Source organism: Homo sapiens, chromosome 12, assembly GCF_000001405.40.
Source record: "Homo sapiens chromosome 12, GRCh38.p14 Primary Assembly".
In the NCBI taxonomy this organism is placed as follows: Eukaryota; Metazoa; Chordata; class Mammalia; order Primates; family Hominidae; genus Homo; species Homo sapiens.
The window spans coordinates 31,245,720-31,351,614 of NC_000012.12; the positions used below are offsets into that span (position 1 = coordinate 31,245,720).

General features: G+C 41.8%; 1 protein-coding gene, 1 long non-coding RNA gene and 7 pseudogenes across 7 annotated transcripts, besides 3 other annotated features; 6 read left to right on the forward strand and 3 right to left on the reverse strand.

The window, feature by feature from the left end:
- MTND5P43 (MT-ND5 pseudogene 43) lies at positions 971 to 1,669 on the forward strand (annotated as a pseudogene).
- MTND6P26 (MT-ND6 pseudogene 26) lies at positions 1,681 to 2,043 on the forward strand (annotated as a pseudogene).
- MTCYBP26 (MT-CYB pseudogene 26) lies at positions 2,582 to 3,520 on the forward strand (annotated as a pseudogene).
- Positions 6,244 to 6,902, reverse strand: RPL13AP22 (ribosomal protein L13a pseudogene 22; annotated as a pseudogene).
- Positions 6,690 to 7,229: an enhancer, noted in NCBI's record as "H3K4me1 hESC enhancer chr12:31405343-31405882 (GRCh37/hg19 assembly coordinates)". NCBI's record gives its function as "activates a minimal SCP1, AML or CMV promoter by ChIP-STARR-seq in naive H9 embryonic stem cells {active_cell/tissue: H9 hESC(naive)}" and the evidence as "EXISTENCE:reporter gene assay evidence [ECO:0000049][PMID:30033119]".
- MREGP1 (melanoregulin pseudogene 1) lies at positions 8,642 to 8,726 on the reverse strand (annotated as a pseudogene).
- LOC100419525 (ribosomal protein S3A pseudogene) lies at positions 18,495 to 19,066 on the forward strand (annotated as a pseudogene).
- Positions 33,236 to 33,530: a silencer, noted in NCBI's record as "tiled region #11157; HepG2 Repressive DNase matched - State 9:DNaseU". NCBI's record gives its function as "represses a minimal TATA promoter and a strong SV40 promoter by Sharpr-MPRA in HepG2 cells {active_cell/tissue: HepG2}" and the evidence as "EXISTENCE:reporter gene assay evidence [ECO:0000049][PMID:27701403]".
- On the reverse strand, positions 34,865 to 80,431 carry SINHCAF (SIN3-HDAC complex associated factor). 6 transcript variants are annotated; one of them, XM_047429272.1, is made up of 8 exons: positions 80,305 to 80,431; positions 80,117 to 80,185; positions 59,263 to 59,404; positions 52,358 to 52,505; positions 49,515 to 49,614; positions 48,086 to 48,212; positions 41,915 to 42,065; positions 34,865 to 37,152 (listed from the first exon to the last, which is right to left on the reverse strand). In XM_047429272.1, exons 4-8 carry the CDS (start codon positions 52,483 to 52,485, stop codon positions 36,993 to 36,995), a joined length of 666 nt encoding a protein of 221 aa, XP_047285228.1. In that variant the 5' UTR covers positions 52,486 to 52,505; positions 59,263 to 59,404; positions 80,117 to 80,185; positions 80,305 to 80,431; the 3' UTR covers positions 34,865 to 36,992. The 6 variants fall into 6 exon arrangements, with proteins under 6 accessions (XP_047285228.1, NP_067061.1, NP_001129283.1 ...); NM_021238.3 differs by lacking the exon at positions 80,117 to 80,185 and having other exon boundaries at positions 59,267 to 59,404; NM_001135811.2 differs by lacking the exon at positions 80,117 to 80,185.
- LOC124903109 (uncharacterized) lies at positions 57,998 to 58,095 on the forward strand (annotated as a pseudogene).
- Positions 78,597 to 80,226, forward strand: FLJ13224 (uncharacterized LOC79857). The gene has a single exon (NR_026806.1). It is a non-coding gene; the product is annotated as an uncharacterized LOC79857 (long non-coding RNA).
- Positions 79,520 to 80,451: an enhancer, noted in NCBI's record as "NANOG-H3K27ac-H3K4me1 hESC enhancer chr12:31478173-31479104 (GRCh37/hg19 assembly coordinates)". NCBI's record gives its function as "activates a minimal SCP1, AML or CMV promoter by ChIP-STARR-seq in naive H9 embryonic stem cells {active_cell/tissue: H9 hESC(naive)}" and the evidence as "EXISTENCE:reporter gene assay evidence [ECO:0000049][PMID:30033119]".

Below are 105,895 nucleotides of genomic sequence, written 5' to 3' on the forward strand. Positions count from 1 at the left end.
CAACTAAAATTTAAAATAAAAATAGAGATCTCACCCAGGGGACTTTTAAGCTTCACTGAGGCAATGTGGTATGATTCTGGAGTGGAGTGAAAGCCTTTTCTGACCCAGATATCCTGTCATTAGTGTTCACAGCCAACACGGTCTCAGTTGTGCCTACCTGGCTTGCAGCATTGGGCTCTGCCCCCCGGCCTCTGTTATTTCGGGACCCTATCATCCCCATTGCTGGCAGCAAGCCCAGCGCTGTAACAGCATCTCCTGCCATCAGCCTGCCCTTTGGAATGCTGGGCGGCAACTCCAGGGCTTCTCTGTGATGCTGGTGCCCTCCTCACCAGGCCATGACTTAGCACGCCGGTAAACGGAGTATGCTCTGGGCCCTCCTAGGGAACACTGTGGGGGGTGGATTTTCTGGCCTCTATAGTCTAACCAGTTTGGCATGCCCACTGCTCTGGACATCCTGATTCCTTCCTTCACCATTTGCTGTGGCAGTTCTTCCAATTCTACCTCACTTAACGTGGGTCAATACTTTTCCAGGCCTCTAAGAGGCAACCTCTTAGAGGTTGTGATGTAGTAGTATGTTGGCGCCATCTCCCGGGGTCCTCGTCAGGGTGTAAATTCCGTACCGTAAAAGAAAGTTCTCCCTTTTCCAATTTGTATTTTGTTTCCTTTGGTTCAGCACCCTCAAGATCCAGTCCCGTACATATTCCCCCAGTTCCTGATGGTTCACATTGACCAGGCCTACAACTACTTTTTTTTCTTAGCAGGTTTGTTTTCTTAGCGGGCCCAGCACTTCTGTGGCTGGGTTATGTTCTAACTTGCCCTTAGCTTCGGGTCTGATGGCCAAGAGAGGAGGCAGAGCTGAATCCTGAGCAGAGCACGAGTTTTCTTGCAAGACACGATCCTCCACATGATCTTCAAATAAGCCGGAGGCTCTAGCCTCTAACAGAGAGGAGTGGATCACTTCTGCAGGCCCTCTTCCCCACTTATTACCGGCAGCCTTGCACTCACAGGAATGCCTTTCTTCACAGGCTTCCATTCCAAAGATCTTATTATCGAAACCGCAAATATGTCGCATACCAACGTCTGAGCCCTTTTAATTACTGTCATTGCCTCCTCCCTGACAGCTGTCTACAGCACCCGAATTATTTTCTTTGCACTGTTAGGACAACCTCACTTCACGGCTGTAATTGTCATCAACAAAAACAACCCCTTCCTAATCAATTCAATCAAATGCCTAACAATTGGTAGTATTTTTGCTGGATTTTTAATCTCCAACAATATTATTCCAATATCAGTTCCCCAAATGACTATGCTCCTTCACCTAAAACTCACAACCCTCAGCGTAACTATTTTAGGCTTCTCACTAGCAATAGAACTTAACCTTGTAACTAACAACCTCAAACTCAAGCACCCATCACAAATATTTAATTTCTCCAATATATTAGGATTTTACCCAATCACAATACACCACACAACACCACACTCAAATTTCCATGCAAGACAAAACCTAACCTCTCTTCTACTAGAACTGATTTGATTAGAAAAATCAACACCAAAAAATACTGCCCAGGTTCAAATGATAGCCTCCACCATTGTATCTAACCAGAAAGATCTAATTATGCTCTACTTTTTCTCCTTCCTTATCCCATCTCTCCTAACTCTATTCTTAATTATTTAACCCTATTCCCTCACATAATCTCAATCACAATAAAGATACTAACAGAGATCAACCAGCAACCACCACCCACCAACACCCATAACTGCACAAGGCAGCTACATCCATAGAATCCTCACAAAGTAATTCTATTTCCCCAACCTCAAAAGTCACCCAGTTTTCCATATTTTTAAAATCAGTTACAATTCCCACCTCATCATAATCAATTAACCACATAATTATCACCAACTCTAACAGCAACCCTAATAGTGAGGCATCCCAAATAACAACACTGACCCTCAGGTCTCAGGATACTCCTCAGTAGCCATTGCCATTGTATAACCAAAAACCACCATCATTCCCCCTAAATAAAATTTTAAAACTATTAAACCAGGCCAGGCACGTGGCCCATGCCTGTAATCCCAGCACTTAGGGAGGCTGAGGCGGGCGGATCATGAGGTCAGGAGTTCGAGACCAGCCTGACCAACATGGTGAAACCCTGTCTCTATTAAAAATACAAAAATTAGCCAGGCATGATGGCACGTGCCTGTAATCCCAGTTACTCGGGAGACTGAGGCAGGAAAATTGCTTGAACCCAGAGGGTGGAGGTTGCAGTGAGCTGAGATCGTGCCACTGCACTCCAGCCTGGGCAACAGAGCAAGACTCCATCACAAACAAAACAAAACAAAAAAACTATTAAACCTACAAAAGCCCCACCACAATTTAACATAGTACTGCAACCCACACCTCCACTAGTAATTAATCCCAAGCCTCCATAAATAGGAGAAGGCTTTGAAGAAAATCCCATAAAGCCTATAATAAGAATAATACTTAATAAGAATACAGTGTATGTCATAATTCTTACATGGGATATAACCATAACTAATGACATCAAAAATCATTGTTGTGCTTCAACTCTAAGAACTCTAATGACTAACATCCGAAAAACACATTCTCTATTATTAACCACTGTTTATTGAGCCACCTGCACAATCAAACATCTCGGCATGGTAAAATCTCAGCTTGCTTCTAGGTATCTGCCTGGTCCTTCAAATCATCACAGGGTTTTCTTAGCTATACACTACATGTCAGATACTCTGACCGCCTTCTCTTCAGTCACTCACTTCTGCTGAGATGTAAATTATTGCTGAATTATAATTATGCTACATGCTAATGAGGCTTCGATAGTCTGCATCTGCCTGTTTTTACATGTAGGCCGAGGCTTATACTACGGGTCATTTACTTTCCTAGAAACTTGGAATATTGGCAGTATTCTTCTATTTGCAGTTATAGCAACAGTATTAATAGGCTCCGTACTTTCATGAAGCCAAATATCATTCTGAGATGCAACAGTAATTACAAATCTACTGTTAGCCATCCCATATATTGGAACTGACCTTGTACAGTGAATCTGAGGTGGATTCTCATTGGATAAAGCCACTTTCACATAATTCTTCACTTTTCATTTAATCTTGCCTTTCATTATTACAGCCCTAGTAGCCATTCACCTGTTATTCCTACATGAAAAGGGATCTATTAACCCCTCAGGAATTTCATCAGATTCTGACAAAATCCCTTTTCACCCTTATTACACAATTAAAGATATTCTTTATTACACAATTAAATATATTACACAATTTATTACACAATTAAAGATATTCTTTATTACACAATTAAATATATTATTCTTATTACACAATTAAAGATATTAATTCTACTTCTCTTGCTCTTATCAATTCTGCTGACCTCCTAGGAGACCCTCACAACTACACCCCAGCAAACCCCCTCAGCACTCCACCCCACATCAAACCAGAGTGGTACTCTTTATTCGCCTACGCAATTCTACAGTCCATCCCAAACAAACTAGGGTTTTCTTGCAAGACAGGATCCTCCATATGACCTTCAAATAAGCCAGAGGCTCTAGCCTTTACCAGAGAGGAGTGGGTCACTTCTGCAGGCCCACAGGTCCAGCGGGACCTGATGATTCAAGATTTTTTAGTGCTTGGACCAAGTGTCCCCATCCAAAGTCTCAGAATCTTACTGCTTCCAAATCAGCACCCTGACCTACATATAGCAGAACTGGCTGGAGTTGAGAATTAAGAATTCAACAATTTCTGGAACTTTGCTATTCATATAAGTCCTTAGCTGTACGGCCCTTAGGCAACCGGAGATGAGATTCTATTTATATACAGCCAAGTTCTGGCTTCATACTTCCCCTCACATGGTTAAGTAACCAACCGAGGCAGTCATTGTCTTTCTCCAATGCATGCATAGCCTCCAACAACAGTCATCTAATTCCAAAATTCTTGTATTTACTTAATTTCCCCTGAAACTCTCAACCTCCTATATGTGTCACTTGCCAGCCTATCCCCTTCTACCAGTTTCGTGTCCCAGTTTGCCACCTGTAAACATGTGAACACTGGCACTGGCATGGATGCCTGGGGCAACTAGCGCTTCACCTATGATGGGGGCTAGCGCTCTACCAGTGATGGGGGCCTTATTACAGCCAGCCAGGTGCAGCAACAACATCCTATTTTAGAGTCAGTTCCTAGGACCACATCCAGTACCAGCTGTCACAGGTGGAGTTCACTGGGAAACACACTCTGAGACACCGAGATTTCTATACAGAAGTTATTGGAGAGTAATCGCAGAAATAGCACCTGTAAGTGTTGAAAGACAAAGAATTTGGCAGATAGAAAAGTCGAGCTGAGCCTCAGTGGGTCCATGGAGAGCTCTGGATCTGGGATGGCCCTTCTGAGATATTGCAAACTGAGGCATGGTGGACAAGTCTTGGTACCTCACAGGAACCAGTCATTGGATGTGCACGGTCCCTAGGGAGGGAGCTTAATCTTGGGCAGTGTCTTTCTTTGGCTAAAAGCAACACTGGGAAAGCAGCACAGGTGAGAGGTGCCAGGCAGCGGCTCCCCCAGCGGCTGGAGAATGAGCAGTGCCTCAGTCCTGGAGGGGAATCCGGGCAGCACCCACAGCATCCACAATGCCCTGCAGCACTGGGAGCAGCCCTCACCTTTCTGAGACTGTTTCTTGACCTGCAAAATAAGGGAACACAGTTGGTTCTTGAGCAGTGTGGCGGCTAGGGGGCACTCCCAAAAAACCTAAGAACCTATTGTTGACCAGAAGCCTTCCCACAGAAACAGTCGATTAACACATATTTTGTATGTGGTGGGTATTATATCCTGTATCTTTACAATAAAGTAAGCTAGAGAAAAGGAAATTATAAAGAAGAAAATATACATTTACGCTGGGCACGGTGGCTCACGTCTGTAATCCCAGCACTTTGGGAGGCCAAGGCGGGTGGATCGCCTGAGGTCAGGAGTTCGAGACCAGCCTGGCCAACATGGTGAAACCCCATCTCTACTAAACGTGCAAAAATTAGCCAGGTGTGGTAAGCGCCTGTAATCCCAGCTACTCGTGAGGCTGAGGCAGGAGAATCGCTTGAACCCGGGAAGCAGAAGTTGCAATGAGTTGAGATCATGGCACTGCACTCCAGCCTGGGCAACAGAGACTCTGTCTCAAAAAAAAAAAAAAAAAGAAAAAAATAGAAAATATATATTTACTATTCATTACATGGAAGTAGATCATCATAAAGGTCTTCATCTTCATCATCTTCACATTGAGTAGGCTGAGGAGGAGGAAGAGGAAGACGAGGAGTTGGTCTTGCTGTCTCGAGGTAGTAGAGGTGGAAGAGGTGGAGGAGGTGGAAGGGGAGGCAGGCGAGGCAGGCACACTCGGGGTAACATTTGTTGGAAAAAATCCGCACAGCCTAGGCAACAATGCAAAACCTCTCTATAAACGATAGAAAAATTAGCTGGGTGTGGTGGTGTGCACCTGTAGTCCCAGCTACTGGAGAGGTTGAGGCAGGAGGATCACTTCAACCCGGAAGGTCAAGGCTTCAGTAAGCCATGATCACGCCACTGCACACCAGCGAAGGTGACAAAGGGAGATCCTGTCTCAAAAAAAGAAAAGAGAAAAACTCCGTGTAAAAGTAGACCCACACAGTTCAAACTCATGTTGTTCAAGAGTCGACTGAAATAGCTACCTCAAAGATGTCCAAAAAAGCAAATGCAAAAACAAATGCAAGCAATTTGTGAACTGTTAACAAGGTTATTCTTCTCATCCTAAAGTCTGGAGCAATCTCATCACCATCTTTCTATTATGCCCCACACCCACTTCTCGTCTCAAGAAGTCAGTATTTTACTTTTCTACCAGGATTTAGCTTTACTGTCCACTTTACTGCTTCTCCAAAAAGTTGCAGTGATGATGTTGAGAAGTGACTAATTCATTAGGTATATCTTTATTTTTCACCATAAATTAATTTCTAAAATAGGCTCTATAATTACCAAAACTCTTCTAGTCTATAATTGGGGGTTCTATAAAACATAAAATTACAGGATTTATAGTTCTTTAAAATGGAAAAGTGCTCTCAAAAAATGTTACTAGTTCAAAGGAGATTCATAAATGAATCATGTAATTTTAAGCAATTCTCACTAGATGGAGCTAGTTACAAATAAATACTTTTTTAATATTTTTCTTCTTTATTTTTAATTTTTTATTTTTATTTATTTTTTATTTTTTGAGGAATTAACAGTCTTTATTGGGCTCAGATCAGGAGGCCGTGGGTCTTGAGGACCTCTGTGTATTTGTCAATTTTCTTCTCCACGTTCTTCTCGGCCTGTTTCCGTAGCCTCATGAGCTGTTTCTTCTTCCCGTAGTGGATCTTGGCTTTCTCTTTCCTCTTCTCCTCCAGGGTGGCTGTCCCTGCCTGGTACTTCCAGCCAAACTCGTGAGCCAGGCGCCCCAGATAGGCAAACTTTCTTGTAGGCTTCAGACGCACAACCTTGAGGGCAACAGGAACCACCATCCGCTTTTTCTTGTCGTAGGGCGGTGGGATGCCATCAAACACCTTGAGGCGGTCCAGAGCGGCCTGGCCTCGCTTGGTCTTGTGGGGCAGCATACCTCGCACGGTCCGCCAGAAGATGCGGCTGGGGGCCCGGAAGTGGTAGGAGCCTCGGTAAGAGTTGGTGTTCATCCGCTTGCGGAGGAAAGCGAGGTACTTCAACTTGTTTCTGTAGAAATTGCCAGAAATGTTGATGCCTTCGCAGCGTACGACCACCACCTTCCGGCCCAGCAGTACCTGTTTACCACGATGGCCGCCAGGCGGCCCAGGAGATGGCCTCGACCATCAAGCACCAGGACCTGCACCTCTGCCGTCTTCGCCAGCCGCTTGGGAAAGGCTTTTCTTCTCTTTAATACAGGAATATTTTAATTCCTTGTAAGGAAAATTTCCTGGATAATTCCATGTATTTTAATAATCACAGAGATAGTCTTATTCTTACTCATTCATTACCAAAAATAAAGACTTCAGTAACAATTTATACTCCATAGAGTATACGATCTCATCTATTTTGACATCCAAAAAAAAAAGGCAGAAAGACAAAACGCAAATTCTGAGGCAGAAATTAAGAAAATATAATTCTTATTTTTTATTTAATTTATTGTTTGTTCCGCTGTTTGAATGTTTATCTTCCAGGAGCCTACAGAAGTGAGGGAAAGTATCTGCAGGCTAATTTTAAATAACACGAGACAGAGATTAAACATTAAATATAAAAAAAAAACCTTTTAGCTTACTTATTAAACTAGGAAGAATTTTCCTTAAACACATCACTCAAATTGGTCTGCAATGCATCAATAAATGGAGAACATAGATCTCACCTAGGAAATATTTTATACATTGTGGACACTACAAAAAAGCTCATCAGAATATAAAAATTTTCAAGTCACAATCCCCTAAGCAGACTAAAAACAAGTTAGCGTTTAACCTGAAATCAGAAGTGCAAACTCTGTAAAAATAAAAATATTGCCATTGTTCTCAGCAATCTATGAATAAATCCTACAACTCCTTAAAGTCTTTTCAATAAAATGAACCATGATCTCTTGACAAACTCCTTGCTTAAATGGCAGGTAACTTTTGAAGCTGGACTTCTCAATCTGTCAAGAGAAGCAAGCTGCATTGGCAGCATTGCTCGCTTTTGAAAATCACCTTCTGAACAGAAGGTCCAGCAAAGACCTTCAATGCAACACTCCCTGTATATGTGCAAGTCTGCATGAGACGTCCTCCCGCAGGTGCAACTCCCAGCCAATGAACCAGAAACAGATGAAAGACAAAAGGGGAAAGTCGAGGTCAAATGTTTCAGTTTACCCATGCTATCCCAGATAAAATGCCAAGGGCTTTTGGAATAAAATGGACAATATGCAAAGATGAGGTGACCAGATGTCAATAATGTTGGGAATTTAAAATGCATGTACCACACATGAACACAATTCTTTAAATGCAGCTGCAGGAAGTTCCGTTTGGGGGTCATCCTCTTTGAAACTCCCTTCTGGGCAGTACTGCTTGTCATTTCTATCATCTGATACATCTATACTTCCAAATAATCCTAACTGATACTCAAAGTGATGCCTTGACACCCTCTGAGGTTCTACAGGCTCTTCCAAATCAAAGAGAGGTCACATCATGCATAGTATTATTTGGGGGTTAGCATACGTTTTATAATAATTATGTTAAAATTGGTAATCCCTTTTTGGGTTCAATGATAGCTCTATTAATTATATTGTCTTGTTAACTGAAATATTCCACTCTGTCAATGGGATTAATGGTTGGAGATTATGATACAACCAAAACCAAAGCTGGGCAATGGGCTCTTGGACTGGAATCACCCATTATGAACTATCCATCTGACCAACTCTTTAACTTTCTTCCTAAACGTCAGATCACCAGGGCGTTTCAGTGCAGCCTGCACAATTCAGAGAGTAGGGTCCAGATTAAAGACCTTACATTTTTGTAGAATTCAGAATCATTTTTCATTCAGCAAGCCCTCTATTTGCTCACTCTCTTCTACATGTAATTGTTCAACTTTGGTTGACTGTCGAGTCCTCATGGAAGAATTCCCATTCTGCCACTGAGCCTCTCTGTTAGGGACTTGAAAATGGAAGGTAGTGCAGTTCTTTCTGACCATCTGCCAGGCAAGGAGCCCCGGGCTTCTAGGGGTAAGTTCGTCCCTTTTCCCAAGTCTTTCACTTTGCACTCTTCATTCAGAGTTAAATGGCATAAAACTCGGATTTTCAAAGCCAGTTGATTTAATCTGAGACACATAAGACTAGGATCAAATAAGTGAAGTAAATGATTCAAATGCAATGACTTCTGTTGTTGCATTCTGTTGTTGCATAGAAGAATCTAAAATTCTTCTATGGCCTAATTTTCAGAAACTATTTTAGGACAAAAAAGAACCAAAAAAAAGTTCTACTAAAAAAAATAAAGAGACAGACTAGTAATTTGCTTGGTCAGAGCTTCTTTTTAAAAAAATAAAATAATATTAAGTCAAAGAGGAAAACAAATATAACATCAAACTATTTGCAAAATAATGAAAATTGGCTGGGGGCAGTGGCTTACTTTGGGAGGCTGAGGCAGGTGAATCACCTGAGACAAGAGTTCAAGACCGGCCTAGGCAACATAGTAGGACCTCATCTCTACAAAAAATACAAAAAATTCATGGGACATGGTGGTACACACCTGTAGTCCCAGCTACTAAAGAGGCTGAGGTGGAAAGACCACTTGAGCCTGGGAAGTTGAGGCTGCAGTGAGCAATGAGTATGCCACTGCAGTCCAGCCATGTCTCAAAAACATCACAATAATAATGAAAATGAGAACAATGCATAGAAAACTTAGTTTAGGGGTTGTACAAGCTACAGCGTAACTCATAACCTTAAATGTTTTTCTTCTTAGAAAAAATCTAACTCTTCAACTCAAAAAATTAGAATAGCTAAAACGAATCTAAGAAAAGAGAAAAGGAAAATAAATTTAAAGAAAATAAAAACAGTAAAAATGATAAACCCAATAGCAGATGTTTTGGGGGGGAATACAAATGAAATAAGCATCTTTCTGTCAAATTCATTCTACAATACACACACACACACACACACACACACACACACACACACACACGAAAAAAAAACCATAAGTAAAATAAGAAATCAGCAACAGTCTGGAAATTTTTAATGATAAAATAACAATTATTCGTATATGCAGATAAAACAGAAATCTCAGTAAACTAGATGATTAACATAAAGATATAATGGCCAAAATTGACTCAACAAGTTGAAAACCTAAAACTTATGGTGAAAGAAGAAAGTATTTAAGTTATCAAAGAAATATTTGTTAGACATTTCCCAGGCTCAGATAGTTTTACTGTTTAATTATTTTAAACTTTCCATAGCTAGACAAAAATACACAAAAATATGAAGACTAATTTATGGGCCAAATATTGTTTATGCAGCAGAACTCATCTACATCACATAATTCCCTCTTTCTTCCATTTATTCTTAGAAGTCTGCCTCTAACCTGCCTCTGATAGAACACTTGATTGGATTTTTCATTTCTTTGCCTCTTAGAATATTAAAATGTTTTTTTCTGGCCAGCTCCACAAAACTCTGATTTTGATGAAATTTTGCCTTCTCTCATATTTTTTAGTGACAGGCCACCCAACTCTTAAACATTTGATTGCATTCTGGAAAGCTCTGTGGCTCTGAGAGACCATGAGATCTCCTTCCTTACTTCCTTCCTTCTTTCCTTCCTTCCTTCCTTCCTTCTTTCCTTCCTTCCTTCCTTCTTTCTTTCTCTCTCTCTCCTTTCTTTCTTCTCTTTCTTTCCTTCTTTCTTTCTTTCCTTCCTTCCTTCCTTGCTTCCTTCTTTCTTTCTTTCTTTCTTTCTTTCTTTCTTTCTTTCTTTCTTTCTCTCTCTCTCTCTCTCTCTCTCTCTCTCTCTTTCTTTCTTTCTTTCTTTCTTTCTTTCTTTCTTTCTTTCTTTTTCTTTCCTGACAGAGTCTCATCCTATTGCCCAGGCTGGAGTGCAGTGGCCCAATCACAGCTCACTGCAGTCTCAACCTCCTGGGCTGAAACAATCCTCCCTCCTCAGCCTCCTGAGTAGCTGGGACTACAGGCATGCACCACACCCTGCTAATTTTTTTTGTATTTTTTTTAGAGATGGGGTTTTGCAATGTTGCCCAGGCTGAAAGATCATATTTCTTAAAGTCATTCTACTAACTAGTCCTTCCAGTTATTACAAATTATAAATCTGCAATAATTAAAATGGAGTCATATTGACAAGAATAGCTTTCAGTGAAATAGAATAGAGAGCACAGAAAGTCACAAGATTTTAAAACAACTCAACATATAATAATTACCAATCAACAGGAAAGAATGAAATTGTTCTATTTATTGCATAAATAGCATTGTAGAAATTGGCTTGCTATTTGGTGATAAAATAAATAATAAGTCGGGTATGGTGGTGCACGCTTGTATTCCCAGCTACTCGGTAGCTGAGGCAGGAGGATCGCTTGAGCCTAGGAATTCAAGGCTGTAGTGCACCATGATCACACCTGTGAATAGTCGCTGCAGTCTAGCCTAGACAATATAGTAAGACTCTGTCTCTAAAGATAAATAAATAAATCCCAGCCGAATTAGAGATCCAAATATAAAATAAAACCAAAAACTATATCATAAGCATTTATCTTCTCTTCAAATGAAAGCACGTTCCAAGCTTAAACACAAAAGAAGATACCATAATCCACTGAACTGCATAAAAATTTAAAACACCTACATATAATCATGACACCAAAAAGCAACAACCAATTGGAAAACAATATTTATAACAAACATGACAAATGATTAATGCCTTTTATATATAAACAGCTTATGCAAATCACTAAGAAAAACACTAAGACCCCAATAGAAAGTTGAGCAAATTATATGTAAAGAGGTTTCCCAGAAGAGGAAATATAAAAAGAAACATGAAAAAAAAATTAACCTCAATAGGAAACAAATAAAAGCAAAACTTTTAAATGGCAAAATGCCCTACTTTTTCTATGAAATTATAAAGGTTACAAATATAAATACTCAATGGTAATGAAGGTACAATACTATAAACATTCTCACATACTACTTTTTTTTCTTTCTTTCTTTCTTTTTTTGAGACAGGGTCTTGCTGTGTCACCCAGGCACAATCACAGCTAACTGCAGCCTTGACCTCCCACCTCAGCCTCCCAAGTAGCTAGGACTGTAGATGTGTGCCACCACGCCTGGCTAATTTTTTTATTTTTTGTATAGATGTGGCCTCACTATGTTGCCCAGGCTGGTCTTGAACTCCTGGGCTCTAGCAATCCTCTTCCCTTGGCTTCGCAAAGTGCTGGGATTACAGGCATGACTATAATAGACATACTTCTATAAGAGTTAATTAGTATAACATTTCTGGAAAGCCTTTTAACACTATCAAGCATGTTTAAATACTCTACCTTTTAACCCAGTTTATCTATGTATTACTAATATATTGCTACATAATAAAGAACCCTAATATTTAGCAATTTAAATATTTTAAAGAACCATAACATTTATTATCTCACATAGTTTCTACTAGACAGGAATCTGGGAGCATCTTGGCCTAGACGGTTCTGGCTCAGGGTTTTTCATGAGGTTTCATTCCACCTGGTGGCCAGGGCTTCGGCGGTCTGAAGGCTTAGCCAGGGCTGGAAGATCTACTCCCAAGGCAGCTCATTCACATAGTAGTTGGCGGAGGCCTCAGGTCCTCACCACATGGACCTCTCCAGAGGAATGCTGAAGTCTTCTGCCAGAACAAGTGAACCAGCACAGAGAGATCAAGGAGAAAGCCACAATGGCTGGCCGCAGAAATCACACTTCATCATTTTTGCAATATCATACTGGTATTACAAAAAAGCTCCGTTCAGTGGGAAGTGGGAATAGGGGTGGGCTCAGGTGGTGGTACTTACACAACAGCAGTAATAACAGAAAAGGGGACCATATTGTTAGAGGCTGGTCAACAGAATCTCTTTGTAGGAATCTAATTTAACCAAATAATCTGAAATGCAGATAAAACTTTATGCATTAAGATATTCATTATAATAATATTTGTAATAGTAATAATTTGTAAACAATACTCAGTAATGGAGCTGGTTAAGTAAATCATGGCACATCTCTCCAATATTCAATTGTATTCTATATTGCCTCTTATACAATCACATCAAAAATACATGTCATTTTCATATTTCCATATATACTTATATGTGTAGAAAAAGGATGAGAAGAAAATGGACTAAATATTAATGACTACTACCTCTGGGTGATGGAATAATTACTTATTATTTACTTTTCATGCTTTTCTCCATTTTTAAACTTTTCTAAAATAGGTGTATATTACATAGATAATTAGAAATAATTCTTTCAAGGAATTATAAATACCGTTGAGACATTGTGCCTATAGTCTAATGGTAAGAAGAAAGAAAACAACAGAAAAACTCACTGATCTTGGGAGAGTGTTACCAAAATTATTTCATTTTTCAGTCCAACAAATTGCAAAGTCATTGTGAAGAAGGTGTAACCTATTAATCTGTATGTATTATGTACACGAGTTAAAAAACAGAATGACAGTTGGGCGCGGTGGCTCATGCCTGTAATCCCAGCGCTTTGGGAGGCCAAGGCAGGTGGGTCACTCGAAGTTGGGAGTTCGAGACCAGCCTGGCCAACATGGCAAAACCCCGTTTCTACCAAAAACCACAAAAATTAGGTGGGTATATTGGCACATGCCTATAGGCCCAGCTATTCAAGAAGCCGAGCGTGAGAATCACTTGAACCCAAGAGGCAGAGGTTGCAGTGAGCCGAGATTGACCCACTGCACTGCTGCCTGGGCGACAGAACAAGACTCTGTCTCAGAAAAAAAAAAAACAGAATGACAACAGATATTTTCAGAGTATCTTGTAGTTTACAAAGCACATTCACATAGTTATTCGCTTGATAAATCAGAGTACTTCTGCAATTAACACTCTTGCCAGCTATTTATGTCACTCAAGATGTTTGAAAAATGCCTTTTGTGAATTGTAACTGAATGGAGCCAAATTCTTCTGGGGCATATGGCTGTACAACATTCACTGGGAAAGGCAACTAATTGCATGTGTGTACACCTCAGGGAAGAATTTGTTTAAGATAACTGAAATATGTTTGAGTTGAATCTTTTCCTACTCCAGCTAATGGTCATCACTTTAACTGTGTTCTTTCCAAAGCTTTATTAAACACGCTATGAAAATACTGAGCTTGAGCCTGCTGATGGGAAGCAAATAATCTCCCCCTTCTTTAAAGGCGCATTCATTCTTTCAGGTCAGTAGCATCACATTGCAAGATCCTGAAAATCAGTGCGCAGTTGAGTCAGAAAGCTTATAATTGAATTTGCTTAGCTAAGTATCTTAGCAACTCAGTTCACGTCAGCGGAACTTTGTTGAAGGGTATATTTTCATCATTTCTTGCCAGATTTTTAAAGCATGACATGTTGTGTTACTAAAACTAAGTAATTCTTCCAGGGGGAGGAAGCAGTAGTGTCTATTATATACCTTCCACTTTACTTATTTAAGAAAACATAAAAAGCCATTACCGGGAGAATAGAATGCATTGTTCTGAATCTAAATGACAAAGCAATCTTTGTTTGTTTGTTTGTTTGTTTGTTTTGAGACAGAGTTTTGCTCTTGTTGCCCAGGCTGGAGTGCAATGGCACGATCTGGGCTCACTGCAACCTCAGCTTCCTGGGTTCAAGCGATTCGCCGACCTCAGTACCTGGGATTACAGGCAGCTGCCACCACGCCCCGCTAATTTTTGTATTTTTAGTAGAGACGGGGTTTCACCATGTTGGCCAGGCTGGTCTTGAACTCCTGACGTCAGGTAATCCGCCCACCTTGGCCTCCCAAAGTGCTGGATTTATAGGCATGAGCCACTGCGCCCAGCCCAAAGCAATCTTTTAGAAGTTGTATAATCAAGAAAAAGAAGAAAATCGGGGGTTTTTTTTTAGGGATTCGGGGTATGCTTATGAGCACAGGAATAAAGGAAAAAGGCAGTAATCTAAGTTGCATATATAATGCCTATAAAACAAAAGGCACCGTTTGACAAGGTATCTGGCTGATATAATGGGAAAACCAAGAATTCAGGCTTCAAAGGAGGTTTTTTAATGCTTAAATGATGTGGTTTGTCTGATTTAATTATATAATCAGCAGCTTTCCCCCTTTATGTTAAAAAGTGACCAGGTACCACAGTATGGCCTAGAAAGCACTATCCATATACATCAGAATATGCCCGGCGGGGTTCCATTGGTGTGACCCTCTGACCAGCTGCCAACCTGCTGTCATGTGCTTCATATTTCTTTCAGACCATTGCGGTAGATGGCAAAGAATAAATGGCCACAAATTATTTGTAGCAATTTCCACCAGGATATGAACTCTACTTCCCCACCCCTTGAACCCAGACTGGCCTTGTGACTTGCTTTGGATAATGGGACATTAGCAAACGAGATGCAAGCAGAGGCCTGAAAAACATTTATGCAATGGGGCTTGTCCTCTCTTGCCCCTTTTGGAAATCAGCTGCCACGTGGGGCAGAGATTTTTCTTCCACTTCAATAACCCTTGACTTCAACCTTCCAGGTAAAACTATTGGTTTAATTTAAGCTTCTTTTTTTTTTTTTTTTTTTTTTTTTTTTTAAGAAACAGAGTCTTGCTCTGTCACCCAGTTCAGTGGTGCAATCCTGGCTCACTGCAGCCAGAACTCCTGGTCTCAAGCAATCCTCCCGCCCCCACCTATCCCATGTTGGGATTACAGGTGTGAGCCACTGCACCTGGCCAAATGTTGTTTTTGATAGCTATTTGGCAGATATTTATATTTACTTGACAAAGAACTAAGCAAGGAGATTGATGAAAGTCATGAAAATGAATACATTTCTGTCTATGTCTTGCAGGAAAATAAAGTCAAAAAGAAGGCATAACCTTATATATAATAGGGTCCTAACTTATAAATAGGTTATATTGTAACAGTTATCTGTAAGTCAGTTGTCTGGATCTTAGAACATGTATCCACACATCTATAACAGTATCTGGCACATAGCTGGTGCTCAAAAAATAGTTCTTGAATAAATGAATGAACAAATGGAAAGTGCAAATGGCTGTTATATTCCCTGACAACGAGAAGAAACTGAATATGCTTTGTGATGGTTAGTTTTATATGTCAGATTGGCGAAGTCATAGTACCCAGTTTATTCAATTAAACACAAAGCTAGGTGAAGGTATTCCATAGATATGGTTAACAGCTACACTTAATTGACTTTAAATAAAAGAGATAATCTTTCATAACTTAGGTGGGCTTCATCCAACCAGGTTTAAATTTTTTCTCAAAGTAAAAAATATTTTTAAAGGAGGGTAAATGGCTGGGCACAGTGGCTCACACCTGTAATCCTAGCACTTTGGGAGGCCAAGGCAGGAGGCTTGCTTGTGTCCGGGTGTTCAAGACCAGCCCAGGCAACATAATGAGACCCTGTCTCTATAAAAAATTAAAATATCAGCCAGGTGTGGTAGCATGTGCCTGTGGTCCCAGCTACTTGAGAGGCTGAGGCAGGAGGATCATTTGAGCCTTGGAGTTTAAGGGTGAAACAAGCCAGAATCGCACCATTGCACACCAGCCTGGGTGACACAGCAAGATCTTGTCTCTAAAAAGGTTTTTTAAAAGAAGGAGGGTAAATGGAGTGAAAGTGTTTAAAGCCCTCACATTGTCCAGAAACTGGTGACAATACTTACATTACAATTGTAATTAAGCAAGGATTTGTATTATAATCTCTGGGGTAACCATTAAAAGAGTAGTAAAACAATGAATAACAAGCTACTGGCAGGGACATGGGGGATAGAATAATTTTAAAAACTACTCCAAATAAAGGCAAGAAAAGTGAGGAAAAGTGAGCATACAAAACAGATGGGATAAAATAGAAACAAATAGTAAGATGGCAGACAAACCCAAATATGTCTGTTTACACTCAATGTAAACAGATTAATCAAATGAGAATAGTTGTCAGACTGGAATTTTAAATGATTCTATTTTGATACCGATAGTAAGACATTATTTGCCTTCTTCACTCTTGACAAGTGCACTCATGGTGGGGAAAGTAATGGTGGGATAAACTGCTGGCACCTTAGCCCAAGTCAAGGTGGTAGCACCAGATGTATTAATAACCATTTTACTTGTCAACACCAGAGACTCACACACACAAAAAAAGTCAATTTCACTTAAGACGGTCCTTGATGGGCCGGGCGCAGTAGCTCACGCCTGTAATCCCAGCACTTTAGGAGGCTGAGGCGGGCAGACGACTTGAGGCCAGGAGTACGAGACCAGTTTGGCCAACATAGTGAAACCCCACCTCTACTAAAGATACAAAAATTAGCCGGGTATAGTGGCACACTCCTGTGATCCCAGCTACTAGGGAGACTGAGGCAGGAGAATTGTTTGAACCCAGGAGGCGAAGGTTGCAGTGAGCTGAGATCGAATCACTGCACTCCAGCCTGGGCGACCGAGAAAGACTGTGTCTCAAAAAAAAAAAAAAAAAGTCCTTGATGAAGCATTAAACATTAATTTTATCAATCTCAAGTACAGTTATTTTTAGTACATAAAGAATTTCAGCAGTCTTCTCCTACTGCCCTGTCTTCATATACAAATTGCCTCTTGAGAATTCTAATAAATGGTCAATTCATTTTAGCCTGAATGGTACAAGGAACAGGGAAGGTATTCTTACAGTAGAGTTTAACGTGGGGTCACCTACCCCTACTGTCCTCTTAGTACCCTGATCAGCCTCTCGGTACCCCCAGAGAACAGATGCTTACTTCCATGCAAGGAAAATGGTGTCACCTTTGACCATGTTAGTTGTTAAAGGCAATTTTTCAACAACATTCTAATATCTTAGAAAATATTTGGCTAACAAAGCGGGATATTTCATAAAAGTTATAAATCAGATAATACTAAAGAGTTAGGAGTTCTGGCTGGGCACAGTTGCTCAGGCCTGTAATCCCAGCACATTGGGAGGTCGGGGTGGGAGGTCGAGAGTTCGAGACGAGCCTGACCAACATGGAGAAACCCCGTCTCTACTAAAAATACAAAATTAGCTGGGCATGGCGGTGAATGCCTGTAATCTCAGCCACTCAGGAGGCTGAGGCGGGAGAATCGCTTGAACTCGGGAGGCGGAGGTTGCAGTGAGTTGAGATCACACCATTGCACTACAGCCTGGGCAACAAGAGCAAAACTCCATCTCAAAAAAAAAAAAAAAAAAAAAAAAACAAAGAGTCAGGAGCTCTCCATGTTTAAGATAATCAAATCCACATTTTATGGTTGTATACATTTTATTTAACCACACAATGAGCACACAAAAATTAATAAACTACTATGGCTCACTCCACAATTTACACATTTACACATATACATATATTTTAACACACTCCCTAAATTTATTTTCAGAAAGTGTAATGTGTACCTCACCAATGCTAAGAATGGTGAAAAATGCAATTAGATTTACAACAACTGCCCTTGAGAAGCTTAGAGAGAGTGTTGTGCCTTTCCCGTACACTAAGAACTTTTGCTCTGTGACTAAGAAGGAAACTGAATAAGAATATGCCTCATCCTCTTTGCTTTTCTAGCCAAGATGCCTGGTGGCAAGGAAGAACCAGCATGTTATAGAAAAAGAGGAGCCGGGAGTGGTGGCTCACTCCTGTAATCCAAAGCACTTTGGTAGGCCGAGGCAGTGGGCCCCATGTCTACTAAAAATACAAAAATTATCTAGGCGGGGTGGCAGGCACCTACTCGGGAGGCTGAGGCAGGAGAATCACCTGAACCCAAGAGGTGGAGGTTGCAGTGAGCCAGGATCACCCTAGTGCACTCCAGCCTGGATGACAGAGCAAGAATCCGTCTCAAGAAAAAAAAAAAAATAGAGCCGAGAATAAAAGGGTTGACCCTCTGTTTAGACTGACATGATGTGAAAATGCCTGCCATGTTTAATATTAGTCACAAAGACTCAAAGAGCCAAAATATTATCCGATGGTCTCTAAGGTCATATTTTTGAAGAGAATAATTTCTGACGAAGTTGCATTTCTTAAATTCCAACTAGTTACCATTACCAGGGATGTTCAGGGTAAAAACCTGCTGACCAGCTTCTCTGGTAGATCTTATGCAAACAAAGTGTGTTCCACCATCAAAAAGAGACGGATTCAAATGCATACATTGATATCAAACAAGCAGTTTGCATTGTTTATATTGTGTCGGATTTGCCAAAAAGCACAAGGTTTCTAAAGCCTCTGAAGGCTGGTGTCATCCATCGGTATCCAGTAGGTGCTCCCAATTTGGAAAATGATGGGAATCATGTCACAGGAGGTATTTTTTAAATGACTTCTATAACTAGTCAATAAACTTGTCAATGACATAGAAAAATCTATTCAATCTACTTAACATGTTAGAAAAGTAAAAAGGCTGGGAAAGCCCAAGTTTGAAACCTTCTGAGGAATAAAAAGCATGCCTACTCTAGCAGAAGGAGATGGATTTAAGCTACCAACCCAAGAATTTTAAAAATGGAACTTTTAGGCTGGGCGCGGTGGCTCACGCCTGTAATCCCAGCACTTTGGGAGGCCAAAGTGGAATGATCACTTGAGCTCAGGAGTTTGAGACCAGCCTGGGCAACATAGCAAGACCTCATCTCTAGTAAAACTAAAAAAAAAAAAAATTAGCCAGGCGTGGTGGTGCGGGCCTGTAGTCCCAGCTACTTGGAGGGCTGAGGCGAGAGGATGGCTTGAGCCTGGGAGATCGAGGCTGCAGTGAGCCCTGATTGTGCCACTGCACTCCAGCCAGGGTGACAGAGCCAGACCTTGTCTCAAAAAAATAAATACTGACAAAGAAGAATTCTTATGGAGGGGTGTGTGTGTGTGAATGAGTGGTTAAGAGGATACGACATATAACACTGTTTAAATACTAAATAAAATTGTCCTCACAGAATGTACTATCTTCACATACACTTTCTCTTCTCTTCGTTTTCTTGTTTCTAATTTCTTTGCCAAATGCTAGCCAATATTTGTTTAAATTTTTCCTTCATAGATATACATCAACAATAAAACTTTTATTTAAAATTTTTAATCAGTATATACACAGTCTTACATTTATATGCCAGTAGAAAAGGATGGTGGAAGCCAAATCAGGAATAAATGAGAAAATAGCAGTGACCAAAAACAAAACCTCATTTTATAATAAAAAGCCGATCAGTCACATAATGCCAGTGATAGCAGTCACTGAAGCCTTACTGTGTGCCAGGCACCGTCCAGCATTTTCATGTGCTGTCACACTTGTGGCTTATGACACACCTAAGTGTGTCAGTTGGGTCCTCTGAAAGCAGATGGAGCTAGGAGTACAAGAGGTTAACCGTGGGACAGCACTGGTGAAAGATAAAAGTCAGAAAAAGCAAGGCTGGGCAGGGAAATTCTTCAGACCGTGCTGCAGATCTGACACCTATTAAAGGAAAGCGGGGAAGTGGGTTTGGGCAGGGAGAGTCTCAGACCGCGCTGCAGACCTGACAAAGCCTGGGCCAATCTGATCAGCAACTCTGGACAAGAGCTGGCCAGTAGAGGAGGCTCATCTTAGGCTGCAGTGCCCAAGCCCGGAAGCCACTGAGCTCAGTCACTAGCTGGGGGCTACCTTAGGAGATCAAGGTCTCACCTCCGAAGGTGAGACCTCGTTCCAAAGGTGCTAATGGCTGAAGGCATCTGCTGACTGCGCTCCTTAACGGCTGAACAGCGAGCCCTTTCTTGAAGGGAAATCTGAGTGCCGCTCCTCCATGGCTACCTCAGTAAGGGAGGCTTTATTATGATTCCCATTTTTCGGAAAGAAAAAGGGGGCACAAAAGTTATGTAAATTTCCCAAAGTCACACAGCTAGTAAAAAGCTAATAAATGTCTCCTATTTGCCTTGCAGCTGATAGTAAAAGTAACTTTTTTTTTCTTTTCTTTTTTTTTAAGATGGAGTTTCACTCTTATTTCCCAGGCTGGAGAGCAGTGGCACGATCTCAGCTCGCTGCAACCTCCGCCTCCTGGGTTCAAGTGATTCTCCTGCCTCAACCTCCCGAGTAGCTGGGATTACAGGCGCCCACCACCACGCCCAGTTAATTTTTGTATATTTAGTAGAGACGGAGTTTCACCCTGTTGGCCAGGCTGGTCTCAAACTCCTGATCTCAGGTGATTCGCCCACCTCGGCCTCCCAAAGTGTTGGGATTACAGGCGTAAGCCACCGCGCCCAGCCTCCCTAACACATTAGTGTATGGACTTCCACTCACTCCTCTCTAGTGTATTTTGGTTTTTTTCAAAAAATAGGATAATTCCTTAAATATTACCTTAGAACTGGTTTTTCTTCACTTGATATCATAAACATCTTTTCACATCAATAAGTTCATTTCTACAAATGTGTACATACAACTCTAGCACAATTTATTCAAGTAATACGCTACTGAACCCTTCAGTTTTTTCTCTTCCTTTTTTTCTATATGAGAAACAATTTAGTGAACATCCTTGTAGCTAAATCTTTGTTTGCAATATTCTGAGATAAAATGCATAAAACCCAAAATTTAACATTTTAACCACGTTCAAGTGTACAGTTCAGTGTTTTGTGTATACTCATAAGGTTGTACAAACATCACCACTAATTCCAGAACGTTGCCATCTCCCCATAAAGAAACTCCATACCTATTAGCAGTCGTTCCCAATTCCTCCCTACCCCCATTGCCTGGCAACCACTAATCTAGTTTCCGTCTCTATGGATTTGCCTATTCCGGACATTTCATATAAATGGGATCATATCACATTTGTTCTTTTGTGTCTGGCTTGTTTCACTTAGTATATAGTATTTCCAAGATGCATCCATGTTGTAGCATATATCAGTGCTTCATTCCTTTTTGGCTGAACTATTTTTTATGCCTGAATTAGTATTCCACTCTTTGGATGTACTACCACATTTTGTTTATCTATTCATCAGTTGATGGACATTGGGTTGTTTCTACCTTTTGGCTGTTGTGAATAGTGATGCTGTGAACATTTTTGGACGAGTTTTGATGTGGGCATATGTCTTCAGTTCTCTTGGGTATACAGCTAGAAGTGGAATTGCAGGTTCAATCTACGTTTAACATTTTGAGGAACCACCAAACTTTTCCACAGCAGCTGTGCCATTTTCCATTCCTACCAGCAATGCATTAGGGTTCTAATTTCCATCTGTGCCAATACTTATTTTCCTTTTCCTTATTATTATTGCCATTCAATTAGGTGTGGTTCTGATTTGCATTTCTTCAATAACTAATGAAGGTGAGCATCTTTTCATGTGCTTATTGGCCATTTATATATCTTCATTGAAGAAATGGCTATTTAAATCCTCTGCCCAACTTTTTTCTTTTCTTTTCTTTTTTTTGAGATGGAGTCTCGCTCTGTTGCCCAGGCTAGAGTGCAATGGTGCAATCTCAGCTCACTACAACCTCTGCCTCCTAGGTTCAAGCATTCTCCTGCCTCAGCCTCCCAAGTAGCTGGGATTATAGGCATGCACAACCATGCTCGGCTAATTTTTGTATTTTTAGTAGAGATGGGGTTTCACCATGTTGGTCAGGATGGTCTCGAACTCCTGACCTCAAGTGATCTGCCTGCCTCAGCCTCCCAAAGTGCTGGATTACAGGCATGAGCCACCTTGCCTGGCCTTTTTTTCTTTTTTTTGAGATGGAGCCTCACTCTGTCACCCAGGCTGTAGTGCAGTGGTGCAATCTTGGCTCCCTGCAACCTCTCTCTCCCAGATTCAAGGGATTCTCCTGACTCAGCCTCTTGAGAAGCTGGGATTACAGGCATGCACAACCACATCCAGCTAATTTTTTTTGTATTTTTTTTAGTAGGTACGGGGTTTCACCATGTTGACCAGACTAGTCTGAACTCCTGACCTCAAATGATCTGCCCGCTCAGCCTCCCAAAGTACAGGGATTACAGGCATGAGCCACCATGCTCAGCCCTTTGCCCAATTTTTAATTGGATTGTTTGTCTTTTCATTGTTGACATATGAAAGTTATTTATATATTCTGGATAGTATGCCCTTATCACAGAAACAATTTACAAATATTTTCTCCCATCCTATAAGTTGTGTTTTCACTTTTTCTTTTTTTCTTTTTTTTTTTTTTTTTACCTTTTCTTAAATAGAGTTGGGGTCTTACTATGTTACCTAGGCTAGTCTCAAACTCTCAAACTCCTGGACTCCAGCAATCCTCCTACCTTGGCCTCCCAAAATGTTGGGATTTCAGCTGTGAGCCACCAGGCCCGGCCCTTCACTTTCTTGATAGTGTCCTTTATACACAAAAGTTTTTAATTTTGATGAAGCCCAATTTATCTTTTTTTCTTTTGTTATTTGTACTTTTGGTGTCATATTTAAGAAACTGTTACCTAATCCAAGGTCATAAATATTTATACCTATGTTCCCTTCAAGAGTTTTATGAGCTCTTACATTTAGGTCTTTGATCCATTTTGAGTAAATTTTTTTTATATCATGTGATACTTCAAGTATCTACTTTGGATAGATTCCTAAAAAGTGGGCATATAATGCTTCAGGAGTGGTTTTGATTTGGGTTTTTTTTTTTTTAAGAGACAAAGTCTCAAGTCTTGCTGCATCTCCAAGGCTGGAGTGCAGTGGCACGATCATAGTTCACTGCAGCCTAGAAATCCTGAACTCAAGCAATCCTCCCACCTCAACCTCCCAAGTAGCTAGAACTACAGGTGCATGCCACTATGTTCAACTACGTTTTTTTATTTTTTGTAGAGACAGGGTCTTGCTATGTTGTCCAGGCTGGTCTCAAACTCCTGGCCTCAAGAAATCCTCCCACTTTAGCCTCCCAAAGTGCTGGGATTACAGGTGTGAGCCACCACACCAGGCCCAGTTTTAAACACAGAAGCTGAATTTCTAATTCCAGTCACAGTTCCATCATCAATGAGGACAAAAGAAGTAAGAGTGCATGTATTTAACAAAACATTATATTTTTCTTTGTAAGCAAATGACTAAAATTAACAAGAAATTACTGGATAACTGCCTCACTCATTTGCCATCACTTTTTCCAACTGCTGCTCCTACTGTCTTAATTACTTTTGTCTGGTGCTTTGCAGAACTGTCACTGCGAGGATTCATTTTGGACCTTAACTGTCAGATCACTTTAGCCAGGTTTCATCTCCTGCTAAAGATTCCACATGAAGAGATGGCATAAAGGAGCTGGTGGGTACAAGGCTCTTCACAGACATGCAAACCTGGAGAAACCATCTGTGGCCAGCATTCCTTGTTCATCTAAGAAAATACATGTTCCTTTATAATCTAGTTTTCCAAACATGGATCACCTCCTCTTCCCCTAAATTTTCTTTCCTTGTAGCTACACAAATGAAACCACTCAAGTTCCCATCTCTTCTCCCTGCCAGTGTTGCATCGGGCTGATAATGCTGGACGGGAGAAAACAAACCTCTTTGACTCTTCCGCCATCTACTGACATGGAAAACTGCCTATGCGGCAGTGAAACATAAAGAACTACCGGAAAAGAGGAGGACCTAGATGCTGAGCCCTGATATGGAAGACAAAAGACCAAGGTTGTTACTGAACTGGGGGATGGGGATGGAGAGCTGGATTTACAAGTGATGTCTTTTTAAAAAAAAAAAATATCTTAGGCTGGGTGCAGTAGCTCACACCTGTAATCCCAGCACTTTGGGAGGCTGAGGTGGGCAGATCACTTGAGGTCTTCTAGTACTTGGCAACATCTATTACTGCACTGCTAAGTTATGGAATCACATTTGTTTTCCCTGAAATAAGTTTTCTTGGCTTCTCCATCCACTGATAATCTCTCCCACAATATTGTGACTTGATTCTGTTCCAGGTGAACCTTTTCCTAGTATTTCTTGTATTCTTTATTATCTGTCATGTTAGGGCAGCTGTGGAGCTTCATTTTTACAACTGCTGAATCTAAATTTAACTGCTGATTTTCTACCATCCATTTTCAACCTTCTTTAAAAAGCCTGGTGAGTAACTTTATCTGTCATGGCCCATTTCAATGCCCTCAATAGTAAAACCGGCGAATGTGGAGACCCATCCTTAATGAAGAGACCAGTTTGGTCATTCTTACTATTTTCCATGGATTTTCAACATGATTAAGAAAAAATAATTTGAGGCTGAGAATTGTAGTTACCCAACTGAATGGAAGGCAAAGGAAGAAACTAGACGCTCCCAGGTAACTGCCCAGTTTTTGTATTTGTTTTTCCTTTCCACCAATGACAAGGTATGCTCAATAACTTTACTCCCGAAGGAGGATATCCCATTCTGAAAAACACACCACTGTATGCGATAAAGGCAGGGGGAGGAAACATTACACTGTGGGAGAGGGAACAAACGTTTGATCAGCGTGTAACAGAAAACAGTTCTGGCAACTATTATTTCTTCTTCTCCCTCAAATCCAGGAAAGGTCCATAGGCCATTTTCTGTAATATTTCACCAACCAAAATGATCTCTTGGACTTGAAAATAAACGCCCCCATTTCCAACCCTCCATCACTCTAAAATTATTAGTGATCTTCAGGTACTTGAAAAAGTAAACTTCTGGCCAGGCGCAGTGGCTCATGCCTGTGATCCCAACATTTTGGAAGGCCGAGGCAGGCGGATCACTTGAGGTCAGGAGTTTGAGACCACCCTTGCCAACATGGTAGAACGCCATCTCTACTAAAAGTACAAAAATTAGCCAAGTGTGGTGGTGCACACCTGTAGTGCCAGCTGCTTGGGAGGCTGAGGCAGGAGAATCGCTTGAACCCGGGAGGCGGAGGTTGTAGTGAGCTGAGATCGTACCACTGCACTGTGACAGAGCAGGCTCCATCTCAAAAAAAAAAAGTAAACTAAACTTCTTATTGAAATGTAATGCACAGAGAAGTATGCAGCTCTCTCCAAACCTTTTTTATCTCTTTCCAATTATTTTTTTAAAAAAGTATATGTGCCCCAGCATGCTTCCTTGTTATGAACTGTGCACAGGTAGGACTCTGCTAATATTATGTAAATTATAAAACATATACAAACAGGACAGGAGAGAAAATGAGGAAAAATCAACAGAAATAGGAGTTCTAATTTTTACTTTGCACACTTCAATGGGCCAGTCTTACATATAACTTTAGAAATCACAGCTTTAAAGACAGTGGCAACACGCTGCATTCACAACCAGGTTGACTGGAGGCTTTAGGAAAGGTTTGGTAGCTTCTGGCCTCAATGGTATGACATCAACTCAATCTCCAAAAATACACTGGACAGAAATCCAGCTGTCCTAAAAGTTTAGAAATGTGGCCACCATGTCTGTGATATCCAAGGGTTGCAAATCACATTGCATGTCTTTATCCGCAACGGCAGTCTTCTAGGAAAATGGCATTTGGGGAAGGAAGAAGGTGGATACAAATATACCTTCTTCCTCCTTTGTGATAATATAAAATTAATTACAGAAAAAGTAAGGGTTGGCTCTTAGCTGTTATTAAAGATTAAAATTATCTTGGTCAAAGGGAAATAGAAATTAGGTTCTCCAAACTTTTAAAACGTGTTTCTAAGGTTTACAGTTGAGGTGAAATAATTGCTTAGCTGACTGTGGATGAAGCAATGAAATAACTCCAGTTTTAACTCACTGGGTAACCATTAGGTAAGCTTCTGCATCTATAAAAACTGTGTTAAACTGGATGTGCCTACAACACTGAGTATGACGTGTAACTAGCACCACCTAGTGGACATTCATATGGCAATACGCGATAAAGGAAGCTGCATGGCCAGGATGGAAAAGTTGCTGGTCACAGTAGCAGCAAAGGGCTTAGCTAGTTCTTCCTGGCAGCCTCCTCAATAATTCATAGTTTACTGGGAATCATATATCAAATAGTTTTAGCTCTTCAGAAGAAAATGAAATTTATAATTAACTGCATTGCCCGGGTGCAGTGGCTCACACCTGTAATCCCAGCACTTTGGGAGGCCGAGGCAGGTGGATCACAAGGTCAGGAGTTCGAGACCACCCTGACCAACATGGTGCAACCCCGTCAAATACAAAAATTAGCTGGGCATGGTGGCACACGCCTGTAATCCCAGCTACTCAGGAGACCGACGCAGGAGAATGGCTTGAACCTGGGAGGTGGAGGTTGCAGTGAGCCGAGATCGTGCCATTGCACTCCAGCCTGGGTGAGAGACTCTGTCTCAAAAAAAAAATTAACTGCATTATGACAGACTTTTTTCCTTTTAGCAATTGAAACTGGCATCCCAAGGATGCTCTAGATACAGTCATAAAGATAATGCTTACTGCATCTCTCATCACTGGCTTACTTGGAAAAGAACAAAAAAAAAAAAGTTATAAAGAAAATCTGCCTGGACCAGGGGTGATAGCTCACATCTGTAATCTCCGCACTTTGGGAGGCCAAGACAGGAGGAAGGCCTGAGGCCAGGAGTTTGAGGCCAGCCTGGCCAATATAGCGAGACCCCAGCTCTATTAGAAAGAAGAAGAAGAAGAAGAAAATCTGCCTGATAAAGAGCTAAAGAAGCAGCCTCAAGCTGCTAGAGCCACAAGCGCCCCTGGAACTGTGCACTTAAATAGCATTGTCTTTAGCACTAGCATAACTGGGCAAAAGGAGCACCATCTCTGTAACCTATAACTTGAATGGTGCTTGCCCCCTTGGAGTTGTTCAAGGAGTCTAGACTGGCCAAAGCAGGCAACCGGCCTGGCTTCAATAACTATGCTTGGAACTTTGGGCCTTGAGGCTAAGAGGTGTGTTGTACTATTTCAGCATGTTTTATGAATTGGTTCCACAGAGCTGTTACAGCACAGCCAAATTTTACTCTTCAAAAACCATCCTAGGTATTTTATTCTCTTTGAAGCAATTGTGAATGGGAGTTCACTCATGATTTGGCTCTCTGTTTGTCTGTTATTGGTGTATAAGAATGCTTGTGATTTTTGTACATTGATTTTGTATCCTGAGACTTTGCTGAAGTTGCTTATCAGCTTGAGGAGATTTTGGGCTGAGACAATGGGGTTTTCTAGGTATACAATCATGTCATCTGCCAACAGGGACAATTTGACTTCCTCTTTTCCTAATTGAATACCCTTTATTTCCTTCTCCTGCCTGATTGCCCTGGCCAGAACTTCCAGCACTATGTTGAATAGGAGTGGTGAGAGAGGGCATCCCTGTTTTGCGCCCGTTTTCAAAGGGAATGCTTCCAGTTTTTGTGCATTCAGTATGATATTGGCTGTGGGTTTGTCATAGATAGCTCTTATTATTTTGAGATACGTCCCATCAATACCTAATTTATTGAGAATTTTTAGCATGAAGGGTTGCTGAATTTTGTCAAAGGCCTTTTCTGCATCTATTGAGATAATCATGTGATTTTTGTCTTTGGTTCTGTTTATATGCTGGATTACATTTGAAGTCAGTGTGGCGATTCCTCAGGGATCTAGAACTAGAAATACCATTTGACCCAGCCATCCCATTACTGGGTATATACCCAAAGGATTATAAATCATGCTGCTATAAAGACACATGCACATGTATGTTTATTGCGGCACTATTCACAGTAGCAAAGACTTGAAACCAACCTAAATGTCCAACAACGATAGACTGCATTCAGAAAATGTGGCACATATACACCATGGAATACTACGCAGCCATAAAAACTGATGAGTTCATGTTCTTTGTAGGGACATGGATGAAACTGGAAACCATCATTCTCAGCAAACTATCGCAAGGACAAAAAACCAAACACCGCATGTTCTCACTCATAGGTGGGAATTGAACGATGAGAAAACATGGACACAGGAAGGGGAACATCACACACTGGGGACTGTTGTGGGGTGGGGGGAATGGGGAGGGATAGCATTAGGAGATATATCTAATGCTAAATGACGAGTTAATGGGTGCAGCACACCAACATGGCACATGTATACATATGCAACAAACTTGCACGTTGTGCACACGTACCCTAAAACTTAAAGTATAATAATAATAAAATTTTTAAAAAATCATCCTTGGGTAGGCCTACCCGAAACAAATTAACACAGGAACAGAAAACCAAATACCACATATACTCATTCATAAGTGGAAGCTAAACCATGGGTACTCATGGACATAAAAAGATGGCAACAACAGACAGTGGGGACTACTGGAAGGGGGAAGGTGACAAGGGTTGAAAAACTGTTAGGTACTGTGCTTACTATCTGAGTGACATTCACACCCCAAACCTCAGCATCACGCAATAGAGCCCAGTAACAAACCTGCACATGTACTCCCTGAATCTAATATAATCATTCCTTCAAAAAATCATCCTGAGAGCCTATCTTGGCCACCCTCTGGATTTCAACATACTTTTTGTGCAGCTTAATTATATCTGGCATAGCTTCATGCCCTCTCTACAATTTCCCAATCCTGGGATTCATGTGCTGCCAAAGCATAATAATCTTGTAGTGAATACATATTCTCCTTTAAGCACTGAAACCTAAGAAAGCTTTGAGCTTTTTTATGGGGGCAGAGGGGTGGTTGTTGATGTGAACTGTTTAAGACCTTTCCTGTGTTCATCATAACTACAGATCAAAAAAGTTTTCATTCTTAGCATATCCAATTAGACTTCATTCCTAAAGATTAAAGAACAAATGAGGGAACAAGTTTATCATTAGGTGCTTATCACTGTGCACCTATTATAGGCCAGGCCCTCTATGATCCTCATTTTGCTCTTACTACAGCTGTGTTTGGTATTATTTCCTCCACTTACAAAGGAAATGAGCTCAGAGAAAAATTATCAAAGATCATAAAGCCAGTAAGTAGCAAAACCAGGATTTAAATTCAAGTCTCCTGACTCTAATTCCATTGTTTATTCATCTATGCCCTGGTGATATTAACTAATAAGCTCACGTGCCAAACATAACCCTTACCCCCATCCACTACATACTTATTTCTGAATAGAAAATAAAAGTCACACACAATTAAATGACAAGAAAAAAGCCCCACAATCTTAGTATGCTACGATTCTCAAAAAGGACTTCACGATTCTAGCCACACGATTTCTCAAGCATCAAGGGACTACTTAGAACACTTAGTAGGGCCTTGTACGTAGGTGCTCAATGAAAGGTTGTTTTAAAAGTCTCACAGTATTACCCCACAGATTATTTTGTTCATTTACAAAAGAAAAGATATATACTTTAAAATGGAAAAAGATCTGGCGATCTTAACCCAGCGATTAATCTTAGCATCACCAACAGTGGGACAACCTGACATTGTGTGCTTCTTGACATGATGCAGTAACAGAGGCACCACACAATCTATGCTATATCCTTGCCAAAAGTAAAATCCACATCTACTAAGAAAACAACCAAACCTGGACAACATAGTGAGACCCCATCCCTACCAAAAAAGAAGATAGCCAGGCATGGTGGCACAGGCCTGTAGTCCCAGATACTCAGGAGGCTGAGGCAAGAGAATTGCTTGAGCCCAGGCATTCAGGGTTACAGTAAGCTATAATCATGCCACTGCACTCCAGCCTGGGAAAAGAGGGATATTCTGTCTCAAAATAAAAAATAATAATAATAAAACATAGCCAGAAAAATCCAGGATAGGGGATATTTTACAAGACAATTGGCTTAGACACTTCAAAATGTTCATTGCCATGGGCAGAAAAAGCAGAGGACTATTCTAGATTAAAAGAGGAAAGATATAACCAAAAGTATGCCTGAACCTTGGACTAGACCCCGGATGAGGAGAAAATGTTTTAAAAGACACTTTGGGATGATAGGGACAATTTATTCCATACAGATCTATCATATTGGATATTGAGTTATTCTTAATCAGCTCAGATATGGCAATGACATTATGGCTAGGGAGGAGAATATTCTTATTCCTAGATGAATGTGTATTTAGGGGTGAAGTATCATGGTGTTACAATTTACTTTCAAATGATTCAGCAAAAGAAATTAGATAAAGCACATATGGTAAAATGTTGCATTTGTGGATCTAGGTGAAAGTTATACTATTATACTATTCTTTCAACTTTTCTGTGTACTTAAAATTTCTTCAAAGTATTTTTTAACATTCTTGAATAAAATTCAAGACAGTTGGGATAAATTCAACTCTTCTAAGAATATGATTTCTGAAAATACCAGGTTGTAAGCAATCAATCAATATAAATATTTATTGTGACCCTGCTATTAATATATCCTAATCAACCCCTCTGGGAGCTGTAGTGGTGACTAAACAGTGCTTCATGCTCTCTTGGAACCCATGTAGCATGTTATTTTGTACGTGTGTGTGTTGGAAGAAAGAGGAATTATTCTGGAATGCTTCCCCAAGTAATGCCTCAGCTTAAACCTGAAGGATAAATAAGTAGGTGTTGCCTAGTTATAGGATGGTAGGGAAACGGGTCAGAGAAAACAAACAGGTGTGAAGGCACTAATGATGGAGTTGGCCAATCTGGAGAGTGAGAATATTTACTCCTACTGCTTCCTCCAGGCCCCCACTCTTTTTAGATAGCCTGTTGGTCTCCTGGTTCCATTAACCAACTCCCTCTATTCAATCTTCAGACCCAGGAGTAGTAGTAACAGGACTCCAATGTTACTAGTCCCAAGAACTAAACTCACCCTGAGGTTTCCCTATACCCTACATACAACTTTGTAAAGGTCCTTTTATTAAACTTTCCTCAAATTATCCAATTTCAGTAAGCCATCTATTTCCTGCCAGCAGGACTGATAAAAATCTCTAGAGACAGATATGGGAGATGTCTGCATATTTCATATGGTATCTGGGACCATGGAATGGAGATAATCTAGGAAGAAGGCTGAAGATGAAGCCTGGGCCAGTGAGCATCTGAGGTCCAAGGAAAACCTAGAAAGTGTGTTTTCAACCAAGAGTATTTCAAGAAAGAAACTGTCAATCGTATTAAGTACTGTGGAGAGGCTGGGTAAATAAGATAAAGGCTTTGGAATGTCTCATGAAGAAGCCATCAGTGACAGATCAACATTGAAGAGATTTGTAAAGTTAATTGGAGGCCAAGTATACACTTACTTGAGGGGAAAAAAAAAAAAAAAAACAGTATGGCCAGGCATGGTGGGTCACACCAGTAATCCCAGCACTTTGGGAGGCTGAGGCGAGCAGATCACTTGAGGTCAGGAGTTCGAGACCAGCCTGGCAAACATGGCGAAACCCTGTCTCTACCAAAAAATACAAAAATTAGCCAGGCATGGTGGCACATGCCTGTAATCCCAGCTACTCGGGAGGCTGAGGTGGGACAATCCCTTGAACCCAGGAGGCAGAGGTTGCAGTGAGCTGAGATTGAGCCACTGCTCTCTAGCCTGGGCTACACAGTGAGACTCTGTCTCAAAAAAAAAAAAAAAAAAAAGAAAAGGAAAGGAAAAAAAAAAAAAGTATAATTTTTCAGGTTTCTATTTTAACTCTACCAGGAACTTACTAAATAATTTGAGATTTTTTAGTTTTAATTATTTTGAGATTTAAATATAAATGTAAGCAAAAACAATCCTTCTCTTTTATTTGCAAAAAGCCAATACTGGCTGGGCGTGGTGGCTCACGTCTATAATCCCAGCACTTTGGGAGGCTGAGGCAAGTGGGTCACCTGAGGTTAGAAGTTCAAGACCAGCCTGGCCAACATGGTGAAACCCTATCTCTACTAAAAATATAAAATTGGCTGGGCGTGGTGGCAGGCGCCTGTAATCCCAGCTACTCGGGAGGCTGAGGCAGGAGGATCGCTTGAACCCAGGAGGCGGAGGTTGCAGTGAGCCGAGATCACGCCATTGCACTCCAGCCTGGGTAACAAGAGCAAGACTCTGTCTGAAAAAAAAAAAAAAAAAAAAGCCAATACCTGGAGACACAGTTAAGCTAATATAAGCCATAGAAGTTTAGAGAATAAATGCTGTAAAACAGAATAAATCATTTTCCCCTTTCAGATAAAGAGCAGGCTTTCGCAAAAAAATCTTTTGTCTCTCTCTAAACTGAATGACTAAGTTCTTTCATGCTAAAGCTTGCAACTAAGTTTGTCTAAGACCCCCTAGTCAACATACAATAACAAGCAGTTTCTAACCAGGGTGTAAGGTATTTGATACCTAAAGCATTCTCATGACTACAATGAGTAACCAAACTCCACAGCTTGAGAAATTGTTAGACAGAACCCGCAGATCCCTTTCTTTGAGAACATGAGCCTGTGAAATTATCTATCTTTGATCTAATTTGGCTTTCTCCTCCCTTCCGAGTTCACTGAACATCACACAAAAATGATTGCCTGGCCACTACAATGCTAAATCTGGGGCACTAGGAAACTGTTCTAGGGACGCTGAATAGAAGAGCTCCCAGGGTACCTTCTATTGTTCACTGCAGAGCAGCCACCTTGATGAATTGTTTTAAGATATCGTTTCACTAAACCTCCAGCAGTTTTCTCCACAAAAAGACAGATAATAGGTACTTTGAACATTATCAAAATTAAAAAACAGAATTTGATTTAAGTTAAAGATCAACGTATCTGCAAAAGTTAAACTTGCCCCTCATTTCAGCCTTCAGAAAGAAGGGAGGCAAGAAGAGACCCAGGGAATAGTTTCCAATGAGGGTTAGGACAGCATTACTGCAGCAGACAGGAGACAGTTTAGAGAACAAAGGCTTTCAAATAAGAAAAGCAGATTCTTTCATTCAAGTTACATGACCTCCTGGCACCTCCTCTTACCGGTAAATAGATTTTTTTTTACTTTGCAGGGTTACTTAAACAATGTTTAAAAGTGTCTGGCCCAACAGTAGGTCTTTTCTTTTTTTTCTTTGGAGGTGGAGTCTTACTCTGTCACCCAGACTGGAGTGCAGTGGCCCAACTCAGCTCACTGCAACCTCTACCTCCCAGGTTCAAGCAATTCTCCTGCCTCAATCTCTCGAGTGGCTGGGACCACAGGCGCATGCCACCATGCCTGGCTAATTTTTTTATTTTTAGTAGAGACGGTGTTTCACCATGTTGGCCTGGTTGGACTTGAACTCCTGACCTCAAGGGATCCACCCGCCTGGGCCTCCCAAAGTGCTGGGATTACAGGTTTATATAAGCCACAGTGCCCAGCCAGGGTTTTTCATATTGTGAGAGCCATTTTTCTTTTTACTTGCTACACAAAGCATTTGCATTGTAGGGCGAGACGACCAATTTAAAGAGATTCAGTTAAAAAAAAAAAAAGCTGTGACAAACTCTAGGTGCCTTCCCATTAGCCCCACCCGCACCTCTTGGTATCCAATCCTTCGTATGAGCCTCTCCCCTTGGATATGGGCAGGACCTGAAAAGACCCCTCTTGCTGGCAGCTTGGCTCTCGACACTTGCTGGTAGTGACAGTAATCATGTCAGTGGTCCAGTCAGCAGCCAGGCCATGCAGGGAGCACCCAGCTGGCAAGGAACTAAGCGGGGGCCTCCAGCTGACAACCAGTGAGAGGTCTGGACACTCAGTCCTGCAGTGGCAAGAACTGAATTCTGCCAGCCGAGTGAGGCTGAAATGAGTTCTTCCCAAATCACCAGGTGAGAATGCAGATGAGACCATGAGCTTTCTAAAGGACCTATCTAAACCATGCTCAGACAGAAACTGAGACGCATTTGTTTTAAGCCACTAAATCTATGGTAATTTAGGACATAGCAATAGATAATACTGGTACTATCAACTTCCTTAGTTACCTTGTTAATTTCATAGTAACTGTATTAGGTGGCATCCAGACTATCCCAAATTTAAATACTAACAGTAGTATAAAAAGTCTGGCCCTTTATTACCTTTCCCAGGTAATAAAACAACTGGTTTCTAAAAGTTTGATATGGATTACACCTCTTAGGATTCCTCATAATCCTGTGAAGTAGATATTCCCATTAATTATTTAACTCAAATGACTAACAAGGGGCAGAGCTAGGAACTTGAGAACCAGCATCCAACCCCTGATGCCACCACCCTTCCAACTTTTATAGTTTCCCTAAAGTCTCAATGATGCTTCCCACTATGCCCATAGATAGTAATAAAACCACAGACAGTAAAAAGTACTGGGAACATTTTGTTCTTCCTTTTAAATCCATCTTATCCACTAGATTAATAATTGTGCACATCAGTTAAAATGTCTTTTATTCCAAAGTCTATGTCTCAGTGAAGAGGAATTTATTCCCTTCATGGCTTGTTATTAATACTAAGCACTTAAACTGAGTATATGTGAAAGCCAAAAACATTATTCTTACTGAAGACCTGTCAAACAAAGCCACAAAACAGCTCCTTTTATTTTCTAGTAAGACTAGATTTATTCAATACCCTAGTAAAAGTTTTGATTATAAGTATCCAACAGTATAAAAAGTACAAAACAGATCTGTAGATTTCTAATATATTAATACAAAGTGCATGACTACATACAGTACATCCTACAGGCAAAGAGAGGTGGAAGGGGAAAAAGAAGACTGTGGTTGAGGTCTAGTAATAAATAAATAAATACAGAAGTAGAGATGATCCATATTATAGTATATTCTACCACCAATACTGCAGCCAAAATGTACAAAAAAAATCATTTCAAATAACTCAGGAGGATGATAATGGCTGGACTTTTGTAATTCACCTCAAAGACTGTGGGAGAGCCAACTCAACTCACTGTATAGTCTGTGCATATGGTGGCTTGTAGCATGTAGGTTTTTTCCAAAAGAAGGAAATATAAAATGTTTAGATTAAGAACTATAAAACTACAGGGTGCCTATAAAAGGTGGCTTACTCCTTATTGTTATTATACTATCCAATTTTTAAAATGCAGTTTAAAAAATAAGCACTGAGTCTTGTTATTACAAGGCAGGCAAATGTTTCTCCCTCATTTTGAAAAGACTGAACTGGCAATGCTTTTCCTGAACATTTAGAAAAGAGGCAGTAAGAGTACTCTGGTTTGGGTTCAAGTGAGAGGCTTTTCATGAAAATCTTAGGATTGAAGAGCTCTAAGTTCAGGATATCTCAATGTTCAGAAAGCCTGACTAAAAGAAGCCAAACCAAAACCATTTAATGTGAACACAAACCTCTTTTCTTTTAGTAAGTTTTACTTTTAATACAGAGTGAAAGAAAATAAAAATTTAATAGGCTAAAACAAGTCAAACACCCATTCTACACAGATAAAAACCTTCACAAAGGTCAACTGAAGTAATCCAGAGCTGAAACTGAATTGTGCAGATTTTCAATGAAGTCACAGAAGTCATGTAACACAAACAAAAGTCGATTATATTTACACACTCAGCAAGCCCTCTAAGAAATGTGCCCCAAGAAGCATTAACCTTTGTTTTGTGCCATCCTGAAGACTTGCACATTTTATTTTTCAGATAGCTTAACATTTTTAATCGAGTGTGTTCTCTACCATGCGGTAATGCTTTGGTACTATTCATACAGGGTCTTGCCTATCCTAAAGACTTGCCATTTCCCCAAGAGGAGCTTTGATTCTGCTTTAGAAGTTTTACATAAATTAAAATCTTTATCAAATATTAATATGAAGGGAGGCACAGGATGCAACATATATAGTCAAGTTACCTCTCTGTATATTTAGAAATTACTTTCTCCTCCAAGGTATTTGCAACAGAAAGCTCAGTCTGTCCTGCTTAATAATCAGTAGTACAGGTGTGAATCATCAGAAGCTTGGCAAGACCTTAATATTTCAAAATTATTAACAACTACCTCTAGGGGCAAGTTCATGTTACTGAGTTATGACAAATTTATTATCATGAGGGAAAACAAGAGTAGCCAGCCATCTTAAAAATGCCCCAACCACTGCTTCTCAAAACAGAAAGACTAAAAACTACATACAGTTTATCATACAACAAATCCCATCTCTGTCCCCTGAAATTCCCCTAGTTTCATTCATTAGAAGGGGATTAAAAAAAAAAAAGACTTAAAGAGCACTTTACAGCAGCATTCAGCTTTCCTATGAAATACTCAGCATCTTAAATATTATATACAACTCTTTTTTTAGTAAGCTAGACACTGGCTTCAGAGTTTGTGGGAGTGGGGGAAATCAACCCATTCAAAACTACTCTAGAAATTGTCTTTTGGCAGAATAGCAGGTATCCAAGTTAAAAATAAGAGGGTCATTTAAGACCAGCCTGGCCAACGTGGTGAAACCCCGTCTCTACTAAAACTAAAAAATTAGCCGGGTCTGGTGGCGGGCACCTATAAACCCAGCTACTTGGGAGGCTGAGGCAGGAGAATCACTTGAACCCGGGAGACGGAAGTTGCAGTGAGCCAAGATCACGCCACTGCACTCCAGCCTGGGTAACAAGAGCAAAACTCCGTCTCAAAAAAAAAAGAGGGTCAGTTTGTAGCTTTGTGGTTTTTCAAAATTCAGATATTTTTTTTTTTGTTCCCCTTCTACATAAAAACCTCAGTCACCACTCCTGAGTGGAGATGGGCAGAGGCTCTGGCCCCTGCTCCTCTGGCTTCTCAGCAGCTGCTTTCTTATTGCTGCAGCAAGGCTTGAAGAGATGTGTGTCAATGAGGACTTCCCCAAAACGGCCTTTATAGATGATCCCACAACATATCTTCTGTCTAAAAGAAAAAATGGAGAACAAGATACATTAATAAGGAAGAAAAATAGGAATACAAAAGAAATCTACTCACTATTATAACTAGTCCAATATAACCAAAGAGTTGTGCTTCTACAATCTTGCACATTCCAAGTGAAAGGGCTCCTAGAGTAACCCCAATTAGCTAGAGAAGGGGAATTACCCAGTTGCCTTAAAGGCCACACTGGAATCTTCTCAAATATTGAGGAAGACGGCATTTTGAAAGACAGCAGTCAGTTTCAAAGGCTGCCCCTGATGTTGTTAACTATTTCCTCCAAAATCACCAACTCTTGAAAAAAAAATCAGCCACCATAAACAGGCTGATGCAGCTAGCAATTTTTTATATATATTTAATTTTTTTTCTTTATCAACTCCTAAGTGCTTGAGTGGTAATTTTTAATTAAATACTGAGTAGATAAAAATACATGTGTGGGCCGGGTGTGGTGGCTTACACCTGTAATCCCAGCAGTTTGGGAGGCTGAGGTGGGCAGATAACTTGAGGTCAGGAGTTCGAGATCAGCCTGGCCAACATGGCGAAACCCCATCTCTACTAAAAATGCAAAAATTAGCCAGGCGTGGTGGCACGTGCCTGTAGTCCCAGCTACTTGGGAGACTGAGGCAGTAGAATCACTTGAACCCAGGAAGTGGAGGTTGCAGTGAGCCGAAATCACACCACTGCACTCTAGCCTGGGAGACAGAGCAAAACTCTGTCTCAAAAAAAAACAAAAAAGGGTGTGTGTTAGCAAAGGCATCAAAAATGACAACACAATGAGAATGCCTACAGACCACATACTCTAAGGGAAAAAAGATCATTTCCTATGAAGCCCCCTGCAGGCCCCTCCACAGTCCCATCCTACCTCATCTCATCCTCTCCCCACTTAATTTTAGGTTTATCACTCCCTTTTCTTTATACTTCATGGTTTCACCGTATGTTGGCATCTCTAATCATACTGCACAGTTATCCATTACACACACACACACACACACACACACACACACACACAGAATCACAATGTATTCTGCAATGTTTTAGTCAACGTTGAGATCCATACATATTGTTATAGAGCTTTATTTCATTTTAACATGTATAATATTCTACCCTGTGAATATATAACACAGTTTTATTTATCTACTCTTATTTTAATGTATAAATCAGTGGACACATCTTAAAGGTTTTTACTAGTTTATATTGCTGGCATATAGGAATGGGAACGTCTTCAACTTTACTCAAAAACGGCCATTTATCTACATGGTTATAACTATTTACACCTATAACTGACAGTGTTCTCATCATTCCATACCTTCTCCCCAACATTTGGTAATAGACTTTATTTTAGTTTTTTCACCAATCTAATGAGTATAAAATGGTATCTCATTGAAATTTTACTTTGTATTTCCTTGATTTTCAAAAAGTTTGAACACATTATCATTTAATGAGTTATTTCATGATTCCTTTCTAAGTGTGTCCATTTTTCTGTTGGTTTATCTTTTTCTTCCATTGTAGGAGTTGTCTGTATATTCCAGATACTAATCCTTTGTCAGATATATGTGCTGGATATCATTTCATTTTCTTTATGGTATTATTTGATGAATTTAAGTTCATAATTATAATGTAATTAAACCTGGAGGTTTTTTTAAATGCTTAAGTACTCTGTCATAAAAAAATCCTTTCCCACTCAAAAGTCATAATCTATTTTCTACTTTAATGCATCTGTAATTGGTGTTTGTCTATGGTGTGAGGTAGGGAACCCAAGCCCAATTTTTCCACATGAATAACCATGTTGTTCTTAATATCCTAGCAACACTTATTGAACAGACCATTTTCGCCCACCAATCACCCCCACATCATGTATCACATAACAAGTGCTATATACATATGTGGCCTTGTTTCCAGGCTCTCTATACTATTCCATTGGTTTATTTTTCTATTCCTAGTCCCAAAACACATTAATTACCATGGCTTCATAATATGTCTTGATTTCTGTTAGGGCAAGTTTATCCACATCTTTCTTTTTCTTCTGAAGATGCCTATTTTGGGCCCTTTGCTTTTCTATATAAATTATAAATTAGCTTGTAAAGTTCCATAAATATGTTGGGATTTTGACTGCAATTACCCTGAATCTACAAAGTGATCATCTCCCTAACAGTCAGTTTAATAATATCTATGAATGTGCTATACCTCTCAATTTATTTAGGTGTCTTTAAATGTTATTCAACGGCCGGGCGCAGTGGTTCATGCCTGTAATCCCAGCACTTTGGGAGGCCAAGGCGAGCAGATCACCTGAGGTCAGGAGTTCACTATCAGCCTGGCCAGCATGGTGAAACCCAATCTCTACTAAAAATACAAAAATTAGCAGGGTGTGGTGGTGCATGCCTGTAATCCCAGCTACTCCGGAGGCTGAGACAGGAAAATCGCTTGAACCCAGGAGGCGGAGGTTGCAGTGAGCCAAGATCACACCACTGCACTCCAGCCTAAGTGACAGAGTGAGTCTCTCTCTCTCAACATAGACATATATTTATATATATACATACACACACACACACACACACACACACACACACACACATAAATAAATGTTATTCGACAATATTGTATGATTTTTACATAACTCCTCCAAAGGGCTTTTGATATTTTACTACATTATTTTATATTTCCTAACACTATGATAAAATGTATCATTCTAATGCCAAACTGCCTAGATTTAAATCCTGCTCTACTTACTATGTAACCTTAAACAAAGTACTTCCTCTTTGTACCTGTGTTTTCACATAATGCTTCACAGAATTGTCATAAAGACTAAATAAGGCCAGGTGCAGTAACTCACACCTGTAATCCCAGCACTTTGGGAGGTCAAGGCAGGCAGATCACTTGAAGCTAGAAGTTCAAGACCAGCCTGGCCAATATGGCGAAACCCCATCTCTACTAAAATACAAAAATTAGCCAGGCATGGTGGTGCGTGCCTGTAGACCCAGCTATTTGGGCGGCTGAGGTGGGAGAATTGCCTGAGCCCAGGAGGCGGACATTGCAGTGAGCCAAGATAACACCACTGCACTCCAGTCTGGGCTACAGAGTGAAACTCTGTCTCAAAAAAAAAAAAAAAAAGATTAAATAAATGCAAACAAAGTGGTTTAAAGTACTTTAAAGTACTTACACTATGCACTAGGCACTGTTCTAAAGTGTTTACTACTACACTACTACCAATATTGTATTGGTTAGAACCTTCTGTATAATGCTGAATAGAAATGGTGATAGTCAACACTCTTGATTTGTTCCTGATCATAGAGAAAATGCTTTCATTTTATCACAATTATGTATTATGTACTTTTGTCCTTTTTGTAAGATACCTGTTGTCTAAGTAAAAAAGTTTCCTTCTATTCCTATTTTGCTAAAACTTTTTTTTTTTTAAACCTTAAAGGAATGTTCAAATTTGTCAAACTCCTTCTTTGCACCACTAAGAAGACAACACCTTCCTTTAGAAACTATCAATGTGGGCTGGGCACGGTGGCTCACGCCTATAATCCCAACACTTTGGGAGGCTGAGGCAGGTGGATCACCTAAGGTCAGGAGTTCGAGACCAGCCTGACCAACATGGTGAAACCCCTTTTCTACTAAAAATACAAAAATTTAGCCAGGTGTGGTGGCCATGCACCTGTAATCCCAGCTACTCGGGAGGCTAAGGCAGGAGAATCACTGAACCCGGGAGGCAGAGGCTGCAGTGAGCAGAGATCGAGCCATTGCACTATAGCTTGGCAACAAGAGCAAAACTCCGTCTCAAAAAAAAAAAAAAAAAAGAAACTGTCAATGTGGTAAATTATATTAGTTGATCGTCTCATGTTCAAACCAATCTTACATACCTAGAATAACCCTAGTGGCTGATGATATATTTGTTTTGGTATCAAACTTATATCAGCCTTAAAAATGCTTGGGGCCTATGCCCTATTTTATCCATAGTCTGGAAAAGCCAGTGCATAGGCTCCAATCATCTGTTCCTGGATGTTTAGTACAACTTGCCTATTGTGGTTTGTTTGTTTGTTTGTTTGTTTTTTTAAATAGAGTCTTGCTTTATCACCAGGCTGGAGTGCAATGGTGCAAAAATAGCTTACTGCAAACCTAACCTCCTAGGCTCAAACAATCCCCTCACCTTGGCCTCTCAAAATGCTAGGATTACAGGTGTGAGCCATCACACCTGGCCTGAATCAATTTATTATGAGATTATCTCCGTTTTTCACTTTTTCTTGAGACAGCTTTAGCAACATGTCTTTTTTCTAGTACTGTACCTGCTTCACCTGTATGTTCAAATTTATTGGCATCAAGTTGTCTATAATATCCTATTATTTTTTAAATGTCTGCTTTATCTATACCTAAGTCTCTTTTCTCTTTCCTAAAATTGCTTATGTGTATTATCTCCTTTTCCTGATCCACTTTATCTCTAGTATATTTTTGGTCACGTCTTTTTGAAGGACCAACTCTTAGTTTTACTGATTCTCTCCACTGCATATTGTCTTTCTACTCCACTTATCTAGCAATAGGCAATGTAGGTACCTTGATGTGATTTTTATTTTAAATAAATTTTAATAGGAAGAACATACAAAAATCCCACTTCCCTGCTCAATTCCTGCTTAATCCACTGCAATCGTGTGTTACCAACTGTTTGCCAAATGCCATTTAATTGCTAAGGAAGTAGAAAAATACTGCCCATAATTAAGATGGTTTGCTGGTTAGAGAGATACTTTGTTTCTTTTACCTTTTCCAGTAAGTGAGATCTAAAAAGGAAAAAACTGGTGTTCTGTTAGAACCAGAAGCCATCTCTGTATCTGAGCCGTCATCTGACTGGTTACTGTAACAAGGAGATTGAGCTGGGGAGGCACTTGAGGTGGTACTGTGAGCATCAGAATCTGCAATAAAGATTAAGAGAAAAAATAAAATTTTCAATTTCATTACATGTAATTGCAACTAAACCTCAGCATAAGACACTGTGAAAGAGTTGGTAAAAAAGAAAAAGTAAAAAATAATTCATTTTCTATGCACTACTGATATTTGAAGATATTCAGACTAACGTGTTTTTTAAAGAAGTGAAGAAGATGGAATAGACATACTTCCTATTCCTCCTGCTTATACAACTAAAATCCCTGGATATTATATATAAAACAAACCTGAGACTCCAAAAGGTGATGATCATCTAGGGAGCTCAAGACCCAAGGCAAGCCATGGTGGTAGGTTCCTTAGTTTTTCTGGATTTTCCTTTTGCCTCATAATCCCCAGCTTTGGAAGTGAAACAGCAGCCACCCAGAAATGCCAATGTGTACAGACAATCAAAACAACAACAACAAAACAAAAATCCAAAACCCCAATTAAAACCTGATCTCTCTAGCAAAGAACTAGGAAAAGGGCAGCCTAGCCAGACAGAAAACATTTCTGAACACTAACCTTCCTGTTCCAGCCAAACCCACGGAAAAAACTGTGGACACCTTTCCTAACCCCAGCAGAGGCTGAGGTGAAGAGCCTACATTTCCACCCTCACAAGACTTAGGAAGCACCCCAACACCTATACCAGGGTGGTGTCAGAGGAAGCCTAGCGAAGTCAGGATTTTCATTATGGCCCACTAAGTACAAGGCCACCCTCACCAGGTGGTAGCCTGAACTCTCTCCTGACATCCAGTAGTAACAAGGAGCCTCCCCCTCCCCCCAACCTCAGATGTCAATGGAGGTTGAGAGAGAAACTGGAATTCTAACACCTGGCGGTAAGTAATAGGGTGGTGAGGCCCCTCCCTCTTTCCCTGCCCTGAGGGGTGTCAAAAAAGCCAGTTAAAATAGAAGGGTTAAATAAGACCCAGAGTCTCACAACATAATCTGAAAATGTCCAGGTTTCAATAAAAAATTACATCAGTCCAAGAATCAGGAAGATCTCAAACTAAATGAAAAGGCCAACACTAAGATGACAAAGACATTAGAATTATCTGACCAAGATTTTAAAGCAGCCACGACAAAAATGCTTCAGTGAGCAATTATGAACATGTTTGAAATAAATGAAAACATAGGCTTGGCAAAGAAATAGGAAGCCTCAGTAAAAATAAGATAGAAAACTATAAGGAAAAAATAAATGGAAAATTTGTAACTGAAAAAAATACAATAAAGAAAATAAAAACCACAGTGGATGGGCTGAGCAACATGGAGGGGAGAGAGAAAACAAACAGTGAACTGGAAGAAAGAACAACAGAAATTGCCCCATATGAACGACACAGAAAACAAATGAACAGAGCAGGAGAAACCTGTGGAGCTTAGTCAAACATACATCTACATTCATGTCATTGCAGTCCTGGAGGGAGAGGAAAAAGAGAATAGAGGTGAAAAAGTACTCAAATATAGTGGCTGAAAACTTGTGAAATTTGGCGAGACATAAACCTAAGACTCAAGAAGCTAACCAAAGCCCAACAGAATAAACCCAAAGAAATCCATGCCAAAACACGTCATAATTAAGCCTCTATAAACTAAACCAAGAGAAAAATCTTGAAAGCAGCCAAAGAATAATGACATTATACCTATAAAGAGAAAACAAAAGATCCTGATTTAATAAGGAATAAAGGCAGTTCATTAGATGCAGAGCTAACCCTGATTTAATACTTTGCCTGTTTATGTGAAGATGTCAGATAAATGTACAAGCCAGAAAATAAGTTTCTTAGTTAACAGTCATTGTGCTATAAGGCTGTTGTACTGCCACGTCACAGCAAGAGCAGTATCATAAACCTCATAAACACAGGTGGGGCCTACCATACACCTTGCCCATCCCAGGACACGTTGACAGAGCAATCCTTCCATTCAGATAACCAATCAAGTACTTATTAAATATTTATAAGGCATCAAATCCTATGTTACATGCTGCATGGAAAGAAACAGACTAAAGAAAATTTGGGTTTTTTTTTTTTTTTAATTATTTTTATCTTTTGGTTTTCCTTGAGACCGGATCTCACTCTGTCACCCAGGCTGAAGTGCAGTGGCATGACCACAGCTCACTGCAGTCTCAACCTCCTGAGCTCAAGCAATCCTCCCGTCTCAGTCTCCTGAGTAGCTGGGACCACAGGCACACACCACCACACTCGGCTGGTTATTTTTTTAATTTTTAGCAGAGACAAGGTCTCGTTATTTGCCCAGACTGGTCTGGAGCTCCTAGCCTCAAGCGATCCTCCCACCTCGGCCTCCCAAAGTGCTGCAATTACAGGCATGGTCACACCTAGCCAAGAAAATGTTTTTGTTTTTGTTTGTTTGTTTGTTTGTTTGTTTAAAACAGAGTCTCACTCTGTCGCCCAGGCTGGAGTGCAGTGGCTGGATCTCAGCTCACTGCAGCCTCCAACCTCTTGGATTTTCATGCCTCAGCCTCTCGAGTAGCTACAACTACAGGTGTGCACTACCACACCCAACTAATTTTTTTATATTTTTAGTAGACAGGATTTCGCCATGTTTGCCAGGCTGGTCTTGAACTCCTGGCCTCCCAAAGTGCTGGGATTACAGGTGTGAGCCACCACACCCAGTCAAGAAAACGTTTTCTGAATAGAGCTCACAAATATTTTATATTTACAAATATTTACATAAAACAGCATAAAATTAGGTATCTAAAAGAAAGCCCCGTTAGTATTTTTAATATGTTAACTTAGCAAACAAAATCCTCAAGAGTAGCAGGTTTTAAAAAAATGAGTCTAGTGGGATGTTTAAGACTTCCTAAATAATTAACATCAACAGACACCTCTATGCTGCTGAGGAAAACTCACTCTCCTAGGAAGTGCTTAATATCTTTAAACTATTTGAAATTTCAATTATCTGACCATTTTTGTTTTGTTTTGTTTTTGTTTTCGGAGACGGAGTTTTGCTCTTGTTGCCCAGGCTGGAGTGCAATAGCACAATCTCGGCTCACCACAACCTCTGCCTCCCAGGTTCAAGCAATTTTCTTGCCTCTGCCTCCCAAGTAGCTGGGATTACAGGCATGCACCACCACGCCCAGCTAATATTGTATTTTTAGTAGACACGGGGTTTCTCCATGTTGGTCAGGCTGGTCTCAAACTCCCAACCTCAGGTGATCCACCTGCCTCGGCCTCCCAAAGTGCTGGGATTAGAGGTGTAAGCCTCCATGCCCAGCCCAAACTGCAATTTTAAGTCTTAAAAATTACGTAGGATTTAGAAGGCACCAAGGAGTGATTAGATGGCATCAAGTCGGTAGGGACAATGGGCAAAGTCAATGAGCAAAGCTGTGGAAGCCAAAAACACTCCAGGAACTGACTCAGCTCAAACAAAAATAGGACCTTCAAACACTTTCTAGGAATTCTCAACCATATTTTATAGTAAGCAGAAATCACTGCAGATTTTGAAAAGGATGACACAAAAAGAATAGCTAACATTTATAGACGAATTTATTTTGTTTTACAAAGCCATTTTTTACTTGATTATCCCCAGTTCTCTGATTAGAAAATTATGGTTAAACGTCAAGTGACTCCAGAGTTACACATTTGCTAGTGACAAGAGCTGATATTCAAATCCAGATCTGTAACTCTAGGTCCAATGCCTTTTCAGTACACCACAAAATGTCTTGAAAAGGGAATACAGGGCTGGGCACGGTGGCTCACGCCTGAAATCCCAGGACTTTGGGAGGCCAAGGAGGGCAGATCACCTGAGGTCAGGAGTTCAAGACCAGCCTGGCCAACATGGCGAAACTCTGTCTCTACTAAAAATACAAAAATTAGCTGGGTGTGGTGGCATGCACCTGTAATCCCAGCTACTCGGGAGGCTGAGGCAGGAGAATCGCTTGAACCCAGTAGGGGGAGGTTGCAGTGAGCTGAGATCCGTGCCACTGCACTGCACTCCAGCCTGGTTGACAGAGCAAGTTTGACTCCATCTCAGAAAAAAAAAAAAAGAAAGAAAGAAGAGAATACAGGCCTGGTATGTGCAGGATACACAGAAGCAAACACATAACCAGAAGCACAGACCATTTAGTGGGTGATATATAAAAATTCACATGTTTCCCAACTGCTTCAATGCACAAAGGTGCCAGCAATTTATACTGTACCTGGTGAACACCCTGTTTCAGTCTGAGCCTCCACAATCTACACACCTTATTATCAAAGGAATTTATTTTCAGTCTCTAACTACTACACAGCACAGTTTCATAATAAAAATCTAAAATTACACTGAATATTCCCTTAAGTAAGACAAAAGTGAGATATCACTTTCTCTATAATTAAGGGAAAGGGCTAAGAATATACATATGAATAATCAGTTCCTCGGCCTTCAAGTGATAAAAGAAAATTAATGTTTCCCAAATGTTCATTAAAACATCTAGTGAGGACTGGGTGTGATGGTTCACACTTGTAATCCCAGCACTTTTGGGAAGCCGAGGTGGGTGGATTGCTTGAGCTCAGTTTGAGACCAGCGTGGGCAACATGGCAAAACCCAAACTCTACTAAAAATACAAAAATTAGCCAGGCATGGTGGTGCATGTCTGTAGTCCCAGCTACTCAGGAGGCTGAGGCACAAGAATTGCTTGTACCCCAGAGGCAGAGGCTGCAGTGACCCAAGATCACACCACTGTACTCCAGCCTGGGTGACAGAGCGAGACCCTGTTTCAAAAAAAAAAAAGAAATAAAAGAAAATATCTAGTGAGAATGGAAGGTAGAGTTAAATCTTTAGGGAGATGGGGGGTTGAGAGCTGGTTAGGAAAGGTAAGTGTATAATTAAAATACATATACAAATTTATATTTCCTAAATATTTTACATCTCTACCACTTATTAAGTGGCCCAGATCAAGTTTAAATCACCTCTTTGTGCCTCCTATTCTGAGCTCTAAGATGGAAATAACTGAGATTACATATGTAAAGTGCTTAGTATACCAAAATGCTCAAAAAATGTTGAGTTCTCCTGCACTCCTCACTTTACCGTCACTAAACTTAGATGTCTTTTTCCATTATTCTAAAACAAGCATGATAACCATGTCTTGATTGATAATGTTCTCTCTAACAGGGCCCTATAGATTTTTTAAAAGTACTGAGAGCTCCAATAGAGATCCACAACCCCTAGCCGCAATTCTGAGAAAGCTCTGGAAACAGAAAGTATATTCCTAACCTATTTGGCCACAAAATCTGGCATGACCTAAACTATGACTATAAGCAGACAAACCTGACTAGCCTATGTACCATCTATTTATTCCACTAAATGTGAATACTGCTACTTTTTGCTGTAAAAATACTAATGTGTTTGGTTCAATAATGCTCCTTCAAACCCCAAGGGTAATAGAGATATTTATTAGACAATAACATTATATGCAGTGTATTTCCTTTTCAAAATCTAAAATCTCAATTCCAAAATACAGATGTGCCATTACAGCAACCCCCCAAAACTTCCAATAATAGCATGTGACCTGACATTAATTAATTAGACATTCCTTTCTCATTCTATCACACAACACACACTGCCCCTTAAACCTGAAAGCAAGCCCTGAGGTTGGCTGAATTTCAATATGTGCGTTATGATTTCTAAAGTTACTTTCCAGAAAATCTGGACTTTGGTCTCAGATTGTCCCCTTTACGTACCTTCTTGCACATCTGCAGGACTCAATTTCCTTATGGATAAAAATCAAGTAAATGAGCTAGAAATGCACCTTCTAGAAAATTAAGATGTCAATAAAGACATCAGGGTGGTCTCAGTACAATCTGAAGTGGTTAGCTAGTAGAAATACTCTCTTGAGACATCAAAATCAGAAAAAGTGCCAACATTTCACAGAAATAAGATAACATCTCTACCAAGTCAACGTTGCCTTCCAGTGCTCTTTATAAAAAGCAATAAAGGAAAAAATGATCCACACATGCCATACACCACCCCCAGCCAAAAATAACAAAACAATTATTAAGTACTAATGTTGTAATATCAAACTTACTATGACGTTTAAATTCCTTCTGCAGTTTACTGATCTGGTTGCTTTTTATCCTGTTCCCAGATAGAGTTTTCACTTTCTTTGGTTTCAATGTAGTCTTTAGACTGGGTCCAGCCCTTGCATCTACCACCTGGAAGAAAATACTGAATATTTAATAATATTTTTAAAATGACACCAGTGTATCCCTTTGGTTCAGATCCGTGCCTATTTGAGAACCACAGTTTTATACTGAAAAGAGGATGAAGCTCCATGTGCACCTTTAATCATCACATGACATAAGGGAATAAATAATATTTATCTACTGGGGTTTTTAAAGATATTCTTTCCTGTGAAGTGGGTAATAGTGGGAGTCTATTGGAAAAAAATTTAAATAGATTTGTATATGGGATAATCATTACTGGATGACCCAGCTAGGTTAAGAATCAAACCTAAAAACAACTCCATTTCTACAGGATAATGTTTTGCAGTTTACGAAAAGCTTTCATATACTTTTTATATTTAGTACAAAGCAAAAAATAGAGCTACTTTTGTTACTCCAATTTTAGACAGAAGGAAAACAAGGCAAAGATAAATTATGCATTTTGCCTTATTTCACCAAGCGAGTAAATGGGTAAGAGGGGTGGAGAGGGGAGAAGATTGGAATCAAGGTCTTCAGGCCTATTCTTTATGCTTTTTTCACTTTACACCTTAATCTCTGAGGTGAGTTACACGACAGCAATAGCATGTTCTCCCACAGTCTAGCCCAGCCATTGATCTCGCCCCATATGGTCCTGTTTCTTAGGTATTCATTCACATTTATTAGCTGCAGATTTCTACCCCATGTAAAAAGGAAGGTTGTTATCATCTTCAAAATCATGACCTATTATAATAACATAACACTGTCATCAAAGGACAATGTAAGGCTAGTGTGAACGATAACTGTGTTATACTTTCTATACACCATCTCATCCAGTTCTCACAATAGCTCTGTAAGAGAGCTATTATCTTTGCACTTCATGAATAAATATAACCTGCCCAAAATCCACAACTAGTAAGTGGTAAAGGCAAAATTCAAATTCAAGTCTGATCTACATGTTCATTAGTACCAACCTGAGTTCAAAGGATCATGTTATCCAAAGAGATTTAAGAAAAAGAATTCATGTCTAATTAACTCTGGGAATTACTGAGTTAAGCCTAAAAACAGGTGAATGCTTACTGTGAATCTCCAGAAGGGGGATATTGGATACAGCCTTAAGGAAATGCCACACCAGGCTATTCTGTTCTAAAGATGCCAAAATGTTAGGCCATTATATCTGAACAGCAGCTAGTGTTTTTCTTTATTCTTTTCAGACTTTTCTACCCTAGGGATATATTACTTCCTAAATTAGGGGGAAATTAATGTTACTTTAAATACAGTAGAGGTATAATTGAGAAAAAAGAAAGATGGACTAACATGATTCCAGTTTTTTTTTGATCCTGCTGGCAACTTCTTCCATCTTTTCACAAGCAGGACACAGGCATTGCAGATGTCTCCTGAACGAGTCTCATGCAATCTGATAAGAAAACAATCAAACCTTTATCAGTCTCCCTTACCTTAAAGAATTCATGCAAGCACATTTCTTTTGGGGAAAAAACTGTATCTATGTATGGTTTATAGATACAATTTAATCATCCTGGATGATCCCATTCCATTGTTTCTATAGAATATTTCAGAAATAAAATTATCTTCTAGATTCAACAAACCAATTCTATGTACGGCAATTTGGTTATTTTGAAATAAGAAATGCTTTTAAAATTAAATAGGCCAGGCTGGGTGCGGTGGCTCACGCCTGCAATCCCAGCACTTTGAGAGTCTGAGATGGGTGGATCACTTGAGGTCAGGAGTTTGAGACCAGCCTGGCCAACATGACAAAATCCCGTGTCTCTACTAAAAATACAAAAATCAGCCTGGTGTGGTGGTGCACACCTGTAGTCCCAGCTACTCAAGAGGCTTAAGCAGGAGAATCGCTTGAGCCCAGGAAGCAGAGGTTGCAGTGAGCCAAGATTGTACCACTGCACTCCAGCCTGGGCAACAAGAGCGAGACTCCATCTCAAAAAAAAAAAATTAAATAATTAAATAGGCTGGTGTGGTGGCTCACACCTGTAATCCCAGCACATCGGAAGACCAAGGTGGGAAGATCACTTGAGTGCAGGAGTTCGAGACCAGCCTGGGCAACACAAGGAGACCCCATCTCTACTTTAAAATTTTTTTTTTTAATTTAATTTAAAAAAATGCTTTTAAAATTAAAGAGTAAAACTCAAGACCTAAAAGAGATTCTGATTATCACGGTTTTAAACATTGCTGTTTAATTAATCTTTCTTGAAATGTGTAAATATATTTCTTTTTTGGTGGGGGCGTGGGGGTGAACAGGATCTCACTCTGTCACGCAGGCTGGAGTACAGTGGTGGGATTATGGCTCACTGCAGCCTCAACTTCCCAGGTTCAAGTGATCCTCCCACCTCAGCCTCCCTAGTAGCTGGGACCACAGGCACGTGCCACCACGCCTGGCTAATTTTTGTATTTTTTGTAGAGACAGGGTTTTGCCATGTTGCCCAGGCTGGTCTCCAACCCCTGGGCTCAACTGATCTGTCCGCCTTGGCCTCCCAAAGTGCTAGGATTACAGGTGTGAGCCACCACACCCGGCCTGTGTAGATATTTCATAAGTATCAAAATGCTAACCTTTGGCAAGTAAAATAATGTGCCATAATATTCCAGTTTCGCAGCAAACAAAACCAGAGAGGCACTGTAGTTTTAAAAAATGAAAATGGCCAGATGAGGTGGCTTATGCCTGTAATCCCAGCACTTTAGGAGGCTGAGGCAGCCGGGAGTTCGAGACCAGCCTGGGCAACATGGCAAAATCCTGTATCTACAAAAAAATAGAAAAATTAGCAGGGCATGGTAGTACATGCCTGTAGTCCCAGCTACTCAGGAGAGAGAGGTGGGAGGCTCACCTGAGGCCAGTGAGGTCAAGGCTGCAGTGAGCCATGACAGTGACACTGCAGTTCTGCCTGGGTGACAGAGTGAGACTCTGTCTCAAACAAACCAACAAACAAACAAACGATTATATTGCTGAGTAAGGTGGTGCACACCTGTAGTCCCAGCTACTCGAGAGGCTCAGACGGGAGGATCACTTGAGCCCAAAAGTTCAAGGCTGTGGTGCACAATGATCACACCTGTGAATAGCTACTGCACTCCAGCCTAGGCAACATAGGAAGACATTGTCTCTTTAAAAAAGAAAAGAAAAAAAGAATGATTTCCCATGTTAGAAATTACTTTCACCACTTTTTCTTATCAAAACATTTGTTGATCATTTATTGTTAATCCTGGACTTTTTAACTATTCTGAAGGTGTCAAAAAGGTCTGTGCCAACCATGCATGCCTTTTTAAATTTTATTTTTATTTTAGTATCTTCATTTCCTCAACCTCCCAGGCTCAGGTGATCCTCTCACTTCAGCCTCCGACGTAGCTAGGACTACAGGCATGTACCGCCACGTCTGGTGAGTTTTTTGTTTGTATTTTTTGTAGAGATGGGTTTCCCCATGTTGCCCAGGCTGGTTTCAAGCTCCTGGGCTCAAGTGACCCACCTGCCTCAGCCTCCCAAAGTGCTGGGATTACTAGCGTGAGCCACTGCACCCGGTCAAGCGTAATTTTTTTTTTTTTTTTTTTTTTTTGAGACAGAGTCTCATTCTGTCGCCAGGCTGGAGTGCAGTGGCGTGATCTCGGCTCACTACAACCTCCGCCTCCTGGGTTCAAGTGATTCTCCTGCCTCAGCCTCTGGAGTAACTGGGACTACAAGTGTGCACCACCACGCCCAGCTTATTTTTGTATTTTTAGTAGAGATGGGGTTTCACCATGTTGGCCAGGATGGTCTCGATCTCTTGACCTCGTGATCCGCCCGCCTCGGCCTCCCAAAATGCTCTCAGATTACTGGTGTGAGCCACTGCACCCAGTCAAGGGTAATTTTTTTAAAAGCCTTTTTAAAAATTAACCACAAAAGGAAGTCAACAACAAAAGGGTTTGTCTAGCTACAACTTTAAGGGGCTTCACGATTAATGTGGTAGCTCCTCATAATCTGGAAAAAAGTAGGCTGTCAGCATTGTTTGATTCATTTAAAAAGCAGGAGACTTACACAGCCTAAATTAGAATAAGTGATTTTTATTATTAGCACATTGTTCCAATCACCTTGCTTACAAATATTTCTGTATGCTGTGGTATTTTTTCACTCTAAGAATAGTACAAACATCAGGTGATCTTACCCAAAACAGCTCTGGAAGTCCTTTTCATAGCGTTTACTGTCAGTGAATCGAGAACTGGAGGACTTAGCTCTGCAAATACAGCAGCCCTCTATACTTCGGTACATCTTTGGCTTGTGAAAACCAAACATCTTTTCTTCTGGGCAATAGTCTGTAAAGCCAAGGGAATTGACATATCTTTGTTGAGGGCTGTAACAAGGAACCATTAAAGAGTTCTCTCTGCTCCACCCCACCCCCAAGCAACTTGGTGTTATATGACCAAGACAGGCAGGCAGCTCAAGGGAAGACCTCCTGGATCGACCTCCATTCTTGGCACTATCAAGGCAAGCGTATAAAACACAAAGAAAAGCCTAGTTATTTAAGGAGGACTCTACTACCTCCTAACTCGCCTAACAAACATGCAATCTAAAAATGGGGAAGAGAAGCATTTTTTAAAATCAGGTTTTGAAGTAAGAAATGCCACAAACAATCCTGTAAAATAATGAAGCTGTACACAATTAAGGATGCATCCTTAAATTTAAGACACACCTTTTTATTTTGCACATTTGCATTAACGTGATTCCCCTCTGGGGAAGTTTTGAGCATTTACCATGAATACTATTTGATACTAAGCACACAACTAGCTCACTATGCATCAGCCCATACTACTTTGCCTAATGGGAATTCAGAGGGGATTTCTTCTGTGATAAATGGGAAGTTCTAAGCAGTCAAGTTTGCCCCTGAATTGAAACTGCTGAAGGGAAGATGTAAAATTCACAAAAATCCAAGGTTAGAATTTAATAATAATAATTCCTTATTATCATTAAGACAAAAAAAGAACGAGCTCATGTTGTCTGACCGCTGATCTGCCCCTTAGTTGTTAGAGGTTTGTGGACCTCTTCTACAAGGCTTTGTGCCTGAGAGTAGTAACAGTGGGAGGCAAATGTCCCAGAGACGTAGAGTGAAATAAATTGCAGTCCTCCTGTTAAAAAAAAAAAAAATCTCAACGTCAAGGAAGGAATGAAAACAGCTCTGGGGCTGGATGCAAATATGTAGCTGGCAGTAAATCTGTACCTTAGGAAAAGTAATTTGGAATATCCAAATCAAGGGCCAGCTCACCAAAACAACCGGACTAAGAGAGGTGATGAAAAGGCAATGAATATAGAAACTAAACTCCAATGGACAAGTCAGAGGATGTGTGTATGTATGAGGGTCTAACTATAAATTATCACAAAATTATCACATAAAGCAACAATAAAAGAAAAAAATTTTTTTTTTTTTGGAGACAGAGTCTCACTCTTTCACCCAGGCTGGAGTGCGGTGGCGCGATCTAGGCTCACTGCAAGCTCTGCCTCCCAGGTTCAAGTGATTCTCCTGCCTCAGCCTCCCTAGTAGCTGGGACTACAGGTGCCCGCCACCACACCCGGCTAACTTTTTGTATTTTTAGTAGAGACAGGGTTTCAGCATGTTAGCCAGGATGGTCTCGATCTCCTGACCTTGTGATCCACCCGTCTCGGCCTCCCAAAGTGCTGGGATTACAGGCGTGAGCCACCGTGCCCGGCCAAGAAAATTATTAATATCACTTTCGTGTCCATAGTTTTAGGAGTTATTACCACAGAACACTATCTTTTTAAAGTTGTTTTAGAAATAAACTTAGATGAGTAAACCTAAAGCTTCAGTACAGTCATGTGTTGCTTAACAATGGGGACACATTCTGAGAAATGCATCATTGGGCATCCTTGTGCAGACATCAGTGTCCTCACATAAACCAAGATGGCAATAGCCTACAACACCCCTAGGCTATATGGGATAGCCTACTGTTCCAAGGCAACAAACTTATACAGCGTGTGACGGTACTGAATGCCGTGGGCAACTGTAATACAATGGTAAGAATCTGTGCATCTAAATATAGAAAAGGTACAAAAAAATATGGTATCATAATCTTTTGGGACCACCATCATATATGCAGTCTGTGGTTGACCGAAACGTCCTTGTGTGACATATGGCTGTATTTGTCTTTGGATTATCTCGTCTGATCCCATTCCATTCCAATTCTGGTTAGTATAATATAGCAAGTATTAATGAAAATGATTCAGAACCAAATATCCAGGCTTTTTATGTGTATTTTTTTGGTATTGAGGGGTTTTGAAATATAGACAGAGGTTTTACAACTTTTAAAAGAAAATTTTTTTAAAACTTTTATTAGCAAATAATTAGCTAAAAACTGAAGCTTCCCTTTCAAACAGGCTATTGTTAATAAACTGTTCCTCTGCCATGTTTTTGTTGGTGAGAGAGGCAGGCAAAAGAGTGGGATGGGGGCAAGGCAGAAGGCCTTCATGCATTTCAATAATTAAGTCTAAACAGTTACCTCTAAGAACTGTTTTAAAAAAAACATTTTTAGTTGATAATAATTTTAGTTAAATGCTTGGGAATTTGATGTCTTTGAGAGGAAGAAAAATGAGGAAGTACCCTCTACACAGTCATAAGAAAAGATCTAGAGAGGCCTGCTCAAATGAGGCAGATTTTTTTTTCTCAATCCAACAACAAACCCATATGATAACTGAAAAGAAAATCCTGAAGAAAATGGTCGCATGTTGCTTTGGAAAAAACAATGTCAAATGACAGAAGATTGCAGAAACAAGAAAGCAGAGTAGCAGTTATTGCTTTAATTTGTGTATTCCTGTTTTAAGGCAAAATGTTAATACGGCCCTCGTCCTCACACCACCCTGCGCTCTTCTCCAAACTCGCCCAACAGCTTGCATTACCATCAAGAAGGTCAGAGAACAGTTCCTCTAATACTCTCCAACTTCATCCATAACTCTTGGAAACTTCAGCCTCCCTTCTCAGCAAGGACAAAAGAAGCAGAGCAAAAAAGGCCAGTTCATTCCATTAATACACAGACCAAATCCTATTACGACAGACAGATTCCTATCTCTACCCTCACCATCTCTTTCCCTTCCCCCAAATAAACAAGTCCTCAAAGCTATCAGCATTCAGCTCATCTCTAGGATGTGAACTACCTTCACTGAGGTTGGATTTGACCAAGACGCCATAGTTTGTGCCAGTTACCACACTGCTAAGCTGTTAAGGATGTTAGGGTTATAGGTGAATATTGAGGCTTTCTTTTTAATCAGCAGCCATTGTGAATTAAGTGTTCCTCTTCAATGATTTTTTTCTGCTGGTGGGGACCTCCACAAAACTTACCCAGCACCCCTAGCAAGACATTCCAGTCATAAGCTGAGGAATATTCTTCTTAGACATAGGGGAGAATAGGCTGATGTCTTAGGATTCATAATCCATTTTCATATAGTTCCGTGACCTTACTTTTGTCCTGACAAAATTATTCTGCCTGAACATCTGAGAGGGATCTAAATCCTAGGGCTTACCCTCTCCTAGGCAATGCTCAGTGAGAAATGCAATGAGGTGGCAGACACCTGTCCTTATGCAACACACAAGGAGCATGTGAACCTTTTAATGGATGACAACTTAATAAACCTATTAAGCCTTTTCTGAGCTTATCCTCACACTTAAGAGGCACCTGGGAATCTGCAGCAAATACACAGGGGTTTCATTTCGGGCTTTGTTTACAACAACCAAGTTAAGCAGTGGTTGGTGTTTAACCATTTCAAGGTTTGGGAAGCCCTGAGATTAACTGAAATTATTTCCAAAAATCTACAAACCCATGAAATGTTTAAAAAAACAACAAAAAAAAAACACTACTTAATCCCTAGAGCAAAACCAAGGACATAAAATGGTCTCTGAAACCAAGTTACTTTATATATTTAACAAAGTACTGGGTGGGCGTGGCATAACTTGATTTTAAACTGGAGATTTGTTTTTTCAAGCAATCTGGTGGTTCTTTAGAATACTGCTTTCCTAGTACCAAATTTGTGCAATATTAAATGATTCCTCCAGTACAATCTATCTTATTTGTTCAAATGACACCATCAGCTATGAAACTATCTGTGAATTTTGCCTCTATTCTCATAGGCATCATATCACTCAGCACTATGTTTTAAAGGAAGAAAGGTAATACTATCTGCTTTCTAATTGATTAATAGTTACAGCTGAGAACAGACCCCATACAATCTCATCCTTAACCATGTGTTTGGGGAAAGAAGAGGAAAATTAAGCTGTGAGATAAAGCCAAAAATCAAGAAAAACTTAAAATACTGATTATGAACTGTCATTCGTCTTCTAAAATTAAATAGTGGTATGGTTGCAAAATTCTGAGTATACTAAAAGCCACTGAATTGTACACATTACAAGAGTGAATCTTATGGTATATAAATGAGTGAATTTTATGGTACGTGAAAGATCTCAGTAAGCCTGTTTTTGAGATATTTAAAAATAAAAATAACTGAGTTAGGAATTCACTTGTCTTTATCATCTTTGTAAACTCATCATCTCGGATGCCAGTCTCATACTAGCTGTGTCAACCCAAATTGAGAGACCAAGATGGGAATCTCAATCAAACAAAGTTTATCAGGCCGAGCTTGAGGATGTGCGCCCAGGAAGCACAGGTTCCAACAGGTTATAACCTGTGTTTCAAAGCAGATTACACGAGGCACGGTATTCATACATTTTTTTAAACAGGGGGATACCTGCAGTACAGTGAAGCAACAATTACACTCTTGTCGATTTGACTGGTATTCAGTGATGTTACACATAAGGTAAAGTAAGTATGTGGCTGAGCGGGTAGGAGAGAAGGATTAATAATTGTGTAGGCATCTCAGGGTCTGGCGGAAGGATGATTGATTCCATCCTGCCTTTGTTCTATATCTGATACACAAGTTTACAACCAGTACCTGTTAGTAAAATATTTAACAAACTCCAGTTACAAATGCACAAAGGGTCAGCCTTAGTTAATAGGCCATGGTTTTATTACCCATATGTCCAAACTGCAGCCATCTTGGCTCACTTTTCTCTTTTCTTCTGACACTATCATCAATCATCTATCTGTCTATCTACAATATGTTTTCTTAAGGTCCCTGAAATAGAAAAAAAAAATCATTTCAAGATGTTTTTCAAGATTTGAGGGGTTACAGTTAAAACATGCCTATTTATGGGAGGTTCTAACACTGATCTAACTGACATAGCTGCCTTTGCACGTACACATTCTTCAGCCAGAACAAATATTTAGAAGAGGCTGTGTCAACCCATTTTTCCTTGTATTTCCACATTTTCCCCCTTTTGATCAAAATTTCTCTTTAGAGAACACAAATGATCATACTTCATGTCCTTTTGTCCTTCTGCATTGGGAAGGCTCATTCCCAGGAAGTCATGTCCCACGTTGGAGGGAAAGAGGTGAGATGAGGTTGATGTAGGCCTGAGGTGGACACTCCAGGGGTATGTAGTAGAATCTGCTGCTACGCTTACAGGATAATTCTATCTACATTGTGCTACCATAATGGGCGGGGAGGGTGTTAATTTTTTTTTTTTATCAAGATAGGGTTTCACTGCATTGCCCACACTGGTCTCAAACTCCTAGCCTCAAGCAGTCTTCCCACCTTGGCCTCCCAAGTGCTAGGATTGAGTGTGAGCCACTGCACCTGACCTATAATTCTGGTTTTAGCAATAGACTTACGTAAGTTGGTTATAAATACCATGAGTAATTTAAGTGATAGTAAGAGAAGTAGGATAGAGACTATATCAAGGTTTGAGATCCTTTTGTCATTTGTAAGTGTGATGACTGGGCATTCACACGTGTGAGATGTGCCTCCCTCAAACCTTGTTATGACGTCGGCACTTTACCCATGAAAAAGGGGTTGAACTGCAGACTGGAAGAAATAGGAAGCCAATTAAATAGATCATTGAGAAGATCAGTAGTTTGTGCCTCTTGTAACCATTTAGCTTGCTTGGAAATTCTTTCTGTGCAAGTCTCTACTTCACCCGAGGTGTCGATGTAAGTGCAACAGGCACTGTGAGCTACTGCACAGACTCCTTGTCCCAGCTACTCGGGAGGCTGAGGTAGGAGGATCACCTGAGCCCAGGGAGGTCAAGGCTGTAGTGAGCCATGATCACACCACCACACTACAACCTAGGCGAAAGAGCAAGACTCTCCCTCAAAAAAAAAAAAAAAAAAGCGCCCTTCAATTTGCCAGCTATTTTGCCAGCTATTTACACTATGTGCCCATCCTTGAGTTGGTGGGTGTGGCCCAATGCCACATACCAAAATGTATCTCTTAACTATTCATTCATAATAGTTTGAATAGGTAAGTTGTTTAAAACATGAGTGAGCCATGGATTGGTTTTACTGCAGGCCTTACAAAGGCCTGCATAAGCATGATATATAACAAATGAGACGTGCTGGCACAATCTGCTTTGCTTTTTCTCCTTTGGACATTCAGTTGCCAGTTATGACAGTAACGGTGGGAGGCCAGGAATGTGCAGGGACCTGGAAAAGATGAGGAATTAAGTTTGTGTTCTAGATAAGTTAGAGAATTTGTCCCTAATTGGCTTACTGATAGATAGACCTGGGGGCGGTGGGGAAGGGTGAGACTTAGGGCTTATTACTAAGCACAGAATGAAAATATGGCCTGGCTTTAGAAGCTGAATTTGAATTTGGAAAGTGACATTTGGAGGGAACTGATGTAAGTATATGGTAACATTTGGAGTGTCAGAAAAATCAATCTCTGGTGCAACAAGTAGCATGTAATGATCTTGAATGGCCCTTGGAAGCTGGTGACAAATCCAGCAATCTGAGAGACTGCCTCCATCTGCCACACTTTAGGAGAGTTTGGCTAATGAACTATTTTTCCATCCCCAGCAGAGACCCTGAAAAGTCAAGTGTATATACATAGGTGGCCATCATGTGTACAGAAACATTAACCAGGTTATATATCCTATAATCTGAGTCAAAGCAGACAAGGCCAATAGTCCCCAAAGTAAATATAATACTCTAAGAATGTTTAGACAGGAGATCATACAGGCCTGGTCTGAAGTCTTAGGTCAATTAGCTGTCCACTCAGATGTTGTCAACTTCTCGTCCTGGTTTCAGGGTTGAAGCTGTTTGGTGAATCAGAGACAGGGATCTTTGGTGGGAGTCATGGTCCATTCAGGAAGTTGTGCCTTTTTAAGGTGAGAGATATGGATCCGTGAGTCTACAACCTTTAACTCTGCTGTGCATGGATTAGTCAACGATACCTGGTAAGGGCCCCTCCACCAAGGCTGGAGGGAGTCCTTTATGAGATGTCTTTTCCAACAGACAAAATTTCCAGGTTGGAGGTCATGACCAGAATCTTCATCTCCCAGGAGCGCACTGTGGGACGTGTCTTGCACTAAGGTCTGGCTTTTCATGAGCTGGTGAACAAGTCCCTTACAACAGTGCAAGATGTCCCCATTCAGTAAATTTGTATCAGTCATCTTGATTCCCATGTGCCTGGGTCTTCCAGTTACAATTTCATGAGAAGAGAGCTGATAAAGGGATGGATCAAAGGTTGAGCAATACCAAGGGGAGTGCCTTCAGCCTAGCAGAGGTGAAAAGCCTCCATAAATTTAGCCAGTTGTGTTTTTATTATTCCATTGGTCCATTCTACCAATCCGGGGACTTAGCCAATTGTGTTATTATTCCATTGTTCCATTCTACCAATCCAGAGGAACTAAGGGTGGTAGGCACAATCAAAATACGGAAATATAGGCCAATTTTTTTTTTTTTTTTTTTTTGAGACTAAGTCTCGCTCTGTCACCTAGGCTGGAGTGCAGTGGCATGATTTTGGCTTACTGCAACCTCCGCCTGCCAGGTTTAAGCGATTCTCCTGCCTCAGCCTCCTGAGTAGCTGGGACTACAGGCGTGCGCCACGATGCCCGGCTAATTTTTGTATTGTTAGTGGAGACAGGATTTCACCATGTTAGCCAGGCTGGTCTTAAACTCCTGACCTCAGGTGATCCGCCCGCCTCGGCCTCCCAAGTGCTGGGATTACAGGCATGAGCCACTGCGCCCAGCCCCAAATTTTACAAATGCTCAATGACCTGGGCAGTAAAATAAGTTCCCCTATTGCTGTGAAGTTCAAAAGGGGACTCCCCATAATGGGGTAATCCCTTAATAAGATTTTACCCACTACCATTGCCCATCAGCAGGATGGGCAATTGCATTACCCAATGCAAAAACATGCATATCATTACCAATACATATTTATATGCTTAAGATGGTGGCAGCTAGATAAAATCAAGCTGCCACATCTCAAAAGGTCTAGGTAGAAAAAGAAAATGATCCTGAGCCCCATAAAGGGGTTTTCCAGGATTGTGTTTTGGGTAGATGGTACACTGTAAATCAATCTTCTGTGCCATGATGACAGTCTCCAATAATATTGTTTATAATAGGATATCATTTTATCTGAATTCCAATGGGTCAAGCTGTAAATGTGTTCCATGAGGGGTATCTGATACCCCACTAGGATAATGGGTTTATCATTAGGTCCATACCATAGTTCAGTTTGCGGGAAAAGTACCCCCCCCTTTTGTTTCCAGGTAGATCTTTCTTCGATGAAAGCTAAGTCTTGGGTTTCCTTTAGCGTAGATTTAACTGTTTAAGTCTCACAGTCATTCCAAGGATCGGACTGGTGTCTCAAATGCAGCACTCTTAGCTACTGCATCAGCAAAGTGATTACCTTGACTCTGTGTTGTGTTTAATTCAGAGCAGCCTGGAACCTTTATAATTGCCAAAAGCGAGATCCAAGACTAGTCCATTTTTTTACGGGTTGCCCTGAGAAGGTTAAATACCCTCTCTCTTTCCATAGCATTCCAAAGTCATGAGCACCATCAGATGCATAGGGGCATAATTTTTGCTACTTTATTCTTTGCTAGTTAACAAGTTTGAGTCAGGGCAATCAGTTCAGCCAGTTGGGCTGACTTAGCCTGAAGAAGACCAGCTTCAATGACCATGGCACATCCTGCTTTAACCTTACCACCTTCTCCCCTCAAGTAAGATACATCTGTAAACCATTCTGTCTTAGCATTATCTAGTGGTGATTCTTGTAGGTCTGTCCTTGGGGTAAAAAGTTGGGTGTGTCATCAGGATGAAGTAATGAGAGGTCTTATCAGAAGACTGGCCAGGCCTGGTGCAGTGGCTCATGCCTATAATCCTAGCACTTTGTGGTCTGCTAAATTCATATTTCAGTATTTGGGAAAAGTAAGTGGGGCACTGTATATCCCTGTAACATCACAGTCCAAGTATACCGTCATTCTCTCCAGGTAGAGGCAAACAAATACTAACTACCTGGATGTATAGGGATGCTTAAAAAGGCACTAGAGATCCACAAGTGCCACTCAAGGTGGGCAGACCGCTTGAGCCCAGGAGTTTGAGACCAGCCTGGGCAACATGGTAAGCCCTGTCTCTACAAAAAATATAAAAATTAGCCAGGTGCAGTGGTGCAAGCCTGTAGTCCCAGCTACTCGGGAGGCTGAGGCAGGCAGATTAACTGAGCCCAGGAGGTCAAGGCAGCAGTGAGCTGTGAACACACCACTGCAGTCCAGCCTGGGTGACAGAGCAAGACCCTGTCTAAAAAAGAGAGAGAGAGAGAGAGTGGCAAGGTTAGGATTACTGCAACGAGATGGTAACATTAGAGGATAATAAAATTAAGACCTAATAGGAAGTTAATCTATTGAAAGACAAGTGTTGAGTTATGATGGGAATTCAGAAGTAGCTCAACTGAATACGGAATGAAGGCAGTAAGGGAGAGGACCCCATGACTATCTCTCCAACAGTTTTATATAGAAGGGCTATAGCTGATATTGCCCTCATACAAGGGGGCCATCCTCGAGTCATTGGATCTAACTGCTGACTATAATAGCCTATAGGTCTGAGTCAACATACCAAATGTGTTCCCCCCATCTTCATGAACAGAAAGAGAGAAAGTTCATAGTTTGGGTGTCTTATTGCTGGGGCATTTATTAACCTTTTAAAAAAAAACAACAACAACAGACTCTTGCTCTGTCACTTAGGCTGGAATGCAGTCGGCTCACTGCAACCTCTGCCTCCCAAGTTCAAGCGATTCTCCTGCCTCAGCCTCCCATGTAACTGGGACTACAGGCATTTTGCCACCACATCTGGCTAATTTTTGTATTTTTAGTAGAGACACGGTTTCACCATGTTGCCCGTGCTGGTCTTGAACGCCTAGCCACAAGTATCTGCCCACCTCAGCTTCTCAAAGTGCTGGGATTACAGGCGTGAACCACCGCGCCTGGCCTACTAATCTTTCTTTAATTTGTTGCACAGCTGGCTGTCCCTCACGAGTCCACATGATGGGATCAGGCTGGTCATTCTTTAAACAGGTACAAAAGGGTTGAGTCACACAATAAAAATTTAGTATCCAGCTTCCACAACAGCAGGCCAACTCCAAGAACCCTCTAAGCTATTTTTTAGTAGGAAGCATCAAAAAAGCTAAGATTCCTTTGATTCTATCAGGATTGATGCTCAATCCTTTGGCTGACATAACATGTGCCACATGTTTGACTTGAGAAAGACAAAATTAAAGTTTACCCTTAATGTAATGGTCAATTGTTGAAGTAAGTACAAGTTTTCTTCTTCAGAGGAAGAAAGTGTGTCAGAGCAAAGGAGGAGGTATGCATACACTGGATGAGGGATGAGGATCCCCTGAGAGAAGTCCGAGTCTGCTAAATTCATATTTCAGTATTTGGGAAAAGTAAGTGGGGCGCTGTATATCCCTGTGACATCACAGTCCAAGTATACCGTCATTCTCTCCAGGAAAAGGCAAACAAATACTGACTACCTAGATGTATAGGGATGCTTTAAAAAGGCACTACAGAGATCCGCAACTGAAAAATATCGTCAGGGACAGGCACAGTGGCTCACACCTATAATCCCAGCACTTTGGGAGGCTGAGGCGGGTGGATCACTTGAGGTCAGGAGTTCGAGACCAGCCTGGCCAACATCATGAAACCCCGTCTCTACTAAAAATACAAAAATAAGCCAGGTGTGGTGGTACACATCTGTAATCCTAGCTACCTGGCAGGCTGAGGCAGGAGAATCACTTGATCCCAGGAGGTGGAGGCTGCAGTGAGCTGAGATTGTGCCACTGTACTCCAGCCTAGGTGACAGAGTGAGATTCTGTCTCAAAAAAAAAAAAAAAAAAAAAAAGAACACTATCATCCTTGATATTTGGTATGGCAGACAGGTGTATGAAGGTTAAGAAGCACTGGATATCTAGGTATTATAATACTGTCTACAGCCCGTAAGTTTTGTACAAATCTCCATCCCCTTCCCATTTGGTTCCTTGACAAGGAAAATGGGGGTGTTGCAGGGACTGATGCAGGGAATAATAAAACCTCTCTCAAGATAATCTCATGATTGGGGCAACTCCATCTATGGCTTCTTGCCATAGTGGCTATTATTTTACGTTAAGCAAGGGATTCTTAGTGTTAATCTCAACCTTTATTGGAGTAGCTGAGAGTATCTTTCCTATGCCTATGTTAGACTGGGACCACAGCAGGTAAGAAATAGTTTCAAGTAAAAGCTTAGCTTCTGGCATTAGTAGAAAAGTTGAAGTTTAAAAGGAGCCTTATGGTTTCCTTCCCTTTATTATATTTCATTTTGTTTTCTCATTTTCCCAATCACATGAAGGTGTCTTTACACCACTAACATCAACTTGTGATTTTTTTTTTTTTTTTTTTGAGACGGAGTCTCACTCTGTCGCCCAGGCTGGAGTGCAATGGTGTGATCTCGGCTCACCGCAACCTCCGCCTCCCAGGTTCAAGCAATTCTCCTGCCTAAGCCTCCGGAGTAGCTGGGATCACAGGAATGCACCACCACGCTCGGCTAATTTTGTATTTTCTTAGTAGAGATGGGGTTTTTCCATGTTGGTCAGGCTGGTCTCAACCTCCCGAGCTCAGGTGATCCACCTGCCTCAGCCTACCAAAGTGCTGGGATTACAAGCGTGAGCCACCGTGCCCGGCCAACTTGTGATATATTATGAGGGCATTTTTTGGTTTGCTTTCCCCAATCCCATGATTTCAGTTCCAGCAACATTTCCCACTTTAAGGAAAAAGAGATGAGCATTATGGATGTCGTGGAAATTTCAATCCAGAAGGTTAAACAGGTACTTCTGGGCATATCAGGAAAACATGGGATTGGCTAAGGGTATCACATTCACAGCCCTTGGGAGGAAGCCAAACCCAATGAACCACTAAAGCAAAGATGTGAACTTAAAGCAAGGGATGGGTTTATTAGGTATACCCACCATGTTAACTTTTTCATTCCTCTGAGAAATGGGGTTTTCAAGTAAGGTGGAATTTATAACTGATACAGGAGCTCCTGTGCCTACTATTGTGTTAATTTCTCCCAAAGAGTGAGTTAAAGCAGCATATTGGGAGAAATGAAAACCCCCTATTTCCTCAGAGGAGTCCTAGTTTTCCAGTTTATCATCCTGTTTCCATTTCAATGTCCTGCAATTCCTTTTAAAATGCCTAGTTTCTTGTAGTAGTGACAGACAAGGGGAGAAGAGTTCTTAGGACCAAGACTTCCTAGCCTGGGAGTTTTAAGAGGTTAAGTGTTACCATTGTTAAGTGTACAGCCTTTTGATTTTCCTTTTTCATCATTGTGCAGGACAACTGGTCAGCCAGTTGACCAGTCATTAGTTCTGGCCATCACCTAGTCAGTCATGTGACATTTGACAAGAGTGGGTAGTGCATCACCCAAATTGTTTGGGAAATTTTAATAATATGTCATTTTTATTGTTTTCAAAGTTGTCCATTGACATCTGCAATATTGTTTTCATGTTTTATCAAAGTGGGTAAAAAAATCTACAACAGGCCCATCTGGATTCTGGCAGCATCGCTGGATTTTAATCTAATCTACGATCTTTTTTTTTTTTTTTTTCCTGAGAGAGTCTCACTCTGTCGCCAGGCTGGAGTGCAGTGGTACAATCTCCGCTCATTGCAACCTCCGCCTCTGAGGTTCAAGCAATTCTCCTGCCTCAGCCTCCTGAGGAACTAAGATTACAGGTGTGTGCCACCACGACTGGCTGATTTTTGTATTTTTAGTAGAGATGGGGTTTCACCAGTTGGCCAGGCTGGCCTCGAACTCCTGACCTCATGATCCACCCGCCTTGGCCTCCCAAAGTGTCCGGCCGTAATCTATGATCTTTTGAAAAAAACAAGGGAATGGCATTTAACAGAGAAGCTGCTCATACCCACGCGTCTTTGAGCCATCTTCTGAAAGCTGGGGAGTTGGCTGTGGCAGAGGTCATACTGGATTTTCAGGAACAAGATCTGTTAGGGGATCCAACCACACTGTGCTTTTTCTAGCTATTCCTTAGCTTAAGCAGCTGAAACCAGCATGTAGACAAGCCGATAAATGTCAGAATGACCTGGGTCATAGATTTTAATTGTGAGTTCAAATTCTTTGGTAAAGCAAATCCGATCTTCATAAGGGTCAGGAAATTCCTTAACTATGGCCCATAATTTGGCCTTCGACTAGGGTTGATAGAGAATCAGGACTCCAGGCAGGCCGGGCACACACGCTGCTGGTACTGGAAGTGAACCACTGGGACCGAGCATGAGCAAGCCAGTGAGTGGGTCCCGCAGCCCCCTGGACCCAGGGCCAAGCATGGCGGCTGCCAAGGTGGCTTTAACTGAGAGAGCAGATCCAACTGAGCTTATAACAATATTTTTGAAGTATGCAAGCATTGAGAAAAATGGTGAATTTTTCATGTCTCCCAGTGACTTTATCACTCCATACTTGAACATTTCTGGAGAAAGCCAGCCTAACCCAAAGACTGTGGAACTTTTAAGTGGGGTGGTGGGTCAGACCAAAGATGGGAGGAATGTTGTCCCAGCGTTGATGATGCTAAGTTTGATCACTTGATGAAGGTGGCATCCACCAGCTATTTCCATTTTAATGACTAGTATCTTTTCAAGAATGTGTGGCCTTTTGATTGGTCCTGGGTGCCCCTGATACTTTGTTTATGGTAGCCTTTCAGCTAGCTGTTTGACAAAGCTGGCAAAGGAGAAGTAACTTTTGATCAGAAAGAGGATGGTACCAGCAGTCTACAGGTGTCATCCCAGTCACTGTTCCCTGGTCCCAATGGTAACAACTGACATTTATCACCATCAATTGGTTTTTCCTGTTTTTAAACTTAATTGGAACTATACAGAATGTACTCTTTCAGTCTGGCTTCTTTTGTTCAACATTTGTGAGATTTATCCATGCTGTATTTTTTATTTTTCTTCACTGTATAGAATTCCGTTGTGTGACAGCATATCCATTCTAGGGTCGATAGACATTTTGGGACATTTTCAGTTTTGGCTACTACAAGTAATGTGTTTTCAACATTGTTTTACGTATTTTGTGTGTGTGTGTGTGTGAGTGTGTGTATTTCTAGGAATAGAACTGCTGGGTCATAGAAAATGTGTAAATTTACCTTCAGTAGATCTTGCTAAACTGTTTCCTAAAATGATGGTACCAGTTAACACTCATACCATCATTGTATGAAGGCTCCATTTATTTCAGATATTTGCCAACACTTGGTATCAGTCATTTGTTATTTCAGTGGTATCTCAGTGTGGTTTTGATAAGCATTTCCCTGATTCCAAATGGGTCCTAGAACTTATTGGCCATTTAGGTATCCTCTTCAGTCATGTGCTTATCTTCTGGATACAAGACCTGTGGTGGTTATATGTTTCATAGATGTCTTTACTCTGTTCACTGTTACTCATTTAACTGAGTCTTGAGGAACTTAAGTTCCTAATTTTAATGTAGTACAAATTATCAGCATTTTCTTTTGTAGCTAGCTCTTTTTGCGTCCTGATTAAGAAATCTTTGCTTTCCTCCAGGTCGGGAAAATAATCTCCATTATTATCTTCCAGAAGTTTGTTTTCCTTTCAAATTTAGATTTTAATTGTTCTAGAATTTGTGATATTTTTACATGGCATTAAAGGTAAGGGTCAAAGATTCTTCCCTGGCCCTCTTCCCCATGGATATGTAGATCACCCAGCACCATTTAATGAAAAGATCACTCTTTTCTTTTTTTTTGAGACGCAGTTTTGCTCTCGTTGCCCAGGCTGGAGTGCAATGGCACGATCTCGGCTCACTGCAACCTCCACCTCCTGGGTTCAGGCGATTCTCCTGCCTCAGCCTCCCAAGTAGCTGAGATTACAGGTACCCGCCACCACGCCCAGCTATTTTTTTTTTGTATTTTTAGTAGAGACGGTTTCACCATATTGGCCAGGCTGGTCTCGAACTCCTGACCTCAGGTGATCCACCTGCCTCGGCCTCCCGAAGTGCTGGGATTACAGGTGTGAGCCACCCCATGCAGCCAAGATCACTCTTTTCTTTATTGCACTGCAGTGGTACTGCTGTCATAAATTCAATATGGGGCTGTATCTGAATGCTCTATTCTTTTCATATAATTGTATATTATCCACTAATACTATCTTAATTACTACAGCTTTATAAGTCATACCTGATAAGTCTTTCAACTTTATTCTTTAAGATTATCTTGGCTATTCTTGGCCCTATTCATTATCAAAACAATTTCAGAATAAGTTGTTAATTTCCACAAACATCCTGCTGGGATTCTGAATGCACTGAATATGTGTAATATCTGGGTGTATATGTGTAATTAAATGTTTTTTTGTTTGTTTGTTTGTTTTTTCTGAGACGGAGTTTCGCTCTTGTTGCCCAGGCTGGAGTGCAATGGCACGATCTCGGCTCACTGCAACCTCCACCTCCTGGGTTCAAGCGATTCTCCTGCCTCAGCCTCCCAAGTAGCTGGGATTACAGGTGCCCACCACCTCGCCCGGCTAATTTTTTGTATTTTTAGTAGAGATGGGGTTTCACCATAATGACCAGGCTAGGCTGGTCTCGAACTCCTGACCTCAGATGATCCACCCTCCTCAGCCTCCCAAAGTGCTGGGATTACAGGCGTGAGCCACCACGCCCGGCCAATTAAATGTTTTAATCCCTTAAAAAAAAGAGAAAGAGAATTAGGAATCCCCCACCTATCATAGGCTGTTCCCAGAATGAGGCAACCACAGGAAGCATTCCTGTGGAGTTCCTGTCCGTCACTTCTGAACAAGAGGTTGCTGCCAGGGTAGGTGGAAGGACAACAAGAGCAGGGGCCTTTGGAGCCGTGTTTCCTGTCACAGTCTAACAAGTGGCAGACAAGGAGAAAGAGATGGCAGAAGAAGAAAAATCAGATCCAGCCTGGAGAGTTAGAAAGATGAAGATAGAGTGGCAGGGCACAGTGGCTCACGCCTGTAATCCCAGCAGTTTAGGAGGCGAGGCGGGCGGATCACGAGGTCACAAGATTGAGACCATCCTGCCTAACACGGTGAAACCCTGTCTCTACTAAAAATACAAAAAAAAATAGCCGGGCGTGGTGGCGGGCGCCTGTAATCCCAGCCACTCTGAAGGCTGAGGCAGAAGAATGGCGCGAACCCGGGAGGCGGAGTTTGCAGTGAGCCGAGATCGCGCCATTGCACTCCAGCCTGGGCAACAGAGCGAGACTCCGTCTCAAAAAAAAAAGAAAGATGAAGATAGAGTGAAGGTGTAGGTGGTGAAGGAGGCCCAAAGAGAGGTACTTCTGAAGATTTTTTTTTTTTAATAGGAGAGTATATTTGAGAGCTATCTGTTAACACCTCTAAGTTGTTTATCAGCATTCTATAAGGAAGAAAGATCATCCTACCCACTTTTGCTACTTTCAAGATACCACTGGAAGTAGTTTCCCCATTCTGGTTGCTTAATTTTTGCACTAGCACCTTCCATCCTGGTCTGCATATATCAAAGGATCTGCATTTAGGCCATTGTGATGTGGAGTCATTCTTCAGTCATCCTGGTCCATTTGTTTAAGTAATTACACAATGAGGCACCCCAAGTACTGTATATTAACCCAGCTGGGGTTTCTAAAGGTGGAATCAGATGTTCTGCAGTTGCAGGGGATTTAGTCGATTTAGAGGATTTGTTCTCCATAATTTTTAATACCTTCTCATTAGATTGACTAAGTCAGGAGGTGTTCTGAATCTGAATGTGCTGCTTGCAAACACAAAGCTTGAGGATGCGCACCCAGGAAGCACAAGTTCCAGTAGCTTATTACCTGTGCTCTGAAGTAGACTGCATGAGGCACAGTCTTTATATATTTTTTAAACAGGAAAATATGTGCGGTATGGTGAAGCAATAGTTGAGAATTTGGTTCATATTCAGTGATGTTATGCCTAAAGTCAAGTAAATATGTGGTTGAGTGGGTAGAAGAGAAAAGTTAATAATTGTGTAGGCACCTTAGGGTCTGGTGGAAGGATGATTGATTCCATCCTGCCTTTGTTCTGTATCTGATAAACAAGTTTACAACCAGTATCTGTCAGTAAAATATTTAACAAACTCCAGTTACAAACCCAAGGGGTCAGCTTTAGTTTGTAGGCAGTGGTTTAATTATGCATATGTCCAAACTGCAGCCATCTTGGACCAGTTTTATCTTTTCTTCTGACACCATCTATCATCATCTATCTGTCTACAGTATGCTGTCTGAAGTTTCTTCAAATAGGACAAACATTTTGAGAAGTTCCTCAGGATTTGAAAGGTTACAGTTAAAACATGCCTATTTATGGGAGTTTGTAACGCTTATCTCTGACATAGCTGTTTTTGCAATATACACACATTCCTGGGCCAGAAAGAAATTTAGAGGAGGACTGTGTTGATCAGTTTTTTCTTTTATTTGCTTTCACAGGTGTAATAAATGTGTTGCTTAAATTTTAAGTTGTCATTTGTATAGCACTTTACATTTTATAAAGCACTTTCACTGGCATTCTTTCTTTGACTACTATTAGCCAAAAACCCAAAAATTGTTTTAATACTGTAACAGTTAAAAACAATCAACCATGGCCGGGCGTGGTGGCTCAAGCCTATAATCCCAGCACTTTGGGATGCCAAGGTGGGTGGATCACCTGAGGTCAGGAGTTTGAGACCAGCCTGACCAACATGACGCAACCCTGTCTCTACTAAATATAAAAAAATTTGCCAGGCGTAGTAGTGGCAGACGCCTGTAAATCTCAGCTACTCAGGAGGCTGAGGCAGCAGAATTGCTTGAACCCGGGAGGCAGAGTATGCAGTGAGCCGAGATTGTGCCACTGCACTCCAGCCTTGGGGACAAGAGCAAAAATTCATCTCAAAAATAAAAAATAAAAAAAAAACCATGCCATAATTATAGCTCTGACCAAATAAACTGAATATCCCAAAGTTAAAAAAGATTAAAGGTAATAGCTAAGTCAGCAAAAGCAATTTAAAAAGATAACTAATTATATGGACAATATATATAAACAAAAAAATAAAGTTTTAAAACACAACAATCAATTCTAAACATCTGTTTTGGCTGATTTGTAGGGTTTTCTTCTACTTTAAAGCTGTGGGTTTCATATAAATTTAATGATCTTAATGAATCTAACTTAATGAATCTAACCTTGGTGCTGATGAGTCAAGAAAGGGATGAGATAACCACAATATATCAAAGACACAAAAGGGACAATTCTAATCCCATCTAATGAAATTGGGAAGCCAAAGATCAAGAATAACGTCTAATTTTACATCTAATTAAACACATAAGTTTACTGAATATAATAATATACATAGGAAAGAAAAAGAGTTTCACAGCGATAGTTTATATTAAAGACGCTATTTAAGAAAAGTTTTCTGATAAATAAGATTAAAGATTATCTCTTATAAATCTCAGCAATACTAAATACTTGTTCATTTTAAGCTCCAACCAGGAAACAGAATGAAAAATACTGAAATGCAAATTTTAGAGCTTTAGTACCCTTTTTAATATGGAATAGGAGACAGAGAAAAGGTGATGAATTTAATTCAACTATTTTCTTGTCTTTTTAAATCTTTATAAGGGTGTTAACTCACATTTAAGGATATGGAGAGGGTTCTTATTACGATGAATTTAACATATGTTAAGTTCACCTTAGTTGGCATGCATGCTTTGAAGGACATCATTATTTACTCTAACTTCCCCAATTCCACTTTCTAGATTCCTTCTTCTGGCTTTTTTATATATTCAGAAGTAAAGCGTTTTTTAATATTCAAAAGTACCTTTCAAAACTCAGTAATACCACTGGGTGGACTAGATGGAAGAAAATTGAGAGCAATAGTCAAACGTGGTAAATAACAGTTAACTTCACAACTGTCCAAGTCATCTTGGGAACTGAAATTCTGATATGCACAAATTAGGGGAACAACCTCCCAAATGAAACTATCCTTAAGTTTCCAATAAACCAAAACCCTAGCTTCTAATTATCATTTTTTTCTTTCTAAAAATCAACTGGCCTAAGTCTTTAAAAACAAAAAAAAAACACAAGATAGTTGAAGTGACTTAAATGTCAACGAATTTTCAGACTGGTTAAATTATGGTTGAAACACCACAGCACGCTGTTTCAACCTTTAAAGCAAGTTGAACAGTAGTAATACAGTATAATCTCACAGGATGTTTTTAAAATGAGACTGTAACTACACAAACTTCTTTTTAAATTGGTTCTTAAAAATAGTAAATAGTGGTTGCCTCTGAGGAGTACAAGCATAAAAGAAGCTTACTTTCACTTTACTACCTCCTGCTTTTTTTTTTTTAACCAAGAGCATCACTCTCCAATAACCTTGGTTATCAAGACACACCTTAAGAGTAATCTAAAAAAGCACAGAGAGCTTAAATAAACTTCCTCAAAGACATACAGATGGAGAGATACAAATTAGAAAATACACTCCATGGGAGAGACTACGAAATAGACTGGTAAGATCTAAATACACACAGAGCAGAATGGGAAGGAAACTGCAGACAGGAGACAAGCGAAAGATTTGTAAAGTGGGAAGGAAGCAGCAGTGAACAAAGACAAAAAGAACTAAGCAACCAAAGACAACTTTGAAGTGAAGGAGATGCATTTCTTTAGAGCCAAACTAGAAATCATGATGATGGGAAAGGAAAAGAAATAACACGAAAAAATACTCGCGATCACAAACTGTGGGGATACTTGAGTTCCTGTAATTGGTAATGCCACCACTGACACCATTTTAGTCAATCATATGCTATCATTAATCACATTTAAGTACAGCATCCAGTAAACACTAACAGTGTAACTGGAGCAACACTTTTCACAAACGGTCAACAGGACTAAATGCTTTGTATTCTCCCGCGGCTAGGCTATTTGGCTGCAGTATTCCCCAATAATGAGACATGTTTCATCTGCAGTTAAGGAAACCCATGGAGCAGTAAGACATTATTTCCTCTTACCTGCTTCTAGATAGCAGCCTACATCTCAGCAAAATTCCTGAATTTAGCTAACTTTAAGGGATAAATGTAAATCTGTCTAGAATAAAACTGAGAAAGGGGTAGCAGACCCCACTTGTTTGCCAACAGCCTCTTCAAACATGTGCCCTGTCTCTGAGAAATTATATGGTAAAGCATTTATAACTGTGGCTGTCTATGGAATCCACACTTGGCAGAAGAGCCTAAAACTCATCCTATATAGGAAAGAGGTCAAACTCAGAAATAAACAAGTCTTCAACTGAAATGGCATAGGTTAAAAATAAAATTACAAATTCAAGTCTCTGGGCTTTAGATAGTGTAAAACACCAGGCCCCTCCAATTTTGGTAGAGCGAAAAAAAAAAAAAGAGAAACAAAACTAGGTCTCCCAATTCTAGATTAAGAGGAATTCCAGTACATGAAAAAAAAAACTGAAAGTGTCAGAAAGAATATTTATTTGCTTTTAATGGATGATTATGAGTTAGAAAATATAACCATACTTGGGTCTGCAATGAGTCAATTTGGAGTATATTTCTGCTTCTGTCTTTACAACTAAATAGGAAGTCACTCCTAATTTTATTTGCCCTTCTGTAACATTGGGAAATTCTGTTTATTTCCTTGAATTTATAAGAGTTGCACATTACAGAAAAATAAATGCTATCTATCCCAAGATATATACAACAAATTTAACTGAAGGTAAAATTCTGATTACTAAAGATTTTCTTTTAAGCCCAGGTCTGTGGGAAAAGAGGAACTTAGCCTTTTCAGGGAGACTTTAAGGTCATGAAAAGCCCCATATACTCCTCTATGAAGCTGTTCTCCCATTTTCAAACTTGAGAAAAATGTTAAGAAAATGGATACATGATAGTATACACACCTGATTTGACCCAAACCTCAGGAAAGTTCCTTAACCTCACTAATCCTGTTTCCTCATCTATAAAATAATGACAGGCCGGGCACAGTGGCTCACGCCTGTAATCCCAGCACTATGGGAGGCAGAGGCAGGTGGATCACCTGGTCAGGAGTTCGAGACCAGTCTGGCTAACATGGTGAAACACCGTTTCTACTAAAAATACAAAAAATTAGCCCAGCCTGGTGGCGTGCGCCTGTAATCCCAGCTACTCAGGAGGCTGAGGCAGGAGAATTGCCTGAACCCAGAGGCAGAGGTTGCAGTGAGCCAAGATCGCACCACTGAACTCCAGTTTAGGCAACAAGAGCAAAGCTCAGTCTCAAAATAATAATGACAAATCCAAATCTCCTGAATAGTATCTGTAAAGCATCAACACAACATCAACACAAAGATCGGCACAAGGTATGCACTCAGCTCTGACAATTCTTTTTACTCACCAATCTTTCTTCTTTCTCTCTTTTTTTCCTCTTACATTTCAGGTATCATTTTGCTTTCTGTCTTTGGGCAATCCACTCGCAGGAAGTTACTAACCAACCTTATTGGTAATACCTATTATTCATTCCCTGGTCCAATCTCTCCCCTTAGCTCTAGGATAAATATGGCCAACTGACCACCAATCCATTCCAATCTTTAAATACCCTGAGAATTGATTATATAATCTTCCCTCCAAATCTGCTCTTCCTCTATTTACCTATCTTGGTTGTCATCCACAGTCACACAAAAACAACTTGGAAGCCAACTGAGCTCTTCCTTCACCCTCTGCATGGCCCTCCATCAAATTTATTGTGAAGTCCTTAGAAATTCTGTTTCTTCCTTCACTTCCATCCCCACTGCCTGTTTGTTCCTCATCATGGTGCATGAACTCCTGTCAGAACCTTGTAACTGACTTCCCTACATCCTTTAAACATGTGATATCTTCCTAAAGTTCAACTACTAATCTTCCCTTCCAAGGTACCAACACTGGCTTCATGATAGTATCTAAACTCCTTGGCAAGGAATTCAAAGCTTTTCAGGATCTGCTCCTGCCTACCAGCTGCTCCCAACTTGGAATTCTGATATTCTAGGAGTGTCAAACAAACTTTAATAACTAGCCACCCTCTACTCAGGCTGTTATTTCTGCCTGAGACGGCTTACCCTCTATCCCCTTGACCTGGGAAATTCTCTTAAGAATTACTTATTTTACAAAACCCTTCCATACCTTTATTAGAACACCTACCACATAAGATTTCACTTCTTGTTTACTGCATTATCTCCTCTACTCAATAGTAAACCGCTGTAGAGCAGAAACTAAGTCTTGTATTACAACCAGGTGCTGGCTGTACATAGTACACAGAAACGGGTAGAATTTGCTAACTACTCAAAGAGTGGGGCAGCCAAGATTAATATAAACAGTATATTTAAGGGCATGGAATGGGAAATGGTGTCTACAATAAAGACGTGAATTTTAAAAACTAATGTTTTGAAAGGAGTCATTGTTTGCACTATTGATCATAGAAATATTTTTAATGTTTTTAAAAAGGAGTCTTTTTTTAACATTTGGTCTATAGACTTTTGCAGGAAAAAAAACCTGAGGTTTTAAAAGCTATAGGAAAAAATGTTTCTTGCTTATTTCAAGCAGGAGCAGGGGGAAGGAAATTAGACTAGTGTGGGGAGAAATGAGAAATGAGAGCTACTTCAACTCAGCACAGTTAACATTTACCAAATTAAAATAACAGTAAGCCAAACCAAACTTATAATAGGTGGAAAACAACTAAATACAAAGCTAGAAATAAATTCTTTTAGTTCAACTGTAACTTTCATACTTGAATATGTAACAGCGGTGTACCTGTGACATTAGTATTTCTGAGGCAAAGAGAAAACCTCCCTACCTTGAAAACAAACTCCCTTTTTGGACTAGATGACATTTCCAGATTATTTCCATAATACAGAAAAATCCTAGTTGCAGATTCAATAAAAAACTGGAGAAACAAAAGACAACAAAAAAGTCTCAATTTATAACACCCCAAAATCAAAACTTAAGTGTGGGAAATACAAGACAATCTTGTGGACAAGAGAAATCAGGAAGAAAGAAAAATGACATTTTCCAGGTTTCCGCAGGACTTTCTGATGTAAAATGGTTGAATCAGAATTGAAAAGACAACCAAGAGTCAAGGGCAGTGTCTTCCCAGAACTGCTTTCTTAAGGTAAGGGAGGGGACCAAAGACACTCATTCTTTCCACTAAAAATTTACTTAATGTTTCCCCAGAAACGATAACTGACACAGGCCTCAGTTTTATCTTCTGTAAAATGTCTACTTCCCAGTGTTGTGAGGACAACACAGCTAATATTTATCAATCATGTCACTGGCTTAATTACAACTTATTTAAAATAGGTATTACTACCATTTTACAGATGAAAAAAACTGGATCACAAAGTGACTATAAGATGATGACAGCTTTGAAACCCAAGCATTACTAACCCAGAAACCTCTGAACAGCAAAACTTCGTGCCTCAATACATGTGTTCCTTTTCTGCTCAACCAATTATATTCCTACCATCTCTTAAGAAAAAACGAAAATGACATACTTTTAAAGCAACCTACTATGTGCCTGGCATGGTAAATTGATTAATTTATCCTCATAAGAGCCCTGTATAGTTGGTTTAGATTTAAAAGTTTATGCTTTCCCCAGTGAAAAACTTTTATTTTACATGTAAAATGGTTCTTAAATTGCTTCTCTGACATAAATATGTCTGAGTTTGAGCCCTATGAGTCAGGATTTCCCAGGACTTGATAACCACTCTGGGGGAAAAAAAAAAAAATTGACCATTCAGGTTCCAGATATACAGAATTAAGAATACTGTGCAAGGACAGACAGACTTGGGGCCTGCTGTCCACCAGTGATCTAGAATATTCTACCAATTGAACTTCGTATCTCCAACCTCCCACAAAAGCAATACAAAGAGAAGGCAGTAGAGACCTTGTCTGTGGGTCTTTCCCACCCTGAATTCATTCACATTGATAATCCAAATCTCTGTTTTACATCATCTAATTAGTAAAACAAAAACCATTAAGCTCTGTATGTAGTATATGAAATCTGCTAGGAAATGGAAATTCTAGCCATAACTTAGCTATGAAATACTAATTAAGAAAAACAACTCAAACAATCTCAGCGTATTTGCAAAGCACCTCATATGCATTTTAAATACAGGACCCAGAGAAATAGCTGCGAAAGGAAAGCCAAAGTTATTAAATCCAAAGTTTTTCATTTTCTTGACATGCTCTTTCTATTTAATACAGAAATGTACTAATATAGGTTGCCTTTTGGTATTGTAATTTGGTCAACCAAAACTTGGGAAAAATAGGTCCAAAGTTTTTCATTTTCCTGACATGCTCTTTCTATTTACTACAGAAATGTACTAATATAGGTTGCCTTTTGGTATTGTAATTTGGTCAACCAAAACTTGGGAAAAATAGGTTTATTAATAACAAAATAATGAAAAAAAATGGATTTCAACTAGTATCGATTTTTAGGTGTGTGGGGGCAGGGGCATTCAAGGGTATTATTTCCTAGTAATGATCACTTAGATTCTAGGCCTTACACATGATTCAAATGCAGGAGAAATCAGGAAAGAAGCAACAGATATGGTGGTGGGTATCGGATGTCTAGACTACAGGCAAACCCCAAATACCAAAGAAGCATCCATGTGTCAAACCAGCATAATTTTTGAGCTATGCCTGGGGCCACATACAAAAAAAGAAAAGGTTAGCTTGAAAAGAAAAATCTAGGAGAGGTAACCAGAAGGTCAACCACAGTTCACGGGATCTGGGAAGAAGCTAGCCGTTACCCTGTGTCATCTTCCTGAGCAGCTTCCTCCCCAGCCAGCTCCCCAGCCTCCTTACAATGTTTCCAAAAGGCCCAACTCCCTAAACATTTGCTTCTTCAAGGTCATCCTAAGGCACTGAATAACCACCAAACACTGAGTCACGCATACCTTTCGCCTAAAAAAGATCCCCCTTCCCAAAATCATTATATAAATACTTTAAATGCCATGAGGGTTTTCTCCGAAACTCCACCAGAAACAAACTCCCAGACTTTTAGATTGGGCAACTAAATGTGTTCAATTTTGCGACATAAAATTTTAAAAGGCTTTTCAAGTCTGGCAAATTCCAGTTCAAAAACAGGTGCTTTCAGCGTACTCTGAATAACAAGGTCAAATTCATTTTTAAATTATTAAAAGAAAAAGAAAAGCTTTTCTTAACCCTCCTTAGGACAACTTAAGAAGGGGGAGAAAGAATTGCTGGGGTAAAACTGTCTCGGATAGGGTCCCTGTTTAACTCAAGAGTAAATCCTAATCTTCCGAGTGCCTGAAGTAATGGAAGGTTACAGGAAGAAAATAAAAACAAAGAAACTGACTAGGGTCATAGTTACCAGAACAAACTGCACCGCCCTACCACCTCAAGAAACCAACTCCCCCTACACCAAAACAAACCTTGCCCTTCCCCGCTCCCCCCACCCCCTAGAAACACACAAAGAAACTGGCCGCACGCACAATTCGCCCACAGTCCTCACTTCCCTTAGTAGGGCAACAGGGAGCCCCGGAACTTCCCCACGGTGGTTTATCGGGCGTCGTCGGGGCTGGGTCCCCTGGACTTGCGGGCCACAGCTCGGCTGGGGAGGAGGTGCTCGCCGCCCTCACCCGTTTCTCTGAAAGCAGTAAAATGCCTCCCCGCTCCTCCCAGGGCCCTCGGGTCCCCACCTTCCGTAAATCGTGCTTCCCCCTCGGGCACTCCGGTGACTGCCGAGAGAGACGCCGAGCCAGCAAGTAAGAATGCTCCCTGGTGGATTTGTTGGTAAATAAGACATCTCGCGTCGGGAGGAAAGTTCCTGCGGGGGCCGCTCGCCGGGGCGAGGGCGAGGGCAGCGGGAGGTGAACCGCGTCGCTCGCCGCCACCTCCCTCACCTGCGCCGGAACAACGGGCCCCGCGCCAGCCCGGCCCGGCGCCTCCCGCAGGCCGCGCCTCCCGCACGCCGCGCTGCCGGGGCTTGTTCCTCCTCATGGCTTTGCCCTGACGTAATTCAAACATGGCAACAGTTCGACTTCAAAGGCGAACCCACAGACCTCCCAGACACAGGCTCCCGGGCCACGAGAAACCGGCCGAGCAGTCCGGGCCAAGCTCCCCGGAACCCTCGGCCGTCGCAACCCCCGACGCCAGGGCTGAAGCGCCGGGCACTGCCGCCTCCCTCGGTCGCCCGCCCGCACGCCCGGAGCGGGGAAGCACGCCGCCTCCCTACGCACCAGCATGGCACCTCGCACAAGTAGCGCCGCCAAAGTTTCCCCACGAGGGGGCTGAGGGACAAAAGCCCCTCCCGAAACTCGCCCGAACTTCGAGGGCCTCCGACCTGCACGGCCCTACGCCCAGGCGGCGGCCCCGAGCGCCGGGGGCCCGCACGGGCACATGCAGCCCTTTGTTTTCTGTCCAGCCGGGCGCTGCCTACGTGCAGCATCAGGGATGTCGGAGCGTTTCGCAGGGGCCGGACACTGGACGATCACCCTGGGTAGGGGTCCGGACCCCGCGCCCCGAAGAGTCCGGAGCCTGGCCCCCCGACCCTCCCCTCGGGAGCAGGCCCATTTAATCAAAGTTTTGCAGTGTCCTTGATGAGAAACGCCCGGAGTATCCGCCCCGCACGGGCGGAGAGTTGGCGACTTTCACTCTGCTTTTTAAACTGGCAAGACGCCATCATCAGCAAACCACATTGTCCTGCCGGCCGGACCTGCCCGACGGCGGCCGCATCCCACGGCTCACGCGGGGCTGGACATTCGGACAAGGACCAGGGTCGCAGCCCGAAGCACGTGGTCTGTCACGTAGAGCACAAAAAGCAGTGCCCTGCGGAGTTCACTGACTCCCGCGGCGTACACAACGCCGCCGCCTCCATCTCCAGCCAAGTTGGCTTCCCTGGCCATCTTACAGCGCGGACGGCCGCCCATAAACGGGAAGCCCTCGCGGTGTCGCCCACACCTACGCTACAGGTGAACGCACCGGGAGCAAAACTTCGGGCTCCGAAAGCACCCCGGACACCAGAGGCTCTTGGGCGCGGTCCGAAGAGGGCAGGCGAGTGGAAGACGGGCTGTTTTTAAGCGACCGCGTGTTGCTCTCATTGTCGCATCCGCATCCCTCCGGAGTTGAGCAAACAACGCCACGCCGCGTGCGCTCCGGCAGAGCCCAGCACTGACCCCCAAAGGCCGATTTAAAGACCCTCGGCCGCCAGCTCGGAAGCGGATGGCAACTTAGTTTCCGAGCGAATGGCGTTTATTGTCCACCCTAGTCCGAGGGCTGCAGTCAACTAAACCACGAGGTTTCACAACGGCGCCCGACCCTGCCCGCGCCTCGCGCCCACGCGGACGCACCGACCCCGGCCGCTGCGCGGTGGCCAACGAGTCGCTTTCCTCTCGGGCCTTTCGGCCGCCGGGCTCCTTTCCGCGAGAGAACACTGCGGCGGAGAAAAGTCATTGTCACCTTCAACGTGGATCCCTCAACTCCGGCGACTCCTCAATTATGCCCAGGCTCCACTCACTTCCCCGCCCCGAGACTTTCGGTTTGCCTCAAATACCCTCCCCAATTAATAAATACACACTAAACACGAGCGTACCAAAGAACCTGGGGTCTGAAGATCACGAAAACAGCGCTCCCAACAATGCCACCTCCAAGACAAAACTTCCTGTGTGTATGTGGAAGGACGGGGGGAGGTGGGTGGAGGTGAAAAGAGAAAAAAAAAAACACTGAAATCAAAGCCTCGTGAGACAGTTTTGCACTAGAAGCATGGTGAGAGTCACTCACCTTCCAAAAGCAGCCGTTCCACGCGCAATAATGTCCCCGAGGTGCGGAGTGCACGCCAGGCCAGTCCCCCTCAAGCGCTCCCTCCTCCTCAACTGCCTTGTCTAGAAAGATAGTCTCCTGCAGTTCTGCAGTTGCTACCGCTGGCCGGGAAGGTGTAGATTCCGCTTTCCCTCTGCGCACGCGCGGCTCCCGGCACAAAATTCTCTTGAATCGAACTTATTTGCATACGGGCGCGCGCACGTTGCGGGCTGGGAGGGGGAGAAGTCCCGGCGACCGCGCGCGCTCCCGAGGCCTCTATTGTCCTTTTAAGGGGAGAAGCTCCGCGGCGCGGGAAACGCGGCGGCCAGAGGGAAACGGGGGCGGGGACTGCTTACTACGGCGGACGTCACATAAACAAACGCCCCCCCCCCCGGCTGCAGGCCGCGGCGGAGAGGGAGAGGCGAGGTGGGAAAGGGAAAGGTTAGCAACTGAGGGGAGGGCTGCGCTGCTTGGCGTGTTTTCCGCCCCCGAAGTTGTTAGGGGCACCATTGAGCGCTGAAAAATTGTTCTGAAAGCTGCTTTTGCAAAATTCTCACACCTGTCCCCACTGTCGGTGACAGAGGAGGTGGTCTTGTAAGCACCCAGACTGAATTTATACTAATCCCACGTTTCCTAAATTTTGTTTGAAGTTAGGTTTTTGAAGCTTGTAAAAAAAAAATCCTCTGGGGCCAGCAAAGGTTTAGTTTTTGTGCAGTTGTAATGAGTCGTTTAATAAAGTCCCATTTTAACACCCTAGCCATTCGCTAACTCCCGCTTGCCCTTCTCAAATAGTAACCCAACCCATAACAATCCAGTTTTTTCCTCCACTTCGGCCTTAAGATTTCAAGTCTCTCCGAATTGAATGATTGTTAATTTCCGTGGGAACAGTGCCGCTTTCTTTAAAAGACTAGGCATTGGAAAGCCAATAACCTAGGGACAGGCATACCTCCTCTAGCAGCTTGTAAAGGGTGTTCCACTCACCCAGAAATAATTCCAGTAACTGGTGGTCTTGGGAATGGAAAAAATAACGAGTGACGTACAGACTTTTCAATGCAGAATATGTAATAATTCAACAATCTAAGCGCTTTCTAGACTCCGGAAGAAAAAAACTGAAGTAACTCTTCTCAGATTGATAAGAGGAAAATGAAAACCGAATGATTGATTCGCCTTTGTCCCAAGGACACACTTAACACCAACAGGCAGAAACCCGGGGTTAATGATAGAGGGTGGGGAGAGAGGAAGGATGTTTTTCCCAGAAACTTGATATTGGTCCCAAGTTACAAAAGTGTGAAAATCAACCATAAAACTTAATCATCTGCTGACACGTTTCGCTGCTTTCACTGCAGTGTCAACAATACAGATTTAAATAGTTACTTCTGAAATGTTAATTTAATTCAACAGGCAATTCCTAGTACATACAGTATAAACCCACTTCTGAACTCCTCAACTAATACTTCTTTATTTTTCTTTAGGTTCTGTAACATACTATTCCTGTAACTGTATATGAAAACTATATTATAAATACCTGAAAAGATAGCCTGGCGTGGTGGTGGGCACCTGTAATCCCAGCTATTCGGGAGCCTGAGGCAGGAGAATCGCTTGAACCTGGGAGGCGGAGGTTGCAGTGAGCAGAGATTGCGCCACTGCACCCCAGCCTGGGCGACAGAGCAAGACTGTCTCAAAACAAAAACAAAAACAAAAACAAAAAACAGAAAGAAAAAGGACACCTCTCATTAAAATATGAGCTCCTTAAAGACAAGGATTTTATGCCTTTCTTACCCATCTTTGTATTCCAGTGCCTGACACAGTGCACATCAGATAATATATACTGACATCTTGCATGCATTAGTTGGCTAGGAAAATTTTTTTTTAATGTAATAAACGGCTGGGCACAGCGCCTCACACCTGTAATCCTAGCACTTTGGGAGGCCAAGGCAGGCAGATCACATGAGGTCAGGAGTTCGAGACCAGCCTGGCCAACATGGTGAAAACCTGCCTCTGCTAAAAATATAAAAATTAGCCGGGCATGGTGGCTCACCCCTGTAATCCCAGCACTTTGGGAAGCCAAGGCAAGTGGATCACCTGAGGTCAGGAGTTCAAGACCAGCCTGGCCAACATAGTGAAACCCTGTCTCTACTAAAAATACAAAAATTAGTGGGGCATGGTGGCACTCACCTGTAATCCCTGCAACTCGAGAGGCTGAGATGTGGTGGCACATGCCTGTAATCCTAGCTACTCAGGAGGCTGAGGCAGGAGAATTGCCTGAACCCGAGAGGCGGAGGTTGCAGTGAGCCAAGATCACGCCACTGCACTCCAGCCTGGACAATAGAGCAAGACTCTGTCTCAAAAAAAAAAAAAAAATATATATATATATATATAATAAATATATAAATTAGCTGGGCATTTTCGCACAGACCTGTAATTCCAGCTACTTGGGAGGCTAAGGCACAAGAATCACTTCAATCTGGGAGGCTGAGGTTGCAGTGAGCCGAAATCGCACTACTGCACTCCAGCCTGGGTGACGGAGTGAAACTCTTGTCTCAAAAAATAATAATAATGGCCAGGCGAAGTGCCTCACGCCTGTAATCACAGCACTTTGGGAGGCCAATGTGGGTGAATTACCTGAGGTAGGGAGTTTGAGAGCAGCCTGACCAACATGGAGAAACCCCGTCTCTACCAAAAATGCAAAATTAGCCGGGCGTGGTGGCACATGCCTATAATCCTAGCTACTTGGGAGGCTGAGGCAGGAGAATCCCTTGAATCCAGGAGACAGAGGTTGTGGTGAGCCGAGAGATCAAGCCATTGCACTCCAGCCTGGGCAACAAGAGCTAAACTCTGTCTCAAAATAATAATAATAATAATAAATATATAAATATAATTTTAAAAAATTAATGGACATTTTCAAGGTTCTTACAGGTTTATCGCTAATCAGAACTTTAGTTTACAATTTTTGCATTTGACCTAAAATGAGTTTGGAAGTTATAGTGGTCACATTGGTTGATATGCCAGCCCTGTCCTTATGACAATAAAAATGAATAAGCTTAATAGCTGTTTCTGTGTTCCACTGGTGGCAAATTGGACCCTAATCATAAATTTCTGCCTTCTTTCTAAAGAGAATTTTAACAATTGTCCTGGGTTGTCTCAAATATTTATTTGGCTTATGACAGATCTTCCAAAAATAATTTCAAATTATTATATGCCTCTGAAGGTATGAAAACTGCAAATACTGGCCAGGCGCGGTGGCTTATGCCTGTAATCCCAGCACTTTGGGAGGATGAAGCGGGTGGATCACAAGGTCAGGAGTTTGAGACCAGTCTGGACAGCATGGTGAAACCCCGTCTCTACTAAAAATACAAAAAATTAGCCGGGCATGGTGGTGCACGCCTGTAGTCCTAGCTACTTGGGAGGCTGAGGCAGGAGAATCGATTGAACCCAGGAGGCAGAGGTTGCAGTGAGCTGAAATCACACCACTGCACTCCAACCTGGGTGACAGAGCGAGACTCCATCTCAAAAAAAAAAGAAAAGAAAAGAAAGAAAATTGTAAATACCATAATAATATTTTTTAAACTCCAATTATGGTTTACAGGAGTATATATATACATATATGTAAGTGTGTACACACACACACACGTACCTTGAATGCTTTTTCTCTTGAAAGTTTATGTAAAGAATATTTATTGTGGCCGGACGCGGTGGCTCCTGCCTGTAATCCCAGCATTTTGGGAGGTCGAGGTGGGTGGATCACAAGGTCAGGAGTTTGAGACCAGCCTGGCCAATATGGTGAAACCTCGTCTCTACTAAAAATACAAAAAAATTAGCCGGGCATGGTGGCACGTGCCTGTAATCCCAGCTACTTGGGAGGCTGAGGCAGGAGAATTGCTTGAATCCGGGAGGCAGAGGTTGCAGTGAGCCGAGATCACGCCACTGCACTCCAGCCTGGGTAACAGGGCAAGATTCCATCTCAAAAAAAAAAAAAATTTTATTGTAATACAGGGATGGAATAATAAACGCAAATGTGCAAGCAATGCAGGAATTACAGTACTTAGGATACACCGTTCAGGTAAAAAAGTACCTAGAAGTTGCAGAGCTACTGAGTTAATGTAGCCAGACTTCCTCTGCTCTCAAAGTATAGGTCAAGAAGTAATCTGGGTAAGTTTTTTAGGAAGGGTAGCTACAAAATTCTTTTTTAAAATTTTTTATTACTTTTTAATTTTTCTTTGATAATCCTATTGCAATAAACAAAATTCTCAAAGAAAAATCGGAATTCCATAGTCTTTTTTTTTAAAGCAACCACCTGCTATTTTTGAACAACCAAGTGCATTCCGAAGGTTCTTTTGTCCAGTTTGTTGCTTGAACATGTCATTATGGATGGCCCTACCCAGGCCCAATAGCTCATGTATGGGTTACTTTTAACTACTACTACCTAAATTGCCCAAGTGAATTTTTCAACGTGAAAAAGGAAAGAAGGAAATACAAGAAGTAATTTATAATATATCAATTTGTATTACAAGAGATTGAATTACATCATGCTAGGAAAATATCTGCGGATTTTGTTTTGTTTTGTTTTTGTTTGTTTTTTTTGAGAAGGAGTTTTGCTCTTGTTGCCCAGGCTAGAGTGCAATGGCACGATCTTGGCTCACCACAACCTCCACCTCCCGGGTTCAAGCGATTCTCCTGCCTCAGCCTTCCGAGTAGCTGGGATTACAGGCATGAGCCTGCATGCCCGGCTAATTTTGTATTTTTAGTAGAGATGGGGTTTCTCCATAGTTGGTTAGGCTGGTCTCAAACTCCCGACCTCAGGTAATTCACCCACCTTGGCCTCCCAAAGTGCTAGGATTACAGGCGTGAGCCACCACACCCTGCCCTGAGTATTTTTTAATGACTACAATGCTATGTTGAACTCATAAGTAGTTTTCAAACATTTTGAAGTTGAAAGCTAACTACTTTCTTATAATGTATGTCTCGCTGTAGAATTATCCCTAACGCTTGAATTTTTATTCCTTTAGCAAACATTTAATGATCATCACTATGTGCCAGATAGTGAAATCATTTCAGAACTTGAGGGGCTCAAGCCTCTCTAATTCATTTCTATATAATTCTATTTTATTTGCTCCTTTTTCTTCCGTAGAATGTGTTGCCTTCTTTTGAGATTTATTGTCAGCCACTTTAGAATTTAATATTCTTGGAATGGAGGATAAATTATATATAAAGGATTGTAGAAGAGGACAAATCTTGCTTGATTATGAAGGACATTGCTAGCAATTTAGTCATGTTTGTAATGACAAACTAATGATTGTTTTTAAAATAAAGGCAGATACCCTCATCAGCGGCTGGTACCAACCACATGAAAACATGTTTGCCAAACCCAGGAAAGAGCTGATGATTATTATTAAGCATAGGGTTTGGTTCCTCTTTTTCTCACAACAAAACAAGTACAGTGTTTTAATAATTTGTTTAAATCTCTTTGAAGTTCAAATAGCAAGCCGTCAGAGCAAGGCAGATAAGTTTACACTCGAAGGTATAGCCTGGATTATGCCATCTAAGTTACCCCAATCCTCCAACAAGTGTCGACAGCTGCCAGAAAAAGTTATTTATTACTTAATCAAAATTAACTTTTCAAATTTCTGGACATAAAAGCTTAAAGAATTATCAAAAACTTATTCTTAGAGTATCCTGAACTTATAGAAATCTTGTTTTATAATAGTATCTTATGACATTTGAACAGCATGATTTTATTTATTTATTTATATTTATATATTTATTTATTTTTGAGACAGAGTTTTGCTCTTGTTGCCCAGGCTGGAGTGCAATGGCATGATCTTGGCTCACTGTAAGCTCTGCCTCCCAGGTCCAAGCGATTCTCCTGCCTCAGCCTCCCGAGTAGCTGGGACTACAGGCGCGCACCCCTAATTTTTGCGCCCTGCTAATTTTTGTGTTTTTAATAGAGACAGGGTTTCACCGTGTTGGCCAGGCTGGTCTCAAACTCCTGACCTCTGGTGATTCGCCCGCCTCGGCCTCCCAAAGTGCTGGGATTACAGGCATGAGCCACTGCACCCGGCCAGCATGCTTTTAAAAAATAAAATTACCAGTAACAAAAATAATTTTTCGTTAAGAAGAATATTGAAAAACTAGAATGAGTTCACAGTAGGGTAAATCAGGACAATGAGGAAGGATGGAAACCATAGCATAAAAGCAATAATAGAAGGAAGGCTGTGTTTCGATTGAGTAAGAGGGCAATCTTTGACTATCTGAAGGATTGTCCTTAGTAGAGGGATGGACTTGTTTTATCCTTTGGAACAAAATTAGTCTTGAAAATCAAAAGAATGATGCTAAACATGATAAAATTTCCCAGACATACAAATAGTCCAAGGATGGTTCAGGATACTTCCAAAGGCAGCTCCTCATCACTAAACAAACAGATAAAATCAAGATAATGCTTTTAAAAATTCATTCAATGAATTGCATTACTTACAATATGAAGCTAGCTAACCTCTCTGAACTCCTGTTGAATTTTATGAATCTTTGATTGCACGGAATAGACTAGTGATACCATCAATAATGTCTCAAGGTCATGAGGTGTTTACATCACTGTGGCCACAGAATAAAGTGTGAGAAATAAAAGAAAAAAAAAGTAAGTACCAGGGACTTAACCATGTATGGCAAGGGGATCAGATCTAATCTGGAGGTAAGAGAAGGCTTCTTTGAGGAAGTGACATTGAGATATTAGTAGGATTCGATGGAGAAGTGGGAGAGAGGGAAAGAGTGTTGAACCAGTGGCAACTTCAGGAACAACGGGTGTTAGAAAAAGACAAGACTAAGAGAAAAAAATGTGTCTTTGACTAAATAAAAGTCAGAATAAAAGATTGCAAATGAGTCCTGTTTGAGGGAAAAGATGGTATCAGGTGTTGGAGACAGAGATTTAAGCCCTGTGAATTTGGAAGTTACATCGGAGTTGGACGTAATTGCATGCCAAAAGCATACCTCAGAGATGAACCCCTATAATTAGGTTACAAATGGTTTAATCAATGTATGTTTCTTCTACCAAAATTTAGTTTTCTAAATGTCAATAAGAAGTTGATCCCCACCGCTATCCCCAGGCCAGGTGCAATGTCTCAGGCTTGTAATCTCAACACTTTGGGAGGCCAAGGAAGAGAATCGCTTGAGACCAGGGGTTTGAGGTTGCAGTGACCTATGATAGCACCACCACACTTCAGCCTGGGTGACAGAGCAAGACTCTGTTTCAAAAAAAAAAAAAAAAAAGAAAAAAAAAAGAAGAAGAAGAAGTGGAAGAAGAAGAAGGAGAAGGAGAAGAAGAAGAAAGAAAAAAAGAAGCTGATCCCCCAGACATAGAGTTCACTTCCTGGAAAACCCACTGTTCTAACTATTCAAGGCATCACTAAAGGCAAGCATGCTACATCATCAACAGATGATGAACAAGTGAATGAGTGGACACATAATAGTCAAAGAGACATGCTGCATTGCCATTTCTAAAAGCTTTGGTGATAAAATATTGAGGAATCTGGAAGAACTTACTTATTGATTTAATTTTTTTTAGTGACAACATCTCACCCTGTCACCCAGGCTGGACTGCAGTGGCACAATCATAGCTCACTGCAGCCTCTAATTCCTCGGCTCAAGTGGTCCTTCTGACTTAGCCTCCAGAATAGCTGGGACTAAAGGCATGCACCACCACACCCAGCTAATTATTATTATATTTTTTTGTAGAGATGGGATCTTGCTATGTTGCCCAGGCTGGTTTCCAACTCCTGGCCTCAAGCAACCCTCCCACCTCAGCCTCCCAAAGTCTTCGGATTACAAGTGTGAGCCACCATGCCTGGCCAGGAGAACTTAATATATTGCTGACAGTTAATTTAAAAACTTTCAGCCAGGCATGGTGGCTCACACCTGTAATCCCAGCACTTTGGGAGGCCAAGGCAGGCAGATCACTAGAGTTCAGGTGTTCAAGACCAGCCTGGGCAACATGACAAAATGCCATCTCTACAAAAAATCCAAAAATTATCTGGGTGTGGTGGCACATGCCTGTAGTCCCAGCTACTCAGGAGGCTGAGGTGAGAGGATGGTTTGAGCCCACGAGTGCAAGGCCAGCTTGGGCAACATGGCGACACCCTGTCTCAAAAATTAAATATTTATATCAAATAATGTTTTTAGCATGGAGTGAGGGAACTCAAAGGACTTGAAAGATTAATAAATTTAACTACATAAAAATATAAAATTTGTAAAATAGGAGAAAATACCATATAAAGACCAAAAAGTCAAACTATTAAAAAAAAAAAACAAAAACACTGCAAGATAAGGGGATAATTTCTTTGTTGTTGTTGTTGTTTGAGACAGAGTCTTGCTCTGTCGCCCAGGCTGGAGTACAGTGGTGTGACCTCGGCTCACTGCAGCCTCTGCCTCCCAGCCTCAAGTGACCCTTCCACCTCAGCCTCTGGAGTAGCTGGGACTACAGGTGTGTCCCACCATGCCAGGCTAATTTTTGTATATTTTGTAGAAACAGGTTTTCCCATGCTGACTAGGCTGGTCCTGAAATCCTGGGGCTCAAGCAATCCTCCTGCCTCGGCCTCCCAAATGCTGGGATTACAGTTGTGAGCCACCACACCAGACCCAATACTTTCTTAATATCAGTAAAGTAGAAGTGATAAAGTATCAGTGAAATTAGTTTACCCAAAAGAATGTAAATGGAAATAAACATGTAAGAAGATCTGGACTTTATTCATAATAGTTTTGGCCAGGCGCAGTGGCTCACACCTGTAATCCCAGCACTTTCGGAGGCTGAGGCAGGCAGATCACGAGGTCAAGAGATCGAGACTATCCTGGCCAACATGGTGAAACCCCGTCTCCACTAAAAATACAAAAATTAGCTGGGCGTGGTGGTACACGCCTGTAGTCCCAGCTACTTGGGAGGCTGAGGCAGGAGAATTGCTTGAACCCAGGAGGCAGAGGTTGTAGTGAGCTGAGATTACACCACTGCACTCCAGCCTGGAGACAGAGTAAGACTCTGTCTCAAAAAAAAAAAAAAAAAGAAGATGCTGAACTTTATTCATAATAGTTTTAGAATAATAAAATTGTTTCTAAACTTTGTAACTTAATGCATTATTATTGTTATTATTGGGTTTTTTTGAGATGGAGTCTTGCTCTGTCTCCCAGGCTGGAGTGCAGTGGCACCATCTCGGCTCACTGCAAGCTCCCCCTCCCGGGTTCCTCAGCCTCCCAAGTAGCCAGGACTACAGGTGCCCACCACCACGCCTGGCTAATTTTTGTATTTTGTTTAATAGAGACGGGTTTCACCATGTTAGCCAGGATGGTCTCAATCTCCTGACCTCATGATCCACCCACCTTGGCCTCCCAAAGTGCCGGGATTATAGGTGTGAGCCACCGCACCTGGCCACTTAATGCATTATTTTAATGTAAATTGAATTGACCACTTTTTAAATGATGGAACACCTAAATGGAATTCTATACCACTGTTACAGAGAATAAGTCTGCTTTATATATGCTGACATAGAAAGATAGTCACAACATATTAAATGGATAAAAAGCAATTTGCAGGCAGGGCACGGTGGCTCATACCTGTAATCCCAGCACTTTGGGAGGCCGAGGTAGGCAGATCACCTGAAGTCGGGAGTTCAAGACCAGCCTGACCAACATGGAGAAACCCCATCTCTACTAAAAATACAAAATTAGCCAGGCATAGTGGCGCATGCCTGTAATCCCAGCTACTCAGGAGGCTGAGGCAGGAGAAACACTTGAACCCAGGAGGCAGAGGTTGCGGTGAGCCGAGATCACACCATTGCACTCCAGCCTGGGCAGCAAAAGCAAAACTCTGTCTCAAAAAAAAAAAAAAAAGCAATTTGCAAGCTGGGCGTGGTAGCTTGTGCCTGTAATCCCAGCACTTTGGAAGGCCGAGGTGAGTGGATTGTTCGAGCCCAGGAGTTTGAGACCAGCCTGGGCAACATGGTGAAACCCCATTTCTACAAAAAAACTTTTTAAAAAAAATTAGCTGGGAGTGGTGGCGCAGGCCCATAGTCCCAGCTACTTGGGAGGCTGTAGTGGGAGGATCTCTTGAATGTGGGAGGCGGAGGTTGCAGTGAGCCATGATTGCACCACTGCACTCCAGCCTGGGGGACAGAATGAGACCCTGTCTCAAAAAAAAGCAAAACAAAACAAAAAAGCAATTTGCAGAACAGTAGGTAAAGTGTGATTTCATTTGAGGGGCAAAAAGGAATATATGTAATATATACATACATGTAATATATGTACACATGCATATATATCATGTGTTTGCACATAAAAAGTGATTGCAGAGAGGAGACATATCAGTGTTAATCACAGTTGCTTCTGAGGATAAAAGTAAGAAAGAAAGTGGGCAGGAGTTACTTTTATTTCATATAATTTTACCCACTTCGGGTTTTTGTTTGTTTGTTTGTTTGTTTTGAGATGGAGTTTCCCTCTTGTCTCGCAGGCTGGAATGCAGTGGCAGCAATCTCGGCTCACTGCAACCTCCGCCTCCCAGGTTCAAGCGGTTCTCCTGCCTCAGCCTCTGGAGTAACTAGGATTACAGGCGCCCGCCATCACACCCGGTTAATTTTTGTATTTTTAGTAGAGACGGGGTTTCCATGTTGGCCAGGCTGGTTTCAAACTCCTCACCTCAGGTGATCCACCCACCTTGGCCTCCCAGAGTGCTGGGATTACAAGCGTGAACCACCACCCCCGGCCCCCTCTTTGGGATTTTATGAGCTTTGGTCATTTTGGTAATATAATTTTTTTTTCTTTTCTGAGATGGAGTTTCACTTTTGTTGCCCAGGCTAGAGTGCAGTGGCTCAATATCGGCTCACTGCAACCTCCGCCTCCCAGGTTCAAGTGATTCACCTGCCTCAGCCTCCCAAGTAGCTAGAATTACAGGCATCTGCCACCACACCCAGATAATTTTTGTATTTTTAGTAGAGATGGAGTTTTGCCATGTTGGCCAGGCTGGTCTCAAACTCCTGACGTCAGGTGATCTGCCTGCCTCGGCCTCCCAAAGTGCTGGGATTACAGGTGTGAGCCACCACACCCGGCCAGTAATATAAAAATACTTAAAGGTAGAAAAAAACCCTATTAAAATATGTAAGCTGGGCGTGATGGCTCATGCCTGTAATCCCTGCACTTGAGGAGACTGAGGCAGGAGGATTGCTTGAGGCCATAATTTCAAAGACCACCCTGGCCCACATAGTGAGACCTTGTCTCTATTAATTCAAACACACACACAGAGCACATTAGGAATACAAGCAATGGTAGTTTTTTTAAAACGGTGTTTGTATTAGTTTAACAAATGAATTACTGAGGTAGTGTTAGCTTCTTGAACCCAGGATTCACACCTGGTTTGGCTTTAAAGCTTCCACAGTATCTTGTACACTACCTGCTCATGTAAATAGTACCTACTTACGGCCGGGCATGGTGGCTCACGCCTGTAATCCCAGCACTTTGGGAGGCCGAGGTGGGTGGATCACAAAGTCGGGAGTTCAAGACCAGACTGGCCAAGATGGTGAAACCCCGTCTCTACTAAAAATATGAAAATTAGCTAGGCGTGGTGGTGGGCGCCTGTAATCCCAGCTACTGGGAGGCTGAGGCAAAGAATTGCTTGAACCCAGGAGGCGGAGGTTGCAGTGAGCTGAGATTGCACCACTGCGCTCCAACCTGGACGACAGAGCGAGGCTCTCCTTCTAAAAAAAAAAAAAAAAAAAAGGTACCTACTTATATAAATAAATATACAACCAAGAAGTCCATAAAAGCTCTTCTTTCCTCTACCCAGAACTCTCTTCCCCCTCATCTTTGATCGTTTAAATCCCATCATCCTTCGAGGCCTGACTCGAATGCCAGCTCACGTCAGTAATGGTCATGGATTGATTTCCAGCTCTGGATCCAGCATCGCTCTGCACACCCACATATTTTATCTTCCTTCACAATAATCTTCACAAGAATCCTGACATAGATGCTGGTCTTTCCTATTTACATAGGAAAAAATGGGCCTTTACAGTTATGAAGCTTATTCAGTGTCACATGTGTCATAAATTAGTGATGGAGATGAGATAAGAAACCTCACCTCCTGACCTGGTTCATTCGGAATTCATTCTACTTTACTCCATGGACTTCGCCCTAATCGCTCAAACAGGAAGCAATACTTTCTTCCTCTCAACTCTTCTAACACTTGGTGAGTGCCTCTGAAAGCACATATTAGTTTCTACTTTATGTTTCATTTATCTGTGTACAGCCTCACATCTCTGTATGAGAATGAGAGCTGATTCTAATCATTTCAATCCATAGATGGCATAAAAATCACCTGTGATCTTTTAAAACACATTTATGTCACAGACTGAAGGAATCAGAATTTCTACACTTGGTACCTGGCTATCTGCATATTTTTAAACCTGCATAGTTGATGCTGATGCACACTAAGGGCTTAGGACAGCTAGCTTCATCCAAGCTTGATTCATCTTTGAATTTCCATAGTGCCTTCAAATAGCAAATGCCAGGTGGGGCATGGTGGCTCACGTCTGTAATCCCAACACTTTAGGAGGCCAAGGCAGGTGGATCCCTTGAGCTCAGGAGTTCCAAACCAGCCTGGGCAAAATGGTGAAACCTCGTCTCTACAAAAAGTACAAAAATTAGCTGGGCATGGTGGTGCACACCTGTGGTCCCAGCTACTTGGGGGGCTGAGGCGGAAGGATTGCTTGAGCCCAGGGAATCGAGACTGCAATGAGCTGTGATGGCATTACTGCACTGCAATGTGGGTGACAGAGCAATTCCCTGTCTCAAAAAAAAAAAAAAGAGCCGGGCGTGCTGGCTCACACCTGTAATCCCAGCACTTTGGGAGGCCGAGGCGGGCGGATCACGAGGTCAGGAGATCAAGACCATCCTGGCTAACACAGTGAAACCCCCGTCTCTACAACAAAATACAAAAAAAAATTAGCTGGGCATGGTGGCGTGCACCTGTAGTCCCAGGTACTCGAGAGGCTGAGGCAGGAGAATTGCTTGAACCCGGGAGGCGGAGGTTGCAGTGAGCCGAGATCGTGCCACTGCACTCCGGCCTGGGTGAGAGTAAGACTCTGTCTCAAAAAATAATAATAATAAATTAAAAAGAAAGAAAAGAAAAGAGAAAAAGCAGATACCTTATAAGTATTTGTTGACTTATCCATAATCATTAATTATTTTTATAAATCCAAATATGGAATCAGAGCTGCCTTTACTGGAAGAAAAGTCTAAGTGTTTGGGTAATAGAGACACTATGAGGATCAGGTAGTTTAAGCAATGTGGGGGTGGCTAGTGGGTGAACTATGAGGATTAAAGGTGCCGGCTGGGCACTGTGGCTCACGCCTGTAATCCCAGCACTTTGGGAGGGTAAGGCGGGTGGATCACCTGAGGTCAGGAGTTCGAGACCAGCCTGGCCAATGTGGTGAAACCCTGCCTCTACTAAAAATACAAAAATAAGCCAGGCGTGGTGGCAAGCGCCTGTAGTCCCAGCTACTCAGGAGGCTGAAGCAGGAGAATCGCTTGAACCCAGGAGGCAGAGGCTGCAGTGAGCCAAGATCCGCCACTGCGTTCCAGCCTGGGTGACAGAGCAAGACTCTGTCTCAAAAAAAAAAAAAAAAAAAAAAAGGTGCCACAAAGGTGTGCTCAGAAACAGCCGTAAGAAATGAGGAGACCAGGCTTATCAGGTCATCGCTTAGGCTAGCAGCTGCCCTTTCAAAATAGCTCTGTGCTTTCTTTTCCTTTTTTTTTTTTTTTTTTTTTTGAGACAGGGTCGTGCCTTGTCATCCAGGCTGGAGTGCAGTGGCACAATCACGGCTCACTGCAACCTCCACCTCCCAGGCTCATGAGATCCTCTGACCTTAGCCTCCCAAGTAGCTGGGACTATAAGCACCATGCACCACCATGTTCAGCTAATTTTTAAATTTTTTTTGTACAGACGGGGTCTTGCTATATTGCCCAGACTGGTCTCGAACTCCTGGGCTCAAGCGATCGGCCCACTTCAGTCTCCCAAAGTGACTGGAGTGGAGTTACAGGCATGAGCCACCACACCCAGCCTGGCCTTTCTTTTTCTTTGAAGGTTACTCTAATTTTCTTACTTTTATTTTCTTCTTTATTATTATTTTTTGTTTCTAATAAACATTGAGACAGCCTTCAAAGTTACCCTAATTTTATCCAGATTACATCTGCTTAAAAATTGTACGATATATTTGAAGGATAAAGAGTTTGCCTTGGCTCCCTCAAATTCTCTGAAACTTGTAAGATAGTGAAACAGGACTAGATCCTACTGGCAGTGCTTTGAGAAAGAATGAATTGATATGTGAAGAGGAAGGAGACTTAAGGGGACCACGGCTGGAATGTGGTCAAACAGGACGGACCACATATGCACCATAAAGGCTGATATTCCTAGTCTGAGGAATTGCCTATTCAAGGAATCATTTTTGGTGATATATCTGCCTAGTAGCCAAATACTCTGATAAGAACAAAAACCCGTGTGTGTGTGTAAGATTAGCTGATGCTTCACTTTTCTCAATGTTTTATATTGCATATTATCATAAGAAGTCTCACTGGATCAGGCCGGGCGCCATGGCTCACACTGGTAATCCCAGCACTTTGGGAGGCCGAGGTGGGTGGATCACCTGAGGTTAGGAGTTTGAGACCAGCCTGGCCCACATGTCGAAACCCTGTCTCTACTAAAAATACGAAAATTAGCCAGGTGTGGTGGCCGGCACCTGTAATCCCAGCTACTCAGGAGACTGAGGCAGAGAATCGCTTGAACCCAGGAGGCGGAGGTTGCAGTGAGCCAAGACTGTGCCACTGCAGTCCAGCCTGGGCGACCAAGAGAGACTCCATCTCAAAAAATAATAATAATAAATAGATCAGTTAATAGGGTTGAAACAAACAAAAATGGAAATATATAAAAAGAAACAAAAACGAAAGAAAAGAAATCTCATTGGAAATCTCACTGGAGATTTTTGCATAAATTTGATCCAAAATGGACTGCTCTTATTACATAAGGATTATAGAGCTGACCCATGATTAGTAAAGTATATGCTTGAGTTGTTTTTCGTAATAATATTATTTCATAATATCATTAATTAATATATTTGTGCACATACTCTGCTATATGATAAGGATATACAATATTATAAAATATACTTCCCAGACTGGGTGTGTTGGCTCACACCTATAATCCCAGCACTTTGGGAGGCCACGGCAGGAGGCCGTGTTTGAGAGCAGCCTGGGCAACATAGAGAGACTGTGTCTCTACAAAAACTTTAAAAAATTGTCAGGGCATGATGGCATGGGCTTTTAGTCCCAGATACTCAGGAGGCTGAGCGGGGAGGACCTCCCCGCTTGAGCCCACAATGCAGAGGTTGTAGTGAGCTGTGATAGTGCCACTGCATTCCAGCCTGGGTGACAGAGCCAGACCTTGTCTAAAAAACAATAGAGTAAAATATACTTCCTATCCTTAATGGGCTTCCAGCCCCAAGAGGGAGACATAACAGTTATGTAAAAAGTAAATACCAGCTGGGCACAGTGGCTCACGCCTGTAATCCCAGCTCTTTGGGAGGCTGAGGCAGGCAGATCACGAGGTCAGGAGTTCAAGACCAGCCTGACCAACACGGTGAAACCCATCTCTACTAAAAATACAAAAATTAGCCAGGCATGGTGGTGACCACCTGTAATCCCAGCTACTCAAGAGGCTGAGGCAGGAGAATCACTTGAACCCAGGAGGCAGAGTTGCAGTGAGCTGAGATCGCGCCATTGCACTCTAGCCTGGCCAGCAGAGCGAGAGTCCATCTCAATTAAAAAAAAAAAAGTATGCATAAGATACTAAGGGAGGCCGGCATGGTGGCTCACGCCTCTAATCCCAGCACTTTGGGAGGCCAAGGCGGGCGGATCACCTGAGGTCAGGAGTTCGAGACCAGCCTGGCCAACATGGCAAAACCCTGTCTCTACTAAAAATACAAAATTAGCCGAGCGTGGTGGCGCATGCCTGTAATCCAAGCTACTCAGGAGGATGAAGCTCGAGAATCGCTTGAACCCAGGAGGCAGAGGTTGCAGTGAGCCGAGATCACGCCATTACACTCTAGCCTGGGCAACAAGAGTGAAACTCCGTATCAAAAAAAAAAAAAGAAAGAAAGATACTAAGGGAGCACAGAGCTGGAATACTTGGGCCAGCTAGTATTCAGAGAAGGTTTGGAGAAAGTGCTGCTTGAGTGGATCTGGAAGGATGAAAATGAAGTTGTCAGGTGAACAAACATGGGCAGGGTTTTCTAGGCTGCAGGAAGAGCAAAAGCAAAAGCCCATAAGTGGAAAAATGTTAAAAAGCATGCCATGTTCAAGAAACATGCAGATTTATTACAGTGTCAAGTGCATGATTGGATTTTTGGAGGATGAGTCTGGCCAGGTCATGCAGGGCCTGTAAGCCATGTTAAAGAACTTGGACTTAAGCTGTAGGCAGAGGGAGCTGTTAAAAGCATTTAAGCAGAGGAGTGACATGATTTGTTTCATGTGTGTAAGTAATTCTAGATGTAGTACAGAGGACGGATAAAAAAATAAGACTGCAGGCAAGCAGATTCCTTAAAATTGTATTCCTATAGTTTTGTCAAAATACTATTGAGGGCCATAACTAGATAAGGATAAAGAGGACAGATCTAGGAAACCAAGGCAGATTTTTAAGGAGGGAAAAGGAGGACTTGGTTATTGACTAAACATATATGAAGGAGAGCAAGAGATCTAATTTCCGTGGTTCTAATTTGGTTTTTGTTTGTTTGTTGGCTGAGTTTTTTATTTGTTTGTCTTTAGACAGCATCTTGCTCTGTCACTCCAGGCTAATGTTTTTGTTTTGTTTTGTTTTTTGACACAAAATCTCACTCTTATCCCCCAGGCTGGAGTGCAATGGCGTGATCTCAGCTCACTGCAACCTCCACCTCCCAGGTTCAAGCGATTCTCCTGCCTCCGCCTCCTGAGTAGCTGGGATTACTGGTGCCCACCACCACACCTGGCTAATTTTTGTATTTTTAGTAGAGACAGGGTTTCACCATGTTGGCCAGGCTGGTCTCGAACTCCTGACCTCAGGTGATTCTCCCGCCTCGGCCTCCCAAAGTTCTGGGATTATGGCATAAGCCACCATGCCAGACCCTCGGGCTAATGTTTTTTATGTAGAGACGAGGTCTCACTACGTTGCCCAGGCCAGTCCCTAACTCCTGGCTTCAAGTGATCCTCCCACTTCCCATGTTTCTAATCTTGATGGTGGTCACGTGAACTAAGTTTGAGAAGCTAGGAAATGAACAGGTTTTGGGAGGAGGATGATCAGATCTGATTTGGGGAAGGGAATGAGAGAGAAGAGAAGCTAGAGAGGAATGAAAGATCAAGGAAAGTTTTTTGTTAGTGTGTTTGTTACGTTTTATTGTGTGAATAACTTGAACATGTTCATAGGCTTGGACGTAGGGTTGTATTCTATTCTGCATGATAGGAACTCAGTAAATATTTTTTGAAAAAATGAAAAGATTGCGAAGCCGATGCAGGTAGATCATTTGAGGTCAGGTTTTCAAGACCAGCCTGGCCAACATAATGAAACCCCGTCCCTACTAAAAATACAAAAATTAGGCGGTAGTGGCACGCACCTGTAATCCCAGCTACTCGGTAGGCTGAGGCAGGAGAATCACTTGAACTCGGAAGGCAGAGGTTGTGGTGAGCTGAGATCACGCCACTGCACTCCAGCCTGGATGACAAAGTGAGACCCTGTCTCAAAAAAATAAAATAAAATAAAATAAAAATAAAAATAAAAAATGGAAAGCGTTGAGAGGAAGAAACTAGAGATAAAGAGAATATGACTGAAAAAGCAAGGTCCCCAGGAAAACCATATGCGGTCGTGTCTTAGTCTGTTTGGGCTGCTATAACATAATACCATAAAATACTGGGTGGCTTATAAGCAACAGAAATGTATGGCTCACAGTTTTGGAGGCTGGGAAGTCCAAGATCTGAGAGCCAGCTTTGTTGGGTTCTGGTGAATGCTCTCTTCTGGATTGTGGACTTCAGACTTCTTGCTGTGCCCTCACATAGTAGAAGGGACTAGCTAGCTCTCTTGAGCCTCTTTTACAAGGGTCAGGATTTCAACACATAAATTTGGGGAGGACATGAACATTCAAACCAAAGCCAGTAGAATTAGGAGCAAAGGTGGATGACTTGGTCTTGGTCTTGAGCGATAGAAGGATATTTCAGGCCTGGCGCAGTGGCTCAGCCCTGGCGCAGTGGCTCAGCACTTTGGGAGGCCGAGGCGGGCAGATCACTTGAGGTCAGAAGTTCGAGACCAACCTGGCCAACATATTGAAACCTCGTCTCTACTAAAAATATAAAAATTAGCCAGGTGTGGTGGTGTGCACCTATAGTCCCAGCCACTTGGGAGGCTGAGGCAGGAGAATCGCTTGAACCTGGGAGGCAGAGGTTGCATTGAGCCCAGATCGCACCACTGCACTCCAGCCTGGGAAACAGAGAGTAAGACTCAAAAAAGCAAACAACAACAATAAAAAAAGAGTAGTGTGGTCTGGGCGTGGTGGCTCACGCCTGTAATCCCAGCACTTTGGGAGGCCAAGGCGGGTGGATCACGAGGTCAGGAGTTCAAGACCAGCCTGACCAACATGGTGAAACCCTGTCTCTACTAAAAAAATACAAAAATTAGCTGGGCATGGTGGTGCACGCCTGTTATTGCAACTACTCTGGAGGCTGAGACAGAAGAATTGCTTGAACCTGGGAGGCGCGGAGGTTGCAGTGAGCTGAGATCGCACCACTGCACTCCAGCCTGGGCAGTGGAGTGAGACTCTGTCTCAAAAAAAAAAAAAAAAAAAAAGAGTAGTGCGATGTGTGTCTTTCAGGGTTTTCCAAAGAAACAGAACCAGTAGGAGTATATATACACTCTTATTATATATCTATATGATATATAGAGTAAGCAATTGTAGGAGCGAACAAGTCTAAAATTTGTAGGGCAGGCCGACAGGCTGCAAGCTCAGAACTTGGGCAGGAGGTGACACTCCAGTCTTGAGGTCTCGAGGCAGAATGGAAACCTCAGTTTTTCTCTTAAAGTTTTTTTTTTTTTTGAGACAAATTCTCACTTTATTGCCCAAGGCTGAAGTGCAATGGCACAATCAGCTCACTGCAACCTCCGCCTCCCTGGTTCAAGAGATTCTCCTGCCTCAGCCTCCTGAGTACCTGGGATTACAGGCATGTGCCATCACGCCCAGCTAATTTTTCTGGGTTTTGTTTGTTTGTTTGTATGTTTGTTTGAGACGGAGTCTTGCTCTGTGGCCCAGGCTGGAGTACAATGGCACGATCTCGGCTCATTGCAACTTCCGCCTCTCGAGTTCAAGCGATTCTCCTGCCCTCAGCCTCCTAAGTAGCTGGGATTATAGGCACCCGCCACCACGCCCGGCTAATTTTTGTATTTTTAGTAGAGACAGTGTTTTACCATGCTGGCCAGGCTGGTCTCAAACTCCTGATCTCAAGTGATCTGCCCACCTCGGCCTCCCAAAGTGCTGGGATTATAGGTGTGAGCCACCGCACCCAGCTCATTATCACAAACTTTCTTATCTCCTGTTTGTTCTCCTGAAAACCCATTTATTTTTCCAAAATGGTCATTTGTTTTCTCACAAGTGCCTTTCTCTCCTTCCCCTTCACCAATTAAGATGGCATATAAGCCCCAAATTCTAGCCACCCCTTTGAATTAGTCATCACAGAATTCTCCCATCTGTATACACCTTGCACATGTGAGTGTGAACTCTTTTTTATTTTTCTCCTGTTAAGGTATCTTCTGTGAGTTTAATATGCAGGCCCTAGCTACTGAATCTAAGAAACTGAGAAGTGGCTGGGTTGGGGGCTCATGCCTGTAATCCCAGCACTTTGGGAGGCCGAGGCGGGCGGATCGCCTGAGGTCAGGAGTTTGAGACCAGCCTGGCCAACATGGCGAAACCCTGCTCCTACTAAAAATACAAAAATTGGCTGGGTGTGGTGGTGCATGCCTGTAATCCCAGCTACTGAGGAGGCTGAGGAAGGAGAATCTCTTGAACCTGGGAAATGGAGGTTGCAGTGAGCCGAGATCATGCCACTGCACTCCAGCCTGAGCAACGAGAGCGAGACTCCATCTCAAAAAAAAAAAAAAAGAAGAAGAAAAGAGAAGAAAAAGAAAAAAGAGCAAGAAATGATGTGAGAAATTTTTCTGAAACATGAGAGGATTGCCGTCTTCCTTTGGGCAGGGACACGCTGACTGGTTAAGGCACTTGCTTCAATCAATCGAAATGTAAGCAATTAATGTAACCGCGAGCACAGATTTACAAGCTTTCTCCATTTGACATAAGATTTATTTATCTGGGTTGGTGTTTTCCTGAGTTTCATTTCTATTTTTAGGTTTGAGTTTCTTTCTAAGGGACATGTGGATACGACTTGTAAATTATAAGCTTGGCGTTTTGGCAACTGCAATAACAAAAACCTGAAGCAAGAAGATTAAAAACCCCGCCTGGCCTGGACGCACTTCACTTACTTTGTTAGACTGGTAACTTCTTGCCAACAGAAACTTAAAGAAGCACTTTCTGCAATTAATATGGTAACTACCATTAATGGCTTTGTTTTCTCCAGACAAGCCAACAGCACTGGCATTAGTCTTTAGTCTCGATGAACTGGTTCTGAGAAATGAAAAGCATGGGAGACAGAATAGCACCCAGCAGCGAATCTAGCTGCAAAATGCTTTTTGGTCCTCCAAGGTGAATTAAAACCTTGAACTTAGAAGCCGATATGACAGACTTTATTTAATGTGTCAGAAATGACTGGTGACACAAGCTTTGTAACCTCCAGTCCAAATCTTACTAAACATGCAGACCACTCTCCATAGCCCCTGGGGCACCAAGCCTCAGGGACGCCCACAGCTCCCTGGCTCTCCAGATCCAGATTGGTGGCACTTCATCCTCTCCCAAAATACTTCCCTTGGATTCTTCATACCTCAAGGGGTCTCTAACCCACTTTCCTACATGCAGCTGCAGACCTACAGCTAAGGTGGGACTGAGGGAGGGAGAGAATGAATGTTCGCTATTGGGCTCTAGTACCAAGTACGTTATCTACTTTATCTCCTTACCTCACACTATCCCTGTAAACTAAGCATTATTCTTATCATCCTCATTTTATCACTGAGCAAAATGAGCTTGAGAGAAATGAAGTAACACACTGCCAGTCTCACAGCTAGTAAGTGGTGGAAATGGGCTCCTACTCAGGACCTTTTGAATTCAAACATGGCAGGCTTCATTAATCTGCATTGTAAACCAGGATTTTACCTACTTAGTTTATACCAGATAATTTCCTGAGAAAGAGTTGCCTCTTCCCAGTTTGTCTGTACTAAGTGTGTGTGGAGGAGTCCGACAGCTTAACCACGCAGTGAACGTCCCCCAAGACATTTTGTACTTAGTGCCAACAAGGGAGGATCAACCTGGGCTTTAATCTCCTTGGTGTGATAAGAGAGACATGGACCATTTAATAAGTGTAGTGCTGAAGTTAGGGGGTGCAGGTAGGCACAGCAGCCCCGGAGGAGATGAGGTCCTGGCTCACAGGTCCTGAGTTCCCAGATAGCACAATGAGCTGCCAGTTCCCTTCCAGCACCAGAAGTAACATATCACAGGGCAACGTGGCTTTACCCTTCTCCAGGAGAGTTTCGTACCCATGGTCTCACTTAAACTTCAAACACTATACTCAGAAAATAAAGTGGCAAGGAAACATTATTTTTCTTTCTTTCTTTCTTTTTTCTTTTCTTTTCTTTCTTTTTTTTTTTTTTTTTTTGAGACGGAGTTTTGCTCTTGTTGCCCAGGCTAGAGTGAAATGGCACGATCTCGGCTCACTGCAATCTCCGCCTCCTGGGTTCAAGTGATTCTCCTGCCTCAGCCTCCCAAGTAGCTAGGATTACAGGCGTGCACCACCACACCCAGCTAATTTTTTGTATTTTTTTTTTTAGTAGTCACAGGGTTTCACCATGTTGGCCAGGCTGGCCTTGAACTCCTGAGTTTGGGTGATCCACCTGCCTCGGCCTCCCAAAGTGCTGGGATTACAGGCATGAGTCACCGCACCCAGCCTGAGCCACCATGCCCAGCCTTTTTTTTTTATGTTTGAGACAGTCTCACTCTGTTGCCCAGGCTGGAGTACAATTGCATGATCTCAGCTCACTGCAACCTCTGCCTCCCGGGTTCAAGCAATTCTCCTGCCTCAGCCTCCCGAGTAGCTGGGATTACAGGTGCCTGCCACCATGCCTGGCTAATTTTTTTATTTTTAGTAGCGACAGGGTTTTACCATGTTGTCCAGGCTGGTCTCAAACTCCTGACCTCAGGTAAAGCCTCCCAAAGTGTTGGGATTACAGGGGTGAGCCCAGCCTGAAACTTTTATTCTACCCTTCACTCTGTGTGCTAGAACCAGAAGAGTCATCTTATCAGCCTGTTCCTGGCTAATTGCAGTTAATAAATGCATAATACTAGTCTGAGTGTCCACAGGAACCAGACTGTTTCTTAGTCTCCCTTGAACTTGTGAGGACATGAGCTGAATAATTTGGAGTGACAATTGATCTATGAAAGATTCCCAAATGACAAATTCAGGAAACTCACAAGTGCCATTTGGAGATGGTGGTACCCCCTCCACTCCACTGAGGAAGCTCTTGAATGGCCATCAGAAGTACTTCTGTTGGCCAAATCCAGTAAAAATTTTTCTGTTTATTTATTTTGTTTGTTTGTTTGTTTTTTGTTTTTTTTTGAGATGGAGTCTTGCTCTGTCACCTATGCTGGAGTGCAGTGGTGCGATCATGGCTGATGGCAGCCTCAACCTCCCAGGTTCAAGCCAGCTCCCCACCTCAGCCTCCTGAGTAGCTGGGACCGCAGTTGCAAGTCACCACACTTGGCTAATTTTTTGTAGCCATGGGGTCTCACTCTGTTGACCAAGCTGACCTCAAGTTCCTGGGCTCAAGTATTCCTCCTATCTTGGCCTCCCAAAGTACTGGGATTACAGGCACAAGATATCATGCCCAGCCCAATAAACATTTTTCTTTCTTTTTTTTTTTTTTTTTGAGAAGGATTTTTGCTCTTGTTGCCCAGGCTGAAGCACAATGGCGTGATCTCGGCTCACCGCAACTTCTGCCTCCCAGGTTCAAGCAATTCTCCTGCCTCAGCCTCTCAAGTAGCTGGAATTACAGGTATGTGCCACCACGCCTGGCTAATTTTGTATTTTTAGTAGAAATGGGGTTTCTCCATGTTGGTCAGGCTGGTCTCCAACTCCAGACCTCAGGTGATCCGCCCACCTTGGCCTTCCAAAGTGCTGGGATTAGAGGTGTGAGCCACCGCGCCCGGCAACATTTTTCAATCTTCATCGTACTGGAGGTTAGCAATTCACACATGTGGCCAGTGGCTCCTTATAACACTCTTTTTGGTACCTGTGACACTATACTCTCTTGGATTTTCTGCCACCTGTCTGGCTGTACCTTTTCCATTTTCTTTGTTAACTTGCTGGCTTGTGCAACAATTAAATGTAGTGAGTTCCTCTGATGTCAGTCCCTGGGTCCTCTTCTTTTTTCATTGTATACTTTCTGCTTGGGCAGTCTCACCCCTTCCTATTGGTTTTTTCAGTGATTCACACATTTATACCACCAACCTAGTTTTTTCATATATCATGAGATACATATATCCAACTAGTGTTTAATATCTCCACTTGGAAGTCCTACAGGCATCTGACACCTAAAATGTTAACACTGAAGCCGGTCTTTGATCTTCATTACCCTTCTCGTTGCAACATCCTTCATTATTTCTCAACTCAGCTAATGGCACCACCAACTCCCAGAAGCACAAGACAGTAACCTGGAAGCCATCCTTGATAGCTCTCTCTCCGTCACCTACTGCATCTACACCATGTCTAGTGTCATCGGTTCTATCTCCAACATGTCTCAAATCCATACTTCTCTGCCATCACCTGGTCCAAACTAGCATCTTCTCTGCCCTAACCTATCGCCTATAACCTCCTAACTGGTCTCTCTTCTCTTTTGTCCTTCTTCCATTAATTCTCTTTTTTAAAGGTAATTCAGAGCAAGAATTAACATTCTTCAGTAGCTTTCCATTGCACTAGGGTAGAATCTAGAATCCTTACTCAGGCCTTTGCCTGTCTCTCTAGGATCTTTTCAAGCCGTTCTGTTCCTTCCCTAACTATGCTTCAGCCACACTTCTCCTTCATTTATAGTCAAGCTCTTTCTGACCACAGGACCTTTGCATACACTGTTTCCTTTGCCTGGAATTCTCTTCCCTCCTCTTGCCTTGCTTTGCCATTCTCCTTCCCCATACACTAGTTGCCTGGCTAACTTCTACTTGCCTTCAGGCCTCCATATTCTCCCCTCAGAGAAGCCTTTCTTAACTTTCCAATCTAAAATAGGTCCAGCTGGGTATGGTGGCTCATGCCTGTAAACCCAGCACTTTGGGAGGCTGTGGTGGGAGGATCACTTGAGACCAGGAGTTCCAGATCAGCCTGAGTTACATAGGAAGACCCCATCTCTATAAAAAATAAAATACATCCCTTCTTGTCCTTCTTTCTCATAGCTTTTCATTCATAATGTTTACTACAGTTTGCAATTATAATTGTACATTCATTGATATGTTAATTTGTTCAGTATCTTTTTTCCCCATAGACTGAAAGTTCCCTGGGAGCACAAATCACATGTCTTTTGTGTACTGCAGTATGCCCACCCCCACTTACCAAAGTGCCTGAGACATAGTAGGCCTTTAATAATTGTTGAATGAATAAATTAATGTCCTCCTGATAGGCATACTTGATGGTGAAACTAGACATCAGAGCCTGATGCAAGTAAATATTTAAGTCAGTTATATAGTTTGGCTGTGTCCCCACCCAAATCTCATCTTGAACTGTGGTTCCCATAATCCCTACATGTCGTGGGAAGGACCCAGAAGGAGGTGATTGAATCATGGGGGCAGTGACCCTCATGCTGTTCTTGTGATAGTGAGTGGATTATTTTCCCGGGCTTTGCTCAGCACTTCTTGCTGCCGCCATGTGAAGAAGGACACCTTTGTTTCCCCTTCTGTCATGATTGTAAGTTTCCTGAGGCCTCGCCAGCCATACTGGAACTGAGTTAATTATACTTCTTTCCTTTATAAATTACACAGTCTTGGGTACGTCTTTATTACCAACATGAGAATGGACTAATATAGTCAGCTTGTTTAGACCCCTCTGGCTGGGATTCTAGGCTCACCAACCAGCTTTTTGATAATTTGCCTTTTCTTTTCTTTTCTTTTCTTTTTTTTTTTTTTGAGACAGAGTCTCGCTCTGTCACCAGGCTGGAGTGCAGTGGCATGATCTCAGCTCACTGCAACCTCCGCCTCCCGGGTTCAAGTGATTCTCCTGCCTCAGCCTCCAGAGAAGGTGGGACTACAGGCGCGCACCACCATGCCTAGGGAATTTTTGTATTTTTAGTAGAGACGGGGTTTCACCATGTTGGCCAGAACGGTCTTGATCTCTTGACCTCATA

Coding starts and splice junctions, on each gene's coding strand:
- SINHCAF (NM_001135812.2), bottom strand. CDS start 52,485: ATGTTTGGTTTTCACAAGCCAAAGATGTACCGAAGTATAGAGGGCTGC. Junction 42,066..48,085: donor GAAGGAATTTAAACGTCATA/GTAAGTTTGATA, acceptor TCTTTATTGCAG/ATTCTGATGCTCACAGTACC. Junction 37,153..41,914: donor GATCTCACTTACTGGAAAAG/GTAAAAGAAACA, acceptor TTTTTCTTTTAG/ACAGAAGATATGTTGTGGGA.